This window comes from Lagenorhynchus albirostris, chromosome 13 (assembly GCF_949774975.1).
Source record: "Lagenorhynchus albirostris chromosome 13, mLagAlb1.1, whole genome shotgun sequence".
NCBI lineage: Eukaryota > Metazoa > Chordata > Mammalia > Artiodactyla > Delphinidae > Lagenorhynchus > Lagenorhynchus albirostris.
In genome coordinates this window covers 24,141,296-24,285,474 of record NC_083107.1, presented here as the reverse complement: position 1 = coordinate 24,285,474, position 144,179 = coordinate 24,141,296, and positions in this window count along the sequence as shown.

Sequence of the window (144,179 nt, the reverse complement as noted above, 5' to 3'; positions counted from 1 at the left end):
AGAGGGAAGAAAAAGTCTCTTCGCTCTTTGGCAGGTCCAGACTTTTCCCGGACTCTCTCCCGGCTAGCCATGGTGCACTAACCCCTTCAGGCTGTGTTCACACCGCCAGTCCTCTCCCTGTGCTCCAACCAAAGTCCGAGCCTCAGCTCCCAGCCTCGCCCACCCCGGTTGGTGAGCAGACAAATCTCTAAGGCTGGTGAGTGCTGGTCGGCACTGATCCTCTGTGTGGAAATCTCTCCGCTTTGCCCTTTGCCCCCCTGTTGCTGCTCTCTCCTCTGCGACCCCAAAGCTCCCCGCCTCCACCACCGGTGGTCTCCACCCACGAAGGTGTTTCCTAGTGTGTGTAAACCTTTCCTCCTTCACAGCTCCCTCCCACTGGTGCAGGTCCCGTCCCCGTCCCTATTCTTTTGTCTCTGTTTATTCTTTTCTCTTTTGCCGTACCCAGGTACTTGGGGAGTTTTTTGCCTTTTGGGAGGTCTGAGGTCTTTTGCCAGCGCTCAGTAGGTGTTCTCTAGGGGTTGTTCCACGTGTAGATGTATTTCTGATATATCTGGTAATTCTTTAGAATTGTGGATCTAAATTCTTCTGAACTGTGGATCTGTTGATGGTGTCTTTTGGTTTCTGGCACTCAGATTAGCAAAGGTGAAAAGCTTCTTTTTTTTTTTCTTGACGAATCTTGCTAATGTTTCATCAATTTTCTTAATGTCAAAGAACCAGCTTTTAGTTTTGATCTTTGCTTTTGTTTTCTTCATTTCCATTTCATTTATTTCTGCTCTAGTTTGTATGATTTCTTTCATTTGACTAAATTTGGGTTCTGTTTGTTTCCTTTCTCTAGTTGCTTTAGGTGTAAGGTTAGTTTATTTGAGATTTTTCTTGTTTCTTGAATTACGATTGCATTGCTATAAACTTCCTTCTTAGAACTGCTTTTGCTGTGTCCCATAGGTATGCATCCTTGTGTTTTCATTGTCACTTGTCTCGATGTAGTTTTTTTAATTTCCTCTTTGATTTCTTCAGTGATTGATTGGTTTTTTAGTAATATATTGTTTAGTCTCCATGTGTTTGTGTTTTTTTCTTGTAATTGATTTCTAATCTTATAGTGTTATGGTTGGAAAAGATGCTTGATATGATTTCCAATTTCTGGAATTTACCAAGGCTTGATTTGTGACCCAAGGTGTGATCTATCCTGGAGAATGTTCCGTATGAACTTGAGAAGAAAATGTATTCTACTGCTTTTTGATGGAATGTGCTATAGATATTAATTAGGTATACCTGGTCTAATGTGTCATTTAAGGCTTGTGTTTCCTTATTAATTTTCTGTCTGGATGATCTATCCATTGGTGTAAGTGGAGTGCTGAAGTCCCCCAGTATTACTGTTTTACTGTCGATTTCCCCCTTTATGGCTGTTAACATTTACCTTATGTATTGAGGTGCTCCTATGTTGGGTGCATAAATATTTACAATTGTTATATATTCTTTTTGGATTGATCCCTTGATCATTATGTAGTGTCCTTCTTTGTCTCTTGTAATAGTCTTTGTTTTAAAATCTATTTTGTCTGGTATGAGAATTGCTGCTCCAGCTTTCTTTTGATTTCCATTTGCATGGAATATCTTTTTCCATCCCCTCACTTTCAGTCTGTATGTTTCCCTAGGTCTAAAGTTGATCTCTTGTAGACAACATAAATATGGGTTGTGTTTTGTATCCATTCATCCATTTGCATTTAAATTAATTATCAATATGTATGTTCCTATTGCCATTTTCTTAATGTTTTTGGTTTATTTTTTAGGTGTTTTTTCTTCTCTTACTTTTATTTCTCTACTTTTGTGTTTCCTGCCTAGAGAAGTTCCTTTAGTATTGGCTGTAAAGCTTGTTTGGTGGTGCTGAATTCTCTTAACCTTTACATGTCTGTAAATCTTTTGATTTCTCCATTGAATCTGAGTGAGAGCCTTGCTGCGTTACAGTATTCTTGGTTGTAGGTTTTTCCCTTTCATCACTTAAATATATCTTACCACTCCCTTCTGGACTGCAAAGTTTATGCTGAAAAATCAGCTGTTAATCTTATTAGGTTTCCCTTGTATGTTATTTGTTGCTTTTCCCTTGTTGCTTTTAATATTTTCTCTTTGTATTTAATTTTTGTTGGTTTGATTAATATGTGTCTCGGTGTATTCCTCCTTTGCTTTATCCTGTATGAGACTCTCTGCACTTCCTGGACTTGGGTCCTATTTCCTTTTCCATGTTAGGAGAGTCTTTGACTATAATCTTTCCAGAATTTTTCTCAGGCCGTTTCTCTTTTTCTTCTTCTTCTGGGACTCCTACAATTCAAATGTTGGGGCAATTAGTGTTGTCCCAGAGCTCTCTGAGACTGTCCTCATTTCCTTAATTCTTTCTTCCTTATTCTGTTCCATGGGAGATTTTTCCACCATTATGTCTTTCAGGTCACTCATCCATTCTTCTGCCACAGTTATTCTGCAAATGATTCCTTCTAGTGCATTTTTCATTTTTGTTACTGTGTTTCTCATTTCTGCTTGTTTGTTCACTAGTTCTTCTAGGCTTTTGTTAAACATTTCTTGTGCCTTCTTTTATTTTTTTTTCTGGTATGTGGGCCTCTCACTGTTGTGGCCTCTCCTGTTGCAGAGCACAGGCTCCAGATGCGCAGGCTCAGTGGCCATGTCTCACAGGCCTAGCCACTCTGCAGCATGTGGGATCTTCCTGGACTAGGGCATGAACCCATGCCCCTTGCATCGGCAGGCAGACTCTCAACCACTTTGCCATCAGGGAAGCCCCTTGTGTCTTCTTGATCTCTGCCCCCATGTTTTTTTTTTTTTTTGAGATCTTGGATCATCCTTACTATCATTTCTCTGAATTATTTTTCAGGTAGATTGCCTATCTTCTCTTCATTTCGTTGTTCTTTTTGGTTTTTATTTTACTCCTTTGTCTGCAACATAATTTTTGTTGTCTCATTTTGTCTACCTTACTGTATTTGTGGTCTCCTTTCTACAGGCTGAGGCATGTATTTACTCCTGCTTCTGGTGCCTTCCCCCTGGTGGGTAAGTTTGGTACAGAAACTTGTTTCATTATCCCCTGGATAGGGGCTTTCTTTATAAACATCTTTATGGGAGTGTAATTTCTTTACAATGGTGTGTTAGTTTCTGCTTTATAACAGTGAATCAGCTATACATATACATATATCCCCATATTACCTCCCTCTTGTGTCTCCCTCCCACCCTCCCTATCCCACCCCTCTAGGGGGTCACAAAGCACCAAGCTGATCTCCCTGTGCTATGTGACTGCTTCCCAGTAGCTATCACTTTTACATTTGGTACTGTATATATGCCCATGTCAATCTCTCACTTTGTCCCAGTTTACACTTCACCCTCCCCGTGTCCTCAAGTACATTCTCTAGGTCTACATCTTTATTCCTGTCCTGTTCCTAGGTTTTTCATAACCAATTTTTTTGATTCCATATATAAGTGTTAACATACGGTATTTGTTTTTCTCTTTCTGACTTACTTCACTCTGTATGACAGACTCTAGGTACATCCACCTCACTACAAATAACTCAATTTTGTTTCCTTCTATGGCTGAGTAATATTCCATTGTATGTATGTGCCAATCTTCTTTATCCATTTTTCTGTCAGTGGACACTTAGGTTGCTACCATGTCCTAGCTATTGTAAATAGAGCTGCAATGAATATTCTGGTACATGACTCTTTTTGAATTATGGTTTTCTCAGGGTATATGTCCAGTACTGGGATTGCTGGGTCGTTTGGTAGTTCTATTTTGACTTTTTTAAGGAACCTCCATACTGTTCTCCATAGTGGCTGTATCAATTTACATTACCACCAACAGTACAAGAGGGTTCCCTTTTCTCCACACCCTCTCCAGCATTTATGTTTGTAGATTTTTGATGATGGCCATTGTGAATGGTATGAGATGATACCACATTGTACTTTTGATTTGTATTTTTCTACTGATTAGTGATGTTGAGCATTCTTCCATATGTGTGTGTCAATGTTCATATATTCTGTGGAGAAATGTCCGTTTAGGTCTTCTGCCCATTTCTGGATTTTGTTTGTTTTTTTGAATTTGAGTTGCATGTGTTTCTTGTAAATTTTGGAGATTAATCCTTTCTCAGTTGCTTCATTTGCAAATATTTTCTCCCATTCTGAGGGCTGTCTTTCCTTCTTGTTTATGGTTTCCTCTTCTGTGCAAAAGCTTTTAAGTTTAATTAGGTCCCATTTGTTTATTTTTGTTTTTGTTTCCATTTCTCTAGGCAGTGGGTCAAAAAGGATCTTGCTGTGATTTATATCATAGAGTCTTCTGCCTACGTTTTCCTCTAAGTGTTATAGTGTTTGACCTTACATTTAGGTCTTGGATCCATTTTGAGTTTATTTTTGTGTATGGTGTTAGGAAGTGTTCTAATTTCATTCTTTTCCATGTAGCTGTCCAGTTTTGCCAGCACCACTTATAAAAGAACTGTCTTTTCTCCATTGCATATTCTTGCCTCCTTTATCAAAGATAAGTGCATGGGTTTATCTCTGGGATTTCTATCCTATTCCATTGATCTATATTTCTGTTTTTGTGCCAGTACCATACTGTCTTGATTAAAGTAACTTTGTAGTATAATCTGAAATCAAGGAGACTGATTTCCTCCAGCTCTGTTTTCCTTTCTGAAGATTGCTTTGGCTATTCTGGGTCTTTTGTGTTTCCATACAAATAGTGAAATTTTTTGTTCTAGTTCTGTGAAAAATGTCATTGGTAGTTTGTCAGGGATTTCTCTGAATATATAGATTGCTTTGGCTACATTTTCACAATGTTGATTCTTCCAATCCAAGAACATGGTATATCTCTCCATCTGTTTGTATTGTCTTTAATTTTTTCATCAGTGTCTTATAGTTTTCTCCATTCAAGTCTTTTGTCTCCTTAGGTAGGTTTATTCCTAGATATTTTATTCTTTTTGTTGCAATGGTACAAGGGAGTGTTTCCTTAATTTCTCTTTCACATTTTTCATCCTTAGTGTTTAGGAATGCAAGAGATTTCTGTGCACTAATTTTGTATCCTGCTACTTTACCAAATTCATTGATTAGCTCTAGTAGTTTTCTGGTAGCATCTTTAGGATTCTCTGTGTATAGTATCATGTCATCTGCAAATAGTGAAAACTTTACTTCTTCTTTTCTGATTTGGATTCCTTTTATTTCTTTTTGTTCTGTGATTGCTGTGGCTAAAACTTCCAAATTATGTTGAATAATAGTGGTGAGAGTGGGCAAACTTGTCTTGTTCCTGATCTTAGTGGAAATGGTTTCAGTTTTTCACCATTGAGGATGATGTTGGCTGTGGGTTTGTCATATATTGCCTTTATTACTTTGAGGTTAGTTTTCTCTATGCCTACTTTCTGGAGAGTTTTTATCATAAATTGCTGTTTAATTTTGTTGAAAGTTTTTCCAGCATCTATTGAGATGATCATATGGTTTTTATCTTTCAATTTGTTAATATGGCATATCACATTGATTGAGTTGCGTATATTGAAGAATCCTTGCATTTCTGGGATCATCCCCACTTGGTCATGGTGTATGATCCTTTTAATGTGCTGTTGGATTCTGTTTGCTAATATTTTGTTGTGGATATTTGCATTTATGTTCATCAAGGATATTGGACTGTAGTTTTCCTTCTTTGCGACATCTTTGTCTGGTTTTGGTATCAGGGTAATGGTGGCTTCAAAGAATAAGTTTGGGAATTTCCTCCCTCTGCTATATTTTTGTAGAGTTTGAGTAGGGTAGGTGTTAGCTCTTCTCTAAATGTTTGATAGAATTCACCTGTGAAGCCATGTGGCCCTGAGCTTTTGTTTGTTGGTAGATTTTTAATGACAGTCTCAATTTCAGTGCTTGTGATTGGTCTGTTTATATTTTCTCTTTCTTCCTTGGTCACTCTCAGGAGGTTGAGATTTTCCAGGATTTTGTCCATTTCTTCCAGGTTTTCCATTTTTTGGCATATAATTGCTTTTAGTAATCTATCAGGATCCTTTGACTTTCTGCAGTGTCAGTTGTTACTTCTTTTCTTTCATTTCTAATTCTATTGATTTGAGTCTTCTCCCTTTTTTTAATGATGAATCTGGCTAATGGTTTATCAATTTTGTTTATCTTCTCAAAACCCGTCTTTTACTTTTATTGATCTTTGTTATTGTTTTCTTCATTTCTTTTTCATTGTTTTCTGAACTGATTTTTATGATTTCTTTCCTTTTGCTCACTTTTTTTTTGTTGTTGCTCTTTCTATAATTGCTTTAGGTGAAAGGTTATGTTGTTTATTTGATATATTTTTTGTTACTTTAGGTAGGATTGTATTGCTATAAACTTCTGTAGTTGAACTGCTTTTGCTGCATCCCATAGATTTTGGGTTGTCGTGTTTTCATTGTCATTTGTTGCTAAGTTTTTTTGATTTCTTCTTTCATTTCTTCAGTGATCTCTTGGTTATTTAGTAGTGCATTGTTTAACCTCCATGTGTTTTTATTTTTTACAGAATTTTTCCTGTAATTGTTATCTAGTCTCATAGTGTTGTGGTCAGAAAAGATACTTGATACAATTTGAATTTTCTTCAATTTACCAAGGCTTGATTTGTGACCCAATATATCTATCCTGGAGAATATTCCATGAGCCCTTGAGAAGAACGTTTAATCTGCTGTTTTTCGAATGAATGTCCTATAAATAACAATTAAGTCCATCGTGTTTAATGTATTATTTGAAGCTTGTGTTTCCTTATTTATTTTCATTTTGGATGATCTGTCCATTGGTGAAAATGGGGTGTTAAAGTCCCCTACTATATTTGTGTTACTGTTGATTTCTCCTTTTATGGCCATTAGTATTTGCCTTATGTATTGAGGTGCTCCTATTTTGGGTGCATAAATATTTATAATTGTTATATCTTCCCCTTGAATTGATCCCTTGATCATTACATAGTGTCCTTTTTTGTCTCTTCTAATAGTCTTTATTTTAAAGTGTATTTTGTGCGATATGAGAATTAGTACTGCGGCTATTTTTGATTTCCATTTGTATGGAATATCTTTTTCCATCCCCTCCCTTTCAATCTGTATGTGTCCCTAGGTCTGAAGTGGGTCTCTTGTACACAGCATATATTTGGGTTTTACTTTGTATCCATTCAGTCAGTCTATGTCTTTTGGTTGTAGCATTTAATCCATTTACATTTAAGGTAATTATCAATATGTATGTTCCTATTACCATTTTCTTAATTGTTTTAGGTTTGTTATTGTAGGTCTTTTCCTTCTCTTGTGTTTCCTGCCTAGAAAAGTTCCTTTAGCATTTTTTGTAAAGCTGGTTTGGTGGTGCTGAATTCTCTTAGCTTTTGCTTTTCTGTAAATGTTTTAATTTCTCTGTCAAATCTGAATGAGATCACTCCTGGGTAGAGTAATCTTTGTTGTAGGTTTTTTCCTTTCATCACCTTAAATATGTCCTGTCACTCCCTTCTGGCCTGCAGAGTTTCAGCTGAAAGATCAGCTGTTAACCTTATGGGGATTCCCTTCCATGTTATTTGTTGCTTTTCCCTTCCTGCTTTTAATGTTTTTTCTTTGTATTTAATTTTTGATAGTTTGATTAGTATGTGTCTTGGTGTGTTTCTCCTTGGATTTATCCTGTATGGGACTCCGTGAGCTTCCTGGACTTGATTGACTATTTCCTTTCCCATATTAGGGAAGTTTTCAACTATAATCTCTTCAAATATTTTCTCAGTCTGTTTCTTTTTCTCTTCTTCTTCTGGGACCCCTATAATTAGAATGTTGACATGTTTAATTTTGTGCCATAGGTTGCTAAGACTGTCATTAATTCTTTCATTCCTTTTTCTGCTCCACAGTAGTTATTTCCACTCTTTAATCTTCCAGGTCACTTATCCATTCTTCTGACTCTGTTATCTGCTATTGATTCCTTCTAGAGAATTTTTAATTTCATTTACTGTGTTGTTCATCATTGTTTGTTTGCTCTTTAGTTCTTCTGGTCCTTGTTAGAGGTTTTTTTGTATATTCTCCATTCTATTTGCACGATTTTGGATCATCTTTACTATCATTACTCTGAATTCTATTTCAGGTAGACTGCCTATTTCCTCTTCACTTTTTTTGGGTCTGGTGGGTTTTTACCTTGCTCCTTCATCTTCTGTGTGTTTCTCTGTCTTCTCCTTTTGCATAACTTACTGTGTTTGGGGTCTCTTTTTCACAGACTGCAGGTTTGTAATTCCCGTTCTTTTTGGTGTCTGCCCCCAGTAGCTAGATTTTGTTCAGTGGATTAGGTAGGCTTCCTGGTGGAGTGGACTAGTGTCTGTGTTCTGATGGATAAGGCTGGATCTTATCTTTCTGATGGGTGGGACCACATACGGTGATTTGTTTTCAGGTGTCTGTGACCTTATTATGATTTTAGGCCGCCTCTGTTCTAATAGGTGGTGTTGTGTTCCTGTCTTTCTAGTTGTTTGGCATTGGGTGTCCAGCACTGTAGCATGCTGGTCATTGAGTGGAGCTGGGTCTTAGCATCGAGATGGAGATCTTTGGGAGAGTTTTCACTGATTAATATTATGTGGAGCTTGCAGTTTTCTGGTAGACTAATATACTGAACTCGGCTCTCTCACCTCAGCAGCACAGGCCTGACACCCAGCTGGAGCACCAAGACTCTGTCAGCCACACGGCTCAGAAGAAAAGGGAGGAAAAAAAATAAAGAAATATAAAATAAAGTTATTAATCTAAAAATAAAGATGATTATGAAAAATAAGAAAATTAAAAAGTAAGAAAAAAAGAAAAAAAAAGGAAGAAAGAAAGAAGAGAGCAACCAAACCAAAAAACAAATCCACCAATGATAACAAGTGGTAAAATCTATGCTAAAAAACAAGCACAAAAATGGACAGAGAGAACCCTAGAACAATTGGTAAAAGCAAAGCTATACAGACATAATAACACAAAGATGCATACACAAATACACTCGCAAAAAAGAGAAAAATGAAGAAAATACATATATCGTTCCTCCCAAAGTCCACCATCTCAAATTCTGCAAGATTCGTTGTCTATTCAGGTATTCCACAGATGCAGGGTACATCAGGTTGATTGTGGAGATTTAATCCACTGCTCCTGAGGCTGCTGGGAGAGATTTCCCTTTCTCTTCTTTGTTCACACAGCTCCTGGAGTTCAGTTCTGGATTTAGTCCCACCTGTGTATGTAGGTCACCTGAGGGCATCTGTTCTTTGCTCAGACAGCAGGGGGTTAAAGGAGCAGCTGATTAAGAACTCTGGCTCACTCAGGCTGGGGGAAGGAGGGGTACATAATGCAGTGGGAGCCTGGGGTGGCACTAGCCGTTGTGTCATTGCAACGGTCTGAGGCTCGCCTTGTGTTCTCCTGGAGAATCTGTCCCTGGATCTTGGGACCCTGGCAGTGGCAGGCTGCACAGTCTCCCAGGAGAGGAGGTGTGGATAGTGACCTGTGCTTGTACATAGGCTTCTTGGTGGCTGCAGCAGCAGCCTTAGCATTTCATGCCCATCTCTGGTGTCTGCGCTGTTAGCCCCAGCTCGTGCCTGTCTCTGTATCTTGTTTAGGCAGTGCTCTGAATCCCCTCTCCTCACGCACCCCAAAATAATTGCCTCTTGCCTCTTAGGCAGGTCCAGATATTTCCCCCAACTCCCTCCTGGCTAGCTGTGGCACACTAGCCCCCTCCAGGCTGTTTTCATGCAGCCAACCCCAGTCCTCTCCCTGGGATCTCACCTCCAAAGCCTGAGCCTCAGCTCCCAGCCCCAAACCGTCCCAGCTGACAAGTGAGCAGAGAAGCCTCTCAGGCTGGTGAGTGCTGGTCGATACTGATCCTCTAAGCAGGAATCTTTCTGCTTAGCCCTCTGCACCCTTGTTACTGCACTCTCCTCCACGGCTCTGAAGATTCCCCCCTGCCACCCCCCATCTCTGCCAGTGAAAGGGCTTCCTAATGTGTGGAAACTTTTTGTCCTTCACAGCTCCCTCCCAGTGGTGCAGGTCTCGTACCTATTCTTTTGTCTCTGTTTTTTTCTTTTTTCTTTTGTCCTACCCAGGTATGTGTGGAGTTTCTTGCCTTTTGGGAAGTGTGGTTCTTCTACCTACGTTCAGTATGTGTTCTGTAGGAGTTGTTTCACATATAGATGTATTTCTGTTGTATATGTGGGGAGGAAGGTGATCTCCACGTCTTACTCTTCTGCCACCTTGAAGGTCTCTCTCTTGAATATTCTTAAAGCCACTGAATTATGTACTAGTATTATAAAAGCGTTCTTGACTTGGCGGCAGAAAGACGGCATCAAATCTGGTTTGTCCACTTCTGACCTGGGTGTCATTGGTCAAATTACTTGAACTTTGGGAGCTTCACTTCCTTCACCTTACTGGTGGTTTTGTAGAACAGGAAGAAAGAGTACTCGATCTTCTAGCTCTAAGAGCCCTTATTTTAATCACCTTTGCAGAGCTTTTTGAGTCAGGCCCCAACAAGGGTCCTCCTGCCTTGTTCATTGGAGCCAACAGAATGAGAAGGTGTTTGGTTCAGGAGCAAAGGAAAGTTTTATTCTTTGATTAAAGAAGGGATAGGAGCGAGCTCCCACTCTAGAGCACATACTATCCCCAATAGGGGGCTTGATTGGTGTTGTGGTGACAAGATCCTGCCTTAGCTATTGAGCAGGGATTCCCCTTTGCTCTGTGGCTGTAACTGCCCTGTTAGGGACAGGGCATACACTTGAGTTGTTGCAGTAGAGGCTCTGAGATCTGTTTCTTAGTGGTGCAAGGTCGGCAGGATAGGAGCACTCCTACTGGGAGAGAAGCCACTGAGTAGTCCTCCTCAGGATATGTGCACCTGTGAATGTGCTCTGTTGTGTCCCCTTTTGCCCATTGTGCGGGCACGCAAAGTTCACTGTTGGCAATGCTCTCATTCCCACCTTAACTGTGGGTATGCAGGCAATTGGCCCTGGTGACTCTCAGGCATTGGCCCACCAGGCCCTTTGTGCAGATTCACTGAGGTCAGGTCCCAGGACTGCAGTAGTTGTGCACTTGAACCCACTATGGGAGCTATGGAGGCAGCTCATACTCTGGCCTGGCCCAATCCCAGGGTGTACATGCCCACAAACCCCACAGCTGCTAAAGCCAGACCCATCTCAATTGCAAAAGCACTTGTTGTCCTTTCATATGTTGCTGAATTTAAAAAGTTGTCAATGGAGGTGTAACTCCCCAATTTGCACAGCTGTGAGGAGAGGTTTCAGCTCTTTTTCCTTAGTCACAGGGCCCCTGAGGCTCAGCTGTGGTTTCAGTCCCACCTCTGCCTGTTCCTCTCACCTGAGTCTGTTCCAGAGGTTGCCAGAACATACAAGCCCATCAGGCAGGAAGGAGCCGCGGTGGTGATCAGGGCAATTGCGCCACCCAGGTGGGAGGGTGCTGGGGTAGCAATTGGAATTTGAGAGCCCATCAGGTAGTGCTTGGGGTAAGCGGATCACCCGGGTCGGGGGGGGGGGCGCGGTTAGAGTCGGCAATGGCAGGGGCACTCGAGTCGGCTCCAGTGGTAGCCCTCCCAAATGCCAGTGGAAGCAGGGACCAGTGCTTGAGGAGAGAGGCTTCAATGACAGCTCTGCTTTTTGTGTATCACTCAACAATGATGCTTCACTTCTGTGGCAATCCAGGCTTCCTCCACAAGCTCTCCTGGTTGTGGAGCTCCTCACTCCCGTCCCCTCAGGCTGTCTCCTCACAGTCAACTACAGTCCCCTCCTCAGGTCTGCTCTCCAAACCCCATGTTCCAGCACTCAGACCCCATGTGCACTGGTGTACACCTGTCTCAGGCTGGGGCACACAGATCTGTGGCATAGACTATCTGTGTAGGTCACATTCTGTCCCACCTGCCACAGAATGGGCTGTTACCTCTTGTGATTATGAGTGGTATTCTTATGTGGGAACATCCTTATGCAATTTTCTTGTGCCCAGTGTCTTTAGTGGGAGACCTGGGCTTGATGTGGGTGCCAGTCATCTCTTTATTTAGAGTGTGCTGGCTGTATCACCTTGGTAATTGATGAGGCTGTTGATGGAGAAGTTAGAGCCTCTGCAGGGAGTGAGGTGGGACTTCCTCTATGTTCAGTTTCCATCACTGCTCTGTCAGGGTAAGAGTTTGCTCCTACATTGCTGGAGTGGAAACCCTGAGGGTCAGGCATGAGCTGGTTCTGTTCTCTCCAAATGTGTTTTTCCTTCTGTCCCTTCTGGGATATTTTCCCCAAAGGTGGGGCATGCTGACGGAAGTGGGGCTCATGTGCTTACAGAGGTTTGATGCTATGTCTGTGCAGGCATCTGCTGCTCCTCTCAGAGGCAACCCACAGTTGTGTCTTTTCCCTGGTTGCGACTGTCTCAGATCTAACACTATGTTGTGGTGTGAAGTGAACGGATCTGGACAGTTTTTGGCTTAGGGTTGGAGTGCAGTGAGGCAGTTGTGAGAATTCTGGCAGTGTGGTCTGGAGTTCTTCTTGAGTAAGCACTACCACCCAGTTGACTTGGTTGGTTCTGCATCTCAAGGTCAAGTCTTTTGACTGGTCCTGGCCACCCTAGATCCAGTGTCAAGCTGTGGCATGGAGTGAGCAGGGCTGGGATATTTGCTTGGTTGGCCTGGGAAGTGCCGTGAGGTGCAACCACTAAGGCAAACCTCTCTCTGCCCTGCCTGGGGGCAAGCCAGCACCCATACACTCCTCATTATGGGAATCTAAGATTCTCCAGCCTTTCTATCTCTCCCACCAGTTCTTCAAGCAGCCAAGGGGGCTTGTCTCCTACTTGTAGGACCCCAGGACTGGTACACCAAGTCTGTGGTTCAACCCACTTATTCCCCAGGGTATATGTCCACCTGTGTAATCTTCCTTGTCCTCTTAGTTTCCTCCCAGGGGTACAGATCCCAGCCCAATCGCTTTGCTTCTCTTCTTTCCTGATTATGTGTGTATTTTTCTTTCAGCCTTGGTTGTGCAAGTATCCTGCTAGTTTTCAGTTAATTGTCCATGGGAATTTTTCCACACGTGGATGTATTTTTGATATGGTCATGAGGGGAAGGTGAGTTCCATTTTCTCTTACTCCACCACCTTGATCTTCCTGTTCTGCATGAATCTTTTAAAGTGTCCATTTCATAAGGGTCAATTTGGATAGATAATATGATTTTTAAATCTAGTTAATTAGTCACATATAAAATGTACCATGTCATCCTGGGTTGGATGTGAAAAAGTGAGGAAGGATGCTGGATTGTGGAAGAAGATTCCATACGTGGAATCTTTTTCCTTAAGATACCTTATCCACATTCCATAAATGTGACCATCTAATACATGGACAAGCAGGGGGTATCCTGGTCAACCCATGAATTAAATGATTGTAAAGTGTAATTTTTCATTTGTTTGGAGGGAAAAGATAAGTAGAAATTGAACTGTCAGTATTTTATTCCATATTCCAAGGTATCACCTCTTCAACCTCTATATTAAATTTGACTGACCTCCTGTCAAGAGAAAGTGTCAGTAGCCTTTTTCTTTGAAGGGCCAGATAGTAAATCTTTTCATTTTGAGCCATACATTTTTTTATTGCAACTACTCAACTCTGCCATTGTAGTGTAAAAGCAGTCACAGATAATATATAACAATTGGTATGGCTGTGTTCCAGTAAAACTTTATTTACCAAAAAAAAAATGGTATTTGGTCAGATATGGAAGGAAACCATAGTTTGCCAACCCACACTCTAGAGAACTGTAAACATGGCCAACACTAATAAAACAATGAATCCCATGTTTACAAAGAAATCACTGGGGGAATAAAGTTTCTCTTTAAAATGAATGACTTAATTTAACTTCAAAACACCATTACAAATCCCACTGGACTGGTAAACATTTATGCTGGTAATTGATGAGGTGATGTAATTTCACTGTCCCTGATTTGTTCTCTTTCTCAATCATACACATACTTACACAAATACACCCTATACCACTCCTTCCACACACAGTAGTGAGGTAGCTGCAATGTTTTTAAATTAATGAGAAGATATAAAGGGAGTTTAAGTTGTGCTCTTATTGGTGCAGTTGTAACTTTGAGGCATGAGGAATAAAATAACTTTCCCAAATTGGTAGAACATCTTTTATCTTTTAGCATCTATCAAAAGCTTAAACACACCCTGAGAGGTTCTAAGAAATATGAATAGATTTGAATGAGGACAAATAAATACCTGAAGTGACAAGTTGCAATTAAAGGGAATTAACAAAATGGATCTTTGACATACTGATGTAGGAGGAGTTTTGTCCAATAAATTCCCCAACATTCTGTTGATGTTTTCCACACTTTCACCTCTCCTCCATTTACATCTTCTTTCGTTATTTGGGTGGCTTTCTTCCTCAGTTGCGTAGAATCTTCAAGGCATCCAGAGCTCCCTACAATGGGATCCAGCCTTGGACATTTTCACCTCCAAATTGCCACTTCTCCTCACTCTTCTCTTCCCATAATACAATTGTAAATATAGATGATAGCAACCATTTCCATTAGTGAGCCTCCTCACTTATAGCATGATAGATGCAAGACTTAGCTAACAAAAATATAAAGAGAAACCGTAGGTACAGTGATTTTTGATATATAAGGCCAAAGTTATTGCTTGTGCAGTCTTTCACATGCAGTCAACTTTCCAATAGGTTTAGGCAAGCAGGATAAAATGGACCAAATCACCTCATCACCTTGGACTTTGGGCTTAATAGGCAGTTTTATATAAATATTTCTATTAACACCAAGAGTACCTTGCTCATGTGGCATTATAGTAAAATAAGTTGCTACTAGGGATGAACTTCCCAGATAACTAAAATTGATTCTTTTAAGGAAAATGAGGAAAAAACACATTATTTTGTATTGCTTGCCAGGCATCATGTCAGATGTGTAATAACCTTGATTTATTTAGTTCTTCAATAATTATAAGAACTAAGTATTAATATGAAAAGTAAAAATTTTACAGAGAAGAAAATGCAGCTCTGAAAGATTAAGTAACTTATCTAAGACCACAGAGGAAGAAGGGGCTGAATCTTAATTAAACCTGGATAAATGAGCTTCAGAAAATTGAAACTTTATCACTTTTATCTTAGGTATATTTTAGAAAAAAATCATAACCTAATTTTTCCCTAATATTTTCTTTTATTCCAGTTTGCTAAACTTGCTTTTCTTCCTACTTCTTTTGTCCGTCTATTCCATGTAATACTAAGAATTGAAGAAATGACATTCCTCAGTCTCTGAAATACAGAAAAGTACAACATATGTTGAACAGAATGTTGACTGTGAGGCAGATAAGAGTTCTAGCTTTGGGTGGAATTTGGCCTTGGTTTATTTGCTGCTGTTTATGTCAGAGTAGAATGTGTGACCTAATACTCCTTCAGAGACTAGAGTTACAGGGATGCTAATTCCTACCTCATAGAGTTGTTGTGACAATTAAGTAAAATTACTTGATAAAGTAGCTAGATATTGTAAGACTTTATCAAATGTTGCTTAATAGTATTGAATTTTGTTCAGAAAAATATTATAAACTTGACTTGAAATTAGCATCAGTTTCAGTAGAACTAAAGGAAGTCCTAGAACTTTTGCCAACTATGCTGAGTTAAGCATGTATAGCAGTCACTGGTAGTTACCTACCCAATATCCGTTTCCTTTTACTTACTTGACAGGCTATCCCTAATATTGTTTAAGGCAAAAATGTGTCTCATTAAACTTTCACCTTCCCTGCCCTTGTACTAAGAGTCCATGTGAACCAGTTCTTACCAATGAGACTAAGTAGATGGCTTAGTCTGAGTGTTCCTGGTAAGCTTTTGTCTTCAGAGAGTCTGAACACTCTGCTGAGCGTTCCTGGGTAAGTTTTTGCCTTCCTTACTCTTATGGGATCGATGTTTGTATCCTCTCCAAACTCATCTGTTGAAGCCCTAACTTCCAGTGTGATGGTGTTTGGAGGTGAGGTCTTTGGGAGATAATTAGGCTTAGATTAGGTCATTAGGGTGGGGCCTTCATGGTAGGATTAGTGCCATTATAAGAAGAGGAAGAGACAGACAACTCTCTTTTTTTCCCAAGGAAAGACCATATGAACACAGCGAGAAAGTGATTGTCTATAAGCCAGTGTTGGGAAACTTAATAGTCTTGTTCAGGCTTCAGCGACAACAATAAGCCTTTGACAAAGACCCTGAAAGAAGCTACATACCAAACTTCTGGACTATGTGCAGATCAGCAGAAACAGTGAAAGTAGGTCTTGAGAACCAACAGATAAAGAAGGGAGTAAGCCATGAAGTTTCCTGGACCTTGGGAATCTGGCCAGCTCCCAGAGATCAACAAACATTCTGAAACTCATGACTAAAGTATCAAAGCATTTATGATGATAGCCAGAGCTGCATATTTGCACATAAGCTGATGGTTATCAGCTTGCTGCTTGATGTTAAAAGAAGGACTCCTTTGGACTGCACACTGAAGTGCACCTGTGGAGTGGATGCACTGCCCAGGACCTTCCCAATTGGGACTCCAGATTGCTGTTCCAGGGACTTCCCAGCATTGCTTGGGTCTGGATGTAGGTGTTTCCCCAATTGGTGATGTATATGCTTTTATTTCTATCTATATATATATTGCTTGTTCTCCCAAATTGGTGATGTATGTACATTTACCTCTGTCTCTGTCTCTGTCTCTCTCTCTATATTGCTTGTCCTTATATTGTAACTTACTACTAATATAATAAATTTCCTTATTTCTTGCTTATTAAATTGTGGAGTGGTTATTTTGCTGATGAATCCTCTGAACCTGAAGCTGAAGGTAAGTCCTTCAGCAAACAGCCAGGAAGAGACTTTTCACCAGACACCAAATTCCCTGGCCCCTTGATCTTGAACTTCCCTGCCTCCAGAACTGTGAGAATATAACTGTTGTTTAGGCCACCTACTATATTTTATTTTGCTATTGCAACCTAAATAGTCTAGGACCCTAACAACAGAGGATAGATGAAGCTGTTGCTACCCAATCCCCACTTCTTTCTGCTTTAACTGCAAATGTGATCTCCAAAGCTAAAGCAGAAATCTTATAATCAGAGAGTAACATGTGTAAAAGCCAACATACTAAGGATGAAATATCAGAAAGACAGAAAGAACTTGGGTCCTTGGTGGTATTTTTGAGCAGCTAACATGTAATCATCTACTTTCAAACTCCTTCTTACCTGAGAAAATGAAATTCTTATTTATTTAAACTACTGCGAGTTGGGTTTCCTGCTAGTTGCAGCTTAAAGCATTCATAAAAGTGAGAAATGGCTATGGCTCATTATTACTCAACTTTATCCACACCAATAATTCAATTATTCTTTCTTAGCAATTTCAAAAGCAGCTGGATATAACAAATCTTCATTAAGTCAATCTTCTCAACAAATACATTTTTAAGGGTGTAAGTAACAAGGTAGAATCTCTCTTAAAAATAAATTGTTTAACCCTCAACTATTCTTTAATAATTTTTTTAAGGAACCCCTATTATTTAGAGAAATCACCAAATTTAATAATAACCTCTTCAGAAGCATTTCTTTAGGCTTTTTGTTTCTTTGGATACTACTTTGCAGATGATACTAGTATGAAAGATATATTTTTATCAGCACCTGGGAGACTGTATTTTCAGTCAGTCTTCAGTCACAAAAAAGAAAAAGTTCTTTTCTCTGTAAAGAACTGATAGAATTGGGTGGATTTTGTTAGTTGCTTTAAAGGATCCAATATTGGGGTATCTGAAAATACAATTCAAACACCTGCATTTATTTATAAATTATTTGTAGCAGTCATTGGAGACCTGCATTTCACCAATGTTTTACCTATACCTTTGCCTGTCTATGCATTCCAATAAATGACATTTGCATGAAATAACAAATTATGTTCATTGGGTCTTTAATTTTCATAACCTGGAATTCTCTTGATATGTGTTGTTCATTTTAAATACTATTACAGTGTTCCCCTGGTTTAGTTCTAATTACTTCACATTTCCCAAATCACCATCTAGTCTTGGATACACCAGGCACATGGACTTGGGGCTAAAGAACACCTGTGCTCTTTGAGAATTTAGCTTTCTTCTCTTTTTAGATCACACTGGAGATAATTTTTTTTTTAAGTTGTAACTACTCAAATTCTTGAGCTTTTGGATCAGGCACTCCAAATACTTAGTATAGAGATCTGGAGCATAGAGAACCAACCAGCAAACACTAACCAACTGACCGAACAAAACTCTTTGGCTTACACAGAAAATCAGCCAAAGTCAAAACTATGAAATAGGACATATTTCTTCTCAATGTCCTTCCCATTAACTTATTCTGTTTCTCGCTTTCTTTTTGTGAAACTGAAGAGCCCAGTTGTTCAGGTTCTTCCTGTTGTCTGGAGCCTTATATTTAAATTTTTTCTATACATTATGTTCCTACACACAGAAACCTGCCTATGTTCTATTCCTTCAGTATTCCTCTCTTGACTAAGTGTCATATTGAAAGGGAACTTGACATGCTATTTAAAATAAGGCCTTAATATATTTATTTTCCAAAATTAGTTGAATTATAGAAGAGTGTGATTCCTTATTCAAAATAATTAAAAACTTTTGGGGTTCTAGTGTAAGGTATTAAGAGACACTTACAACTAGTGGAATTATTTGGGGAATGAGGTACATTCTTGTTTTCTCACAAATGTTCTTTAGATGGATTGTTTTCTAAATCACCTTAAAAATGGTCAAATTTACCTTAATGATTTCAGGTCCTGACCAATGGGAGAAATAAAATTATAAAAACTATTTTTAAGATTATATATCAAGCCATAGAGAGATTTAGCTACTCTCCTAATTTTTTTCAAATGTCACACAATGACTTGTCAGTATGGATAAAACTGAATTTTCTCCAATTTTAATTTAGGATGTTCTCAGTAAATTACTATACACTTATGATTCTGTTGTCTTGCCATGGCCAATATTTATTGTGATACAGTCAAGGTCAGATTTTCAATTCTATAAGTGAGCAATTGCATGGAAACCAACAGTATTGATTAAGAGGTGAGCAATCAGAGTCAGTCCCAAACACCTAGATTGACCATGCAGTTATTTCCTCTTAAGATGTGATCATCCTAACTCTTGATAAATATAAATCAGTGTTATTTAAATAGCATCTTGAAAGAACACTGTACCACCTTCTAAAAGCATTTGCCTTCAGCGGAATTGATAACTAAATGTCCATATACTCTGAATAATAAGACCATTGGAAGATCTGCTATAGATTTTGATGTGCAAAGAGTAATCATTTGAATTTACATAACATATACACTTAAAAAAAACCCTTTTAACTGAAATCCAGTTAAAAAGAAAATAATTCTACGTTATAGTCTCAGGAGAGCAGTGGCTGAGTGGGTGCATGGAGTAGGAGGGCCTTAGAAACTTCAGTAGGTGTCCTGATGTTAATGCTCTGATACAGATGTTTCCACTTCTGTGGCTAGAAAAAAGAAAACCAAATGTGACCATTTGTCAACACCTGGAGAAAACTTTAAAGAGATGATTGTGCATAAAAAATATTTTCTAAACAGCAGTCTGTCAGAGAAAAATATTACTCAATTAAAAAAAGGGAAACATTAAATGGAGATACAAAATTATTTTGAGGGTTGAAAAATCCAGTCAGTTAAAGTTTTGCAATATAAAAAACGTTGTAATTCCTCTTTTCAAATGTTTTTTCTTTTTTAGGAAAATCCATAGGCTATCGATGCTATTGTCAGCAATGGTAAAAAATCTTAGAATGGTTGAATGATTCTTCTAGATTCTATGATATTTTTCTGAACCTGGGATTCAAAGATCTGAGCAGCTCTATACTCCCTATGATTGAAAATATGGTGAAAACATGTGTCTAAACTAGTGACGTACTGATCTTTGCTGTTCTCTGTAGAGGATCCTGTAGCGGATCCATTTTTCACACTTTGTTGCTTTCAAACTTCAGAAATAAGGAGCAAATGGTCTTTATTTTCTCCTCTTATTGCTGTAAAAAGTGGAAGGTACTTCAAAGAGCATTTTATCTAAGCAGAATTTTTCTGTATTCTGTTGGTCTTACACAATAGGGTTTGAGTATATGTTTCCTGATTAGTATGTCTCATTAGGACATAGATAATAATCTGAAGAACTGTTGCTGGATATTTTTGGACTTCACATAAATATACATGAATGTGGATGGCAGAAAAACAGTAAATAACAATGCAACACTGAGTGATTAGAGTCTAATATGCTATGTTGTCAAGGGAGAAATGTGGGCTCAATTTCCTGTTGTAGCCTCTTATAACTCATTCAGATCTTAATGCCAAAGGGATTGAGAATTAGCCTCTGTAAATATGTTTGGTATTTTGCTTCCAAACCAGAGAAAGAGTCAGATTTCTAATTCCAGAATTATCCTTCCTCCTTATTTATGTTTTATGTTCACTTATGTTTTAAGGTATGTGATCAATTACACTGATACATTTCTGTGCAGTTGGAAGTTTTTAAAGGTCTTTCTAAAAAAAAGAGAAGGAAGATAGAAAAATGATACACAAATAAAAATACATTGTGTTCATCACACACAATCATTAATCATTTCTAACTTGGAAAATGAGCAAACATTTAAAAAATTTCTCTTCTTTTGCAATCCATCTTTATGCCATGTGGCAAACAACCTCCTGTGCACTCTTGATTTTTGTCTCTTATTCAGCATGCTATTGTTGCCTTTGCTGGCCTAAGTGTATATGTTAATTCATAGACTACCCACTCCTTTCTTTGTCCACAGCTGTTTCCCTGAACAAGGTATTATGGGCTGGATTGTGCTGTTTATTTTATAGGCAGTGAAGCTGAGATGCAGAGATGGAGACATTGGCCTTGAGTCATGGCCTGACTCAATGCCAAAGACAAGAACTAATGGCTTTCTAGTTCCTAGTCTTATGAAATACCAGCATTATTTTTCCTCATCTCAGCTTCATAGTCTTTTCTCTAAATCAGGCCTAACGGCTTTACCACAACACTGAGTACCAAACACCTGCACTTAACATCCTGTAGATGGGCTGTCAGGACTAGCAGGACAAGAATCTAAAATAAATGGTCAGGGAGAAAATCAAGATAGTGGAGTAGGAGGATACTGAGCTCACCTCCCTTACAACCACATCAAAAATACATCTACGTGTGGAGTAATTCTCACTGAAAGCTAACTGGAAACTGGCAGAAAGACTCTTCTACAAACAAGGCTGTAAAGAGAGATCCCCATGGAGTCAGGTATGAAGGAGAAAGAAACAATCAGGTTGGGACCTGAGCCCCTAAGAGAGGACACAGAAGGGGAGAGGATATCAGAGGCTCAGAGACTCTCCCTGGGTAGTGAACAGTGAGCAGTTTGAACCACATATTGGGTGTTCCAGTACTGGGGTCTGATGTTGGGGAGATGAATCCCCTTAGCTGGTTTGAAAATCAGTGGGACTTACAGGACAGCTGTAAGAAACTTAGGCTCTGCTCTTGAAGAGTAGGCATGTGCTTGCTTACTCCTGGGAAAAAGGCAGAGGAAGCAGATTGAAACTGCACAGGGTTCTGGCTGGTTTCCAGCTACTGCCACAGTTCATGACCTGGCCTGTGCCGAGTGCCCACTCCAGCCCCTCTAGCTGCAGTTCATCTCCCTACTAGGGTGAAGGAAGCTATTGTCTAGAAGAGTGTGTACTTGAGGAGATGGATCTGCATCTGAATCCAGCACTGCATCTGCAGATCCAGCACTGCATCTGAATAGGGGGAGGACAGCCATTTCTGGCATTCATGGAGGTGGCAGATTGGGAGCTGTCTCAAGCTCTAGCTGGCATGCTGAGACCATTCCAGTGTGTGTGCTGGTCTGTGTCAAGCACCCGATCCAGCATCTCTAACTCTGGTGCACTTTGCCACTAGGACAAAGGCTGCCATTGTCAAGGAGAGTGCACAGTTGCTGGGGATGAAACTGGCTCAGACCCAGCACATCTGAATAGGGCAAGGGTGGCCACTGCTGGTCTCATAGAAGTGTCAGATTGGGAGCTATCTCAAGCTTTGACTGGTGTGTTGGGACCATCCCGGTGTCCACCGTGGACTTGCACCAGGTGCCCACTCTGGCCCTCTTCCTCCAGCACTGCTCCCCATTACAGCAAACATGATCATGTCAGATCCAGCTTCCCCACCAAAGCCACTGGGAACACAGAGTGCATAGGAATGCTCCCACACAAGGATACCCATTCAAGACTGGGATAGGTAATGTTTCATGTAATTTCATAGAGGCAGAGAAAGTTAAACAAAATGAGAAGACAGAGAAATTTGTTTCAAATGAAAGAACAAGAAAAAAACCCTGAAAACAAAACTTATGAGAGATAAATAAATTACAAAATAAAGAATTCAGAGCATTAGCATTACAAGAATGCTAGCTGAACTTGGGTAAAGAATAGATGAAAACAATGAGAATTTAAACAAGGAAAGAGAAAATATAAAAAAGAAACACTCAGAGGTGAATAATACAATAAATGAAATTAAAAACTCACTAGAAGGAATTAACAGCAAACTAGGTGGTACAGAAGAATGCATAAATGATCTGGAAGGTAGAATAATGGAAAACAAAGAGAAGAAGAGCAAATCAGAAGAGCAAAAAGAAAAACAAATTTAAAAAATAAGAATAGTTTAAGGGACTTCTGAGACATCAAGCAAACTAACATTCACAATATAGGGGTCCCAGAAGGAGAAAAAAGAAAAAGAAAATTGTTGAAAATGTATTTGATAAAATTATGGTTGAAAACTTCCTGAACCTGAAGAAGAAAACAGAGATCCAGGTACAGGAATCACAGAGAGTCCCAAACAAGATGAACCCTAAGAAACCCACACCAAGACTATCATAATTAAACTGGCACAAGTTAAAGATGAAGAGAAAATCCTAAAGGCAGCAAGAGAAAAATAAGGAGTCACATAGAAGATAACCCCCATGAACCTATCAGATGATTTTTCTGCAGGAAATTTTTAGACAAGAAGAAAGTGATTTGATATATTTAAAGTGATAAAAGGGAAAAATCTATAACCTAGGATACTCTAACCACCAAGATTATTATTCAGAATTGAAGGAAAGATAAAGAAATTCTCAGATAAGCAAAAACTAAAAAGAGTCCATCAATACTGAACTGACCCCCCAAAAAGTGTTAAAGGGTCTTCTCTAAGTGAAATAGAAAAAACTAAAACAAAAAGCAAGAATTTCAAAAGGTAAAATCCCATTAGTAAAGGCAAATATATAGTTAAGGTTATGGATCAACCACTTAAATAAGTTACTATAAAGATTAAAAAGACAAAATTGTAAAATCAACTATAACTACAATAAACAGTTAAGGGATAAACATGGAGATGTAAAATATGACATCAAAAACAAAAAGTGGGGGAGGGGAGTAAAAAAAGTCAATTTTTTAGAATGTGTATAAACTTAAAGACTGTGAGTTTAAAACAAGCAGGTATAGTTATAGGTCAACATATATAATTCCCATGGTAATGACAAATCACAACCCTATAATAGATACACAAAAATTATACAGAAAAAAATACAAGCATATCACTAAAGAAAATCATCAAACCACAAGGGAAGAAACCAAAAGAAGAAGAACAGAGAAAAGCTACAAAAACCATGAGAAAACAAGCAACAAAATGGCAATAAGTACATTCCAATCAATAATCACTTTAAATGTCAATGGATTAAATGCTCCAATCAAAAGACATAGAATGGATGATTGAATAAAAAAGATAAGACTCACCTATATGCTGCCTACAAGAGACACACTTCAGAGCCAAAGACACACACAGACTGAAAGTGAGGAAATGGAAAAATATATTTCATGTAAATGGAAATGAAAAGATAGCTGGAGCAGTAATACTCATGTCAGACAAAGTAGACTTTAAAACAAGGTCTACAGCAAGAGTCAAAGAAGGGCATTATATAATGATAAAGGGATCAATACAATAAGAGGACATTACACTCATTAACGGATAAGCACCTAATACAGGGTCACCTAAATATACAAAGCAAACATTAACATACATAAAGAAAGAAGTTGACAATAATACAATAGTAGTAGGTGATATTAAAACCCCACTTACATCAATGAACAGATTGTCCAGACAGAAAATCAATAAGGAAACAGTGGTATTAAATGATACATTAGACCAGTTAGATGTTAATAGATATCTACAGGACATTCCATCCAAAAGGAGAATAATATACATTTTTCTTAAGTGCATATGGAATGTTCTCTAGGATAGATCACATGTTAGCCACAAAACAAGACTTAGCAAATTTAAAAGAACAGAAATTATATCAAACATTTTTTCCAACCACAATAGTATGACACTAGAAATCAATTACAGGAGAAAACTGGGAAAAACACAAATTAACGGGCCTAAACAGCATGCTACCAGTAAACCAATGAGTCAATGAAAAAAATCAAAGAGGAAATTAGAAAATACTTGAGTCAAATGAAAATAAAAACACAACTTTCCAAAATCTATGGGACACAAATGTAACAGTTCTAAGAGGGAATAACAATACAGGCCTACCTCAAGAAACAAGAAAAATCTCAAATAAACAATGTAACCTATCATATAAAGGAATTAGAAAAAAGAAAAAACAAAAAAAAACCCTAACTTAGCAGAAGCAAGGAGATAAGTTCAGAGAGGATATATATATATATATATATATATATATATATATATATATATATATATATATATATCCTGGAAATATATATTTATATTTCCTGGAAATATCTCTATATTATATATATAGAGAGAGACCAAAATATATATTTTGGTCTCTCTATATATATAATATACAGACCAAAAAAAAAAAAGCAATCAAAAATCAATAAAACTAAGAGCTGGTGTTTTAAAAAGATAAACAAAATTGATAAGCCTCTAGTCAAGCTCACTAAGAAGAAAAGACAGAGAGCTCAAATAGAGAAAATAAGAAATAAAAGAGGAGAAATTACAACTGATATCACAGAGATACAACAAATCATAAGAGAATTCTACAAACAGTTATATGCCAACAAATTGGAAAACTTAGAAGAAATGAGTAGATTTGTAGGAACATATGTCTTCCAAGACTGAGTCAAGAAGAAATAGACAATCTGAACAGATCAACCACTAGTAGTGAAATTGAATTAGTAATTTTAAAACTCCCACCAAACAAAAGTCTGTGACTGGACAGCTTCACAGTGGAATTCTACCAAACATATAAAGAAGAATTAATGCCTACCCTTCTCAAATTATTCCAAAAGTTGAAGAGAAGGGAACAATTCCAAATTAATTTCTTGAGGCTATTATTACTTTGATACAAAACCCAGAAAAAAACACTTTAAAAAATGAAAATTACAGCCCAATATCCCTGAAGAACATAGATGCAAAAACCTCAACAAAATATTAGCAGTCTGAATTCAAAAAAATATAAATTTTTATGATCCTTTGATCATTCACCATGAGCAAGTGGGATTTATCTTGGAGATGTAAGGATGGTTCAATATTTGCAAATCAATCAATGTGTTACACCATAGTAACAAAAGGAAGGATAAAAATTACATAATCATCTCAGTAGATTCAGAAAAAGCATTTGACAAAATTCAACATCCATTCATGATAAAAACTCTCATTAAAGTGGGTATAGAGGAAACGTATCTCAGCATAATAAGGGCCATTCAAGACAAACCCACAGCTAACATCATACTTAATGGTGAAAAACTGAAAGCTTTTCCTCTAAAATCAGGAACAAGACAAGGATGCCCACTCTTGCCACTTCTATTTAACATTGTATTGCAAGCCTTAGCCACAGCAATCAGACAAGAATAGATAAAAGGAATCCAAATTGGAAAAGAAGTAAACCTATCACTATTTGTAGATGACATGACACTATATATAGAAAACCGTAAAGAGATCCCCCCAAAACAATTCAAACTAATCAATTAATTAAATACAGCTGTAAGATACAAGACTAATATACAGAAATCTGTTGCTTTTTATATACTAATAATGAACCATCAGAAAGAGAAAGCAAGAAAACATCCAATTTACCATCACATCAAAATAATACTTTGATATATATTTAGCCGATGATGTGAAAGATCTATACTCTGAAAACTATAAGAGATTGATGAAAAAAATTGAAGACTATACTAATATATGGAAAAATATCTCATGCTCATGGATTGGAAAATTAATATTGTTGAAATATCTATACTACTCAAAATAAAATACAAATTTAATGTAATCTGTGTCAAAATGCCCATACATTTTCTCAGAACTAGAACAAAAAAATCTTAAAATTTATGTTAAACAACAGAAGACCACAAATAACCAGAGTAATCCTGAGAAAAAAGAACACAGCTGGCAATATCATTATTCAAGGCAATGAGGTACTGGCACACACACACAAAAACATGTAGATCAAAGGAACAGAACAGAGCTTAGAAATAAACCCATGCACTTAGGTCAATAAGTGGTGCTGGGAAAACTGGGCAGTTACATGTAAAAGAATGACTTTAGAACATTTGCTCACACCATATACAAAAATAAACTCAAAATGAAATAAAGACCTAAATGTAAGACTGGAAACCATAAAACTCCTAGAATAAAACATAAGTAGAACACTCTTTGACAAAAACCATAGCAATATTTTTTGGCTATGTCTACTTAGGCAAAGGAAATAAAAGCAAAAATAAAGAAATGGGACCTAATTAAATTTAAAAGCTTTTGGACAGCAAAGCAAACCACTGACGTAACAAAAACACAACCTATTAAATGGAGAAAATATTTACAAATGATATGACCAATAAGGGATTAACATCTAAGATATATAAACAGCTCATATAACTCAATATCAAAAAACAAACAACCCAATTTAAAAAATGGGCAGAAATCCTGAATAGACATTTTTCCAAAGAAGACATAGACATGGCCAACAGACACTTGAAAAGATGCTGAATATCACTAATCATCAGAGAAATGCAAATTAAAACCACACCTGTCAGAATGGCTATCATCAAAAAGTCCACAAATAATGAATAATGTTGGTGAGGATGTGGAGTAAAGGGAAACCTCATACTCTCTTGGTGAGAATGAATTTGGTGCAGCCAACAGTACGGAGTTTCCTCAAAAAACTAAAAATAGAACTACCATATAATCCAGCAATTACACTCCTAGGTATATATCCAAAGAAAATGAAAACATTAATTCTAACACATACATGCACCCTGATGTTCATAGTAGCATTATTTAAAATAGCCAAGTAACATAGGTGTCCATAAATAGATAAATGGATATAGAAGTTGTGGTATGTGTGTGTATATATATACATCCATGCAACAACATGGATGGGCCTGAGAATTTTATGCTTAGTAAAGTAAGTCAGAGAAAGACAAATAATGCATGTTGTCACTTATATGTATAATCTAAAAAATAAAATGAATGAATATAACAAAACAGAAACAGACTCACAGATACAGAGAACAAATTAGTGATTATCAGGAAAAGGAAGGGCAAGATGGGGTAGGGGATTTATACTATGTATAAAATAAATAAGTTACAAAGATATATTGTACAGCACAGGGGATATATACAATATTTTATAGTAACTTTAAATGAAATATATTCTATAAAAATATTGAATCATTATGTTGTACACCTGAAACTAATACACTATTTTAAATCAACCATATTTCAATTAAAAAGAAAAATGGAAAAATATAAAAGTAAAATAAAACAGTAGAATAAAATAAATGGTCTGAAGCCTGCTTCAAGAAGACAAACTGGCCTTATGATTTTAATTCCTGTTTTTTTCCCAAATTCCACTGACATGGACAAAGGAATATAAACATGGAAAAATCTGTATGAATTGCAAAACAAGGAAGAGTGCCCTCCTCATGCCAGAGGAATTTCAGTAATATACGTTCAAGTTACTCCAAGTTCCAGAATGGGCTTTCACCAAACTGTGAATCACTGTGTAAGAGCTAGCAGGAGCAAACCCTTGAGAAGTTAGGGTGGAGAGCAAATCTTAGTTCTTCCACAAACTGTGAGGATGAGTTGTGTCACGAAATAGTGGTAGTCATCTGCATGCATTCTCAGCTAACATTTAATACAGAAGACATGAGCTTTAGGGAGCTGCCATCATTGGGAATGTTTCTCTCTCAGGGCTAGACTTATATGTAATACTTTTATCATATTGAGAGTAGAATGTCAGGGTTTCAAAATCAGAACCTGTATAACGGTTTTCACATACACTGTATCTCTTACTAAATGCAATGCCTACACAATATTATACCCTTTCCTCTCCTTTTAGTCCTCAGCTTAAAGGTGGGAGTCTTTACTTGGCTGAAGTTTCTTTGCTTCAGAGCCGAATGTTCCCATAGTGCTAGAAGGGCGATGAGAGTGTCTAGGCCTTATGGCTGAATCTCAGTGGGCTTGACTGGGCTTCTCTTCCAGCAAGTTGGAAGCATTGCTCTGAACGTAAACTCTTTTGCTTGGGCTCAGAGGGCAGAGATTTTGCTGATATTGAAATATATTTATAGCCTTTCAGTGCTTAATACCAAAAGACCTCTTTTCAAATAAAGATCTAATAAACCTGCCTAGATGGATCTCATTTGATTTCAACAAACTAGCTTCCCTCTTGATCCATAAGGAAGTCATCAACATCTGTATGTTGCCTAATGAAAGACACAGCATACATGAGATTTGCATATGTGCTTTAGTCTTTCTCAGTACATCCATGCAGTTGTCTTGCAAGAACTTTATCATAGCTGGTCTAGGAACGATGGTTTTTACACAAAACATAAAAATATTTTACATAAAATAATTTTAAAATACTTTTCCAAAAAGTGGAAAAATCATTCCATGGTGGTGCCAAGGGGAAAATTTGGCACCTTTTGGTGTTTTCCTGATGGTCCCCAATAAGAACAGCTAAGTATAGCAGGTGGTCCTGCCCATGTCTTGCTTCTAATAAATCATGTCCATTAGAAAAGGGAAGACAATACTCTTGTTCATTTTGAGACTTAAGGGCACACTGAAAAGAAACCCTTTACCACAGCTATAGAGTTCCTGACCTGAGGCAACTTCTGCCCATCCCCAGCTTCTGTCTCCTAACAAACAATCCAACTCTAATCTATTGAAATAGACACAGGAAATCTGAAACCTGCCTTATTTCCCTTATATGGGCCACAAAGAGTTTACAAAGAACAATCTTTTTAGAAAGTCTCCTGTCCTAATTCTGGACAATAGTTCTTTCCTCCCATCTAACCACCCACACTTTAAGGATGGAAAAAGTAGAGAAATATCAACAGACATACAAAAAAGTCTCATCCCTTCATCAGAAAGGAATTTAAAGAATCAGAGTAAAAATCTGCCTATGAAGCAAGCTTACTACATGGTACTAGAGATAACTGCAGAAACTTTATTCTGTGTTTTTGAAAAGGCTTAAAAGGGCATTGCATCTATGAAAAGGGAACACTTTAAGTTAACAAATGATAAAAAAACGCATCCTCTTGCTTTATAATATAAAAATACTTTATAATATAAAAATGGATCTTTTCTATGCTTTTGAATTTTATCAGTATTGAACAGATACAGCAATTGTATGCTATAGAAGAAAGGTAAATGTGAACACCAGGACACAGAGGAAGTTCACAATGATATAGGATGTTTACCATGAATTAAGAAAGAGTCATGATGAACTTATTCAGGAGGTCAAATATAATGGGACTTCCAGAGGGAGAAATAGAGCTGGTACTGAAGAAACAGTAATCAAAGAAAAGATTACAAAATTTCCCAAGGCTCAAGAGAGACTTGAATCTTCACATCAGTTATGTAATTGGGAAAAAATAATTAAAATTATCCTTGTTTAGAAAATCTTCCTGGAATTTCTGTATTCAGGCAAAAATTTCTGGCAGCCACCAATCAAACTTTTGTTTGAAAATATTCACTTCCAGAAGACAATGACACAGCACTGCCAGAGTTTTGCAGCAAAAATCACAGTGACACAAGTATTATACACCCATCCAAAGATTACTTATGTACAAGAACAATAGAGAAACATTCTGAGATATGGGAAGAAATCAGAAAGTGAATTACCAATGTGCAACTCTTGGAAATATAAATCAATAAAATATTTGCAACTAACTGAGAAATGCATTGAAATGAAGAAATTAATGAGAAAGATTGGGGGAAAAAAATAGCAGTGAGAAACAAAGCCTGTAAAACACAGAGGTAAAGCTAAGTAGTTATTGCTATTATTATTTTAGGATTATTGAAAAAATAGAAATACAATGGAAGAAATAGTAAACAACAACTTTAAACTATCCCTGATTATTCCTACAAAAGCTAGGAGGTGGGGTAGTATGGTGAGGATTGTTCATTGTTCACAAAAATCAATTCAGCCCTCCTGCCACAGAAATGCAGGCTGGGCCTATGGTGGACTACATTGTTTGTTAGACTCTACTTAACTCTTCTGGATATATGTGTTTGTATGACTATCATTTTGTAAAAGAATGAGAGCAGAAGAGACAGATTCCACTTCCAGGTCTGAAACTTAAAACACCAGGCATGCCGTTTCGAACATGGAAGTGATCCAGCTTTAACCATGAAGGTGGCAACAATGTCAAAACTTATGAGGGACAATGCCTTGAAAGGAACTTGGGTTCCTCATTAGATGAGGAGTAAGGCTGTTTTTATCTGGACCATTCACATTTGGTCTGTTCTGTGTGTGAGAAATAAACTTCTTTCTTAAGCCGTTTGCTATGGGGTCTTTTTGTTATAATAGATAGGTTTTATTAGTTTTATGGCTTATGTAGGTCATGTGAGAGAAAAAAAAGTGTACATAAAGCAATGCACAAAGCTATTCATGTGGATATAAGGTACAATCTAAACATATAATTTTAAAATAATAATTGGATCATCTTACACATATTTTTATGCAAATTGATTTTTTCCCAATAAACAATATTTTTTTGGCCATCTTCCATGCCAATATATAAAGAGTTATACATTATTTGTAACTTTCAAATAATGCTCTGTATCATGGTGGTTCCATGATGTATTTGATTCTATTTTCCTCTATTTGTGCATTGTATTTTCCCCTAATATTTTGCTATTGCAAATTATTCTACAGTGAAATGCTTTACACACATACATAAGAATTGCTGTAGAATAGGTAGTCTAGTAGTGGAATTTCTGGTTTAAGGGTATGCACAAAAGGGGCTGCAAAACTGAATTTTGGAGACTGGCAGAGTCAGAGGTGGGTGTTCTAAGCAGTTCTCACAGTTGCTTGTTCTGCTGATATTTAAGCCTGGCTAGAGTCTACAGCTATAGTGTAACTCAAGATTTTTCTCTCTTGGCTTGGTTGGGGCCCCATGAAGTCCCTGACTAATTCAGCCCTACTTCAGATTCCATTTGCTGCAGGCCCCTGAGTGAATGCTGCACCCTCCATCAGTCTACTGAGTGGATTTCACACCAGCTTCTGTGGCAGAGCTACTTCATCTTGCTATAGTTGTAGGATTGGCCTCCATGGCAAGCCTGGTAATTATTAGTGTCCATACCAGCTGGGACTTGGGAGTGGATTGAGATGGCTAAGCCTCCTGCTGGATAATACTGCACCACTACAGTTTCTAAACTGGTGTGGGGCAATAACTCCCCTTTAGACTTTATTTAATAATAAGTTACAGAATATACCTACCCCTCTCTGAGTTAAAGTCCAGAAATGGCAAAGCAGGCCACTCATCTGACCATTTTAACCCTTGACATACCCTAATCCCCATCTCTCAAAACAACTCCTCCCTGGAAAGGGCATGTTTCTTTCATTTTCCCTGTGTAATCGCTTCCCTCTTCCTGACTCCTCCTAAGCCTATCAGAGTACAGGTAGATTCCCTCTAGATTAGAAAAGAAATTTATGAATTAAGTTCTAGAATCTTGATTGTTATTATACTAAAGAGGGAGATGAAGGAATTTGGATATTTTCTCCCTTTCATGAGAAGGGATACACAATATTTTATATATTTCATTTCCAGCTCTGTCTTCAGGGCTGAGTAAGCTTCCAGTAAAATTTTTGGAATAAATGAAAAAAATTAATATGTATATATTGACATTTTCATTGGTTTTTCATTATGCATACAGGGTTTTCATATAGAAATATTTTAGTTTTTATGTAGCCAAACCTATCAATTTTTTCTTTTATGGTGTTTGAGTTTCAAGCCTTCCTTAGAGAAGTTTTTCTGAAGTCATAAGATTTGTCATCATATGAAAAAAGAAAAGGCAACAGACTCACAGACATAGAGAACAGACTTGCAGTTGCCAGGGGGTAGGGGGAGGGGGAAGGGGTGGATGGGGAGTTTAGGATTAGCACATGCAAACTATTATATATAGAATGGATAAGCAACAAGGTCCTACTATATAGCACAGGGAACTATATTCAATATTCTGTGATAAAGCATAATGGAAAAGAATGTGAAAAAATTTACATATGTATAACTGAATCACTTTGCTGTATAGCAGAAATTAACACAACATTGTAAATCAACTATACTTCAATAAAATAAATTTTAAAACAAGGCAATAGTTGGAAAACTGGTAAAAACTGAATGAAGTCTGGTAATTAGTTAATAGTAATAAACCAATGTTTTGATCATCAGTTTTGACAAATGTACCATGGTAACATAAGAGGTTAACAATAGGGGAAATTCGTGAGAGGTTTACAGTTTACAGTTTATGGGATTCTTCTGTATTATGTTTTTAACTTTTTTGTAGATTTAAAATTATTCTAAAGTAAAGGTTTATACAAAAGTTTATATTTTCTCTGATCATGTTTATAGTTTTGATTTTTGTTTTAGGTTTTAAGACCACATTGAAATGACTTTGCTGTTGTTATTATTGTATTGTGTGAAGTAGAACACCTTTTTCTTTTTCCCTTATGGACAGTCAGTTGTTCTGGTTTGAAATGCTGCTTTATAATATATATTCTATAAGGGAAGTGCACTCTTTTTTCAAAAATGTTTTAACTCTTCTCATATATTTCTTCTTCCAAATTGATTTTAAAATCAGCTCATCAAGTTCCATGGAAATCCGCATTGTTATTTTTACAGAGATTATACATGTAAATATAGATTTATAAAATTTTACTGCATTGAATTAATATATATAACATTCCTCATATAATCAAAGCTATTATAATCAATAATAAAAAATAAAATATTCAAAGTACATGAACAGGCAAGTTAGCTGATGAGAAATCAGAAGACCAATGGCATACAAAACCTATATAAGAAATGTAAAGCTAAAGAATAATTAATAAAATACAAATTAAAGTAAAAAGAGTTAGCTGTGTTCTTTTTTCATGTGGAAAGATTAAAATGAGCAATAATGCCTGTCTCTAGCAAGAATGAAGTGAAATAATGTCTCAAATATTGTTGGCAGAAAAGTAAATTTGGTAGAATCTTTCTGGAAAACAAATTGGTAATTTCTTTTGAATTCTCAACATTTTAAATATTCATTTATTAAGTATATATACTTCTAAAGATTCCTCAAAGGAAATAATCATGGAAAATATAAATTGTAAAAATATATCCTACAATATTCTTTATAATTGTGAAAGTAACCTAATTTTACATTATACATGGTTGAATAAAATTTGTTATATATGTACAGTGGAATATATATATATATACATATATATATATATACATATATCCACACCATGATAATCTGAACATAGTATACTTAGTCAGAGTGCCATGAGGTTTACTCATATGTGAGTGAGAAACAAGATATATAGATTTTTCATGGACTAAAATAGGAAAGATTTAAAAAAGTAAATTTGCCTATATCTCTGGAACAGAATCTTTTTCTCCCCTTGGGTAAGCTGAAAGACTGAAAGCCATCAAAGAGGGATGTTTGTCCTTCAGCAAAGGGAAAGAGTTATCAGGAAAGGCAATTTCAATTATTTTTGACTTTTCTAAGAAACCCTATGATTCATATATGGGGCATAAATGATGTATTTTTATCTGTTGGCTGCAGGTATCCGTCCATTGATACTAACACCTTATTTAGTTCAGCCAGGTCTATACCACTCCTAGTGTTATGATTTCTCAGTCTCCCCTTTTAGTAAATCTCTGCTCCCAGGGATACTGAGTTGACTGTGAGAACTTCAGTCTTTTTTAATGCACCATTATCAGGGGGATGTTGTGTTGGGATAACACTACTTACTAATGCTTTAGTACCAAGGTATCAGGAAGTAGGGAAGCAGGAAGTATAGGGAAAACAACAATAAAAATGTTGGAACCCACTTCATATCCAGTGTTTTAATTGGGCTAAGCCTAACAAAAGATCAGTTTCTATGGGTTAGTTTGACCAATCTTGGAAAACTAGGTGGCACTTTCTTTTAGTTTGAATTTCTTTCCTTTAAGTGTTCACATGGGCAAAATAACATATATTATTAATTTTGAAGACTTGGCATTGACTGGCCAATAAACAGTCAAGTACAAATCTATTATATAGGTTTTCTTTTATCAGAGTTTATGCTTGTCTGGATTTCAAAGTTTGAGCCATTTCATTTGTTATCTAGGTGGTAATTAGGGAAACACTTCAGCACATGCATTTTTGTACACAAGTTTGTATCCATAATATAAATTCTTTTATTATCTGGGGAAATTCAAAGTCTCAGATCTCACCTATTGAATTCATATATTGGGCTCTTAGAGAAATATGAGTAACAGGGGTAGGTGGTGGGTGAGTGCTAATGGTAATTCAATTGTGTATGCTAAGCATGAGAGGGTCATCTAATTACAAAAAGAATATTCCTGGTGGTACACATTAAAGGAACATAAATATATTGTTTATGATAATAGGTCAGTGCCTATTGCTCTCTGGATTTAATTAGGCTCATTGTGGAAGACAAACACCTTAGATGAAACTAAATATATCATGTACTGATTTCTAAATAGCTTCTTGATAAAATAACTGGACTATAATCATTCTTAATCCTGATGTTTCTTGAGTTTCTTTATAGGCTCTGGAAAATATGAGTATCAGCAGTTAATTTAGAGGACTAAGGTCCAATTAAGATGTGTCAGGGCTAATAGTATTCCTGTACTGAATATATAAGGGAAAGTGATGATTCACCCTTTAGTTCTTGAGTGAAATGTAGTGTTATTTGGACTTTGGGGTATGGCTATAAAATCCTTACTAGAAAGATCTGAGGTGGGGTGACAAATCCAGCAGCTGGAAAAGTTGGCAGTCACTCTGAATGGGAAAGGTGAATTAGGGAGTTCAGAGTCTTTATTGGAATAAAGACAACCAAGAAAAAAGTAGAAAAAACTGGGGAAGGGGAATCATAACACTGATTCAACATAAGGGTAAGTGGCAGGCAGTGAGAAAAGACAAATTAAATGTAAGTCCTTTGTCCTAAGCATGCATTTTGATGTAAAAGTCACTGGGTTAAACTGTCTACAATTCACTCTTGTGGCAGCTATTTTTTCTTCTTTTAGTGAGCCTTAGAGTTTGACCTCCAGAGGGAATAGACATGCAGATTGTAGATCCTGAGCAGTGTTTACATCTGAAACAAGAATCCATGGTTTTATCATCTGTATTTTAAGAGCAGGATTTGTGATTAGAAACACCCAAAATGGTCCCTTTAAGGCAGACTTTTATTTCATTTTCAATTTATCCTCCCTCCTTGTTTGGTATCACGCAGGTGTATGTCTGGGTATACATGTAAGTGCAGTTTACACTTCTTGGAATCATGTCTTTGATATTAATTTTGTTAGAACCTTGAAAAGTCAGAATTGAGTAAGGCAGAATCTGTCAGATTGAGTGAGTTTGTATCTCATATTTTTTTTCTCTGTAATAATTTCATATGGTAAGAGTTTAGGGAATTTTGTCAAGTAAATCATAGTTTCTTTAGGGTAGAGTTAGAATTTTAGGCCAAGATAGATTAATTTCTTTTGAAAATTTTGAAAGTCTTATTTTATTTTAAAAATTACCATCCAGTAAAATTGCATAATTCAGTGCATTGCAACATATATATAAATTCATGTAACCACTACCACAATCAGGATGCAGAACAGTTCCACCACTCCCAAAATTTTTCTCATGGTGTCTATTTATGGTCATCCCACCCAACCCCTGAAAACCACTATAGTTATGTCTTTTGAGAATGTCATATAAACAGAAACAAACAATATAAAACCCTTTAAATTGCCTTGTCTAACTCAGCATAATACCTTTGAGATCCATTGAAGTTGTGTGTCAATTGTCCATTCCTTTTTATTGCTGAGTAGCATTCCATGGTATGGATGTTTGTTTATCCATTCATCTGTTGAAGAACATTTGGATTTTGTCCAGTTGAGATAATTATGAATAGATTTGCTATAAGCATTTATGTACAGGTGTTTCTGTTTTCAGAAACTGGAGGAAAGGCTATCTCTGTTATAAAGTGGCAAAGAACTTGGTTGAATTGTGTTCTTGTGTTTTGCGGAAAGTAGAACTTGTAAATCATGAACTTAGATATTTAGTTGAAGAGATTTCTAAGCAAAGTGTTGAAGGTATGCTCTGGTTTCTTCTTGCTGCTTATAGTAAAATATAAGAGAAGAGAGATAAATTAAAGAAGATATTGTTAAGTAAAAAGGAACCAGAACTTGAAGATTTTGAAAATTCTTAGCCTATCTATATTGTAAAATATAAGAAAGCATGTTCTAGGGAGAACATCAAGAGTGTGATAGCAACTCTTAAAGAGATTGCAGGCGTGACTCATGTATCCAATCAATCATCCTAGCAGAAGCAAGGAGTAGAGATGTGGTTATCCAGGAAAGATCTGTAGAGGACCTTCTTTTCTGATGGCTTGGATTCCTGTAACTTGAATTAGAGACCAACAAGGATTTCGAGAATTTTATACCAGCAGAAATGCTGCCAGTTTAGGCTGAAGAGGATGGGAAAGAATGAAATAAAGGAAGTATGCTGGATTTCTGGGTTTCTACAGGATAGACCAATAGAGCTATTTGGGTATGAACATATGTTATTACCAAGAAAAGGGAAAAATGACCTTGAAGGTGGTTTAGAGGTCAGCAGGGTATTCACTGCCACCATGGGCACATAGAGCACAGGTCAGGTGGTGAGGTTTCTCCTCAGCTTCTGAGGGCAGGACTGCCTCCTAGGTTTCAGAAGGTGGGGTTATCTCCCCAGTGTCATCAGACTAGGTTACTTCTACCTAGGGATGAGGGAGCAAGGCTGCCACTCTTGTGCTGCCGAAAGTCAGGGCCACATCAGTTGGATTGAAGGACAGAGCATTGGGCCAAAAGAATTATTATCAAGCCTTAAGATCTAATAGGATTTACCCTGCTAGGTTTAAGACTTGTTTGAGACCTATGCTCCCTTTTCTTTTAAGATTTCTCCTTTTTGGAATGGGAATGTCTATGCTATGCTTGTCTTGTCACTGTATGTTAAAAGCAGATAATTTGTTGTCTGGATTCACAGGTTTAAAGCTGGGAAGGAATTTTGCCTCAGGATGAATTATATCTCAAAGTCTCACTCACAATTGATTTAAATGACTTTTTTGACTTAAGATTGAGGCTGGAATGGGTTGTCTTTTGTGGCTATAGGGATGAGGTGAATGCATTTTGCATGTGAAAAGAACATGAGTTATGGGGGGAGAGAAAATGAAGTGTTATGGGCTGAATTATGTTCCCTCCAAATTCATATGCTGAAGTCCTAACTCCCAGGACCTCCGAATATGACTGTATTTGGAGATAGGGTCTTTAAAGAGTTAAAATGAGATCATTAGGTTGGGTCCTAACCCAATATGGCTGGTGTCCTTTTAAGAGACAATTTGGACACAAAGTATAAAGAGAAAACCATGTGAAGACCCAGGGAGAAGATGGCCACCTATAAGCCAAGGAGAGAGGCTTCAGAAGAAACCAACCCTACCAACACCTGATCTCAGACTTCTAGCCACCGGAATTGCAAGAAAATAAATTTCTGTTGTTAAAGCCATCCAGTATGTTGTATTTTGTCATGTCAGTCCTAGGAAGCTAATGTAGTTAATTTCCATTACTCTAGGGTAAATACCCAAGAGTGAGATTGGTGGGTCATAATGTTAAGAGTATGCTTTACTGGGGCTTCCCTGGTGGCACAGTGGTTGAGAGTCCGTCTGCCAATGCAGGGGACACGGGTTCATGCCCCGGTCTAGGAAGATCCCACATGCTGCAGAGTGGCTGGGCCCGTGAGCCATGGATGCTGAGCCTGCACGTCCGGAGCCTGTGCTCCACAACGGGAGAGACCACAACAGTGAGAGGCCCGCATACCGCAAAAAAAAAAAAAAAAGAAAAAGAAAGAGTATGCTTTACTTTGTAAGAAACTGACAAGCTATTTTCTAGAGTGGTTGTACAATAACATTTTCCTTTCCCACCAGCATTGTATGAGAGCTCCAGTTGCTCTGTTTTCTTGCTAGCACTTGGTGTTGTCAATATTTCTTTTTTAATTTAACCATTCTAGTAGATATGTTATGGTATCTCATCATGGTTTCAATTTGCATGGCTAATGAAGTTGAATATCCTTTAATGTGTTTGTCCTTATATCTTCCTTGGTAAAGTGTCTGTTCAGGGTTTTTTGCCAATTTTTGAATTAAGTTATTTTTGTATTTTTGGGTATTGTATTATTTTTATTTATATATTATAGATACACGTTTTTTGTCAGATATATGATTTGTAAATATTTTATTCCAGTCTGTAGCTTATTTTCACCCTCATAATAGGGTCTTTTGAAGCACAAAACTTTTACATTTTGATGGAGTCCAATTTATCAATTTTGTGTTGTATGGATTTTTGTTTGTTTTTTTAGTGTCATGGAAAACAGTTTCCTTAAATCTATGCCACAAAAGTTTTCTCCTATGTATTCTTCTAAAAGTTTTACAGCTTTCCATTTCACTTTTAGATCTATGATCCACTTACATTTTTTTGATTGAGGCATAGTTGACTTACAATGTTGTATTAATTACTGCTGTAAAGCAAAGTGATTCAGTTATGCATATATATACATTTTTAATATATTCTTTTCCATTATGGTTTATCAGAGGATATTGAATATAGTGCTCTGTGCTACACAGTAGGACCTTGTGATTTATCCATCCTATATATAAAAGCTTACATCTGCTAACCCCAACCTCCCACTCCATACTTCCCCTAGCCCCCTCCCCCTTGGCAACCAACAGTCTAGTCTCTATGTAAGACCCATTTTGAGTCAATTTTGTATAAAGTGTGAGCATATGCAGACCTTTTCCTAGTTATTCAATCAAAGACTAATCTAGGTGCGGCTGTGAAAGGATTTTGCAGATATAAATTTCATAATCAGTTAATTTTGAATTAATCAAAAGGGAGAATATCTTGGGTGGACTTGACATAATGAACTGAAATCCTTTTAAAGAGGGACTAAAGCCCTTCACAGGAGATTAAGGGACTCCATAATACAGAGGGGAAAGAAAACTGTAGAATTTTTCTGCATTCTGGTACCCCCATAATCACTTTGTGTTACTAATCTCACGACTTACCTTGTTGGTATGAAACAGCAGCTGAGGCTGCAATTGTTCTCCCTTCCTCCTGACCCTTTCTTAAATTTTTCTGACTCCTGGGCCAGGTGTGTGTGCTCAGATTCATGATGAGAGAGCTCTGGTTTTTGCAGGATACTCTCATCATCAAGGTCAAAAGCAACAGGAATGGATGCTGGCTTCAATCCAACCTTGTAGGGTTCCCATTAATGATAATGGCATTCTAAACATCATGTGATCTTTTCATCCTGTGTGGCTATGGACTTCAGGATTGCTCATGCAGCCCCAACAATTGCATAAGAAAATTCTTGTAATAAAGCTCTACATAGACAAATGATAGATAGATAGATGGATGGATGGATAGATACATAGTTACATAGATCTCCTACTGGTTCTGCTTCTCTGGACAAACATTGAATAATATAGCTATCCATTAAATTTCTTTTTCACTTATCAAAAATTAGAATCACAGATGGCCTATGGGACAAAGCCTTACCCTCTTGAGTAAAATGAGTAGCTGAAAGCCATCAAGGAGGGCAATTTGCCCTTGACCAGATTTACAAAGTTATCAGGAAAGGCAGTTTCAATTATCCATGTGTTTTCTAACAAACCTCAAAATTTCATCCTGGAGTGTTCATGACGTGTTCAAATCTGTATAATGGCTACTGGTTTCAGTCTACTGGCCTCCTGACATTAGGCCATTTCTCTACTATTTCCCTTGTTAGAATTTATTAATGTTGTTAGATGAAGGAAGCATTTAGAAAACATTACCTTTAATATCATACTATAAAAATATTTTTTATGTGTATAGGTTAAAAAGAAACCCAAAAGTAAATATACTGTTGATAGTGGACGTAACTGGGGCTGGGATTATAGGTAAAATTTTTGTCTCTTTGCTTATTGTTACTTTGTAAATTTTCTTTAAGAAACATTGTGTTATGAACTAAATATTTGTGTCATCCTCAAATTCCTATGTTATAGCCCTAAACTCCAATGTTACCATATTTGAAGATGGGGTCTTGAAGGAACTAGTTAAGGTTAAATGAGGGTCATAAGATGGGGACCCTGACCTGATAGGATTAGTGTCCCGATGAAAAGAGACACCAGGGAGCTTTCTTTCTTTCTTTCTGCCATGTGAAGTCATAATGAGAAGGTGGCTTTCTGCAAACCAGGAAAAGAGCTCTCACAAGAAACTGAACACTGCAGGAAACTTGATCGTGGACTTTCCAACCAGAACTGTGAGAAAGTAAATTTCTGCTGTTTAAGCCATCCAGTATATAATTTTTTTATGATAGCCCCAGTAGATAAGGACATGTGGATTATTTTTGTGACAAGTACATAAAAAGATAGTATTTTAACAGAAAAAAAAAGAGCCTGGCTCTGAACAGCACTGAAAAAAAAAAGTCAGATCTTGTGAGAATTATGTAAGTTTCCAGGCATTGCTAATTATATATTGAATTCCTCAAAAAAATATAAGATAAATGCTAAGTAGAGATGCTGAGAAATATTTTATTTGGAGAGAGCTTGTGGTTTTTGGAGAGAGCTGTTACTATTTATTTTTGTAGGAATTAGCCACTAGTAAAACTTAGGGCAACTAATTTTACCTTTGGTTAGAGTTCAGCTACAAGAGCTTTGCTTTCCCACACCATCTATGCCTTCTCCCCATCTCTCTCTTTCCCCACCCCCCCACACTAAATTGTTTTACTCCTCCATACTAGCTTGATGCTACAACATAACACATTTTAAAACTGAAACCCTATCTCCTTGATACTGTACATTAAATTGAAATCAAATTTAATCAATAATATCACAGCTTTTTCATCCATTTGGCTTCTCATATAATTACTTTTCAAATGACTTCTTTAATAACAAATGACTGGGTGCACTCTCTCCTCAGACACCATTATCTTTTCTATTTTCCAGTGCTGGTACTCTTTCATTTTGAGAGAGAAAAGGGCTAAAGAGATGTTGACATACTCTAAAGAAAAGCAGATGGTTAGTGGCATGCTTGTGGAAGGTGTGCATTCTCATTTCATCTTCCCTGTAGACTTTTTTCCTTTTTTCCTCTGCATTTCCATGTAATATGTGTCTGTGGATTTCCATTCCAATATGTCCCATGTGTGTCAAAGACTCCTTCTAGAATGAGTTCATATTCTTATTCTCTCTCCCTCTCTCTTTCTCTCCTCTTTCTCTCAGGCTCTCTTTCTGTCTTGCCATTCTTGCTTCTTCCTTTTTAAACTTGTTTACATATTATGGTGGGCAATAACAAATATTTTCATTATTAAGAGGAAGTTTTTTCATTAACATGAGATAAAATCACATTTTTGACCCCAAATGCTGTTCATTATATCTTCCTAGAAAATATATTAAAATAATTCACTTATGTCACTTGTGTAGCATAAGAAAATAACCATATAATTTAAACAGAATTCCATGTTGTTTGACCCAGAACACATTCTAGGATATATTTCCCATAGTGTTGGACTAGAGGTTATTATTAAGATCAAATGCTGCTGAATTTTTTTAATGGATGGAGGATGGTAAATAAACTTCTTAAGTTAGGTAACCATACATTTAGATTCATTAGGTAGCATACTAATATAGTTGAGATCTGAGTTTTAACATATTTGTGAATCACAAAGAGTATCATTCTGCCATACAAACAAGCAACCACCTCTCTTACAAATGGTCTTCATGAACACTCATTAACTTGAGTGTTCACATGAATCTTAAGGTGTTAGAACTGGTTTGTTTCTTACAGATTCCCTTATCCTTCCTACTCATTATTGCTCATTTTATTGATAACAAAGAGAAATTTAATACCTGGAGGTACTAAATAATCCCTTGACCATGGTTACACAGCTTATTCTTCTTGATTTGGGAATAAAACTCAGAGGCCTTCCTTTCTGGTTCCTTTTTTCATAAGGTAGGTTGCACACTGCTGCCCCCTTGATTTTTAAAAATGTTTTATATGTAATAGTTGAATGAATTCTACTCTAAAAGGCTTGACTCTGTTGGATTAAGAAGGAAAACTTAAATTTGCCAAGTGATTGAAATAAGTCCCTCTTATGATTTAGTCTTTTAAAGTAACTCCAATATCTTTCAGGTAAATGTTCAACCTTCCAGATTTCTGTTCCCTCTCCTGTTTCTTACCAGTAAAGCATCTGCATTTTAGTGTGGCTGGAAGAGAGACTTACATGAACTTAGGTGGCTGGGACAGGGAGCCTTGGAGTTGTGTGCAGGAGCCCTTATGCATCTACCTTTATAGCAGAGGCAGGTCTGTTCTTGTTCCTCTTTTCAAGTCTGCCTGGATTCCACTGTTACCCTCTGGACTTTGCAGGTATTACTTGTATACCAGCTACTGAAGCTCATGGTTCTCAGTCATTTGCCTCTTGTCACAGTAGTGCTTTGGCCTAACTCCCACTGCCTTCTCATCACCTTTGTGTCTCTGCACTGGAACACATGGATCCATTGCTGGCCACTCAAAAACCGTGGGGGACCAGAGCATGATCTCAGGTGATCTATGTAGGCCCCTTCCCTCCAGATGTGCCATGCGATGAGGCAACAAACTGCATATAGCACTTCATCTGGAGTCTTGAAGTTACTCCAAGCTACACCCAGAGAAGTGGGATTCTGTACCTGATTTTCCCACACTTATTTAAGTGCTCTTAGGATAAACCCCATGAGGGTTTGTAATTTATCACAATTCTTTGCTGTTTCTTTTTCTCCTTTCTATGTCTCCTGGTCTGGGAGTCTAATCTAGCTCCCTTTCATTATAGCAACTGCTTTCTATTACAGCATATCCTATGTATAAAACTAATCCTATTCTATACATCAAAAATTGAAACCTACTTTTTTTCTCCCTTCAGATTCCTGCTGTGATAATCCTCATTTTTCTTGGGTTTCTGGCATAACAATGGAGATGGTACAAACAGAAAAAGTCAAACAAAAGCAACTTAATATACTTATAAAAATATTATTCCTACTTCAGTAATTTAGTCAATTATTCCATTAATATTAATTGATTTCTTGCCATATGTTCAATATTAGGAATGCAGAAAAAAGACCAAATATGTGGCAAAAAAGGAAAAAAAAGCAACATATGACAATCCTATGCACTTAGTGCCAAAATGGAATCATATAAAAAGGACACTGAAGATAAAAAAATCTATGTCTACCTACTTAAAGGGAATCAGAGGAGGCTTCTGGGAGGAGATGACACTATTAATATGCTGTCTCTGAAGTTTACCATTAGTAGAAAGAGGATGAGAGAGTGTTGTAGATACATTCAAACATTCTTTAACAATAATAGTAATGATTAAACAGTAGACAACAATAATTTACATTATAAAACACTCTACCAGCAACAAAGTGATACAAAAAGTGTCTACACAACATAAAGATCAGATCATACTGATCTGTAGGTCTGTACATATTCCTTAGGTCAGTGTCACTCTAAAAATAAAAGACAAAAAGACATTCATTTAGTCCATAATCATTTAGCTGACTATGTGCTAGGTACAGCAGATACAAGATGAGGAAGAAAAACAAGTTCCCATCTCAGTAACAAGTAGTCTATAGAGGGGAGATGGTAAACAAATCAATGGCAAAGATAGATCCAGACATTGAAAAGTGCCATAAAGAAACTGAAACAGGATGGTGTGCTACATTGTGATGGGGGTAGGGAGAGATCAATATAAGTTAAATTTGATTTCAATAATAACAAAATGGGAGAGTGGTCAAGATGGTGGAGTAGGAAGACCCTGAGCTCACCTCATCCCACAGGCACACCAAAATTGCAACTATTTACAGAGCAACTATCAGTGAGATCAACCTGAAGACTAGCAGAAAATATCTGTACAACTAAAGATATAAGGAAGGAACCAGAATGAGACAGGTAGGAGGGGCAGAGACACAGTATAGTCAAGACCCATGCCCACTGGTAGGCAACGCCAAAGTGAGAGGATAATCACAATTGCAGAGGTTCTCCCCAAGGAGCAAGAGGTCCAAGTCTTACATTGGGCTCCCCAGCCTGGGGATCATGCACTGGGAAGAAGTGTTACCAGAATGTTTGGCTTTGAAGGCACAGGGGCTTACCTTCAGGAAAGCCAGAGGGTTGTAGGAAACAGAGATTCCATTTCTTAAAGGGCACACACATGCTCCAAGACCCAGGGCAGAAGCAATAATTTGAAAGAAGCCTACATCAGACCCACTTGGTGATCTTAAATAGCCTCTTGGAGAGGCAAGAGGCAACTGGGACTCACCCTGGGGACATAGATAATGGCAACAGACATTTTGGCGAGCTCCTTGTATAATGAGGACACTGATGCTGACAAATTCCATTTTGGAATTCTCTCTCTAGTTTATTAAAGTTGGACCTAGCTTATTATTAGGCCTGGACAGCCCAGACCAAGCATCCAGCCAGGTGGGGATACAATTCCACCCAATAACAAGCTGGTTACCATTAGCCACCTTGAACTCCCAGCTGCCCAGGGACCTGGTCCCACACACCAGAGGCCCCTGGACTTGTCTCCAAGCACAAATGGGCTGTCACTAGCCCTGGGACCCCTGGGGCCCTGCAGTCAGTGTCAGCACCTGTTCACACTCACCAGCAGTCTGACCTAACTCCAAGACCCTGGGTTCACAGCAAAAGACCCCAGAACCCAGCCTCACCAACCAGTGTGAAGGCACCAGCATCAGGACCCTCTGGGTCTCAGCTCCTCTCACCAATGGCTGATGCCAACATTAGGACCCATAGGGCCCTGCAGTCAGAGATACCAGGACCCAGCTCCTCCCACTAGTGGGCTGGCACTAGCCCTGGTATTCCATGAATCCTGGTTCTGTCCACCAACAGGCCAACACCAGTTCTTGGACACCAAGGTCACCATAGTAAGAGGACCTGGTTCTGCCCACCAATAGGATGGCACTAACCACAAGATCTGACCTCATCCGTCATTGGGTGAGCACCCAACATAGGACACACTGGGCCCTGGCCCAGCCCACTAATAGGTCATTATCAGCTTAGAAAACACTGGATCCTGATGCCAGCAATGTCAGGAATTTCCACCCCCTACCAGGGGGAGAACACTAGCCCTAGAGCCCCCTGGGGCCATGACCAAACTGCCATCAGGCTGACACTAGTTCTGGGACTCCCAGCTCCACTGACAACTACCCTAGGACCTGGCTCCACCCAACTGTGGGCTGGTATTAGTCCAGGAATCCCCATCCTCTCTGAGTTCTGTAGCCAGAACTGCTACCTGACTCCTGACCTGGTCCCACCCACCAGCAGCCAGTAGCCTTCATACTAGGCAGGGCCTTGTAACCAACCAGGCTGAGGGCCATCCATGTCTACCAGTGTGCCCACAGTAGTCAGCCTGCCACAACAAAAGGGCATGTGCAGCCAACATAGAGGGCACCCTTAGAGCATATAACTCTGTTGATCAGAAGAGAGTATGCAGCTGGGCACCACAGGACATTTCTTATATATAGTCACTTCTCCAATATCAGAAAACATAACCAACCAATCAAATATTTAGAAGTAAAACCAGAAAATTATGCAAAATGAGGTGACATAGAAATGTGTCCAAAATCCAGGAACAAGATAAAGCCCAAGAACAGAAATGAAGTGAAGTGGAGTTAAGTGAACTACCTGATAAAGAGTTCAAGATAATGTTCATAAAGATACTCAAAGAACTCAGGAGAAGAATGAATGAAGACAGAAGTTTCTAACAAAGAGTTAGAAATACAAAGAAGAACAAAACAGAGATGAAAAATATAATAACTGAAATTAAAAAAATACAACAGTAGATTAGATTACAAAAAGCAATAGATCAGTGAACTGGAAGACACAGTAGTGGAAATCACTGAAGCTGAACAAAAGAAAGAAACAAAAATTTAAAAAGTGAGGACAGAGCCCAAGTTGGCAGGATAGAAGGACGTGTGCTCACCCCTTCTTACAAGAACACCAGAATCACAACTAGTTACTGAACAACCATCAACAAAAAAAAAGTGGAACCTACCAAAATGATACCCTACATCCAAAGACAAAGAAGAAGCCACAGTGAGATAAGAGGAGTGCAATTGTGATAAAATTAAATCCCATACCTGCCAGGTGGGCGACCCACTAACTGGAAAACAATTATACCACAGACATTCTCCCACTGGAGTGAAAGTTTTGAGCCCCATGTCAGGCTTCCCAGACTGGGGGTCTGGCAATGGGAGGAGGAAGCCCCAGAGAATCTGGCTTTGAAGGGAAGCAGGGTCTGATCACAGGAATTACACAGGACTGGAGGAAACAGAGACTCCACTCTTGGAGGGCATGCACAAGGACCCATGAGCACCAGAACTCAGAGGACAAAACAGTGACCTCATAAGAGACTGGGTCAGAGCTACTGGCTGACATTGAAGGGTCTCCTGTGGAAGCAGGAGGCATCTGGGTGTCACCACAGGGACAAAGACACTCACAGCAGCAATTCTGGGGAGTACTTATTGGTATGAGCCCTCCTGGAGGCTACTATTAGTCCTACCCAACAGTCTGTAGGCTCCAGTGCTGTGAAGCCTCAGGCCAAGAAACCAACAGGGCAGGAACACAGCCCCACTCATCAGCAGACAAGAGGCTTAAAGTTTTACTGAGCACACCCTGCCCACTAGAGAGACAAGAACCAGATCTACCCACTACCGGTCCCTCTAATCAGGAAGCCTGCGCAAGCCTATTACATAGCCTCATCCACCAGAGGGAAAAGAGCAGAAGCAAGAAGAACTAACTACAAGGCTTCAGCCTGTGGCATGGAAACCACAATCACAGAAAGTTAGACAAAATGAAACAGCAGAGAAATATATCTCAGATGAAGGAGGAAGATAAAAGCCTAGAAGAACAACTAAGTGAAGTTGAGATAAGCAAACTTCTGGATAAAGAATTCAGAATAATGATACTGAAGATGATCCTGGATCTTGGAAAAATAATGGAGGTAAGGATTGAGAAGATGCAAGAAATGTTTAACAAAGACCAGAAGAATTAAAGAAGAAACAGAGATGAATAATATAATAACTGAAATGAAAAAAAATACACTAGAAGGAATCAATAGCAGAATGACTGAAGCAGAAGAATGGATAAGTGACCTGGAAGACAGAATGGTGGAAATCACTGCCACAGAAAAGAATAAAGACAAAAGAATGGAAAGAAATGAAGACAGTCTAAGAGGTCATTGGGACAACATTAAATGCACCAATATTTGCATTATAGGGGTCCAGGAAGGAGAAGAGAGAGAGAGAAAGGATCTGAGAAAATATTTGAAGAGATAAAGCTGAAAACTTCCCTAGCATGGGAAAGGAAACAGTCACCCAATTCCAGGAAGTGCAGAGAGTCCCAGGCAGGATAAAGCCAAGGAGGAACATGTCAAGACAAATAGTAATCAAATTGACAAAAATTAAAGACAAAGAAAAAATATTAAAAGCACCAAGGGAAAATAGACAAATAACATACAAGGGAACTCCCATAAGGTTATCAGCTGATTTTTCAACAGAAATTCTGCAGGCCAGAAGGGAGTGGCATGGTATATTTAAAGTGATGAAAGGGAAGAACCTACAACCAAGAATACACCCAGCAAGGCTCTCATTCAGATTCAACAGATAAATCAAAAGCTTTAAAGACAAGCAAAAGCTAAGAGAATTCAACACCACAAGACCAGCTTTGCAACAAATGCTAAAGGAACTTCTCTAAGAGGAAAGGAAAAGGTCACAAGGATCAACTCAAAGAGGACCATACTAAGATACATTGTAATTAAAATGGCAAAAATTAAAGATGAAGAGAGAATATTAAAGGCAACAGGCAACAGCAGAAAGCAGCTAGCTGCACACAAGGGAACTACTCTAATCCTATTAGATGACTTTTTAGCAGAAATGTTGCAGCCCAGAAAGGAGTGGCATAATATAAAGTGATGAAAGGAAAATATCCGTAATCAAGAATACTCTACCCAGCAAGGTTATCTTCAGATTTGAAGGCAAGATCAAGAGTTTTACAGACAAGCAAAAGCTAAAAGTGTTCAGCACCATGAAACCAGCTTTACAAAATGTTAAAGAGACTTCTATAAGAGGCAAAAAATGGCCACAACTATAAATATGAAAATTAGGAAAAATCTCATTGGTAGTGGCAGATCTACAGTAAAGGTAGTAAATCAACCACTTATAAAGCTAGTAGGAAGGTTATAAGACAAAAGTAGTAAAATTATTTATATCCACAATAAGTAGTTAAGGGATACACAAAGCAAAAAATATGTAAAGTATGTTGTCAAAAACATTAAATATGGAGGGGAGTAAAAATGCAGGGTTGTTAAAATGAGTTTGAATTTAAGGGATCAGCAATAAAAATAATCATGTATATATATTGATTGTGATATATAATCTTCATGGTAACCACAAACAAAATAATCTATAGTAGAGACACACAAAAGAGAAAGGAACCCAAACATAGGCTAAAGATAGTCATCAAATCACAAAGGAAGAGAGCAAAAGAAGAAATTAACAAAAGGAATTACAAAAACAACTCCAAAGCAATTAACCAATTGGCAATAAGTACATACCTATCAACAACTATTTTAAATGCAAATAGGCTAAATGCTCTAATCAAAAGACATAAAATAACAGAATGTATACAAAAAGCAAGATCAATCTATGTACTGCATACAAGAGACTAACTTCAGATCTAAAGACACACATAGACTTAAAGTGAGGGGATGAAAATTAATATTTATTTAATGCAAAAGAAAATGTGGAAAAGCAGGGGTAGCCATACTTATATAAGACAAAATAGACTTTAGAACAAAAACTATAAAAAGAGACAAAGAAAGACATTATGTAATAAGGAAGAGATCAATCCAAGAAGAAGATATAAACATTGTAAATATGTATGTTCCCAAAACAGGAGAACCAAAATATATGAAACAAATATTCACAGACCTAAAGGGAGAAATTGACAGTAACACAATATTAGTAGGGGACATTAACACTCCATTTACATAAGTGGACAGATCATTCAGACAGAAAATCAATAAGGAAACAGTAAACATTGGTCTTAAACAACACTTTAAACCCGATGGACATTTATGTATATGTGTATGTATGTATGTGTGTGTGTATATATATATAAAACATTCCTTCCAAAATCATCAGATGACCCATATATTTTCAAATGTACATGGAATATTCTCCAGGATAGATCACCTGCTAGGCCACAAAACAATTCTCAATAAATTAAAGAAGATTGAAATCATATCAAGCATCTTTTATGACCACAACAGTATGACCAAAAAAAAAAAAAAAGAAAGAAAAGGAATGCAAATTGCAAAGGAAGAAGTAAAACTGTCACTTTCTGCAGATGACATGATATTATATATAGCAAATCCTAAAGACACCACCAAAAAACTATTAGAACTAATAAATGATTTCAGTAAATTTGCAGGATACAAAATCAATACACTTAAGTCTGTTGCATTTCTATACACTAGCAACAAACTACTATCAGTAAAAGAAATTTTAAAAGTCTAATTTACAATTGCATCAAAAGAATAAAATACCTAAGAATAAACATAACTAAAGAGGTAAAAGGCCTATATTTGGAAGACTATAAGACACTGATGAAATAATTTAAAAGATGACAAGAATGGAAAGATATACCATGTTAAGGGATTGGAAGAATTCATATTGCTAAAATGACCACACTACTCAAAAAAATCTACAGATTCAATGCAATTACTATAAAAATAACCATGGTATTTTTCACAAACAAAAACAAAAGATTCTAAAAGTTTTATGGAAATTCCAACCCCTGAATAGCCAAAACAATATTGAGAAAGTCTAATAAGCTAGAGGTGTTATGCTCTCTGATTTCAAAGTATATCACTGAAAAATGAACCCACACACATATGGTCAATTAATCTACAACAAGGAAGCAAGAACATACAGTGGGGAAAAGATAGCCTCTTCAATAGTTGATGTTGGGAAAATCAAACAGTCACATATAATAGAATCATACTGGATTACTTTCTCAAACCATGTAAAAAAAAAATCTCAAAATGGATTAAAGACTTAAATGTAAGACCTGAAGTTAACTCTCAGAAGATGTGAACAAAGAATGCCACCTGCCAAATCAGTAAGCAAAGAATATTTCAGTCAATAAGCCATTAGTCTCTGTAACCAGCACCAATTGTACACCTTGAGCAGATTCAGGATGGAGAAAAATGGGATACTGGCCATAAATAGTTAAGGTGCATATCAAAGGAACGATTTCATTAAGCTCAGACTCTTCCATCTTTTCATACACAGAAAAGCACTAAATTCATTAAATTTGGATGTCTGTTTTTTCTTTAATTAGCAGTAACCTTTTGAGGTCTGACAACACTTTTTTTCTGCAAAAAACTTCTATATATCCTGGTTCTTCCCTTACACCTTGGGAATGGTCCCTCAGCGCTATCTGACAGCCTGTCTCCTGGGCTTAAGTCCTCAGCATGTCCACCAAATGAAACATAACTCTCAAGTTTTAGGTTGTGCATTTTGTTTTTGGTTGACAAAGATTACTTAAGCAGCATTGTCTTTGACATTGCTCTTAGCAATATTTTTTAAATATGTCTCCTCAGGCAAGGAAAATGAAAGGAAAAATAAACAAATAGGACTACACTAAACAAAAAGCTTTTTGACATGGAAGAAAACTGTCAACACAATGAAGAGAGAGCCTCCTGAATGGAATTAGATATCTGCAAATAATATATCCAATAAGAGGTTATTATCCAAAATATACAAACAGCACATACAATGCAATATAAAAAAAACAATCAAAAATGGGAAGAAGACCTAAATAGATATTTCTGCACAGAAGACATACAGATGACCAACAGGCACAAGAAAGGATGCTCGATATAACTAATCAGGGAAATATAAATCAAAACGATGAGATATCTGACACCTGTCACCTGTCACAATGGCTACTATCAACAAGATAACAAATAACAATTTTTGGTGAGGATTTGGGGAAAAGGAACTACAGTGCACTGTTGGTGGCAATGTGAATTTGTGCAGCCACTATGGAAAACAGTATGAAGGTTCATCAAAAATTAAAAAATAGAACTATGGTACAATCAAGCAATTCAACTCCTGGGTATTTATCCAGAGAAGAAAACATTAGCTCAAAAAGATATATGCACCCCAATGTTCAGTGAAGCATCATTTACAATAGCCAAGATATGGAAGCAAACTAGGTGCCATCAATAGATGAATGGATAAAGAAGTGATACACACACACACACACACACACACACACACACACACTGTCATATTACTCAGCCATAAAGAAGATGGAAATCTTGCCATTTGCAAGAACATCTATGGACCTAGAGGGTGTTACACTAAGTGAAATAAGTCAGACAGAAAAAGACAAATGGTATGATTTCACATATTTGTGGAAACTAAAAAAAAAAAAATGAAAAATCAAAGCAGATAGATACAGAGAACTAAAAAGTGGTTGCCAGAGAGTAGGAGGGTGGGAAGATGAGAGAAATAGGTGATTGACACTAAATTCCATTCATGGAGAAATTGCAGTGTGGGGATGCTCTAGACCAAGGACTGCCCCCCGTGTCTTTACACTTCCTCCTCCTCCTGAAGCAGCAGTAGCAGCGCTTGGCAGCAGCAACGTGACACTGTGCCCTGGGCAAACCCCCACAGGGTGGTGCTCAACTGAGAGGGGAGTTCAGTGCCCGAAGGGGTGTGTGTAGGGTGGGGACAGCCAGCTGGTGGCCCTGGAAAACCTCCCACACACCCAAATTCACACACCCATTTTATGTTGCAGGCTTCCACTCCAAGAGCAGAGGCAGTGAAAGGACTTGTGTGCACCTGTCCACATGGGGAAGAAGTAGGGACAGAGCCCGGCCCCACCTCCTGGTTCTCCCTCCAGACCTTCAAGATGACAGAAGAGTAAGACGTGGAGATCACCTTCCTCCCAACAAATACATCAGAAATACATCTACATGTGGAACAACTCCTACAGAACACCTACTGAATTCTGGCAGAAGAACTCAGACCTCCTAAAAGGCAAGAAACTCCCCTTACACATGGTTAGGGAAAAAGAAAAAAGAGAAAACAGAGACAAAAGATTAGGGATGGGACCTGCACCTCGGGGAGGGCACTGTGAAGGAGGAAGTCTCCACACACTAGGAAGCCCCTTCACTGGTGGAGATGACGGGTGGCCAGGGGGATGATTTGGAACCACAGAGGACAGCACAGCAACAATGGTGCAGAGGGCAAAGCAGAGAGACACCTGCACAAGAATCAGTGCTGGCCAGCACTCACCAGCCCAAGAGGCTTGTCTGCTCACCTGCTGTGGTGGGTGGGGGCTGAGAGCTAAGGCTCCAGCTTCGGAAGTCAGATCCCAGGGAGAGGACTGGGATTGGCTGCATGAACACAGCCTGATGGGGGCTAGTGCACCACAGCTAGCCGGGAGTGTGTCCTCTGGGGAAAGGTCTGGAACTGCTGAAGAGGCAAGAGACTTTCTCTTTCCTCTTTGTTTCATAGTGCGTGAGGAGAGGGGGTTAAGAGTGTCTCCTAAATGAACTCCAGAGAAAGATGGAAGCCTCCGCTATCAGCATAGACACCAGAGACAAGCATGAGATGCTAAGGCTGCTACTGCAGCCAACAAGAAGCCAGTGTGCAAGCAAATGTCACTATCAACACCTCCCCTCCTAGGAGCCTGTGTAGCATGCCACTGCCAGGGTCCTGTGATCCAGGGACAAAACACAGTACACCTCAGGCTGTTACAACATCATGCTGGCCTCAGCTGCCACAGGGTCACCCCACATTCTGTACCCCTCCCTCCCCAGGCCTGGGTGAGCCAGAGCCCCCTAATCAGCTGCTATTTTAACACCATCCTCTTAGTGGGGAACAGATGCCCTCAGGTGACCAACATGCAAAGGCGGGGCCAAATCCAAAACTGAACCCCAGGAACTGTGCAAACACAGAAGAGAAAGGGAACTTTCTCCCAGCAGCCTCAGGAGTAGTGGATTAAGTCTCCACAATCAACTTGATGTATCATGCGTCTGTGGAATACCTGAAGAGACAACAAATCATCCCAAATTGAGGTGGTGGACTTTGGGAGCAATGATATATATATGTATTTCCTTTTTATCTTTTTGTGAGTTTGTATGTGTATGCATCTGTGTGTGATTTGTCAGTATAGCTTTGCTTTTACCATTTGTCTTAGGGTTCTCTGTGTCCTTTTTTTTTCTTTTAGTATTGCTTTTAATGCTTGTTATCATTGGTGGATTTGTCTCTTTCTCTCATTCTCTTTCTCTCTTTCCTTCCTTCCTTCCTTCTTTCTTTCTTTCTTTCTTTCTTTCTTTCTTTCTTTCTTTCTTTCTTTCTTTCTTTCTTTCTTTCTTTCTTTCTTTCTTTCTTTCTTTCTTTCTTCTTTTCTCCCTTTAACTCTGAGTTATGTGAATGACAGGGTCTTTGTGCTCAGGCTGGGCATCAGGCCTGTGCCTCTGAGGTGGGATAGCCAAGTTCAGGACATTGGTCCACAAGAGACCACCCAGCTCCACATAATATCAAATGGTGAAAATCTCCCAGAGAACTCCATCTCAATGCCAACACCCAGCTCCAACTCAATGACCAGCAGGCTACAGTGCTGGACACCCTATGTCAAACAACTAGTAAGACAGGAACACAACACCACCCAATAGCAGAAAGCTTACCTAAAATAATAATAAGGTAACAGACACCCAAAAACACACAACTGGAGGCTGACCTACCCACAAGAAAGACAAGATCAAGCCTCATCCACCAGAACACAGGCACTAGTCCCCTCCACCAGGAAGACTACACAGCACAGTGAAAAAAACTTAGCAGTGGGGGCAGACACCAAAAACAATTGGAACTACAAACCTGCAGCCTGTGAAAGGAGACCATAAACACAGTAAGTTAAGCAAAATGAGAAGACAGAGAAACACACAGCAGATGAAGGAGCAAGGGAAAAACCCTCCAGACCAAACAAATGAAGAAGAAATAGGCAGTTTAACCTGAAAAAAAAATCAGATAATTATAGTAAAGATGATCCAAAATCTTGGAAATAGAATAGAGAAAATACAAGAAATGTTTAACAAGAACATAGAAGAACTAAAGAGCAAACAAACAATGGTGAACAACACAGTAAATGAAATTTCAAATTCTCTAGAAGGAATAAATAACAGAATAAATGAGGCAGAAGAACAGATAAGTGACATGGAAGATAAAATAGTGGAAATAACTACTGCAGAGCAGAATAAAGAAAAAAGAATGAAGAATTAATGACAGTCTTAGCAACCTCTGGGACAATATTAAAAACACCAGCATTAGAATTATAAGGGTTGCAGAAGAAGAAGAGAAAAAGAAAGGGACTGAGAAAATATTTGGAGAGATTACAGTTGAAAGCTTCCATAATACAGGAAAGGAAACAGTTAATCAAGACCAGAAAGCTCAGCGAGTGCCATACAGGATAACCCAGGAGAAACATGGCAATACACATATTAATCAAACTATCAAAAATTAAATACAAAGAAAAAATATTAAAAGCAGCAAGGGAAAAACAACAAATAACACACAAGGGAATCCCCATAAGGTTAACAGATGATCTTTCAACAGAAACACTGCAAACCAGAAGGGAGTGGCAAGACATATTTAAAATGATGAAAGAATAAAACCTACAACCAAGATTACTCTACCCAGCAAGGATCTCATTCAATTCGACAGAGAAATTAAAACCTTTACAGACAAGCAAAAGCTAAGAGAATTCAGCAACACCAAACCCACATTCCAACAAATGCTAAAGGAACTTCTCTAGACAGGAAACACAAGAGAAGGAAAAGACCTACAATAACAAACCCAAAACGATTAAGAAAATGGTAATAAGAATATACATATCGATAATTACCTCAAATGAAAATGGATTAAATGCTGAAACCAAAAGATATAGACTGGCTGAATGGATACAAAAACAGGACCCATATATATGCTGTCTACAACAGACTCACTTCAGACCTCCGGACACATACAGGTTGACAGTGAGGAGATGGAAAAAGATATTCCATGTGAATGGAAATCAAAGGAAAGCTGGAGTACCAATTCTCATATCAGAAAAAATAGACTTTAAAATAAAGACTATTACAAGAGACAAAGAAGGACACTACATGATGATCAAGGGATCAATCCAAGAAGAAGATATAACAATTGTAAATATTTCTACACCCAACATAGGAACAATTCAATACATAAGGCAAATGCTAAGAGCTGTAAAAGTGGAAATCGACAGTAACACAATCATAGTAGGGAATATTAACACCCTACTTTCACCAATGAACAGATCATCCAGAATGAAAAGAAATAAGGAAACACAAGCTTTAAATGATACATTAAACAAGAGGGTCTTAATTGATATTTAAAGGACATTCCATCTAAAACAGCAGAATACACTTTCTTCTCAAGTGCTCATGGAATATTCTCCAGGATAGATCATATCTTGGGTTACAAATCAAGCCTTGGTAAATTTAAGAAAACTGAAAATGTATCAAGTATCTTTTCTGACCACATCACTATGAGACTAGATATCAAATACAGGGAAAAAATCTATAAAAATACAAACACATACAGTCTACACATACACTAATAAATAACCAAGAGATCACTGAGCAAATCAAGGAGGAAATAAAAAGAATACCTAGAAACAAATGACCATGAAAACACAACAACCCAAATCATATGGGATGCAGCAAAAGCAGTTCTAAGAGGGAAGTTTATAGCAATAAAATCCTACCTCAAGAAAGAAGAGAAATCTCAAATAAAGAACCTAACCTTACACATAAAACAATCACACAGAGAAGAACAAAAAACGCTGAAGTTAGAAGAATGAAAAAAATCATAAAGATCAGATCAGAAAATAAATGAAATAAAAACTAAAATGCAATAGCAAAAATCAATAAAACTAAAATCTGCATCTTTGAGAAAAGAAACAAAATTGATAAATCATTAGCCAGACTCATCAAGAAAAAAAGGGAAAAGACTCAAATCAGTAAAATTAGAAATGAAAAAGTAGAAGTAACAATTGACTCTGCAGAAATACAAAGGATCATGAGAGATTACTACAAGCAACTATATCCAATAAATGGACAACCTGGAAGAAATGGACAAATTCTTAGAAAAGCACAACATCTTGAGACTGAACCAGGAAGAAATCGAAAATATAAACAGATGATCACAAGCACTGAAGTTCAAACTGTGATTAAAAATATTCCAACAAATGATAGCTCAGGGCCAGAAGACTTCACAGGCAAATTCTATCAAATATTTAGAGAAGAGATGACACCTATCCTTCTCAAACACTTCCAAAATATAGCAGAAGGAGGAACACTCCCAAACTCATTCTACGATGTCACCATCACCCTGATACCAACACCAGACAAAGATTCCACAAAGAAAGAAAACTACAGGCCAATATCACTGATGAAAATAAATGCAAAAATCCTCAACAAAATGCTAGCAAACAGAATCCAACAGCACATTAAAAGGATCATACACCATGATCAAGTGGGGTTTATCTGAGGAATGCAAGGATTATTTAATATATGCAAATCAATCAATGGGATACATCATATTAACAAATTGAAGAATAAAAACCATATGATCATCTCAATAGATGCAGAAAAAGTTTTTGACAAAATTCAACACCCATTTATGGTAAAAACCCTCCAGAAGGTAGACATAGAGGGAACTTACGTCAACATAATAAAGGCCATATATGAGAAACCCACAGCCAACACCATCCTCAATGGTGAAAAACTGAAATTATTTCCACTAAGGTCAGGAACAAGACAAAGCTGCCAACTCTCACCACTATTATTCAACATTGTTTTGGAACATTAAGCCACAGCAATCAGAGAAGAAAAAGAACTAAAACAAATCCAAATCGGAAAAGAAGAAGTAACACTGTCACTGCACATCACCTGATACTACACATAGAGAATCCTAAAGATGCTACCAGAAAACTACTAGAGCTAATCAATAAATTTGGTAAAGCTTCTGTTTACAAAATGAATGCACAGAAATCTCTTGCATTCCTGTACAATAATGATGAAATATCTTAAAGAGAAGTTAAGAAAATACTCCAATTTACCATTGCAACAGAAAGAATAAAATACCTAGGAACAAACCTACCTAGGGAGACAGAAAATTATAAGTCACTGATATTGATATTGAGCTGCATGAGCTGCTTGTAAATTTTGGAGATTAATCTTTTGTCAGTGGCTTCATTTGCAAATATTTTCTCCGATTCTGTGGGCTGTCTTTTCATCTTGCTTATGGTTTCCTTTGCTGTGCAAAAGCTTTTAAGTTTCATTAGAAAATTACACAGAAAACTATGCAGAAAATTATGTCACTGATGAAAGAAATTAAAGATGATACAAACAGATAGAGAGATATACCATATTCTTAGATTGGAAGAATCAACATTGTGAAAATGACTATAGTACCCAAAGTAATCTACATATTCAATGAAATCTCTGTCAAACTACCATTGGCATTTTTTACAGAACTAGAACAAAAATTTCACAATTTGTATGGAAACACAAAGACCCCAAATAGCCAAACCAAACTTGGGAGAGAAAAATGGAGCTGGAGGAATCAGGCTTCTGGACTTCAGACTATAGTACAAAGGTATAGTAATCAAGACAGTATGGCACTGACACAAAAACAGAAATACGCATCAGTGGAATAGGATAAAAAGCCCAGAGATAAACCCAAGCACATATGGTCACCTTATTTTTGATAAAAGTGGCAAGAATATACAATTGAGAAAAGACAACCTCTTCAATAAGTGGTGCTGGGAAAACTGGACAGCTGCATTTAAAAGAATGAAATCAGAACACTCCCTAACACCATACACAAAAATAAACTCAAAATGATTTAAAGACCTAAATGTAAGACCAGACACTATAAAATTCTTACAGGAAAACATAGGCAGAACACTCTGACATAAATCACAGCAAAATCCTTTTTGATCCACCTACTAGAGTAATGGAAATAAAAACAAAATTAAACGAATGGGACCTAATGACACTTAAAAGCTTTTGTACAGCAAAGGAAACCGACTAAAAGACAACTTTCAGAATGGGAGAAAACACTTGCAAATGAAGCAACTGACAAAGGATTATTCTCCATAATTTACAAGCAGCTCATGCAGCTCAATATCAAAAAACAAAACAACCCAATCCCAAAATGGGCAGAATACCTAAATAGCCATTTCTCCAAAGAACATGTACAAATTCCCAAGAAGAACATGAAAGGATGATCAACATCACTAAACATTAGAGAATTGCAAATCAAAACTCCAATAAGGAATCACCTCACACCGGGCACAATGGCCTTCATCAAAAAATCTACAAACAATAAATGTTGGAGAGGGTGTGGAGAAAAGGGAACCCTCTTGCACTGTTGGTGATCAAGCCACTATGGAGGACAGTATGGAGGCTCCAGAAAAATCTAAAAATAGAACTACCATATGACCCAGCAATCCCACTACTGGGCATATACCCTGAGAAAACCATAATTCAAAAAGAATTATGTACCACAATATTCATTGATGCTCTATTTACAATAGCCAGGACATAGAAGCAACCTACGTGTCCATCATCAGATGAATGGATCAAGAAGATGTGGCACATATATACAATGGAATATTACTCAGCCATAAAAAGAAACAAAACTGATTCATTTGTAGTGAGGTGGATGGACCTAGAATCTGTGGTACAGAGTGAAGTAAGTCAGAAAGAGAAAACTAAATACCATATGCTAACACATATATATGGAATCTAAAAAAAAGAAAAAAAAAAAAAAGAAAGGTTCTTATGAACCAGTGACAGGACAGGTATAAAGACACTGAGGTAGAGAATTACTTGAGGACAAAGGGAGGGTTGGGGAAATGTAAGGTGGGCTGAAGTGAGAGAGTGGCATGGACTCATATATTCTACTAAATGTAAATAGATAGCTAGTGCGAAGCAGCCGCATTGCACAGGGAGATCAGCTTGGTGCTTTGTGACCACCTAGAGGGGTGGGATAGGGAGAGTTGGAGGGAGACGCAAGAGGGAGGAGATATGGGGTTATATGTATATGTATAGCTGATTCCCATTGTTATAAAGCAGAAACTAACACACACTTTTAAAGCAATTATGCTTCAATAAAGATGTTTTTAAAAATCTACTAATATTGTGTTCCCATCAGTTTCTCCTTTTGTATCTGTATATGTTTTATTTATTTAGGTGCAGCTATATTGGGTGCATAAATGTTAATGAGAGTAATATCCTTTTCTTGTATTGATCCTTTTCTTAATTATATGGTGTTCTTCTTTGTCTTTCTTTATCACCTTTGTTTTAATGTCTGTTTTGTCTGATATGAGTATTGCTACCCCCACTTTACTGTAGTTTCCATTTTCATGAAATATCTTTTCCATCCCCACTATTTCAATCTGTTTATGTCCTTCACCTTAAAGTGGGTCTCTTGTAGGCAGTATACTGTATGTTCTTGTTTTATTATCCAGTCTGGCACTCAAAGTTTTTTGATTGGAGAGTTTATTTCATTGACTTTTAAAATAATTATTGACATGAATGTATTTATTGCCATTTTAAACCTTGTTTTCCAGTTGATTTTGTATTTTTTCTGCATTTCTTTCTTCTTTTTTGTTTTTCCTTTTGTGGTTGATGGTTTTCTTTTGTATTATGCTTGAGTTTTTTTCATTGTTTTTTGTGAGTCTATTGTATGTTTCTACATTTATGTTTTGATTTGTGTTCACCCTAGTTTTGAACTATGTTAACCCATGAAATTATTTACTCACTTTAGATTGATAGCCATGTAAGCTCAAACATATTCTCAAAGATGTATATTTTCTTACTGCCCCCACATTTCCTGATTTTGATATTCTATTTTACATCTTCATGTTTATCCTTTTGCTGCTCATTTTGGTTATCATCACTTTCAAAAATATTTTTTTGATTTTTTAAAATCTGTATGCTGCCTTATTTATGTGATCTTCAATCCGTTCACGTATTTGCCTTTCCTATTGTGACATTCCCTTTCCTAGAGATTCTTAACTCTTTTCTATTTAGAGAAGACTTTTCAATATTTCTTTGGGATAAGTTTATTACTGCTGTATTCTTTTAATTTTTCTTGTCTTTGAAATTCTTTATCTATTCTTCTATTCTAAATGATAATCTTGTTGTGTGAAATATCCTCGGTTGGAGACTTTTCCCTTTTGTGACTTGACTATATATTGCCACTCCTTTCTGGCCTGCAAAGTTTCTCTAGGGAAATCAGCTGATAGCCTTATGAGGGTTCTCTTTTAACTGACTCTCTGTTTTTCTCTTGCTGCCTTTAGAATTTTCTCTTTAACATTTGCCATTTTAATTATGATATGTCTTGTGTGGGTCTGTTTTGGTTCATCTTGTTTGGGACCATCTGTGTTTCCTGTACCTGAATACCTGTTTCCTTCTTTAGGTTTGGGACGTCTTCCTCAGTGTGTGCTGGCCATTTTCCCCTTGATAGGGAGTGTGTTTGACATTGCAGTGACCAGAGCCTGTACTGGATGTTGGGTGGAGCCTCCTGTTTGCTCTGTGGTTGTCACAACCCTGTCAGGGGCAGGGTCTGCTCCCAAGTTGTTGGAGTAGAAACCACCAGATCCAGTTCTAAGCTGCCCTGTGTGGTAAGTGGTACTGGGGCACTTCCTCTGGGAAAGGACCCACTGCATATTCCTCTCCAGGAGCTCTCCACGGGAATGTGTGACTCTGTGACACTGCCTGCCACCTGGTGTGTGTGCCCAGAAAATCAGACGTGTCTCCACTGCAAGAACATTGATAATCATCTTATGCATTCATCCCTGCCTGCCTTCAGAGTGTGCACACTCACAAACACAAGCCCCCCAAATCCATGGAAGCTATGCCCTGTGATGAGCACACTGGCAATGAGGTTTCTATGGTGGGCCCAATCATACCCTACCCCTTGATAATGGGGTGTATGTACCCATGCTCTTTCCAACACACAACCCCAATTTTGGCCTGGATCACACTCCAGGCCTTTCATCCTGTCTCTGCACAGCCAAACCAAGTACTCTCCCTAAGTTTGTCTGTTGAAGCCCAAGTTTCAGCACCCAGCCACTGCACATACAAGTAGGTGGGTGTACATCTCAGGCTGGGAAGTGCAGCAATGTGGCAGCTATCAGCACCAATTCTTCTCTAGCTTGCTTGGTAGAAAGCCAGCCCATGCACACTGCTCTCAGGCAAATTCCACACCTCTGCAGCTCACTATTTGTCCTGGTGGACGTTCCAACTATTGAAGCAGGTTCCCAGGGTGAGGGAATCTTTCCTCTTTCATGGCTCCCTCCCAAGGGAGCAGGTCCTATCTCGAGTCCCTTTTATTATTTAGTCCTGCCCAGTTATGTGGGGCTCTTTCTTGTAGATTTAGTTACATGAGATATTCTGCTTGCTTTCAGTTGGTATTCTGTGAGAATTGTTCCAGATACAGATGTGTTTTTGATATATTTGTAAGGAAAGGTGAGCTCCATGTGCTCCTACTCCACCATCTTGATCTTCCCTCCTATGGTCTTCACTTAATATCAGGGAAAGATGAAACAAGAGATTCAACATAGAAAGTAACATACAATAAAAAATTTTTGTCAGTCTGATGCACCTGGATCGTGACTCATTCTCACCATATCCCTGAGAGGGCTGCTTTCCTGCCTAACTGCAAGATACCAATCCACCTGGCTCCCAGAACTCCTCAGTGAGTTAGCAGTAGCTCTCTCTTCCATGTCTTCTGGGCATGCCTTCAAACTTGAAGTACCAGTTCAAGACAGTAGCAATAAGACACTTGGAGAAATAGATGTCCCATCTTCTTTCATCCCAAGTATGCTTTACAGATTTTTTTTTGTCCCAGGCTTTGTCTCTTCCTAAAGTAATTGACACTTCCTGCAGGAAAATTCCATCATCTCACCAACTACCTGTAAAAGTGGTGCCTTATATGGTTTCAAAGAAAAATCATATAAGAATTACCACAATTAAACATTTTCACAGGGTACATAAAGTGCAGTAAAGTGTATTAAAGAATTTACCTGTAACCATGACTGGAAAATATTGTGGACACCCAGTTAATTTTTATTTTATTTTTGAACTAAGATATAATTACTATGCCATAAAATCCACTCTTGTCAAGTGTATAATTCAATTATTTGTTATTATATTCAAATTATTGCTTATCACTGCTATATAATTCCAGAGCATTTTCTTTATCCCCAACAGAAACTCCATCACGTTAACAGTCACTCTCTATTCCCCTCTCTCTGCAAACCCTGGCAACCCTCAGTCTACTTTCTGTCTCCATAGATTTATGTTATTATCCTGCACATTTTGTGAAAATGGATGTTAGAGAAGTTTGTCAAGAGATGTGACTACTGGGCTTCCCTGGTGGCACAGTGGTTGAGAGTCCACCTGCCGATGCAGAGGACAAGGGTTCATGCCCCGGTCCAGGAATATCCCACATGCCACAGAGCGGCTGGGCCCGTGAGCCATGGCCGCTGAACCTGTGCGTCCGGAGCCTGTGCTCTGCAACGGGAGAGTCCACAACAGTGAGAGGCCCGCGTACCGCAAAAAAAAAAAAGAAAAAAAAAGAGATGTGATGACTGACTGAACATTGAGATGTATCTGGGCATCAGGGATCCACCCTCCTCTGTCCTTAGAATATGTGTTCTTCTTGCCTTCCTCATGCTAGAAGGTAGCTCAAGAACACAGCCTTGAGATACTAATGTGTTGTTGAGACCATCTGGACAGTATACATGACTGAGTCCAGTTGAGGATGGTATTGTGTAAACTTTAAAAAAAATTGAAGTATAGTTGACTTACAATATTTATAATATTATATTTGTTTTGGGTGTACAACATAGTATTTTGATATTTTTATAAAATTATACTCTGTAAAGAGTTATTATAAAATATTGACTATATGCTTTGTACTGTACCTTAAAATCTTGTAACTTATTTATTTTATACCTAGCAGTGTGTATCTCTTAATCATCTTTACCTATTTTGCTCCTCCCCTAACTCTCTCCCCTCGGATACCTACTAGTTTGTTCTCTAATCTGTGAGTCTGGTTCTGTTTTGTTATATTGTTTCATTTTTCAATTTCCATATATAAGTGAAAACAACAGTACTTGTCTTTCTATGTCTGACTTATTTCTCTAAGCTTACTACCCTCCAATTATATCCATGTTGTTGCAAATTGAAAAATTTATTCTTTTTTTAAGTCTGAATAATATTGCATTGAATAGTGGTATATATATATTCTTTATACATTCATCTGTTAATGGACACTTAGGTTGCTTCCATATATTGGCTATTGTAAACAGTGCTGCTATGAACATTGGGCTGAATAAATATTTTTAAACTACTGTCTTTTATCTTTTTGTATAAATACCTAGTAGTGGAATTGCTGGATCATAGTTTTAGCTTTTTGAGGAAACTCCATGCTGTTTTCTATAGTGACTGCACCAATATACACTTCCACCAACAGTGTACAAGGGTTCCCTTTTCCCCACATCCTTGCTAACATTTGTTATTTGTAGATTTTTTTATGATATCCATTCTCACAGGTATGAGGTGATACCACTCATTGTGGCTTTGATTTGCATTTCTCTGATATTCAGCTTCTTATGTCCTGTTAAGCCATCCATATATTTTTTTTGAAAAAATGTCTGTTCAGATCTTCTGCCCATTTTTAAAAAATGAGTATTTTGTGTTTTTGATATTGAGTTTTATGAACTATTTACATATTTTGTATATTAACCCCTTGTCAGTCATATCATTTGGAAATATTTTATTCCATTCAGTAGGTTGTTTTTTTCATTTTGTCGAGATTTCTTTTGCTGTGCAAAAGCTTTTAAGTTTAATTAGGTCCCCCCCTTTTTCTTTGGCTTTTTTTCCTTAAGAGACAATCCAAAACATTATTGCTACGATGTATGTCAAAAAGTGTCCTCTTCTAGGAGTTTTATGATACCAGGTATTACATTTAGATCTTTAATCCATTTTGAGTTAATTTTTGTATACAGTGTGAGGAAATGTTCTAATCGCATTCTTTTACACATAGGTTCCCAGTTTTTTCAGTACCAATTGTTGAAGAGACTGTCTTTTCTCCATTGTGTATTCTTACCTCTGTCACAGATTAATTGACTCTCTATTCTGTTCCATTTATTTATGTGTCTGTTTCTTGCCAGTACCATGCTGTTTCTATTACTCAAGCTTTGTACTGTATTCTGAAGCCAGGGAGCATCATACGTCCAGCTTTGTTTTTTTTCCTCAAGATTGGTTTGGCAATTCAGTCTTTTGTGGTTCCATATGAGTTTTGGGATTATTTGCTCCAGTTGTGTGAAAAATGTCATGGGTACTTTGATAGAGATTGCATTAAATAGGTAGATTGCTTTGGCTAGTGTGGCCATTTTAACAATATTAATTCTTCCAATGCAATAATGCAGGGTATATTTTTATTTCTTTGAATTATCTTCAATTTCCTTCATCAATATTTTATAGTTTTTCAGAGGATAGGTCTTTCATCTTCTTCGTTAAGTTTATTCCTAGGTATTTCATTCTTTTACATGTGATTTTGAATGTTTTGCTTTCTCTTTCGATTTCATTATTAGTGTATAGAAAAACAACAAATTTCTCTATATTAATCTTGTGCCCACAACTTTACCAAATTCATTTATTAGTTCTAATCAGGGTTTTTTGTAGATTTTAGGGTTTTCTATATATAGTATCATGAAATTGTGACAGTTTTACTTCTTCCATTTCAGTTTGGATGCCTTTTATGTCTTTTCTTGTCTTAATACTCAGTCTAGGACTTTCAATACTTAGAGAAAAGGTCTTCAACTTTTCACCATTTTTTATGATGGTATCTGTCTGTTTGTCATAAATGCCCTTTATTATGTTGAGGTATGTTCCCGCTATCAGAATTTCAATAGGAATTTTTATCATGAATGGAATTTGAATTTTGTCAAATGGTTTTTCAGTGTCTATTGAGATAATTTCAATCTTTTAAAATTTATTTAGACTTGTTTTCTGGGCTAGCTTGTGTTCTATCTTGGAGAAATTTTCATGTGCAGTTAAAAAGAATGTGTATTGTGCTGTTTTTGAATGACTTGTCCTATACATATCTATTAAACCCATCTGGAGTAATGTGCAATGTAAGGCCACTGATTCTTATTTTTTTCCCTGTCTGGATCATATATCCATTGATGTAACTAGTAGATTAAAATTCCTATTATTATTGTCTTACTGTCAATTTCTTTCTTTATGCTTATTAATTTTTAAAATTTATTTAGGTGTTCCTATATTAGGCCACATATATTTAAGAATGTTATAATACCATTCTTTGTATTTTGTTATAGATTTTTTAAAAATTCCCTTTTCTATGATATGAGTTTTGTTACCCAAGCTTCTTTTTATTTCCATTTGTATGAAATATAAACACACACACAAATATAAATATATACATTCAAAAATATTAAAACTCTATATCTTTTATACTCCCCAACTTTTTTCATTTTGGCATCATATTTTACAAATTGACATTTATCCCTTAACTGTTTATTATAGGTATAGTTATTTTAACAATTTTTGTTTTTTAACCTTTGTACTAGATTACTTAACTGGTTGATGTAGTGACTTTACTATATGTTTACCTTTTCCAGTGAGATATTTTTCCTTTGAATATTTTCTTATATCTTTTTATAGCCTTTTCTTTTTCACTTAAAGAAGACCTTTTAACGTTTCTTGTAAGGCTGGATTAGTGGTGATTCACTCTTTTAATTTTTGCTTCTTGGTAAACTCTTTATCCCTCCATCAATTCTGAATGATTAACTTGATGTGTGGAATATCCTTGGTTATAGGATTTTCATTTCAGCACTTTAAAATATATCATGATTCTCCCTTGGGCCAACCATGTTTCTGCTAAAAAATCAGCTGATAGCCTTATAGAGATTCCCTTTTATATAATCCTTTTCTTTTCTTTTTGTCTCTTGCTGCCTTTAAAATGATCTCTTTAACCATTTACTCTTTAACTTTTGCCATTTAAATAGTATGTGTTGCTGTGGATCTCTTTGATTTCATCTTGATTTGGACTCTGTGATTCCTGGACCTGGATATCTGTTTTCTTCTTCAGTTTAGTGAAGTTTTCAGCTACAATTTTATTAAACATGTTTTCTGCTCCCTTATCTCTCTTCTTGATGGGAACCCTATAATACAAATGTTAGTATGCTAGATTTTGTTTTAGAGGCATCTTAAATTATCCTCATTAAAAACATTTTTTTCCTTCTGTTTGGATTGATTTCCACTATTCTGTCTTCCACATAGCATATACTTTCTTCTATATCACCTAATGTTCTGTTAATCTTTAGCAGTGTATTTTTTATTTCATTATTTTATTCTTCAATTCTACTTCTAGGACAAAAGGTCCTAATTTTTTGTTTTATGGTGGAGGAACCATGCCACATGGCTTGTGGAATTTTAGTTCCCCAACCAGGGATTGAACTGGGTCCTCAGCAGTGAGAACACAGAGTCCTAATCACTGGATGACCAGGGAATTCCCTATTCTTCAGTTCTGATTTGTTCTTTTTTATATTTTTGAGTTCTTTATTGAAATTTTCACTGTGTTCCTCTATTATTTTCATGTGTTTAGTGAGCATTTTTATAACTATTGCTTTGAATTCTTCATCAGGTAAATTATTTATCTCCATTTAATTAGGGTTTTTTTTCCTGGGGTTTTATCTTATTTTTTCATTTGGAACAGATTCCTCTTTCTTCGTTTTTTATGGTTTTCCAGTCTTCATTATTTATTTTTCCCACGTTTGATCATAACTGGTTATCCAAGAGCTAAGGAATGATTCTTAACTCTCTGGGAAAGAATTATTTTCAGGGCAAGATTACAACTTTCTTCTCTTCTCCTAAGAAGTATGTTCTTCCTTCAGTAGGTAATTCTACATGACTTCTGATCAGAGAAGAAATTATAGATGAAAATGTTTACTGAAGGTCAGATTTTCATGTGGTGAAAACCTATCCCCAGTAGAGCCTTAAAAGTATCTTCCATTCTTGATGGTAGTTGGATTCTGATATTTTATTAGCATTTGGCAAAGATAGATGCTGGCAAAATGTTGTTTAAAAGTCTGGCTTAATTTGGAGGATCCTTATCATAAGTCCAGGAGTAATTCATTCTATGATCTGGGAGAAGTCCAGTGTGTCTTGATTTCTCTAGTATAATTAGATATTGAAATTTCAATCCTTCATGGAGAAACTGGACACTGTTTGTTAAATTATCTATTATTGTAGTTTTATCAATAAATACTTTTTATAGCTGTAAGTTTGTCACTATTTTCTTTTTTAATTTTTATTTTATATTGGAATATAGTTGATTAAAAATGTTGGTTAGTTTCAGGTATACAGCAATGTGAGTCAGTTATACATATACATGTTTCTATTCTTTTTCAAATTATTTTCCCATTTAGGTTATTACAGTGTATTGAGCAGTGTCTGTGCTGTACAGTAGGTCCTTGCTGCTTATTTATTTTAAATATAGCAGTGTGTACATGCCAATCCCAGACTCCCAGTCAATCCCTCCTCACCACCCTTCACCCCTGGTAACCATAAGTTCATTCTCTAAGTCTGTGGGTCTATTTCTGTTTTATAAATAAGTTCATTTGTATAATTTTTTTCGATTCTTCACATAAGCAATATCCTATGATATTTGTCTTTCTCTGTCTGACTTACTTCACTTAGAATGAAAATCTCCAGGTCCATTGATGTTGCTGCAAATGGCATTATTTCATTCTTTTTAATGGCTGAGTAGTATTCCAGTGTGTATATATATATATATATATATATATATATATATATATATATATATATATGTATCACATATTCTTTATCCATTCCTCTGTCAATGGACATTTAAGTTGCTTCCATTTCTTGGCTATTGTAAACAGCACTGCATTGAACATTGATGTGCATGTATTCTCCAGATATATACCCAGGAATTGGATTGCTGGATCATATGGTAGCTCTATTTTTAGTTTCTTAAGGAACCTCCATACTGTTCTCCATAGTGGTTGTACCAATTTACATTCCCATCAACAGTGTAGGAATGTTCACTTCTCTCCACACCTTCTCCAGCATTTATTGTTTGTAGACTTTTTGATTATGGCCATTCTCTTTGTAGTTCTGATTTACATCTCTAGTAATTAGCAGTGTTGAGCATCTTTTCATGTGCTTCTTGGCCATCTGCATGTATTCTTTGGAGAAATGTCTATTTAGGTCTTCTGCCCATTTTTGGATTGGCTTCTTTGTTCTTTTTTGATACTGAGCTTCATGAGTTGTTTGTAAATATTGGAGATTAGTCCCTTGTCAGTCACATTGATTGCAAATATTTTCTCTCATTCTGTGGGCTGTCTTTTCATTTTGTTTATGGTTTACTCTGCCATGCAGAAGTTTTTGAGTTTAATTTGGTCCCATTTTTAAATTTTCATTTCCATTGCTCTAGATGGATTGAAAAAGATATTGCTGTGATTTATGTCAGTGTTCCTCCTATGTTTCCTCTAAGGGTTTTACAGTATCTGATCTTACATTTCTGCTTTAATTTCTCTTTTTGATCTTTCATTGTTACTGTATAGAAATGCCACAGATTTCTGTGTATTTATTTTATATCTTGCAAATTTACCAGTTCATGAGATTTAGTAGTTTTCTGATCTTACATTTAGGTCTTTAATCCATTTTGCATTTATTTTTGTTTACGGTGTTAAAGCATGTTCTAATTTCATTTTTTTTTAACATGTAGCTGTCCAGTTTTCCCAGCACCACTTTTGAAAAGACTGTCTTTTCTCCTTTGTGTATTGTTGCCTCCTTTGTTGTAGATTAATTAACCATAAGTGCGAAGGTTTATTTCTGAGCTTTCTATGCTGTTCCATTGATCTATATGTCTGTTTTTATGTCAGCACCATACTATTTGATGACTGTAACTTTGTAGTATAGTCTGAGATCAGGGGGCCTGATTCCTCCAGCTCCATTTTTCTTTCTCAAGATTGCTTTGGCTATTTGTGGTCTTTTGTGTCTCCATACAAATTTTAAGATTTTTTTGTTCTAATTCTGTGAAAAATGCCATTGGTAATTTGATAGGGATTGCATTTAATCTGTAGTTTAACTTTGGTAGTGTATACATTTTGATAATATTGATCCTTCCAATCCAAGAACATGGTATATTTTTCCATCTGTTTGTGTCATCTTTAATTTTTATCATCAGTGTCTTATAGTTTTTGGAGTACAGTTCTTTTGCATCCTTAGGTTGGTTTATTTCTAAGCATTTTATATATATTTTTTCAAATCAAACAAATAGAATGGGATACCTGTTTTATAAGACATTTTAATTAATTAACTAGGTTGCGCTGGGCCTTAGTTGTGGCTTGAAGCCTCCTTAGTTGTGGTACATGAACTCTTAGTTATGTGGGATCTAGTTCCCTGACCAGCAATCGAATCCAGTCCCCTGCATTGGGAGCTTGGAGTCTTAACAACAGCACTACCAGGGAAGTCACACTAAGTATTTTATTCTTTTTGATGCAATGGTAAATGGGATTTCTGCCTTAATTTCTCTTTCTGATCTTTCATTGTTACTGTATAGAAATGACACAGATTTCTGTGTATTTACTGTATATCTTGTAAATTTACCAATTGATGAGATTTAGTAGTTTTCTGGTAGCTTCTTTAGGATTTTCTGTATAGTATCATGTCATCTGCAAACAGTGACAGTTTTAGTTCTTTTCCAATTTTGATTCACTTTAACACATTTTCTTCTCTGATTTCTGTGTCTAGGACTTCCAAAACCATGCTGAATAAAACTGGAGAGAGTAGGCATACTTGTCTTGTTCCTGATCTTATAGGAAATATTTAAAGCTTTTAACCTTTGAGTATGATGTTAACTGTAGGTTTGTCATTTACAGCCTTTATTATGTGGAGGTATGTTCCCAATAGGCCCACTTTCTGGAGAGTTTTCATCATAAATTTGTGTTGAATTTTGTCAAAAGCTTTCTCTGCATCTATTGACATGTTCATATGGTTTTTATTCTTCAATATGTTGATGTGGTGTATCACACTGATTGATTTGTTGATATTGAAAAATCCTTGCATCCCTTGGGTAAATCTCACTTGATCATAGTGTATGATCCTTTTAATGTATTGTTGGATTCAGTTTCCTAGTATTTTCTTAAGCAGTTTTTGTGTCAATATTCATCAGTGATATTGGCCTGTAATTTCCTTTTTTGTGATATCTTTGGTTTTGGTATCAGGGTGATGGTGGCTTCATAGAATGAGATTAGGAGTTTTCTTTCCTCCAAAGTTTTTTGGAAAAGTTTCAGGATAGCTTATCTCTTCCCTCAGTGTTTGATAGAATTTTTCTGTGAAGCCGTCTGGTCCTGGACTTTTATTTGTTGGGAGTCTTGTTAATCACAGTTTCAATTTCATTTCTTGGGAGATTGTACCTTTCTAAGAACTTGTCCATTTCTTCCAGGTTGTCCATTTTATTGGCATATAGTTGCTTGTAGTAGTGTCTTATGATTTTTTGTATTTCTGTGGCGTCCATTGTAACTTCTCCTTTTTCATTTCTAATTTTACTGATTTGAGGCCTCTCCCTCTTTTTCTTCGAGTCTAGCTATTGTTTTATCACTTTTGTTCATCTTCTCAAAGAACCAGCTTTTCGTTTCATTGATTTTTTTCTATTTTTTCTTCATCTCTGTTTCATTTATTTCTGCTCTGATCTTTATTATTACTTTCCTTCTACTCTCTTTGGGTTTTGTTTGTTCTTCTTTCTCTATTGCTTGGGGTGTAAGGTTAGGTATTTATGTGAGATTTTTCTTGTTTCCTGAGATAAGACTGTATTGCTATAAACTTCCCTCTTAGAACTCCTATTTCTGCATCCCATAGGTATTGCATCATAGTGCTTTTATTTTCATTTGTCTCTAGGTATGTTTTGATTACTTCTTTGGTTTCTTCAGTGGCCCATTTGTTGTTTAGTAACTTATTGTTTTGCTTCCACGTGTTTGCATTTTTTACTTTTTTCCCCCTGTGGTTTATTTCTAATCTCATAGCATTGTGGTTGGAAAAGAGGTTTGATATGATATCAGTTTTCTTAAACTAGTCCAGCCTTGATTTCTGATACAAGATGTTTTCTATCCTGGAGAATGTTTCATGTGCACTTGAGAAGAATGTGTATTCTGCTGCTTTTGGATGGAAGGCTCTATAAATATTATGTCTATTTGTTTTAATGTCATTTAAAGCATATGTTTTCTTATTGATTTTCTGTCTGGATGATCTGTCCATTGTTGAAAGTGGGGTGTTAAAGTCACCTCCTATTATGTGTTACTGTTGATTTCTCCTTTTATGTTTCTTGGTATTTGCCTTATTTATTGATGTGATCCTATGTTGGGTGTATATATTTTTACAATCGTTATACCTTCTTCTTGGATTGATCCCTTGATCATTATTCAGTTTCCTTCTTTGTCCCTTTAACATTCTTTATTTTAAAGTTTATTTTGTCTGATATGATTATTGTTAATCCAGCTTTCTTTTTACTTCCATTTGCATGGAGTATCTTTTCCCATCCCCTCACTTTCAGTCTGTATGTGTCCCTAGATCTGAAGTGAGTCTCTTGTAGAGAGCATATATATGGGTCTTGTTTTTGTATCAATTCTGCCAGTCTATGCCTTTGATTGGAGCATTTACATTTAAGGTAATTATCGATATGTGTTTTTTTAAAAATATCTTTATTGGAGTATAATTGCTTTACAATGGTGTGTTAGGTTCTGCTTTATAACAAAGTGAATTAGCTATACATATATTCCCATATCTCCTCCCTATTGCATCTCCCTCCCACCCTCCTTATCCCACCCCTCTAGGTGGTCACGAAGCACTGAGTTGATCTCCCTGTGCTATGCAGCTGCTTCCCACTAACTATATATTTTACATTTGTTGGTATATATAAGTCCATGCCACTCTCTCACTTCATCCTAGCTTACACTTCCCCCTCCCTGTGTCCTCAAGTCCATTCTCTATGTCTGCATCTTTATTCCTGTCCTGCCCCTAGCTTCTTCAGAACCTTTTTGTTTTGGATTCCATATATATGTGTTAGCATACAGTATTTATTTTTCTCTTTCTGACTTACTTCACTCTGTATGACAAACTCTAGGTCCATCCACCTCACTACAAATAACTCAGTTTCATTTCTTTTTATGGCTGAGTAATATTCCATTTTATATATGTGCCACATCTTTATCCATTCATCTGTGGATGGACACTTAGTTTGCTTCCATGTCCTGGCTATTGTAAATAGAGCTGCAATGAACATTGTGGTACATGACTCTTTTTGAATTATGGTTTTCTCAGGGTATATGCCCAGTAGTGGGATGGCTGGTTCATATGATAGTACTATTTTTAGTTTTTTTTAAGGAACCTCCATACTGTTCTCCATAATGGCTGTATCAGTACATTCCCACCAACAGTGCAAGAGTGTTCCATTTTCTCCACACCCTCTCCAGCATTTATTGTTTATAGATTTTTTGATGGTGTCCATTCTGACTGGTGTGAGTTGATACTTCATTGTAGTTTAGATTTGCATTTCTCTAATGATTAGTGATGTTGAGCATTCTTTCATGTGTTTGTTGGCAATCTGTATATCTTCTTTGGAGAAATGTCTATTTAGGTCTTCTGCCCATTTTTGGATTGGGTTGTTTGTTTTTCTGATATTGAGCCTCATGAGCTGCTTGTAAATTTTGGAGATTAATCCTTTGTCAGTTACTTCATTTGCAGATATTTTCTCCCATTCTGAGGGGATATGTGTGTTCTTATTGCCATTTGTTTAATTATTTCTGATTTGTTTTTGTAGGTGTTTTTTCTTCCCTTCCCCTTTTTTATCTCTTCTTTTGTGATTTGTGACTTAGTGTTGTGTTTAGATTCCTTTTTCTTTTCGTGTGTTTATGTATTGCATATTTTTGTTTTTTGATTACTGAGAGTTTTTGATATAGCAGTCTATATATAAACAAGATTGTTTTAAGTTTCTTGTTTTTTAATTACCAATACATTTCCAATAACCTACATTTCTGCTCTCCTCTTCTCATAGTTGCTGGTTTTGGTATCATATTTTTGTGCAAATGATTTCTTACCTTTACTGTATGTTTGCCCTTATTGGTGAGCTTTCCCATTTGTAATTTTCTTATTTTAGTTTTGGCCTTTCTTTCTTGCATAGAGAAATTCCTTTAGGATTTGTTGCAAAACTGCTCTGGTTGTGCTGAATTCTTTTAGCTTTTGCTTGTCTGCAAAGTTTTTGATTTCTCTGTTGAATACGAATGATAGCCTTGCTGGTTAGAGTATTCTTGTTTGTGGCTTCTTCCATTTCATAACTAAATATATCATGCCACTCCCTTCTAGTCTATAGAGTTTCTCCTGAGAAATCAGCTGATCACCTTATGGGAGTACTATTGTATGTTATTTGTTGCTTTTCCCTTGTTGCTTCTAATATTTTTTCTTTGTCTTTAATTTTTGTCATTTTGATTACTATGTGTCTTGGTATGTTCCTTCCTGGGTTATCTTGCCTGGGACTCTCTGTGTTTCTTTGACTTGAGTGACTGTTTCCTATCTCATGTTAGGGAAGTTTTCAGCTATTATCTCTTCAAATACTTTCTCAGGTCCTTTCTCTCTCTCTTCTTTTTCTGAGACCCTTATATTCAGAATGTTGGTGCATTTAATGTTGTCCCAGATGTCTCTGAGACTGTCCTCATTTCTTTTTATTCTTTTTTCTTTATTCTGTTCTGCAGCAGTGATTTCCACCATCCTGTCCTTCTGGTCACTTATCTGTTCTTCTGCCTCAGTTATTCTGCTAATGATTTTTTCTAGTGTACTTTTCATTTCAGTCATTTTATTGTTCTTTAGTTCTTCTAGATCTTTGTTAAACATTTCTTGTATCTTCTTGATCTGTTCCTCCATTCTTTTTCCAAAACCTTGAATCATCTTTACTATCATTACTATCAATCTTTTACTGGTAGATTGCCTGTCTTCACTTCACTTTTTTGTTCTTGGCTTTTATTTTGTTCCATCTTCTGGGACATATTCCTCTGCCATCTCATTTTGTCTAAGTTTCTGTGATTGCAATTTCCATTTCTCAGACTGCAGGGTTATAGTACTTCTTGCTTCTGCTGTCTGCCACCTGGTGGATGAGGCTGTCTAAGAGGTCTGTGCAGGCTTCCTGGCAACAGGGAGTGGTTCTTGTCCACTAGTGGATGGAGTTGTGTCTTGTCCATCTGGTGCACAGGGCTGTGTCAGTGGGTGTGGTTTATTGGGCAACTGTGTATTCAGAAAGACTTTAAGCAGCCTATCTGCTGATGGGTGTGGCTGTGTACTTGACCTGCTTGTTCTTTGGCCTGAGGCATCCCAGAACTGGAGCTTACAGGCTATTTGGTGGGGTCAGGTCTTGGTGAGAAAATGGCAGACTCCAACAGGTCTCACACCAATAAGTAGTCCCCAGAACTGCCACCACCAGTGTCCTTGTCCCTCAGTTAGCCACAGCCACCACCACCCCTGCCTTCACTGGAGACCCTCCAATACTAGCAGGTGAATCTGGTCCTGTCTTTTATGAGTTCACCACTTTTTTCCCCCTGAGTCCTTGTGTGCACGAGAAACTGTGTCCACCCTCCAAGAGTGGAGTTTCTGTTTCCCCTAGTCCTGTAGAATTCCTGTGATCAAACCTCACTGGTCTTCAAAGCCAGATCTTCTGGAGGCTCCTCCTCCTGTTGCCAAACCCCCAGGCTGGGAAGCCTGACATGGGGCTCAGAACTTTCACTCTTGTGAGAAATCTTCTGTAGTATAATTATTTTCCAGTTTGTGGGTGACCCACCTGGTGTGTATGGGATTTGATTTTATTGCAGTTGTGCCACTCTTACTATCTCATTGTGGCTTCTTCTTTGCTTTTGGATATAAGGTATCTTTTTGGTAGGTTCCAGGGTTTTTATGATCGATGGTTGTTTAGCAGTTAGTTGTGATTTAGTGTTTCCATAAGAAGAGGTGAGCTCAAGTCCTACTCTGCCATCTTGTCTCCTCCCTATATGTTTTTATTTTATCCTCTTTCTTCTTTTTTCTTTTAACTTTCTCTGTTTGTCTTTATGAAATTAGGTGAAAAAGTTACCTATCCTGGTCTTGAAATTATGTCCTTGAATGGGAACATCTCTATGTAGTCTGTGTGTGCTCAGTGATTTTGGTGGGGAAGCTGGATCCGAAATGAGCATGGACCTTATCTTTTCCTTGGGAAAAATGGCAGTCACCACCTTGGTTTTGTATAGGGATACAGCTGCTAGGGCTAGAGCCAGAACTAGTTGCAACCTGGATTTCTCCCAGACTCAATGGCTACTGCCACCTGTTGAGTTGCAGGTCATGGGGCCCTGGTGTTGGAGCCACAGTCTGGAGTAACCTCATCTTTTCCATGGTGTAATGGCAGTTACTACATTTGTTGGGGGTGTGGCTGGGGTCCAAGAAGCTGACCTATGATCTCTGGGATGTTCAGTTTTTCTCTGGAGTGATGGTGGTTTTCCTCTTGACCTGGCACAGAATTAGGACCCTTGGGTCTGGAGGCGCAGTTCTGAATGAGCTCTGATTCTCCCTGGATGAATGGTGGTTGCTGTCTTGGCCAAAGGTGAGGGTGGGGGCTGGGGGATGGAGTGAAGCCCAATAAAAGCCCAAGGTGCAATGTTGTTAATGTCATTTGGGGGAGTAGGAGGGTTGGAGCTGGATTCTGGTGTGGGCTGGGGAGAGGGTGTGAGCTGAGGTGGTCCTGGCATGTCAGCAAGAGCACCAGGAAGTTTTCAGTTTGCTGTCTCTGCACTGGAACTTGAGGCAAGCAAGTCTTTGTGTGTTCTCCTCAAGAGTGGAGTTCTGGTTTTCTACAGCCCTCCAGTAAGTCTCACTGGTTTTCAAACCAGTCAACAGGGCTTGTCTTCCCAGTACCAGATCCCATGACTGGAGTGCTCAGTGTGGGGCTAGAAGCCCTTGTTCCTTAGGGAGGATCCTGAAGCTTGAGCTTGTAATATCCCCCTCTTCTTCTGGTTCTCCAAGTTGGGTGTGTGTCCTGATAAGTTTGCTTCTCATTCCCTCCTACCAGACTCTGTATGGTTCTTTCTTTATAACCTTTGTTTTAGAGAAGCCATTCTGCTAGTATTCAGGTTGGTCTCAGAGAGAGTTGTTCTATATGTAATTGTAGTTTTGATGTATTTGTGGTGGGAGGTGAGCTCAGGGTTTTTCTACTTCACCATCTTAATCCTGCTCCTCTCTGTAGTTTAAACTTTTTAAGTGTCTGGAGGATGCATACAGAGATCCACTTGTCTTGAGACTGCGCATGACAAGCTCTTATTAAACCTACCACCTGCCAAACTGGAGTGGCCTGCTTTTATCTTTGGTCTCTCCTTTTCCTCTGTGTATGGAGGCCAGTTTCAGATTTCACCTAAGAAGTTCCTGAGGTTGCAAACCAACAGTGGAATCACATAATATGTGTCCTTTTGATTCTGGCTTCTTTCACTTAGCATAATATTGTAAATTTTTATCCATGGTGTAGCTTGTTTCAGTGGCTTTTAATGGCTGAACAACAGTCCATTGTATGGAGCTACATTTGTTTATCTATTTTCTAAAATCCATTCAACTGATGGACATTTCAGTTGTTTATACTTGTTTGCTATTATGAATAATGTTATGAAAATTCATACCCATTTTTGTGTGTATATTTTTAAAATTCTCATAGATATATATCTATACTTATTAGTAAAATTTCTGCATCACATGCTAACTTTATGTTTAACTTTTTGAAGAAATACCAAACTGTTTCCCAACAGTTTGGCTGTACCATTTTACATTACTACCAGCAGTGTATGGGGGTTCCAATTTATCCACATTCTTTCCATCACATGTTATTGTTCCTCTTTTTCTGATTACAGGCATCCTACTCTGTGTAAGGGGTATCTCATTGTGGTTTTGACTTACATTTCCCGTTGGGAATGGGATGTTGAACTTGTTTTTATGTGCTTATTGGCCACTTTTATATCTTCTTTGGAGAAATGTCTATTCAGATCATTTGCCAATTTTTTAATTGGGTTATTTTTCTTTAAATTGTTGAGTTGTAATAATTTTTTATATATTATGATTACTAGACCCTTATGAGATATATGATTTGCAAATGTTTTTCTCATTCTATGGATTGTCTTTTCATTTCCATTTTTTTTTTCTGAGAGAGTCCTTTGAAGAAGAGAAGGTCTTGATTTGGGTAAAGTTCCTTTTCTCTATTTTTTCCCCAGTTGCTTGTGCTTTAGGTGTCATATCTAAACATAACAAAACAAAATTGCCTAATCCTGGGTCATAAAGATTTACATTTGTGTTTTCTTCATAAGTTTTTAATGGAGAAGGAGTGGTTTCTTGGACAAGGAAAATGCAGAGGAAATTTCCAAACAGGAGGAACTGCAGGTGAAAAGTCATAGAGTTGTGAGAGGTTTTAGTGATTTTCATAAGACAGAGGTAACTGAGGTGTAGCATACAATTTTCTGATGTAGTGTTTAATTTTTTTATAAATTTGCATTTTTACTTTCTACCAGGACACTGTGTATGTTTTATTTTATAATGTGCCTTCAGATGTCTAGATGGAATGCTTTTTCTGAACAGAAATTGTTACTACACATTAGCTTAATGTTGCCTGCATACTGGTTAGTTCTACAACATATGTTTCCAATAATAATGAAGAAGAAAAAAAACCTAGTGGGAGAGTTTATTTTTATCTTATATCAAGAATTTCATCGGGAAAGATAACAACATACATAGAATCTGTGCTGAAAGTCTTAGCTGAGTGAACAACAGTGAAAAGAAACATTGTTTTTCTTTTTTTGGCCTGCTCCCTCAAATTCACTGTTAAAAAAACAGGAGTACTCTAGAGTAGTGGTCATTAAACCTGGCTGCACAATAGAAACTCCTGGAGACATTTTCAAAAATACAGATCCTTAGGCCCCATTCCAGACCTAGTGAGTCAGAATGTCATTTAAAAAAAAAACATATCCAGTGATTCTCAAACTCAGCCAGCTTTGGAGACCAGTGTTCTAGTGGGATTTGCCTTATCTGCAGTGGTCCAACTGTGTTGATTGCTTCAAGCCAAATTGGTTAATACAAATAAGAATTAATATTATTTTCTAGAAAAATACTATACCGTATCAGAAATATTTCCTTCATCAATTAACAAATGTACAGGAAAAGGGAATTTGGAGAGTTAATGAAGCAGATGTATTTCATTTAATTTATTGGAAAGAGGAAAAGCCATGATCACAATATTGTCTACAGAAATCAGCCTAAGAGGAGCAGAATATATCACCTCAAAATATGCCACTTTGGAATATTGATTATTTTCAATTAAAATTTAAGAAACAGCAGGTACAAAGATACTCTGATCTTCCTTTGTCTCCTTGAAAGTAGGAAATAAATCTTCCATGTGAAACTACCCTTCCTGTATCAGGAGGATAAAAGGTATCCTTATCACCATATCTAGAGAATTCAGGGCCAAGAAGGCTATATAAGCAAATATTGTTACTTTTCAATAATTTGCTACCCCAAGCCCAAATCCCTTTGTTTTGCCAATTCTTCACAAATTTGCTAAAAGGTGTAAAACTACCTGCTTTTGTCAATTATTGGAGTCATATTTCTATGGGATCATGTATATATAAAATTAAATTTGTTTTTCTACTATTAATGTCTTATGTCAGTTTAATTAATAGACCAGCCAAAGAAACTAGACAGGTAGAAAGGTTTCTTTTTCCCCTACAATTGTGGTTACATTTAATGATGACAACTCAATAATAAAATCAGCCATAACACTGAGACTTTCTATAAAATTACCAAAACATACATTTGTTTTGACTATAAGAATATTGCCATTTTATTGAATAGGCTGAAATCAGTGGAAGAATAATCAGGAATCAATTTTATTTTTCTCTCATCACTGCTTTGAGGCAGTCTCTGATAAATTTCCCTTCTCTGCCATTGAACAAAAACCCTGGCAAAAGTCTTAGTTTTTCAGTCACTCTTATGAACATGAAAAAGTCCAGTTCTCATTCATTTCAAAGCTTCTCTTTTCCCAGCTTGGCCTAACTTCTGACCTGGGGTATTGGGTTGGTAGTAGGGAAATAAGGAGGAAAGTTTGTTTAGTTTTACCCTTAACTACTAAGTTGCTCCTAGCTTCTCCAAGTTGATCTTAAGTGTGGGGTTCAGGAAATTTTAAATAAATTAGTATATATTTTGGATTTTTCAGCCATTTATTATGATATTCTAAAAAAAAAACTATAAAGAAAATTCAAACACCTATGTATCAACTACCCAGTTTAAGAAATATAACATTACCAATATAGATTCATAAGCCTTTATTTGAAACTCTTGGGGTAAGATGTTTTTTTAAAATTTAGACTATTTCAAAATTTGAGAAAGCTAATACTTTGTGCCATATATTATATAACACTGTCAGTGAGGTCTGTGGCCATATCCCTAGTTGAATACAGTAGTATTTTTACACCTTAATGTACAGTTATTTAGCCTAAATAAGATAACTTTAGATTATAAATTCTCATGTCAGATCAGGTTTTTATTTTATTTTTTCTCCAAATTGTTTTAGGATATTTTTCACAAGACAAATGTTATTGGAATCTGGAAATTGCTTTCTCTTATCATGTCCAGTGTCCGAATGCAGCCTCTTTAGTTTTTGTTTATTTTGTTTTTCTCCCCCCAGTTTTATTGAAGTATAATTGCTGCATAACACTGTATTCATTTCAGGTGTACAATGTAATGATTTGATATATGAATATATTGTGAAATGATCACCACACTAAGTTTAGCTAATATCCATCAACTCACATAGTTACCATTTTTTCCATGAGATAAGAAGGTTTAAAAACTACTCTCTTAGCAACTTTCAAATATAAAATACAGCACCATTAGCTATAGGCACCATGCTGTATATTACATTCTTAGAACTTATTTATCTTATAACTGGAAATTTGAATCTTTTGCCACATTCACCCATTTCCCTCACCCCTACCTCCTGCCTCTGGTAATTAAAAATCTACTCTATTTATACAAGTTCTGTATTTTTTTAGATTCCACATATGACACCATACAGTATTTGTTTTTCTCTGTATGACATATTTCACTTTGCATAATGCCATCATGTCTCTTTAATGGGACATATTTGTGGGGAGTTCTTTGGATAACCTCCACAAGGAACTTCTAAATGCATTCTTCTATTTCAGGGAAAATGGATCATTTGTCCTCATGCACCTACACCTCTTTACTCCTGGTCAGATTCATTCTAGATACATAATGTGGTTTTATTATTTCTAAAGATTTCCAGTGGTTAAAATGTCAGTGTTATTCTTCAGCTAATATAGGTAGTGGCTTATTTACTCACTGACATTAATTGAATCTGACAAGTCAGGTGTTTCTTGTTTGGATGACCATCTAAATTTAAAATTATCCACATAACAGTTAAAATATTAATTTTTCTCATATAATTTTTATATCAGATTTATTAAAGTATAGTTCATATGCAGTAAAATTTATCCTTTAAAAATGTATAGGTCTATGATAAAAACTCTTCAGAAGTTGGACATAGAGGGAACATATCACAACATAATACAGGCCATATATGACAAAAACACAGCTAACATAATACTCAATGGTGAAAAGCTGAAAGCATTTCCTCTAAGATCAGGAACAAGACAAGTATGCCCACTCTTGCCACTTTTATCCAATATAGTTTTAGAATTTCTAGCCATGGCAATCAGAGAAGAAAAAGAAATAAAAGGAATCCAAATTGGAAAAGAAGTAAAGCTGTCCCTGTTTGCAGATTACCTGATGCAAAATCCTAAATATGCTACCAGAAAACTACTCGAGCTCATCAATGAATTTGGTAAAGTTGCTGGATGCAAAATTAATATAGTGCATTTCTACATATTAACAATGAACAATCAGAAAGAGAAATTAAAGAAACAATCTCATTTACCACCTCATCAAAAAGGATAAAATATCTAGAAATAAACCTACCTAAGGAAGCAAAAGACCTGTACTCTGAAAACTATGACACTGAAGGAAGAAATTGAAGACAACACAAACAGATGGAAAGATATACCATGTTCTTGGATTGGAAGAATCAATATTGTTAAAATGACCATACTACACAAGGCAATCTACAGATTCAATGCAATCCCTATCAAATTACCAATGACATTTTTCACAGAACTAGAGCAAAAAATCTTAAAATTTGTATGGAGACACAAAAGACCCCAAATAGCCAAAACAATCTTGAGAAAGAATGGAACTGGAAGAAAAAGGTTCCCTGACTTCAGACTATACTACAAAGTTACAGTCATCAAAATAGTATGGTACTGGCACAAAAACGGACATATAGATCAATGGAAAAGGAAAAAAGAAGCCAGAAATAAGCCCACACATTTATGGTCAATTAATCTACAAAGAAAGAGGTAAAAATATACAATGGAAAAAAGAGTCTTTTCAATAAGTGATGTTGGGAAAACTGGACAGCTACATGTAAAAGAATGAAATTAGAACATTCTCTAACACCATATACACAAATAAACTCAAAATGGATCAAAGACCTAAATGTAAAACTGGGTACTATGTTTCCTCCTAGAGGAACTGTTTCCTCCTAGAGGAAAATATAGGCAGAACACTCTTTGACAAAAATTGCAGTAATATTTTTTTGGGATCCATCTCCTAGAGTGATGGAAATAAAAACAAAAATAAACTAACTAGACTTAATTAAACTTAAAAACTTTTGCAGTACAAAATAAATTATAAACAAAATAAAAAGACAACATAACGACTGGGATAAAATATTTGTAAATGATATTACAAACAAGGGATTAATTTCTAAAATATACAAACAGCTCACACAGCTTACTATAAAACAAACAAACAAACAAAACAAATAAAAAAAATAGCCAGAAGACTTAAATAGACATTTCCCCAAAGAAGACATACAGATGGACAACATGCACATGAAAGGGTGCTCAATATCACTATTAGAGAAATGTGAATCAAAACTAGAATGAGCTATCACCTCACACCAGTCAGAATGGCCATGATTAAAAAGTCTACAAACAATAAATTCTGGAGAGGGTGTGTAGAAAAGGGAACCTTCCTACACTGTTGGTGGGAATGTAAATTTGTGCTGCCATTATGTAGAACATTATGTAGGTTCCTTAAAATACAAAAAATATAGTTACCATATGATCCTGCAATCCCACGCTTTTTCCAGAGAAAACCATAATTTGAAAATTTACATACACCCCAGTGACTTTCCTGGTGGTGCAGTGGTTAAGAATCTGCTGGCTAATGCAGGGGACAGGGGTTCAGGCCTTGGTATGATAAGATCCCACATGTCACAGAACAACTAAGCCTGTGAGCCACAACTACTGAGCCTGCATGCCACAACTACTGAAGCCTGCATGCCTAGATCCCATGCTCCACAACAAGAGAAGCCACTGCAATGAGAAGTCCACACACCACAACGAAGAGTAGCCCCCGCTCACTGCAACTAGAGAAAGCCTGCTCCCAACAATGAAAACCCAATGCAGCCAAAATAAATAAATAAATAAATAAATAAATAAATAAATAAATAAATAAATAAATAAATAAATAAATAAAAAGAAAAGATACATGTGCTCCAATGCTGATAGCAGCACAATTTACAATAGCCAAGACATGGAAGCAACCTAAGTATTCTTTGACAGATGAATGGATAAATAAGTGGTATATATATATATATATATATATATATATATATATATATATATATAATGAAATACTACTCAGCTGTATAAAAGAATGAAATAATGCCATTTGCAGCAACATTGATGGACCTAGAGATTATTATATTAAGTGAAGTAAGCCAGACAAAGACAAATATCATTTCACTTACATGGGAATCTCAAAAAAAATATATGAATGAACTTATTTACAAAACAAATAGATTCACAGGTATAGAAAACAAACTTACAGTTACTAAAGGGGATAGCAAGGAGTTTGGGATTAGCTTATACACACTACTGTATATAAAATATGTAAACAACAAGGACCTACTGTATAGCACAGGGAATTATACTTAATATCTAAATAACCTATAAAGGAAAAGAATTTGAAAAAGTGTACATATATATATATGAAACTGAATCACTTTGCTGCACACTTGAAACTAACACAACATTGTAAATTAACTATACTTCAATAAAAAATGAGAAAAAAATATATAATTCTTGGCAAATGAATATTCTGTAACCACCACCACAATCAAGAAATATAAATGTCCATTACCTTAAAAAGTTTCTTCATATCCATGAAGAGTCAATCCCACACGTTTAGGCTTTGTCAAACACTGATTTTATTTCTGTTCCTACAGTTTTGTCTTTTTTATAATGTTATACACTAGATTTCTTTCTTGTTATGTTTTGGAAAACTACATTAGCACAAAACTACATTAATCCCTAGTTCTATTCTATTCTACTCTATTCTATTCTATTCTATTCTATTCTATTCTATTCTATTCTATTCTATTCTATTCTAGTTTGGCCAAGGATCAATGACGTGGCTCTGGAAATAGGCATACAGCTTCAATAGACCGGTTGAGAATAAGAATGGAATTATATACAGCAGATTATTGTTTTTCATCAGGTTTGGAAAATTCTAAATCATTCTCATTTCACATATTGCTTCTTGCCCATTTTCTCTCTTTTCCTTTCTTAGACTCCAATTCTACACATTAGACCTTTTCAACATGTTCCATATATTATGATTTTTTTTCTGTATTTTTCTCTCTGTACTTTAGCTTGGTGATTATGTACATATTATATACATAATTGAGAAAATAGCTATATATAAATTGCTTTTTCTCATTTATGTATCCTTTCATCTTGTCCTCTGGCAGTTCTTATCTGCTGTCATACCCATCTATTAAGTAATCAATTTCATTTTCTACTTTAGAAGTTTAATTTTCAATTTAAATTCTTGATATTGTCACTTTTCTCCATTATTGAACATATTAATCACAGTTACTTTTAAATCCTTGGCTTTTATGCCAAAAATTCTCATTCATTAATCTGTTTCTATTATATGTTTCTTTCTTTCTGTCCTTGTAATTTTTGGATGATTGTCAAACACTGTATATGAAAAATAGTGGAGGCTCCAAATGATATCTTTCTCCAGAGAAGTTCACCTTTTCTGCTCATAGGCAGATAGAGAGGGGATGTTGTATGCCTCCTCTTTGTTAGGTTCTGACCTTTGATTTTTATCCCCTCAGATTAGTGAAGTGACTTCTAAAAAATTTGTCTGCTGTTTAACAACTTTTTTTTTAGTCTTTTTCCCTGTTCATTTTAAGAATTCTGCTAATTTTGGAAGAGAAAACCAAGTGTCAGTTTGGCTGCTCAGAGATTACTTTTTCATCAAGATCTTGGTCTGTGAAGTCTTAACTGACTTGTCATCTATGACTCTAAATTGTTCTTCAGTTCTGTGGAATTGACAAAAGTTCTGAAAGATTCTGTGCCTTGTAGCCACAGCTCTATTTTTAAATTCTCCTCTTTTTTCTTTTTTTTTCTACCAGGAATCTGCAAAAATCTAAAATAACGTGAAAGTGTGGGAAGTCACTTACAATGTATGTCCCCACACTGTATGGTACCACTTTCTTTGTAATTTTGGCTTTTTATGGTCTGATTGTCTCAACAATTCTCTGATAGCTTCAAAAAATTTATTTCTTATTTTTAAACAATTTAGAATTTTATCTGGTTTTTCTCAACAGGAACATAGTTTTCCTCAAGGAATTCCATCTCAGCCAGAAGCAGAAATCAATACAATGATTTCTTTAAAATTTTTCTATTTACCAGCAAGAGTTTGGAATTTGGGTGAAAGTAACAGGGAAATTGTTAGGTTGAGTTTAGACTATATAAAGAAATTCAAGGGGAACTTTCAAGATGGCAGAGGAGTAAGTTGCAAAACTACAACGATCAAAAGACTATGGTACTGGACGAGGGGAAGATGGCGGAAGAGTAAGACGTGGAGATCACCTTCCTCCCCACAAATACATCAAAAAATACATCTACATGTTGAAAAACTCCTACAGAACACCTACTGGACACTGGCAGAAGGTCTCAGACTTCCCAAAAGGAAATAAAATCCCCACATACCTGGGTAGGGCAAAAGAAAAAAGAAATAAACAGAGACAAAAGAATAAGGATGGGACCTGCACCTCTTGGAGGGAGCTGTGAAGGAGGAAATGTTTCCACACACTATGAAGCCACTACACTGGTGGAGTCGGGGGGTGGGTGAGGGGGAAAGTTTCACAGCCATGGAGGAGAGAGCAGCAATAGGGAGACAGAGGGCAAAGTGGAGAGATTCCCACACAGAAGTTTGTTGCCAACCAGAACTCGCCAACCTGAGAGGCTTGTATGCTCATCCACTGGGGAGAGTGGGGACTGGGAACTGAGGCTTGGGCTTCAGAGATCAGATCCCAGGGACAGAACTGGGGTTAGCTGTGTGAACACAGCCTGAAGGGGGCTAGTGAACCACAGCTAACTGGAAGGGAGTCTGGGAAAAAATCAGGACCTGCCTAAGAGGCAAGAGACCATTGTTTTGGGGCACATGAGAAGAGGAGATTCCTTCCCTGTCTGCCCACAGAAGGCAGAGCACCACCTAAATGAGCTCCAGAGATGGGCTTGAGCCACAGCTATCAGCTCAGACACCAGAGGCTGATATGAAATGCTACATACAGGCATGAAACGCTAACACTGTTGCTGCAGGAACCAAGAATCCTATGTGCAAGTACGGGTCACTATCCACACACCACCCACCCCCTCCAGGAGCCTGTGAAGCCTGCTAATGCCAGGGTCCCATGATCCAGGGACGATTTCCCCAGGAGAACACACAGTGCAGCTCAGTCTGTTGCAAAGTCACACCAACCTCTCTGCCACGGCTGGCTTACCCCGTATTCCAGTTATAACTACCATAGCCCTCCCTCCCCATGGCATGAGTGAGCAAGGACTCCCTAATAAGCCGCTGCTTTAACCCCCTCCTCTCTGGGAGTGGAAAAGATGCCTGAGGGTGACCTAAAAGCAGAGGTGGGGCAAAAACCAAAGCTGAATCAGAAGATGTGTGAATAAAAAAGAGAAAGGGAAATTTCTCTGTGCAGCCACAGGAGCAGTGGATTAAATCCCCACAATCAATTTGATGTACCTGCATCTGTGGAATATCAGAATAGAAAATGAATCATCCCCAAAATAAGGCAGTGGACTTTGGGAGTAACTGTAGACTGGGGGGTTTGCTGTCTGTGACTGACTTGTTTCTGATTTTTATGTTTATCTTACTATAGATTTTAGTGCTTGTTATCATTGGTGGATTTGTTTGTTGGTTTGGTTGCTCTCTTTATTATTATTACTTTTTATTTTAATAAATTATTTTTTATTTCAATAACTTAATTAAAAATTTTTAAATTATTATTTTTAACTTTTCCTCCTTTTCTTTCTGAGCTGTGCGGCTGACAGGGTCTTGGTGCTTCACCCTGGTGTCAGGCCTGACCCTCTGAGGTGGGAGAGCTGAGTTTAGGACACTGGACCACCAGAGACTTCCTGGCCCAATGTAAAATTAATCAGCAAGAGCTCTCCCAGAGATCTCCATCTCAGTGCTAAGACCCAGCTCCACCCAACAGCCAGCAAGCTCCAGTGCTGGATGCCAATGCCAAACAACTGGCAAGAGAGGAACACAACCTCACTCATTAGCAGAGAGACTGCCTAAAATCATACTAATTTCACAGACACCCCAAAACACACCAGTGGATGTGGCCCTGCCCAGCAGAAAGACAAGATCTAGCCCCATAAAGGAGAACATAGGCACTAGTCCCCTCCCACAGGAGGCAACACAAGCCACTGAACCAACCTTATACACTGGGAGTAGACCCCAAAAACAATGGGAACTATGAACCTGCAGCCTGCAAAAGGAGACCCCAAACACAGTAAGTTAAGTAAAATGAGAAGACAGAGGAATATGCAGCAAATGAAGTACAATGGTAAAAACCCACCACGCCAAACAAATGAAGAGGAAATAGGCAGTCTACTTGAAAAAGAATTCAGGGTAATGATAGTAAAGATGATCCAAAATCTTGGAAATAGAATAGAGAAAATAGAGGAAATATTTAACAAGGACCTACAAGAGCTAACCAGCATACAAACACTGATGAACAACACAATAAATGAAATTTAAAATTCTTTAGAATGAATCAATAGCAGAATAACTGAGGGAGAATAATGGATAAGTGACCTGGAACTTAAAATAGTGGAAATAACTACTGAAGAGCAGAATAAAGAAAAAAAAAATGAAAATATTCAGAGGTCTCAGAAACCTCTGGGACAACATTAAATACACCAACATTGGAATTATAGGGTTACCAGAAGAAGAAGAGAAAAAGAAAGGGTCTAAGAAAGTTGAAAAGTTGAAAACTTCACTAACATGGGAAAAGAAAGAGTCAATAAAGTCCAGGAAGCACAGAGAGTCCCATACAGGATAAATCCAAGGAGAAACACACCAAGACACATATTAAACTACCAGAAATTAAACACAAGGAAAAAATATTAAAAGCAGGAAGGGAAAAACAATAAAAAACCTACAAGGGAATCCCCATATGGTTAACAGCTGATCTTTTAGCAGAAACTCTGCAAGCCAGAAGGGAGTGGCAGGACATATTTAAAGTGATGAAAAGGAAAACCCTACAACCAAGATTACTCTACCCATCAAGGATCTCATTCAGATTTGAAGGAGAAATTAAAACCTTTACAGACAAGTGAAAGTTAAGAGAATTCAGCACCACAAAACCAGCATTATAACAAATGCTAAAGGAACATCTCTAGGCAGGAAACACAAGAAAAGGAAATGACATACAAAAACAAAAACATAACAATTAAGAAAATAGTAATAAGAACATACATATAGATAATTACCTTAAAGGTAAATGGATTAAATGCTCCAACCAAAAGACACTGACTGGCTGAATAGATACAAAAACAAGACCGGTATATACACTGTCTACAAGAGAAGCACTTCAGACCTAGGGACACATACAGACTGAAAGTGAAGGGATGGAAAAGATATTCCATGTGAATGAAAATCAAAAGAAAGATAGCATAGCAATTCTTATTTCAGAAAAAATAGATTTTAAAATAAAGACTGTCACAAGAGACAAAGAAGGACACTACATAATGATCAAGGGAGCAACCCAAGAATAACATATAACAATTGTAAATACTTATGCACCCAACATAGGAGCAATTCAATACATAAGGCAAATGCTAAGAGATATAATAGGGGAAATCAACAGTAACACAATCATAGTAGGGGATATTAACACCCTACTTTCACCAATGGACAGATCATCCAAAATGAAAATAAATAAGGAAACACAAGCTTTAAATGATACATTAAACATGAGGGACTTAATTGATATTTAAAGGATATTCCATCCAAAACAACAGAATACACTTTCTTCTCAAGTGCCCATGGAACATTCTCCAGGATAGATCATATCTTGTGTTACGAATCAAGCCTTGGTAAATTTAAGAAAATTGAAAAGGTATCAAGTTTCTTTTCCGACCACATCGCTATGAGACAAGATATCAATAACAGGAAAAAAAAAACTGTAAAAAATACAAACACATGAAGGATACACAATACGCTAATAAATAGCCAAGAGATCATTAAAGAAATCAAGGAGGAAATAAAAAAACATAACTAGAAACAAATGACCATGAAAACAGGACGACCCAAATCCTATGGGATGCAGAAAAAGAAGTTCTAAGAGGGAAGTTTATAGCAATAAAATCCTACCTCAAGAAAGAAGAAAAATCTCAAATAAAGAACCTAACCTTATACCTAAAACAATTAGAGAGAGAAGAAGAAAAAAACCCAAAGTTAGAAGAATGAAAGAAATCATAAAGATCAGATCAGAAAATAAATGGAATAAAAACTAAAACACAACAGCAAAAATCAATAAAGCTAAAATCTGCTTCTTTGAGAAAAGAAACAAAATTGATAAACCATTAGCCAGACTCATGAAGAAAAAAAAGGGAAAAGACTCAAATCAATAAAATTAGAAATGAAAATGTAGAAGTAACAATGGACACTGCAGAAATACAAAAGATCATGAGAGATTACTACAAGCAAATATATGCCAATAACATGGACAACCTGGAAAAAATGCACAAATTATTAGAAAAACACAATGTCCTGAGACTGAACCAGGAACAAATAGAAAACATAAACAGACCAATCAGAAGCACTGAAATTGAAACACTGAGAAAAATCTTCCAGCAAACAAAAGCCCAGGACCAGATGGCTTCACAGGTGAATTCTATCAAACATTTAGAGAAGAGCTAACACCTGTCCTTCTCAAACTCTTCCATAATATAGCAGAGGGAGGAACATTCACAAACTCATTCTACGAGGCCACAATCACCCTGATACCAAAACCAGGCAAAGATGTCACGAAGAAAGAAAACTATAGACCAATATCACTGATGAACGTAGATGCAAAAATCCTCAAGAAAATACCAGCAAACAGAATCCAACAGCACATTAAAAGGATCATACACCATGATCAAGTGGGGTTTATCCAAGAAATGCAAGGATTCTTCAATATACACAAGTCAATTAATGTGATAAACTATATTAATAAATTGAAGGAGAAAAACCATATGATCATTGCAATAGATGCAGACAAAGCTTTTGAAAAAATTCAACACACATTTATGATAAAATAAACTCCAGAAAGTAGGCATAGAGGGAACTTACTTCAACATAATAAAGGCCATATCTGACAAATGCACAGTTAGCATCATTCTTGATGGTGAAACCTGAAAGCATTTCCTCTAAGATCCAAAACAAGACAAAGTTGTCCACTCTCACCACTATTGTTCTACATAGTTTTGGAAGTTTTAGCCACAACAATCAGAGAATAAAAAGAAATAAATGGATTCCAAATCAGAAAAGAAGAATTAAAACTGTCACTGTTTTCATATGACATGATACTACATATAGAGAATCCTAAAGATGCTAACAGAAAGCTACTAGAGCTAATCAATGAATTTGGTAAAGTAGCAGGATACAAAATTAATGCACAGAAATCTCTTGCCTTCCTATACATTCCTTAATTTCTCTTTCACAGAAATTAAGGAAACACTCCCATTTACCATTGCAACAAATGAATAAAATACCTAGGAATAAGCCTACCTAAGGAGACAAAAGAACTGTATGCAGAAAACTATAAGACACTGATGAAAGAAATTAAAGGTCATACAAACAGATGGAGAGATATACCATGTTCTTGGATTGGAAGAATCAACATTGTGAAAACGCTTATACTACCCAAAGCAATCTGCAGATTCAATGCAATCCCTATCAAACTACCAATGGCATCTTTCACAGAACTAGAACAAAATATTTCACAATTTGTATGGAAACACAAAAGACCTCGAATAGCTAAAGCAATCTTGATAAAGAAAAATGGAGCTGGAGGAATCATGCTCCCAGATATCAGAGTATACTACAAAGTTACAGTAATCAAGACAGTATGGTACTGGCACAAGAACAGAATTATAGATCAATGGAACAGGATAGAAATCCCAGAGATAAATCCATGCACATATGGTCACCTTATCTTTGAGAATGTAGGCAGGAATATACAACGGATAAAATACAGCCTCTTCAATAAGTGGTTCTAGGAAAACTGGACAGCTACATGTAAAAGAATGAAATTAGAACACTTCCTAACATCACACACAAAAATAAAGTCAAAATCTATTAAAAACCTACCTGTAAGGCCAAATGCTATAGAACTCCTAGAGGAAAACTTATGAAGAGCACTCTTTGACATAAATCACAGCAAGATTCTTTTTGACCCACCTCCTAGAATGGAAATAAAATAAAAACTAAACAAATGGAACCTATTGAAGCTTAAAAACATTTGCACAGCAAATGATAGCATAAACAAGATGAAAAGACAACACACAGAATGGGAGAAATGTTTGCAAATGAAGCAACTGACAAAGGATTAATCTCCAAAATGTACAAGCAGCTTATGCTGTTCAATATCAAAAAAACAAACGACCTAATCCAAAAATGGGCAGAAGACCTAAATAGACATTTCTGCAAAGAAGATATACTGATTGCCAACAAGAACATGAAAGGATGATCAACATCACTAATCACTAGAGAAATGCAAATCAAAACTACAATGAGGTATCACCTCACATCGGTCAGAATGACCATCATCAAAAAATCTACAAACAGTAAATACTGGAGTGGGTGTGGTGAAAAGGGAACCCTCTTGCACTGTTTGTGGGAATATAAATGGATACAGCCATTATAGAGAACAGTATGGAGGTTCATTAAAAAATTAAAAGTATAATTGCTATATGACCCAGCATTCCCACTACTGGGCATACACCCTGAGAAAACCATAATTCAAAAAGAGCCATGCACCCCAATGTTCATTGCAGGACTATTTACAATAGCCAGGACATGGAAGTGTCCATCGACAGATGAATGGATAAAGATGTAGTACATATATACAATGGAATATTAGTCATAAAAAAGAATGAAATAATGCCATTTGCAGCAACATGGATAAACCTAGAGATTGTCATACTGAGTGAAGTAAGTCAGACAAAGACAAATATGATATGATATCGCTTAAGAGGGAACAGACTTGGCAGAAGATGAAAACTGAAGAGATGCTCAGTGATTTGCCCAGCAGAACTCAAGAAGACCTTGCATCCTGTAGAAAGTTTAGAGCTGAATACCTGCTGATTGACCATACTGTGATTATAGTGGTTTCATACCCACATAACAGCAAGTAGCTACTCATCACTTCCTGATTACTGCCTCAAGAGACACTACGGACTCAAGAACAGTGGTAATGGTGAAGAAAGGGAGATAGGGGTTAGACTAAAATCAGAACAGATGTGCATTGGTGAGTTCTCCCGCCTTCCTCTACTCATCTCTTCTCCTGCCCTTCCCTGAGTCTAGTCTCCAGAATGTACATAATCAGAGAAAAAACTGCTTTACTCCTTATACAGGAGAGTGGAAGATTATCCTTTGGAGAAACTAAATAGTCCCCGAGAAAGTGTCTGAGACTTCCTCAGTGAAAAATATGGAATGTTGCCTCATTGCATTATACTGACCCACCACTCAATTAGCATGCTCTTACCACAGAGCTCCCAATCAAGTTTTTATTGACTCAATTATGGATGAAGAGACAACTAAAGAATACCAGATGGTTGAGGAGTTCTTTTAACATTAAAGACAGAGAAAAAAACAGAAAAGCAAATAAATGGTAAAATGACCTTGGAGAAAATAAAAAGCAAATCAGAGAGTAGAAAAAAGATATGCTGCCCTCTCAAAATATAAAAGAGTCATTAATATGCTCAGGTAGATAGCAAAAAATATTATGTGATAAAACATTGCATTCATGAGCAAATGGAAGATGTTATATGAAAGGGACTTTTAGAACATAGCAGCTCTTAGAAATGTCAAATAGAGCAACCCCAACAATTTAATTGAACAGTTGAAAGATAAACCCTAGGGACTCTTTTAGAAATTAGAACACAATACAAAGGTGGAAAAGATAAAATTTGTGAATCAATGTATAAAGTCCAATATCAAAATAACAGTTTAAGAAGAGACAACTGAGAAAACAGAGAAATGGAAAACATCAAAGAAATAATATGGGTAAAATTCCCAGAGGTGAAGGATGTAAGTCTTTAGATAGTAAGGATCCATGTGTCCAGTGTAATGAATAAAAAAACTCACCATGCCATATCATCATGACATTTTAGAAGATCAGTGGTAAAGAGCAAAATCTTAGGCTTATTCTGAAAAGAAAAAAAGAATAACATATAAATAAGTGGTAATCAGATGACACAGGAATTTTAAAAATATAACTGGATACTAGAAGTCTGTCGAATAAAGCCTTCATCTTTGAGTGAAAATTACTTTTAGTGCATGATTGTATACTCAGGCAACCTATCAATCCAGTCATAAAATATGAGAGTACTAAAAATTTTATTTCTCATGTACTCATTTTCAGAAGCTATTTAATTGTTCTTCAATAAAGTGATGTGGATAAACAAGGCAGAGGAAGAGAGAAGATAAGAAATAGGGCATTAATCAAGAGGAGTAATGAAGGAAGTTCCCAGATGACAGCTGTGCATCAGACCTACAAAGAAATGTCATGGGTCTGTATTTAAGCATTTGGGAAAATAATTGACAGATCATTGGGTATATTTTTTTAAATGTGAAAAACCCAGAAAAAGCAATACGAAAACAATTATTGATACCAACAAAAATTGTATTAGAAAATATGCATAATCATAGACCATTCTGTCTCAACTATAAATAATATACAACCATGAACTATTTATTTAAAAACTAATTTTTCCATAATTATGTTGGGAGTTTAGGAGAAGGGAAAGGTGAAGGGTTGTGTAAAGCATAATTCCCATAACTAGAAGTTTATAAATAATGTGTACATTTTATAAATCAAGAAACAATCGTATAAACAATTATATGGAAATGTGGAGATAAATAGCTCCCCCCAAAATTCTAAGAAAGTTGAAAGTAAGAAAAAGGACTGCTTTATTACATTAGAAGCATTTCAATAATTTTTTCCTAAATTTTAAATACATAATGCTTTATATGATAAAGATAAAACACTTAAAGAGGGAAATGAATAAAAAATGTTTTAGAGCATTGAAGAAGGTGAAAAACTTTCTAAATCATTTAACTAAGGAAACCTCTTACTTAAAAACTTAAGATGATTATACAAAACAGAAAAACTACACATCTCAGCTATAGATATAAAAGTCCTAAATAAAATATTAACAAATAAAATTTATAAAATGATAATAAACTGACAAGCTGAGTTTAGTCCAGGAAGCAAGGAAGGAATATGAAAAAGAAAGAAGTACACAGGCTCTTCTTAATAGACACTGGATAAATTTAAACACTATTGTTGATTAAATGGAAAATCTTGGTAATATCAGGAAAAGAATATTTCATTGACATGACAAGAATATCTGAAATAATCACTCAACATCATCCTCAACAATGATATGCTCAAAGAAGTACCTAAAATTAGACAAAGATAACTATAATAATCTCTATTGTTCTGGAAATTTTGAGCAAAACAATAAGGTACAGAAAGACCTAAATATTGGGAAGATAGTGAATTATTTTATCTGCAAGTGATATGTTTGTCTACCCAGAAAACACATGAATATAATTTGAAAAGCTATTAAAATTTCTAAGAGAGTTTATTAAGATGGTATGTTTTAAAATATACAAAAGTTAATCACTTTTTATACAGCAATAGCTAGTTAGGAAGTATAATGAATTTAAAATATCTTAATTACAGTAATAAATTTAAAATTTCTTAAGAATAAACTTAAAATAAGCACTTCCCTGGAGGTCCGGTGGTTAAGACTCTGCACCTCTACTGCAGGGGGCATGGGTTCAATCCCTGGTTGGGGAACTAAGATCCCGCAAAAAAATTTAAAAAAAAGTCTTTAATAAAAAGAATAAACTTGAAATAAATATGGAGGAATTATTTAAAGGGATCTATCAAAATTTTCTAGAGAGTTGAGTCTGGTTGTATATGAAAGCAAAACCAAAATAAAATAACAGTACTTAAAACAACAGTTCTTAAAGGTTTTGACTTCAGTACCCTTTTGACAGATGTCATACAAGGATTCTGGAATAGATGAAGGTTTAGCATACTGTCTTACATTTCTAGGACTAGTGTAATAAATTACCACAAACTAGGTAGTTTAAAGCATCAGAAATTTATTCTCTCACAGTTCTGGAGGTCTGAAAACAGAAATCCAGGTGTCTGTAGGGCTGCATTCCCTCTGAAGTCTATAGGGGAGATTTCCTTATTTGCATCTCTGGCTTCTGGTAGCTCCAGATATTCTTTGACTTGTGGCCTCATCATTCCAATTTCTGCCTTCGTGGTCACATTTCCTTCTCATCCTTTGTCCTATGGATTTTCGACCCTCTTTTTTAGCTCCCATTATCAAATCAGCCAATTCCTTGAAATAAATCTTTAATATATATATATCAACATTACCTCTATTCTTTGGCTGAGCCCTGACTAATACATGCTTAATTCAAGATAATCTCCCCATTTCAAGATCCTATAAACCAGGAAGCAGGCCCTCACTGGACATCAGATCTTCCAGCACCTTATCTTGGACTTCCCAGCCTCCAGAACTGTGAGAAATAAAATGTTTGTTGTTTAAGCCACCCAGTTTATGATGTATTTGTAATAGCAGCCCAAACTGACTTATACAGACATCTGATAGGTATCTCATACTTACATGTCCAAACTGTACTTCTAACATCTCAACCCCTAAACTTGGTCTACTTGCAACTTTCTCCAGTTCAGTACATGGCAACTTCAGTTTTCACTGGGGTAAGGCCATTGTGACTAGATTCTGGTCAATGCATTGTAGGGTGAGGTGCATGGATACTACTCCCAGACCTGGCCCATAATAGACACCTTTCACTCTGCAACCCTCCACATTGTCTTCACTCATCTGTTGGCCAGATTGATGCCCAGGGTGCCTTTAGGAACAATGCATTGAGAACAGCAGATTTCAGTCTGGGACTCTGAATGCAACATGGGGCACCCCTAAGTACTGCTCTTTGGCCTTATGACTTTCACTGTGAGATTTTGGGATTTATCAGTGAAACTTTGCTTAACACTCTTTAGCATGGCACATTTCTATATTTTTTCACATGTAATATTAGAATTTAAGCAAAAAATATATTTATACTGCTCAGGTGTACCTTTCCTTATGGGGTATAATTCACAAATTAAAATTAAAAGAAAGTTAATAATTCATATCCTGGACATTATTCAAAATATTCATCTATCCTACGCTCACGTGTTTTTATAGCACCACCTTGATATTTTTCTTTGAATGGACATCTCAATGCAAGTTTGAAATTGCCGGAGTTCAATATTTTGTTACTAATATTTAGTTACCAACCAAGTTGCATTACTATTCTCCTAAGAAGAAGGCTGCCCATCTGTTGGTCAAGTCCAGGGAAAGTATGGAGTCCAAGATCTTCCCTGAAGGGAGCATGGGATGAGGGTAAATTAGACTTTGTGCCTGTCCTTTCACTTTTTTAAACCCAAACACTTTGAAAGTGTCCCCCTTTGACCATTTATCCTCCTCAAATTTCTGTTTGTTTTCACCTACACATAAACATATAGGGTGTAGGAGGAAGGTAGGGGAGATGAGGGGGAAGGAAAGAGAGAACCACAATTTCTCAGGAAGGCCCTATCTTAACTCTTTGGTGCTTGTTCTGCTCTAAAGTACAATCCTTCAAGGCAGAGTGTATATGTAAAGGACAATTCTGCTTGATATTCCTAGGTAGCAAAGATTACTGGGACTTCTGGACTAGTTATAGGATATGTGTATAAAATTCATATTATCTCCTGTATCAGGTCTCTCTGCCAAACTTCTTTCAATTTTCACCTCCCTGGGTGACGGTCCAGCTGCCTGATTCTTAAAGCCACTTGATTTTGGCAGGAGTGAGTGACTCCTTCCCAACCCACTCCCCTTCCAAGAAATAAAAATAACACCACAACGTTTGGGCTGTCACCAGTTCACCATACCCCAGGGAAGCTCCTGTCTGTGATGTTGTATTCATTTCGGAACAATGCATTGTACTTTGAATTTCCAAACAAAATGCACAGAGAAACACTTGATGAATAATAATGAAACCAGCATCATTAATTTTTGTATGTGGCAGTCTCAGTTACATTTTTTCTAAAGACTTCTTTGCTAATATTGGTTTAGGTTTCAAGACACGTTTCACCTCTAGTGAAATATAAAGGTCACTCAATGAACAAAAGGGAGATTGTGTGTTCTTGGTGATCACAGGTGAAGCTCGAAAGGCAAACTCTTTCAAAGAAAATGAAGTAGCAAGTGGAAAATGAAGGTGGTAGAATTTATCTATAGAGCAGCGCTCAGCATCAAGGGATGCTGGCCTTTTCTTCTAGATATAAACACAATAACACATAGAGAAAAGCCTATCAGATGAGAGTGACCCAGGTGCTATATAAACAGATTTTCCGACAGGCAGTTGGAGCCCCTTGGTAGTTTTAGTTTTTCCCACTCCCTGCTACTTTATCCTTTGTCAGATTCAATACAGCCTTCAAGGACACTGGAGGAGGACAAAAGCAAAATGTTGGGGGAAGGGAAAAGAGGAGAAGGAGAAAACAATTTCCTTTTCATAGCCTTTGTTACAGAATAAAAGCACACAATGTCTAAAAATCATTCACTCTCCATCAAACAGCGGCAACATGCTTGACACTGCTTTGCTGAGAGCTTATAGAGAAACCACGTTGATATTTTATTCACATAAGGGTTTTGAATTATATAAGACTTCTTTGAGATATGATCTAAATAGTCCAGCTTGGAGAAAAAAAAACAAAAAACACCCAGTAACTCTTAAGTGTTCATATGAATCCCAAAGTGGAAAGAAAAGATGAAATGGTAAGCAGAAAAATATTTGCTTACTGTTAGCAGCATAACACACCTATGTCAAAAAGAAAATTAAAAATTTGCACTGTGAAAAGGACACAAAAATGTCCAAATTTCTCCCTTACTTTTAGGCTAAGGGAAGAAGGATCTAACTATAATAACCAAACAGAGCAGAATTCTAGAGATTCTGTTCTTCTGTAGAGGATATATTTTGAAATATTATTTTCTCATGGAAAATACACATATATGTTTTTAATTGAAAAATGCATATATTTATCACAGTAAAATTAGAAAATACAGATGAAAGAAAAAGAAATGCAGACACATATAGCTGTACTTCTCAGAGATAAGTATGGTTAAAATGTTCTATATTTTAAATATTTTATTCTATGTATATATATATATATATATATATATAAATACATATGCACAGATACCATAAAGTAAAAAGAATCATTCTATTTATGTTGATTTGCAATCTGTTTATAAAATATATTCTAAACTCTTTTTTATGTAGTGTCTACTATATCAGTTTTAATGGTTGCATAATATTCTATCAAATGAATGGCCCGTAGTATATAAGAAATATTCTATTTTTGGATGTTTAGTTTGTTTCTAATTTTTTGTCACTTTTAATAATGTTGCAACAAATACTCTTATTTTTTTATGATAAATTTCTAGAATTGAATTACCTGGTGAAAAATCACATCTAATTGCTATTTACCTATGTATTCATAAGATTTTAAAATTTATCTTTGATACTTATTTTACAAAGTATATCTTTGTTATTTATATTATTCTTTTTTGAGAAATCCTAATGTATACACATATATACATGCATACATATGTTAATGTATGTGAAATCAGTAGAAGAAAAGTGATAAATACATAACAATATATTCATACTTATATACACACATGCACACTGGATAGTTATATATCCAGTGTCTATATCTCTGTCTCTATTTCTAACTCTATTTTTAATAGAGTAAAAACAATAAGAAAGACATATTGTGATAAAAATTGCATTTCAAGGATATATTGAAAAATCTTATGTATGTGTAAGCAAAAGAAAACAGGTCACCAGCAGTCAGATACCATTTTATTTACCCATAAAATTAACAAAAAATACTATCATTGAGGAGGTAGAGAAACAAGAATATGTGTGTGTATACACACACACACGTGACTATGTAGACACATATGTGTGTATATGTATAGTTATATATCTATAACTCTATTCTTTTCTGAATATTTTATAATTTCTCCCATTGTTTTCATTATCTAAAATATCAAAATAGCACTTTTCTTCCAAATTCTCAGAGAATATTTTACACTTCTAATTTGTTAAGTAAATTCCCATAATATTTAATATTCTATTCACTAATGGAAATATTAAATTCTACATTTATGTTATTCATTTCCAAACAATCTTAATCAATACCCGACTTTCCTGACTCCATGACTGCTTGTTCTTGTTCCATAGATATAAAGTTCCTTAGAATGTGTATGAAAATATTAATTAAAAATTTTCCAAAATTTTCTCCTGTTTCTTGTAGCAGCTCTGGTTATAAGGAAACTATTCTAGTTCATAAAATTGATCTGGGCTTCCCTGGTGGCGCAGTGGTTGAGAATCCGCCTGCCGATGCAGGGGACACGGGTTCGTGCCCTGGTCCGGGAGGATCCCTCATGCCGCGGAGCGGCTGGGCCTGTGAGCCATGGCCGCTGAGCCTGCGCGTCCAGAGCCTGTGCTCCCCAACGGGAGAGACAACAACAGTGAGAGACCCGCGTACCAGAAAAAAATAAAAATTTGATCCTTTTGGTGTTGAATCTCATCATATATCCAGTAATTTTGTTTTCATTTTTGGCTTTTAGTTCACTTTTATCAACAATTGTTTGGGTTGTACTTTGAGTATTGCAGGTACAGATGAAAGGAGATGGGTAATTGCTTAGATGTAGCTCACTGATCCTTAGATCAGATGATCTGATTTGGAAGAGAAGAGAGGGTGACTGAACTGCAGATGGTAGTTGTGGTGACAGAGTGCATCACTTCTGTGTTAAATGATTACATTTTGGTGATTGTATGGCTGCCTGAAGTAAGTTAGCTGATGCAGGGCTCACAATTCTCTCATTGGAATGGCAGTCAGTGCTTTTTAGGAGTGAGTACCAGTGGTGCTTCTCTGTTACCTACCTCTGCTTTCTGGGTAAGTTGCAAACAGGAATAGGTATTAAGAATGGATCCTGACCTTATGCTGTTTTTAGTACCTATAACTAACTTATTTGTGCTCATATGACTTAGGTTTCTAAAAAAAAAAATACTTCTAATTTTGGAATATCTTTAAATTTACAAAAGTTGTAAAAATAGTAGTGAGTTCCTGTGTACTCTTCACTTAGCTTCCCTTAACGTTAACATTTTATATAATCAAGGTACATTTGTCACAGCCAAGAAATTGACACTGGTGTAATACTATTAACTAAACTACAGATTTTATTTGGATTTCATCGATTTTCTCACTTATGTCATTTTTCTGTTCCAGAATCCAATCTAGCATCTAATTAGATTCTGTTCCAGAACTAATCCTGCATTTAGATGTAATTGAGTTTGACCGTCTAGCAAAGGCGTCCAAATATTTTCTCCCTTTCAATCCCTTTTAGGAAGTCACTTGAGCTTGATTTCCAAGCAGATGTCTTCTCCTGAAGTGAATTGTTGTTTGAATATACCTTTCATCACTTTAGTCCCTGTTTATTTTTATAGACATTTTAAAGGTTTTTTGAGAATGTATAGGCCTTTCTTTAGTTTCCAAGGATAATACAGATTATTTGCCATTTTTCTCTGCTTCGATTTTTGGGAACAGTAAACTCAGGGGTCTACATCATCATCTTAAGCCAGAGGCATCAAATATGTCTCTCAAATACATTTTCATTTGTGAGCACAGAATTAGCAATTTTGTAATATACAGAATACATCATGTGTGCTCAAATTTGGAATGGAATCGCTAGGTAATTTATTTCTTTTCATATCTAAATGCACTGAGCTCAAATGAAAAATTATTCTAACAGAGACCCTACATAGCTGAAAAGTTCATTTTGAAAGAAGAACTCTGAGGATTCAAATTAAAGTCCACTTCCGTTTGTTCGAATCTTCCGAGGCTCTGTATTCAAAGGCATATGTAGAATTTCTAATATTTGATCGCAATATTTTCATTTGTTATGTTGTTATGTTCATGAATCCTTCAACTATGATACCAAAAGCCGTTCTCCAACATTCACATGGCCAAGTCATCATAGTAAATCCCTCGTGGTTGCTGTGATTCAGAGTTGGAGCAGATACATGCTCCACCAAATGTTGTTATTTATTATGCGTTTAGATGAGTACCTGGTGTGGTCATTAATTTTCTCATATACTCTCTGTGGATGGAATATCCATATGTAAATTTGATATGCATATTCTATCACATATATCCGAACAGAAGCTTAGCAGAAATACGTAACAGGCACAGAATATTTTTTTTTATTTTGTGGAGGGGTGCTGGGGAGTGAGACTTTGTTCCACTGTAGGTGAGTATACTACCTATCACCTTTCTACTATTCCGTGGTTTGGGGGATAGATTTAGAGTCAACATTATCTTAACTTCCTATTATTTCTTCCTCCTCTCTTGGAATGTGTGCTCTGAGTTGCTATAACCCTTTAGAAAATTTCTCTTTGTATTAAAGTCCATTAAATTATAAAGTTATATTCTTCAGTCTATTCTTGCTTGCAGGAAAGACTAATGTGGTTTACAAATGAGAATTAATGTGCAAATGAATCCCAGGGTATATCCTGAACAGGGGGACTGTCGGGTGATTATGAATTAATTTTTAATAAACCTTACAAAGTGTTTTGGTATTGATTCAATGGTGCAAATGTTCATGCAGCATCCAGAAAATATAATACCACAAAATAGCAGTCTCCCCAGATAAGAGAAATCTCAGCTTTTTTCCCAGAGAAGACGATAGAATTTCCAAGGACACAAGAACCCCCATAATAGCCTGGAGGAAAATATTATCTTTGGTTAATTGCTAAAATCCTTCTCTCATTCTTCTTTCAGATGGGCTGAGTGTTGTACAAACAAAGCCCTTCCTGTTAGAAACTTGCATTTGCATTTTACATTTCATTTTCTTCACTGGTGACATTTTTCCCTTCTCTGCCATAGGATGTTCTGTTACTGACCCTACTTCTTCTTTGGATATCTTAGAAAATCTTTCAACATTTCTCATTTAATTCTTTTTTTAAACAAACTACATTTAATGGAGCTAGCCTATTCCTTCACATAATATTCCACCCCACCCCGTGTATTGGGTTTTTTTTTTTTTCATGGATATCTGGTCCTTTGCAGAAAGGAATTTTCTAAAAGTTAAAATCCATATCTCAGAAACATATAGATCAGTTTCTTCTGTAGAGGTTTTCAGGAAACAGAATGAGCTGGAAAGGAAAATAGCTAGAGACCACTCTGAGGTTTCCATAAAATGGCTCCTCTTTGGAATTAACCAACAGTATAAGTCAGATGAATAACAGAGGAACTCCTTGTGGATATTAAGTGTGTATAGATATATTTCTAAAATGACTCCAGTTTCTTAGAGGGCTTTAGGAAAAATACTTTTATCTCAGTTTAGCACTCTGTAAATACTTTGAAAGATAAAATGGTAGATATTATAAAATGTAATTTTGGTAAATTAAAGGTGGCTGCAAATTCTTTAATATCGCTCTACTTTAGGAGTAGGGTAAAATTCCCTTCCCCTTGTTTGGCCAATAGAATATGTCAGAAATGCTACTCTGACATTTCTGAGGCTCGGTCTTAAGAATTTTTGCAGTTCTGTCCAGGAATCCTGGAAGCCAGATGTCTTGTAGGAAAAGTCACTATCCTGAGTCCACCAGGCTGCCAGCAGCCAGACCCAAATGAAGAGTCCCTAGAAGGATGAGACACCATATGGAGACAGAGTGACGAAGCAGGTTCAGAGCCCTAGTGAGTGAAAAAGCCAGATTAGAAGTAGGTCCCTCAGCCCCAGTCACCCAATTAATGCCACATAGATCAGAAATGAACTGCCCAGCTGAGTCATTCCTGAATTCCTGAAGTACAGAATTGTAACCAAAATGAAATGGTTGCTTTAAACAACTACAAGTTTTGTGATAGTTACCTGTAGACCATAAACTGTAATTGTTACCAAATAAAGGATTAACAAAACAAAACCAAGAGTAGATATTTAATGCACTGTACCAAGCAGAATAAATTGGACAATTTGTATAAACCTATGCATTTTAATGCATCTGCTATCACCCAGATTATTAAGGATCAAAGTAGAAAATTTAGTTAAAAACTAGCGTGGAAATTCTTGTCTTTCTGAGATCTCAGGTGCAGCTGAAATTCAGATCTGAGGCAGTGTGCTGAGCCAGCATATCTCCACTCCAGGCCCAAACTCACATTACATTTAGATATCACCCAAGACTGCAGTGAATAATTCCTAGACAAGCTTGGAATAATCCCAGAAACACTGGCCAAAGAAAAATGAAACGCCAAAATTACAGCCCACCCATTATTTAGCATTTCTTAAGTTCATGTAGTTTATGTGCATGTTGTCATATCATTAGCACTCTATGCTGACATCTCAAGTTTTAGATTCTAAGGTAGCTGCAAGCTGTCCTCTGAGAACATATATTTATTAATAAAAAGTTCTCTACCTAATGAACACCAACAAAGAAATCCCTTAAAAGGACAGAAAGGAATTATTTTAATTATTAAATGTCACACAATTTAAAAGTCCCAATTTAATTGCCCTATTCCTTTTTTTTTGTTTCATATGTTTTTTTTACAACATACAGCAGTGCCAATTTTAAACCATCACTCAGAAAGTATGCAGTAATTAGCCTTCAATTTCCAATATGCAATTTCAGCTTTTACTATGCTTTAAAGGAGCATCTTCCTCCTTGTGACTTTTTGATATTTAGCTACAGCCTTGATTGGCTAGAGAGAAATTCCCACTTACTGGGAAAACAGGTCAAAGAAAATGGATGGCTAGTTTTTGTTCTATGCTAAGCACAGAGAAAATTCCAGAAAATAGCTAGGTCTCAAACCACTTATTATGCTCTGACAATTTAGTTTAGTTATGGCTTTGGGAAATTTGGATTACTTTTTCACCCCAATTGAGATCTCTGCTAGTAGAGGTTTCAAACATGCTGCTGCCACCATTTCAACAATCACACTGTTACAGTTGAAGGATTTTTCAGTTAGGGATTCATTGTAATCCTCTTTTGACATTTGTAGGAGAGCTTTTTCTGTCATTTTGTGTAGGTGAGGGAAAGATCACTTATACAAAAAGATGATTATGGATTAAATCATAGACATTTGAAAGTCTGCTGATGCCATACTATTGGTGGGGGAGAGGTGAGTGTTGGGAGAAATAGAAGAACAAGTGATATTCTGAATGCTAATCATGGACAAGCCTTGGGAAATCATTCTGTGTGTGTGTGTGTGTGTGTGTGTGTGTGTGTGTGTGTGTTTATTTCATTTATCTAATGCTGCAAAATAAACCATTTACAAAACTTAGTGAAGTAAAACAAGAGCTATTTTACTATTTGTCAGCAATTTGGGCAGTTCATAAGGGAGATGTCCCTGAAGGACCAAGATGGCAGAGGAGTAGGAGGACATGGAGTTCATCTCTCTTCACAACTGCATCAAGAATACATCTACAGATGGAACAATTCTCACAGAACACTACAAAAGACCTTGGACACCAGAAAGGACTAGAAAGATACCCACATAACAGAGTAGGACTAAAGAAAGAAGGGAAAAAGAAAAGGAGAGGAAATAAGATGGGCTCTTCTCCCATGAGAGGGAGCTGAAGCAGAGGAGAGGTTCCCACATGTGGGAAAGGCCCCTCACTGATGGGGAAATCAGTTGGGACAGAAGGGGAACATCTGAGGCTATTGGAGGAAGGTGAAATGGCTGGTCTGTGGCAGACAGGACAGAGTGAGACCTACACAGATGGTCGGTGCCACAGCCCTGCATGCCCCAGACTGGGAAGTGTGTCCACCAGTGCACACGGGAGCTGAGAGCTGGAATGTGCAGATTGGAGAGCAAATCTGGGGAAAGGACTGCTGTTGGCTGCAAGGAGACAGCCTGAGGAGATGGGAGGAAGGAAATCCGTAAACGGGAATGCTTGTGGAGGAAACTTGGACTGCCATAGAACCAAGGTGACATTGTTGAGTGATGTGCAGGGGGTGGAGATGTCATTGCAGCCTCTCTATCCACGCACCAACCCCTGTCCTGCCAGGCACTAAGAAAAGCCCTCACCAGGGCTAATCTTCTTGTGCCTGCTTCCAGGTGCTAAGAAAAGCCCCCTCCAGGGCTGACCATCTCAAACCAGCTGCCAGGAGCTAGGACAAGATCTCTCATTCCTGTGGCCACTGGCTTTCCCCATGCAACTGTCACTGCCAGGGCCCCCGAGACCCAAGAAGTTGTGCCATCTCTGCGACCTGTCCTCACTGGGGCAGACCTGAGTACTCCAGGGTATCCTTGGGAGCAGACTCCTGTGGGTGACCCACATGCATAGGTGGGGCTAAAACCACAGCTGAGCCGCAGGGATGGGGCAACTAAGAAAGATAAACAAAAATCTTTCCATGCAACTGCACAAGCTGCAGATTAAATCCCCACAACCAGCTTGGTAAACCCTGCATCTATGGAATATTTGAATGGACAATGAGTGTTCCCACAAATGAAACTGGTCTAGCTCTAGCAGCTGTGGACTTAGAGGACTAGTACACACGGGAGTTGGGCCAAGGCAGAGTCTGAGCTGCCCCCACAGTGCCCTGAGCGGGACCAGAGACCTACCTAGAGGTTTTGGAGGGCCTCATGGGCAGGCAGAGGTTGGCTGTGATTCACAATGGGGGCAAGGACACTGACAGCTGAGACCCCAGGAAAATATAATTATTACTTTATTTTTTATATTTTTTTGGTTCTGTTGTTTTTATTATTTGTTTTTCAAAAATTTAATATATTCATAATTTTAAAATTTCTATCTCTACATTACGTTTTTGTTGTTCTGTGCTTTTCCTTGTTTTTTTTTCATTCCTTTTTTTAATAATATTTTCTCCTTTGTTCCATTTGCTCTTATCTTTTTAAAATAATTTTTGTGTGTTAGTTTTGTTTGCTTTGATTTTTCCTTTAACTTTCAGTCTTCTTTTGTTTTGTTTTTCATTATTTTGGGTGTTAATTTTGTATTTAATTCTTTGATTTAATTTAGCAGTTCTTTTGTTTGGTTGTTGGCTTCTTTTCTGTACTCTCTGTTTTTCTTTTTTTTTTTTTGTATGTGTGACATTTTTTGGTTTGCTTTTGTTTTTTCTTTTTTTTTAAACATCTTTATTGGAGTATAATTGCTCTAAAATCCTGTGTTAGTTTCTGCTTTATAACAAAGTGAATCAGTTATAAATATACATATGTTCCTATATCTCTTCCCTCTTGTGTCTCCCTCCCTCCCACGCTCCCTATCCCAACCATCTAGGTGGTCACAAACCACCGAGCTGATCTCTCTGTGCTATGTGGCTGCTTCCCACTAGCTATCTATTTTAAGTTTGGTAGTGTATATATGTCCATGCCACTCTCTCACTTTGTCACAGCTTACCCTTCCCCTCCCCATATCATCAAGTCTATGCTCTCGTAGGTCTGTGTCTTTATTCCAGTCTTAGCTCTAGTTTCTTCATGACTTTTTCTTTTTTCTTAGATTCCATATATATGTGTTAGCTTACAGTATTTGTTTTTCTCTTTCTGACTTACTTCATTCTGTATGACAGATTCTAGGTCAATCCACCTCACTACAAATATCTCAATTTCATTTCATTATATGGCTGAGTAATATTCCATTGTATATATGTGCCACATCTTCTTTATCCATTCATCCGATGATGGACACTTAGGTTGTTTCAATCTCTGGGCTATTGTAAATAGAGCTGCAATGAACATTTTGGTACATGACTCTTTTTGAATTATGGTTTCCTCAGGGTATATGCCCAGTAGTGGGATTGCTGGGTTGTATAGTAGTTCTCTTTGTAATATTAAGGGAACATCAATACTGTTCTCCCCAGTGGCTGTATCAATTTATATTCCCACCAGCAGTGCAAGAGTGTTCCCTTTTCTCCACACCCTCTCCAGCATTTATTGTTTCTAGATTTTTTGATGATGGCCATTCTGACTGGTGTGAGATGATATCTCATTGTACTTTTGATTTGCATTTCTCTAATGATTAATGATGTTGAGCATTCTTTCATGTGTTTGTTGCCAATACGTATATATTCTTCAGAGAAATGTCTATTTAGGTCTTCTGCCCATTTTTAGATGGGGTTGTTTCTTTTTTTGATATTGAGCAGCATGAGCTGCTTGTAAATATTGGAGATTAATCCTTTCTGAGTTGCTTCATTTTCAAATATTTTCGCCATTCTGAGGGTTGTCTTTTGGTCTTGTTTATGGTCTCCTTTGCTGTGCAAAACCTTTGAAGTATCATTAGGCCCCATTTGTTTATTTTTCTTTTTATTTCCATTTCTCTAGGAGATGGGTCAAAAAGGATCTTGCTGTGACTTACGTCACAGAGTGTTCTCCCTATGTTTTCCTCTAAGATTTTGATAGGGTCTGGCCTTACATTTAGCTCTTTAACCCATTTTGAGTTTATTTTTGTGTATGGTGTTAGGGAGTGCTCTAATTTCATACTTTTACATGTTCCTGTCCAGTTATACCAGCACCACTTATTGAAGAGGCTGTCTTTTCCCCACTGTATATTCTTACCTCCTTTATCAATAATAAGGTGACCATATGTGCGTGGGTTTATCTCTGGGCTTTCTATCCTGTTACATTGATCTATATTTGTTTTTTTGTGCCAGTAGTATACTGTCTTGATTATTTTAGCTTTGTAGTATAGTCTGACGTCAGGGAGCCTGATTCCTCCAGCTCCATTTTTCATTCTCAAGATTGCTTTGGCTATTCAGGGTCTTTTCTGTTTCCATACAAATTGTGAAAGTTTTTGTTCTAGTTCTGTAAAAAATGCCAGTGGTAGTGTGATAGGGATTGCATTGAATCTGTAGATTGCTTTGGGTAGTAGAGTCATTTTCACAAAGTTCATTCTTCCAATCCAAGAACATGGTATATCTCTCCAACTTTTTGTATCATCTTTAATTTCTTTCATCAGTGTCTTATAATTTTCTGCATAGAGGTCTTTTGTCTGCTTAGGTAGGTTTATTCCTAGATATTTTATTCTTTGTGTTGCAATGGTAAATGGGAGTATTTTCTTGATTTCACTTTCAGATTTTTCATCATTAGTGTATAGGAATGCCAGAGATTTCTGTGCATTAATTTTGTATCCTGCCACTTTACCAAATTCATTGATTAGCTTTAGTAGTTTTCTGGTAGCATCTTTAGGATTCTCTATGTAGAGTATCATGTCATCTGCAAACAGTGACAGCTTTACCTCTTCTTTTCTGATTTGGATTCCTTTTATTTCCATTTCTTCTCTTATTGCTGTGGCTAAAATTTAGCAAACTATGTTGAATAAGAGTTGTGATAGTGGGCAACCTTGTCTTGTTCCTGATCTTAGTGGAAATGCTTTCAGTTTTTCTCCATTGAGGACGATGTTGGCTGTGGGTTTGTCATATATGGCCTTTATTATGTTGAGGAAAGTTCCCTCTATGCCTATTTTCTGGAGGGTTTTTATAATAAACCGGTGTTGACTTTTGTCAAAAGCTTTCTCTGCATCTATTGAGATGATCATATGGTTTTTCTCCTTCAATTTGTTAATATTGTGTATCACATTGATTGATTTGTGTATACTGAAGAATCCTTGCATTCCTGGAATAAACCACAGTTGATCATGGTGTATGATCCTTTTAATGTGCTGTTGGATTCTGTTTGCTAGTATTTTGTTGAGGATTTTTGCATCTATGTTCATCAGTGATATTGGCCTGTAGTTTCCTTTCTTTGTGACATCTTTGTCTGGTTTTGGTATCAGGGTGATTGTGGCCTCGTAGAATGAGTTTGGGATTGTTCCTCCCTCTGCTATATTTTGGGAGAGTTTGAGAAGAATAGGTGTTAGCTCTTCTCTAAATGTTTGATAGAATTCGCTTGTGAAGCTATCTGGTCCTGGGCTTTTGTTTATGGAAGATTTTAAATCACAGTTTCAATTTCAGTGCTTGTGATTGTTCTGTTCATATTTTCTATTTCTTCCTGCTTCAGTCTTGGCAGGTTGTGCATTTTTAAGAATTTGTCCATTTCTTCCAGGTTGTCCATTTTATTGGCATAGAGTTTTTTGTAGTAATCTCTCATGAGCCTTTGTATTTCTGCAGTGTCACTTGTTACTTCTCCTTTTTCATCTCTAATTCTATTGATTTGAGTCTTCTCCCTTTTTTTCCTGGTGAATCTGGCTAATGGTTTATCAATTTTGTTTATCTTCTCAAAGAACCAGCTTTTAGTTTTATTGGTCTTTGCTATCATTTTGTTCATTTCTTTTTCATTTATTTCTGATCTGATCTTTGTGGTTTCTATCCTTCTGCTAACTTTGGGTTTTTTGTTCTTCTGTCTCTAACTGCTTTAAGTGTAAGTTTAGTTTGTTTATATGAGATGTTTCCTTTTCCTTAAGGTAGCATTTTATTGTTACAAACATCCCTCTTGGAACTGCTTTTGCTGCATCCCATAGGTTTTGGGTCGTCGTGTCTCCATTGTCATTTATTTCTAGGCATTTTGTGATTTTCTCTTTGACTTCTTCAGTGATCACTTGGTTATTAAGTAGTGTTTTGTTTAGCCTCCATGTGTTTGTATTTTTTACAGATCTTTTCCTGTAATTGATATCTAGTGTCATAGCATTGTGGTCAGAAAAGATACTTGATATGATTTCAATTTTCTTAAGTTTACCAAGTCTTGATTTGTGACCCAAGATATGATCTATCCTGGAGACTCTTCCATGAGCACTTCTGAAAACTGTGTATTCTGTTGTTTTTGGATTGAATGTCCTATAAAAATCAATTAAGTGCATCTTGTTTAAAGTATCACTTAAAGCTGTGTTTCCTTTATTATTTTCACTTTGGATGATCTGTCCATTGGTGAAAGTGGGATGTTAAAATCCCCTATTATTATTGTGTTACTGTCGATTTCCCCTTTTATGGCTGTTAGTATTTGCCTTATGTATTGATGTGCTCCTATGTTGGGTGCATAAATATTTACAATTGTTGTATCTTCTTCTTTGATTGATCCCTTGATCATTATGTAGTGTACTACTGTGTCCCTTGTAATAGTCTTTATTTTAAAGTCTATTTTGTCTGATATGGGAATTGTTACTCCAACTTTCTTTTGATTTCCATTCTCATGGAATACCTTTTTCCATCCCCTCACTTTCAGTCTCTATGTGTCCTTAGGTCTGAAGTGGGTCTCTTGTAGACAGCATATATATGGGTCTTGTTTAAATAATCATTCAGCCAGTCTGTGTCTTTTGGTGGGAGCATTTAATCCATTTACATTATAGGTAATTATCGATATATATATTCCTATTCCCATTTTCTTAATTGTTTTGGGTTTGTTATTGTACGTCTTTTTCTTCTCTTGTGTTTCTTGCCTAGAGTAGTTCCTTTAGCATTTGTTGTAAAGCTTGTTTGATGGTGCTGAACTCTCTCAGCTTTTGCTTGTCTGTAAAGGTTTTAATTTCTCCATCAAATCTGAATGAGATTCTTTCTGGGTACAGTAATCTTGGTTGTAAGTTTTTCTCCTTCATCACTTTAAATATGTCTGGCCACTCCCTTCTGGCTTGCAGAGTTTCTGCTGAAAGATCAGCTGTTAACCTTATGGGGATTCCCTTGTGTGTTATTTGTTGTTTTTCCCTTCCTGCTTTTAATATGTTTTCTTTGTATTTAATTTTTTATAGTTTGATCAATATGTGTCTTGGTGTGTTTCTCCTAGGATTTATCCTCTATAGGACTCTCTGTGCTTCCTGGACTTGATTAACTACTTCCTTTCCCATATTAGGGAAGTTTTCAACTATAAACTCTTCAAATATTTTCTCAGTCCCTTTCTTTTTCTCTTCTTCTTCTGGAACCCCTGTAATTCGAATGATGGTGCATTTAATGTTGTCCCAGAAGTCTCTGAGACTCTCCTCAGTTCTTTTTCTTTATTCTGCTCTGCAGTAGTTATTTCCAATATTTTATCTTCCAGGTCACTTATCCATTCTTCTATCTCAGTTATTCTGCTATTGATCCCTTCTAGAGTATTTTTAATTTCATTTATTGTGTTGTTCATCTTTGCTTGTTTCCTCTTTAGTTCTTCTAGGTCCTTGTTAAGTGTTTCTTGCATTTTCTCTATTCTGTTTCCAAGATTTTGGATCATCTTTACTCTCATTATTCTGAGTTCTTTTTCAGGTAAACAGCCTATTTCCTCTTCATTTGTTAGGTCTGGTGGGTTTTTATCTTTCTCCTTCATCTGCTGTGTGATTTTCTGTCTTCTCATTTTGTTTATCTTACTGTGTTTGGGGTCTCCTTTTTGCAGGCTGCAGGTTCATAGTTCCCGTTGTTTTTGGTGTATGTCCCCAGTGGCTAAGATTGGTTCAGTGTGTTGTGTGGGCTTCTTGGTGGAGGGGAGTAGTGCCTGTGTTCTGGTGGATGAGGCTGGATCTTGTTTTTCTGGTGGTCTTGTCCCCGTCTGGTGGTGTGTTTGGGGGTGTCTGTGGCCTTATTATGATTTAAGGCAGTCTCTCTGCTAATGGGTGGTGTTTTGTTCCTGTCTTGCTAGTTGCTTGTCATGGGGTGTTCAGCACTGTAGCTTGCTGGTCGTTGAGTCAAGCTGTGTTTTGGTTTTGAGGTGGAGATCTCTGAGAGATTTTTGGTGTTTGATATTACGTGAAGCTGGGAGGTCTCTTGTGGACAAGTGTCCTGAAGTTGGCTCTCTCATCTCAGAGGCACAGCACTGACTCCTGGCTGGAGCACCAAGAGCCTTTTATCCACGTGGCTCAGAATAAAAGGGAGAAAAAATAGAAAGAAAGAAAGAAGGAGGAAAAAATAAAATAAAGTAAGATAAAGAAAGTTATTAAAATAAATAATTATGAAGAAAAAAAATTTTTTAAACTAAAAACAAAACAAAAAACAATTGATGGACAGAACACTAGGACAAATGGTGAAAGCAAAACTATACAGACAAAATCTTACAGAAAGCATACCCACTCAGAAAAAGAGAAAAAGGGGAAAAAATAATATATCTTGTTCCCAAAGTCCACCTCCTCAATTTGGGAAGATTCATTGTCTATTCAGGTATTCCACAGATGCAGGGTGCATCAAGTTGATTGTTCAGATTTAATCCTCTGCTCCTCAGGCTGCTGGGGGGCATTTCCCTTCCTCTTCTTTGTTCATACATCTCCCGGTGTTCAGCTATGGATATGGCCCCACTTCTGCATGTAGGTTGCCTGAGGACATTTGTTCTTCGCTCAGACAGGACGGGGTTAAAGGAGCAGCTCATTCGGGGGCTCTGGCTCACTCAGGATGGGGGTGGGAGGGGTACAGATGCAGGGCAAGCCTGTGGCGGCAGAGGCCAGCATGACGTTGCAGTAGCCTGAGGCACACTGTGTGTTCTCCTGGGGAAGTTTTCCCTGGATTATGGGACTCTGGCAGTGGCAGGCTGCACAGGTTCCTGGGAGGGGAGGTGTGGAGAGTGACCTGGGCTTGCACACAGGATTCTTGATGGCGGCAGTCGCAGCCTTAGCGTCTCATACCCGTATCTGTGGTCCATGCTGATAGCCGCGGCTCACGCCCTTCTCTGGAGCTCCTTTAATCAGTGCTCCTAATCCCCTCTTCTTGGGCACCAGGAAACAAAGAGGGAAGAAAAAGTGTCTTGCCTCTTCAGCAGGTCCAGACTTTTTCCTGGACTCCCTCCTGGCTAGCCGTGGTGCACTAACCCCATCAGGCTGTGTTCATGCAGCCAACCCCAGTCCTCTCACTGGGATCCAACCAAAGCCCGAGCCTCAGCTCCCAGCCCCCACCTGCCCCAGCAGGTGAGCAGACAAGCCTTTCATGTTGGGGAGTGCTGGTCGGCACCGATCCTCCATGCGGGAATCTCTCCACTTTTCCCCCTGCACCCCTGTTGCTGCAATCTCCTCCCTGGCTCTGAAGCTTCCCCCCTCCACCACCTGCAGTCTCCACCCGTGAAGAGGCTTCCTGGTGTGTGGAAACCTTTCCTCCTTCACAGCTCCCTCCCACTGGTGCTTGTCCTGTCCCTATTCTTTTGTCTCTCTTTTTTCTTTTACCCTATCCAGGTACCTGGGGAGTTTCTTACGTCTTGGGACATCTGAGGTCTTCTGCCAACATTCAGTGGGTGTTCTATAGGAGCAGTTTCACGTGTAGATGTATTTCTGGTGTATCTGTGAGGAGGAAAGTGGTCTCCACAACTTACTTTTCTGCCATCTTCCTCAACTCCTGTTTTTTCTGTTAAAATTTGTTTGGGGTATTGTCTGTTTTGTTGTTGTTCCTGTTTGCTTATTTTTATCTTTGCTATTTGTCTTGGGTTTTTTGTCTGTTCTTATTTGTTTACTTTCTGCCCTTTTTCCCCGATTTTTCTGGGCCGTGTGGCTTTCAGGGTCTTTGTTCCCAGGCCAAGGATCAGGCCTGAGACTCTGGTGTGGGAGCACTGAGTCAAGGATGCTGGCATGCCAGAGAATTCCCAGCAGCAGGGAATATTATATGAGGAGAACTGGTCAGAGGTCTCCATCTCATCTCTAAGAGCCAGATACACTCAACTGTCTGCAGGGTCAAGTGCTGAACATCCCATTCCAAACAACAAGTAAGACAGGAACACAAACCCATCCATCAGCAGATAGGCTGCCTGAAGTCATACTAAGCCCACAGACACCTAAAAACATAACACTTGACCTAGCTTTGTCCATCAGAGGGATAAGATCCACCTCCACCAATCAGGACACAGGCACCGGTCCCTCACACCAGAAAGCCCACACAAGGCACTGGACCATCCTCATCCACCAGGGACAGACACAAGAAGCCAAAGGAAATACAACCCTTCAGCCTGAGGAAAGGGAACTTCAAACACAGTAAGTTAGACAAAATGAGAAGATAGAGAAATACATTGAAGACAAAGAAGCAAGATACAAATGCACAAGACTGAATAAATTAAGAGCATGTAGGCCACCTACCTGAACAAGAATTAAGAGCAATGATAGTAAAGATGTTCCCAAATCTCGGAAATAGAATGGAGAAAATACAAGAAACTTTTAACAAGGACCTAGAAAAACTAAAGGACAAATAAACAGTGATTAACAACATCATAACTGAAATTAAAAATACACTAGAAGGAGTCAATAGCAAAATAACTGAGGTAGAAGAACAGGCAAGTGAGATGGAAGACAGAATGCTGGAAATAACTGCTGTAGAGCAAAATAATGAAAAAAGAATAAAAAGGATTGAGGACAGTCTCAGAGACCTCTGGGACAAAATTATATGCAACAAATTCGAATTATAAGGGTCCCAGAAGAGGAAGAAGAGAAAGGGTGTGTGAAAATATTTGAAGTGATTATAGTCAAACTTTCCCTAACATCAGAAAGGAAATATTCAATCAAGCCCAGGAAGTATAAAGAGCCCCATGCGTGATAAACAAAAGGAGAAACATGTCAAGACACATATTAATCAAAATAACAAAAATTAAATACAAAGAAAATTATTAAAATCAGAAAGGGAAAAGCAACAAATACAAGGAAATCTCCATAAGGCTATCAGCTGATCTTTCAGCAGAAACTCTGCAGGCCAGAAGGGAGTGGCAGTATATATTTAAAGTGAGGAAAGGGAAAAACCTACAACCAATATTACTCTAACCACCAAGGTTCTCATTCAGATTTGACAGAGGAATAAAAACTTTACAGACAAGCAAAACTAAGAGAATTCAGCACCATCAGACCAGCTTTGCAACAAATGCTAAAAGAACTTCTCTAGGCAGGAAACATGAGAGAAGAAAAAGACCTAGAAAAACAAACCCAAAACAATTAAGAAAAAGGTAATAGGAACATATATATCAATAATTACCTTAAATGTAAATGGAATAAATGCTCCAACAAAAAGACAGACTGGATGAATGGAAGATCCGCATATATGCTTTCTAAAAGAGACCCACTTCAGACCTAGGAAAGCATACAGAATGAAAGTGAGGGAATGGAAAAAGATTTTGCATGTAAATGGATATCAAAAGAAAGCTACAGTAGCAATACACATACAAGACAAAATAGACTTTAAAATACAGACTATCACAAGAGACAAGGATGGGCACTACATAATGATCAAGGGATCAATTCAAGTAGAACATATAACAATTGTAAATATTTACGCACCCAACATAGGAGCACATGAATACGTAAGGCAAATGCTAACAGCCATAAAAGGGAAAATCAACAGCATCACAATAATACTGGGGGATTTTAACACTCCACTTACACCAATGGATAGATCATCCTGATAGAAAATTAATAAGGAAACACGAGCCTTAAATGACACATTAGGCCAGGTAGACTTAATGGATATATATAGGACACTCCATCCAAAAGCAGTAGAATACACTTTCTTCTCAAATGCACATGGAACAGTCTCTAGGATAGATCACATCTTGGGTCACAAATCAAGCCTTGGTAAATTTAAGAAAATTTAAATCATATCAAGCATCTTTTCTGACCACAACACTATGAGATTAGAAATCAGTTACAGGGAAGAAAACCTAAAAAGACACAAACACGTGGAGGCCAAACAATATGCTACTAAATAACCAAGAGATCACTGAAGAAATCAAAGTGGAAATTTAAAAAAAATACCTACAAAGAAATGACAATGAAAACATGATGACCCCAAACCTATGGGATGCAGCAAAAGCAGTTCTAAGATGGATATATAGCAATAGAATCCCACCCCAAGAAACAAGAAAAATCTCAACTAAACAAGCTAACCTTACACCTAAAGCAACAAGAGAAAGGAGAACAAACAAAACCCAAATTTAGTAGAAGGAAAGAAATCATAAATATCAGAGTGGAAATAAATGAAATAGAAACTGAAAAACAATAGCAAAGTTCAGTGGAACTAAAAGCTGGTTCTTTGAGAAGATAAACAAAATTGATAAACCTTTAGCCAGATTCATCAAGGAAAAGAGGGAGAGGACTCAAATCCATAAAATTAGAAATGAAAAGGGAGAAGTTACAATGGACACCACAGAAATACAAAGAGACTACTAGAAGAAACTATATGCCAATGAAACGGACCACTTGGAAGAAATGGACAAATTCTTAGAAAAGTACAACCTTCCAAGACTGAACCAGGAAGAGATAGAGATAGACCAAACACAAGTAATGAAATTGAAACTGATTAAAAATCTTCTAACAAAAATCCACGACCAGATGCTTCACAGGCAAATTCTATCAAACTTTTAGAGAAGAGCTAGCACCCATCCTTCTCAAACTCTTCCAAAAATTTGCAGAGGGAGGAACACTCCCAAACTCATTCTACAAGGCCACCATCACATTGATACCAAAAGCAGACAAAGGTATCACAGAAAAAGAAAATTACAGGCCAATAACACTGATGAACATAGATGCAAAAATCCTCAACAAAATACTAGCCAATCAAATCCAACAACACATTAAAAGATCATACACCGTGATCAAGAGGTATTATCCCAAGAATGCAAGGATTCTTCAATATATGCAAATCAATCAATGTAATATGCCATATTAACAAATTGAAGAATAAAGACCATATAATCATCTAAATGATGCAGAAAAAGCTTTTGACAAAATTCAACAGATAAAACTCTCCAAAAATTGAGCATAGATGGAACATACCTGAGCATAATAAAGGCCATATATTACAAACCCACAGCAAATATTATTCTCAAAGGTGAAAAACTGAAAGCATTTCCTTTAAAATCAGGATTAAGACAAGGGTGCCCACTCTCACCACTATTATTCAACACAGTATTGGAAGTCCTAACTGATCAGAGTCCCAACAGCAATCACAGAAGAAAAAGAAATAAAAGGAATCCAAACTGATGAAGAAGTAAAGCCATCTCTGTTTGCAGATGACATGTTAGTATACATAGAAAATCTTAAAGATTCCACTAGAAAGCTATTAGAATTAATCAATGAATTTAGTAAAGTTGTAGGATACAAAATTAATACACAGAAATCTCTTGCATTCCTATGCACTAACAACAAAAGAGAAATTAAGGATACAATCCCACTTAGCATTGCACCAAAAAGAAGGAAATATCTAGGAATAAATACACCTAAGGAGACAAAAACCTGTATGCAGAAAACTATAAGATACTGATGAAAGAAATAAAAAAAAATAAAAACAGATAGACAGATATACCATGTTCCTGGATTGGAAGAATCAATGTTGTGAAAATGACTATACTACCCAAAACAATATACAGATCCAATGCAATCCCTATCAAATAACCAATGGCATTTTCCACAGAACTAGAACAAAAAAATTGACAATTTTTATGGAAACACAAAAGACCTCACATAGCAAAAGCAATATTGAGTAAAAAAACGGAGGTGGATGAATCAGACTCCCTGATAATATTGTATATTAATGCATATATGTGGAATCTGAAAAAATTGATATAGACAAACTTATTTACAAAGCAGAAATAGAGACACAGACATAGAGAACAAACGTCTGGACCCCAAGAGGGAAAGAAGGGTGGGATGAATTGGGAGACTGGGACTGACATATATACACTATTGATACTATGTATAAAATAGGTAGCTAATGAGAACCAACTGGATAGCTCAGGGAACTCTACTCAATGCTGTCTGATGACCTAAATGGGAAGTAAATCCAAAAAAGAAGGCATACACGTATACGTGTAGCTGGTTCACTTTGTTGTACAGCAGAAAATAACACAATATTGTAAAGCCACTATACTCAAATAATTTTTTTAACGAAAGGAGAAGTCCCATTTTTGCTCCATGATGAGCTGAGGAGATTCCAGCAGCTGGTGGTGGCTAAGACAGCTCAATGGGGGCCATAAGACTGGACCTCAGTTCTTCTGTACTTCCTATCTGCTGAGACTGGAATGACCAATATGGTGTTTCACTCAAATATCTGCTACTTGTACTAAGATAGTTGGGGGATATACTGACATTTTATAAAGATAGTGTTGCTATATAAACATTGGGGTGCATGTATCTTTTCAAATTAGAGTTTTCATCTTTTTCCAGATACATGCCCAGGAGTGGAATTGCTGGATCTTATGGCAACTTTATTTTTAGTTTTTTAAGGAACCTCCAAACAGTTCTCCATAGTGGCTGTACCAATTTACATTCTCATCAACAGTGTAGGATGGTTCCCTTTTCTCCACATCTTCTTCAGCATTTATTATTTGTAGACTTTTTTTTTAACATCTTTATTGGGGTATAATTGCTTTACAATGGTGTGTTAGTTTCTGCTTTATAACAAAGTGAATCAGTCATACATAAACATATGTTCCCATATGTCTTCCCTGTTGCGTCTCCCTCCCTCCCACCCTCCCCATCCCACCCCTCCAGGCTGTCACAAAGCACCGAGCCAATATCCCTGTGCCATGAGGCTGCTTCCCACTAGCTATCTACCTTACTGCGTTTGTTAGTGTGTATATGCCCATGACTCTCTCTCGCCCTGTCACAGCTCACCCTTCCCCCTCCCAATAACCTCAAGTCTGTTCTCTAAGAGGTCTGCGTCTTTATTCCTGCTTTACCCCTAGGTTCTTCATGACATTTTTTTCTTAAATTCCATATATATTTGTTAGCATACGGTATTTGTCTTTTTCTTTCTGACTTAATTCACTCTGTATGACAGACTCTAGGTCTATCCACCTCATTACAAATAGCTCAATTTCGTTTCTTTTTATGGCTGAGTAATATTCCATTGTATATATGTGCCACATCTTCTTTATCTATTCATCCGATGATGGGCACTTAGGGTGTTTCCATCTCCGGGCTATTGTAAATAGAGCTGCAATGAACATTTTGGTACATGACTCTATTTGAATTTTGGTTTTCTCAGGGTATATGCCCAGTACTGGGATTGCTGGGTCATATGGTAGTTCTATTTGTAGTTTTTTAAGGAACCTCCATACTGTTCTCCATAGTGGCTGAACCAATTCACATTCCCACCAGCAGTGCAAGAGTGTTCCCTTTTCTCCACACCCTCTCCAGCATTTATTGTTTCTAGATTTTTTGATGATGGCCATTCTGACTGGTGTGAGATGATATCTCATTGTAGTTTTGATTTGCATTTCTCTAATGATTAATGATGTTGAGCATTCTTTCATGTGTTTGTTGGCAGTCTGTATATCTTCTTTGGAGAAATGTCTATTTAGGTCTTCTGCCCATTTTTGGATTGGGTTGTTTGTTTTCTTGTTATTGAGCTGCATGAGCTGCTTGTAAATTTTGGAGATTAATCCTTTGTCGGTTGCTTCATTTGCAAATATTTTCTCCCATTCTGAAGGTTGTCTTTTGGTCTTGTTTATGGTCTCCTTTGCTCTGCAAAAGCTTTGAAGTTTCAAGGTCCCATTTGTTTATTTTTGTTTTTATTTCCATTACTCTAGGAGGTGGGTCAGAAAGGATCTTGCTTTGATTTATGTCATAGAGTGTTCTGCCTATGTTTTCCTCTAAGAGTTTGATAGTTTCTGGCCTTACATTTAGGTCTTTAATCCATTTTGAGCTTATTTTTGTGTATGGTGTTAGGGAGTGATCTAATTTCATACTTTTACATGTACCTGTCCAGTTTCCCAGCACCACTTATTGAAGAGGCTGTCCTTTCTCCATTGTACATTACTGCCACCTTTATCAAAGATAAGGTGTCCATATGTGCATGGGTTTATCTCTGGGCTTTCTATCCTGTTCCATTGATCTATCTTTCTGTTTTTGTGCCAGTACCATACTGTCTTGATTACACTAGCTTTGTAGTATAGTCTGAAGTCAGGGAGCCTGATTCCTCCAGTTCCTTCTTTCGTTCTCAAGATTGCTTTGGCTATTTGGGGTATTTTGTGTTTCCATACAAATTGTGAAATTTTTTGTTCTAGTTCTGTGAAAAATGCCAGTGGTAGTTTGATAGGGATTGCATTGAATCTATAGATTGCTTTGGGTAGTAGAGTCATTTTCACAATGTTGATTCTTCCAATCCAAGAACATGGCATATCTCTCCATCTATTTATATCATCTTTAATTTCTTTCATCAGTGTCTTATAATTTTCTGCATACAGGTCTTTTGTCTCCTTAGGTAGGTTTATTCCTAGATATTTTATTCTTTTTGTTGCAATGGTAAATGGGAGTGTTTTCTTGATTTCACTTTCAGATTTTTCATCATTAGTATATAGGAATGCCAGAGATTTCTGTGCATTAATTTTGTATCCTGCCACTTTACCAAATTCATTGATTAGCTCTAGTAGTTTTCTGGTAGCATCTTTAGGGTTCTCTATGTATAGGATCATGTCATCTGCAAACAGTGACAGCTTTACTTCTTCTTTTCCAATTTGGATTCCTTTTATTTCCTTTTCTTCTCTGATTGCTGTGGCTAAAACTTCCAAAACAATGTTGAATAATAGTGGTGAGAGTGGGCAACCTTGTCTTGTTCCTGATCTTAGTGGAAATGCTTTCAGTTTTTCACCATTGAGGATGATGTTTGCTGTGGGCTTGTCATATATGGCCTTTATTATGTTGAGGAAAGTTCCCTCTATGCCTACTTTCTGCAGGGTTTTTATCATAAATGGGTGTTGACTTTTGTCAAAAGCTTTCTCTGCATCTATTGAGATGATCATATGGTTTTTCTCCTTCAATTTGTTAATATGGTTGATCACATTGATAGATTTGCGTATATTGAAGAATCCTTGCATTCCTGGAATAAACCCCACTTGATCATGGTGTATGATCCTTTTAATGTGCTGTTGGATTCTGTTTGCTAGTATTTTGTTGAGGATTTTTGCATCTATGTTCATCAGTGATATTGGCCTGTAGTTTTCTTTCTTTGTGACATCCTTGTCTGGTTTTGGTATCAAGGTGATGGTGGCCTCGTAGAAGGAGTTAGGGAGTGTTCCTCCCTCTGCTATATTTTGGAAGAGTTTGAGAAGGATAGGTGTTAGCTCTTCTCTAAATGTTTGATAGAATTCGCCTGTGAAGCCATCTGATCCTGGGCTTTTCTTTGTTGGAAGATTTTTAATCACAGTTTCAATTTCAGTGCTTGTGATTGGTCTGTTCATATTTTCTATTTCTTCCTGATTCAGTCTTGGCAGGTTGTGCATTTCTAAGAATTTGTCCATTTCTTCCAGATTGTCCATTTTATTGGCATAGAGTTGCTTGTAGTAATCTCTCATGATCTCTTTTATCTCTGCAGTGTCAGTTGTTACCTCTCCTTTTTCATTTCTAATTCTATTGATTTGAGTCTTCTCCCTTTTTTTCTTGATGAGTCTGGTTAGTGGTTTATCTATTTTGTTTATCTTCTCAAAGAACCAGCTTTTAGTTTTATTGATCTTTGCTATTGTTTCCTTCATTTCTTTTTCATTTATTTCTGATCTGATTTTTATGATTTCTTTCCTTCTGCTAGCTTTGGGGTTTTTTTGTTCTTCTTTCTCTAATTGCTTGAGGTGCAAGGTTAGGTTGTTTATTCGAGATGTTTCCTGCTTCTTAAGGTGGGCTTGTATTGCTATAAACTTCCCCCTTAGAACTGCTTTTGCTGCATCCCACAGGTTTTGGGTCGTTGTGTCTCCATTGTCATTTGTTTCTAGGTATTTTTTGATTTCCTCTTTGATTTCTTCAGTGATCACTTCATTATTAAGTAGTGTATTGTTTAGCCTCCATGTGTTTGTATTTTTTACAGATCTTTTCCTGTAATTGATATCTAGTCTCATGGCGTTGTGGTCAGAAAAGATACTTGATACAATTTCAATTTTCTTAAATTTACCAAGGCTTGATTTGTGACCCAAGATATGATCTATCCTGGAGAATGTTCCATGAGCACTTGAGAAAAATGTGTATTCTGTTGTTTTTGGATGGAGTGTCCTATAAATATCAATTAAATCCATCTTGTTTAATGTATCATTTAAAGCTTGTGTTTCCTTATTTATTTTCATTTTGGATGATCTGTCCATGGGTGAAAGTGGGGTGTTTAAGTCCCCTACTATGAATGTGTTACTGTCGATTTCCCCTTTTATGGCTGTTAGTATTTGCCTTATGTATTGAGGTGCTCCTATGTTGGGTGCATAAATATTTACAATTGTTATATCTTCTTCTTGGATCGATCCCTTGATCATTATGTAGTGTCCTTCTTTGTCTCTTTTAATAGTCTTTATTTTAAAGTCTATTTTGTCTGATGTGAGAATTGCTACTCCAGCTTTCTTTTGGTTTCCATTTGCATGGAATATCTTTTTCCATCTCCTTACTTTCAGTCTGTATGTGTCTCTAGGTCTGAAGTGGGTCTCTTGTAGACAGCATATATATGGGTCTTGTTTTTGTATCCATTCAGCTAATCTGTGTCTTTTGGTGGGAGCATTTAGTCCATTTACATTTAAGGTAATTATCGATATGTATGTTCCTATTCCCATTTTCTAAATTGTTTTGGGTTCGTTATTATAGGTCTTTTCCTTCTCTTGTGTCTTGCCTAGAGAAGATCCTTTAGCATTTGTTGTAAAGCTTGTTTGATGGTGCTGAACTCTCTCCGCTTTTGCTTGTCTGTAAAGGTTTTAATTTCTCCATCAAATCTGAATGAGATCCTTGCTGGGTAGAGTAGTCTTGGCTGCAGGTTTTTCTCCTTCATCACTTTCAGTATGTCCTGCCACTCCCTTCTGGCTTGTAGGGTTTCTGCTGAGAGATCAGCTGTTAACCTTATGGGGATTCCCTTATGTGTTATTTGTTGTTTTTCCCTTGCTGCTTTTAATATGCTTTCTTTGTATTTAATTTTTGACAGTTTGATTAATATGTGTCTTGGCATATTTCTCCTTGTATTTATCCTGTATGGGACTCTGTGCTTCCTGGACTTGATTAACTATTTCCTTTCCCATATTAGGGAAGTTTTCAACTATAATCTCTTCAAATATTTTCTCAGTCCCTTTCTTTTTCTCTTCTTCTTCTGGAACCCCTATAATTCGAATGTTGGTGCGTTTAATGTTGTCCCAGAGGTCTCTGAGACTGTCCTCAGTTCTTTTCATTCTTTTTTCTTTATTCTGCTCTGCAGTAGTTATTTCCACTATTTTATCTTCCAGGTCACTTATCCGTTCTTCTGCCTCAGTTATTCTGCTATTGATCCCATCTAGAGTACTTTTAATTGCATTTAGTGTGTTGTTCATCGTTGCTTGTTTCATCTTTAGTTCTTCTAGGTCCTTGTTAACTGATTCTTGCATTTGTCCATTCTATTGTCCATTCTATCTCCAAGATTTCGGATCAACCTTACTATCATTATTCTGAATTCTTTTTCAGGTAGACTGCCTATTTCCTCTTCATTTGTTAGGTCTGGTGCATTTTTATCTTGCTCCTTTATCTGCTGTGTGTTTTTCTGTCTTCTTATTTTGCTTATCTTACTGTGTTTGGGGTCTCCTTTTTGCAGGCTGCAGGTTCGTAGTTCCTCCTGTTTTTGATGTCTGTCTCCAGTGGCCAAGGTTGGTTCAGTGGGTTGTGTAGGCTTCCTGGTGGAGGGGACTAGTGCCTGTGTTGTGGTGGATGAGGCTTGATCTTGTCTCTCTAGTGGGCAGGTTCACATCTGGTGGTGTGTTTTGGGGTGTCTGTGGCCTTATTATGATTTTAGGCAGCCTCTCTGCTAATGGGTGGGGTTGTGTTCCTGTTTTGCTAGTTGTTTGGCATAGGTTTTCCAGCACTGTAGCTTTCTGGTCGTTGAGTGAAGCTGGGTGCTGGTGTTAAGATGGAGGTCTCTGGGAGATTTTCGCCATTTGATATTATGTGGAGCTGGGAGGTCTCTTGTTGATCAGTGTCCTGAAGTTGGCTCTCCTACCTCAGAGGCAGAGCCCTGACTCCTGGTTGGAGCACCAAAAGCTTTTCATCCACAGGCTCAGGATAAAAGGGAGAAAAAGTAGAGGGAATTAGTAGAAGTATGAGGAAAGAAAGAAGGAAAGGAGGGTAGGAAGGAAGGAAGAAAGAAAGAAAGAAGCAAAGAAGGAAAGAAGGCAAGAAGGAAAGAAAGGAGGGAGGGAGGGAGGGAGGAAGGAAGGAAGGAGGGAAAGAAGGAGAAAAGACAGAAAGAAAGAAGATACAGTAAAAATAAAATAAAGTATAATAAAGTTATTGAATTAAAAACTTCTTATTTAGAAAAAAAAAAGGGACGGAAAGAACCTTAGGACAAATGTTGGAAGCAAAGCTATACAGACAAAATCTTACACAGAAGCATACACATACACCCTCACTAAAAGAGGTAAATGGGGAAAAATCCTAAATCTTGCTGTCAGAGACCACCTCCTCAATTTGGGATGATTCGTTGTCTAAAGGAGGGAAGGAAGGACAGAAAGAAAGAAAGAAAGAACGAAGGTAAATTATAATAAGGTTATTAAAATTAATTATTAAGAAAAAAAATTTAAAAAAAAACATGGACGGATAGAACCCTAGGACAAATGGTGGAAGCAAGACTATACAGACAAGATCTCACACAGAAGCATACACATATACATTCACAAAAAGAGGAAAAGGGAAAAAAATCATAGATCTTACTCCTAAAGTCCACTTCCTTAATTTGGGATGATTGGTTGTCTATTCAGGTATTCCACAGATGCAGGGTACATCAAGTTGATTGTGGAGCTTTAATCCGCTGCTTCTGAGGCTGCTGGGAGAGATTTCCCTTTCTCTTCTTTGTTCTCACAGCTCCCAGGGCTAAGCTTTGGATTTGGCCCTGCCACTGCGTGTAGATCGCTGGAGGGCGTCTGTTTTTTGCTCAGACAGGATGGGGTTAAAAGAGCCGCTGATTGGGGGCTCTGGCGCACTCAGGCCGGCGGGGAGGGAGGGGCACGGAGTGCGGGGCGGGCCTGCGGTGGCAAAGGCCGGCGTGACTTTGCACCAGCCTGAGGCGCGCTGTGCGCTCTCCCGGGGAAGTTGTCCCTGGATCCCGGGAACCTGGCAGTGGCGGGCTGCACAGGCTCCGCGGAAGAGGGGTGTGGAGAGTGACCTGTGCTCGCACACAGGCCCCTCGGTGGCGGCAGCAGCAGCCTTAACGTCTCCCGCCCGCCTCTGGGGTCCGCGCTTTTAGCCGCGGCTCGCGCCCGTCTCTGGATTCCGCGCTTTCAGCCGCGGCTCGCGCCCGTCTCTGGATTCCGCGCTTTCAGCCGCGGCTCGCGCCCGTCTCTGGATTCCGCGCTTTCAGCCGCGGCTCGCGCCCGTCTCTGGGGTTCGCGCTTTTAGCCGCGGCTCGCGCCCGTCTCTGGAGTTCCTTTAAGCAGCGTTCTTAAACCCCTCTCCTCACGCCCCAGGAAACAAAGAGGGAAGGAAAAGTCTCCTGCCTCTTCTGCAGGTGCAGGCTTTTCCCAGGACTCCCTCCCGGCTAGCTGTGGTGCACTAACCCCTTCAGGCTATGTTCAAGCCGCCAACCGCAGTCCTCTCCCTGTGCCCCGGCCTCAGCTCGCAGCCCCGCCCGCCCCGGCGGGTGAGCAGACAAGCCTCTCGGGCTGGTGAGTGCCGGTCGGCACCGATCCTCTGTGCGGGAATATCCCCGCTTTGCCCTCCGCACCCGTTGCTGTGCACTCCTCCGCAGCTTCGAAGCTCCCCCCTCCGCCTCCCGCAGTCTCCGCCCGCGAAGGGGCTTCCTAGAGTGTGGAAACTTTTCCTCCTTCACAGCTCCCTTCCACTGGTGCAGGTGCCGTCCCTATTCTTTTGTCTCTGTTTTTTCTTTTGCCCTACCCAGGTATGTGGGGAGTTTCTTGCCTTTTGGGAGGTCTGAGGTCTTCTGCCAGCCTTCAGTAGGTGTTCTGTAGGAGTTGTTCCACGCGTAGATGTATTTCTGGTGTATCTGTGGGGAGGAAGGTGATCTCCGCGTCTTACTCTTCCGCCATCTTCCGCCTTCTCTATTTGTAGACTTTTTGATGATAACCATTCTGACTGGTATGAGGTGATATCTCATTGTAGTTTTGATGTGCATTTCTCTAATAATTAGCAGTGTTGAACATCTTTTCATGTGTCTGTTGGCCGCCTGTATGTCTTCTTAAATGGCAAATATGGGGGCTTTTTTGATATTTCAAAATTGTTTTTCGTATATGTAGTTAGAGAAAGCCAGCTTGATAAAAATCATTTCAAAATTCTGACCCTGAGAGAACAAAAAAGTATTCTTAGGAGAAAGCTTGAAGTTATAACTCTTATCATGTGCTTGAAATGTAAACACAGTCCACACTGCCTGAGGTTACAGCTTTGTTTCAGTTAGTAAAACCTAAAACTGAGAAAAAAAAATTGTAAAAATAGTCATTTTTATCTTCAAGCAGGAAAACTATTCAATCTCTGTCTGTGTCTACCTGAATGTATGTATGTCTGTGTGTATATATAAATATGTTTCTACATCTCGATGGTGTTATCAAAATTAATTTGTACAGGAGATCTATTTAACTGACTTAAAAGTAAAGTATTAAAAATAAAATATTTCTAGAAGTAACTTAAACTATTCCCAATTTTTAAAGGATCACATGTTCTAGGATTAATCTTTAATGAATGAAAACAAGTTTAATTTGATTAACATAGACATGTCTTTAGAGTCATCAACATGAAGTATAATGCTTTTATGTTACCTAGGTTTACTAAAAGTCTATAAGCTCATGTGTTCTCTGTTACAAAATTTGTCAGCAGGAAAATTAAATTGGTATGACAATATTTCATAAGCAATGAAGTAGAGATAAATGGATAAAAATTTTGGGGTGAACTCTTTATGAATAATTATGTTTTATGGTCTTTCTATCTAAAAATAGTTTCTCTAGATTTTTGGTAACTTGAAATTTTAGAGTTCTGCTAAATTAATTTAAATGATGGAAATTCATTAAATGTCTAGATCATTTTTAATAAGATAAAATTCTGGAACTTTAATTGCTAAAGAAGTCTATATTTACCTATTTTTATCATATTTGACTGTATTTAGAGAGACTGAATATGTTTGACACTATTAATAAATATATTTTGTGCTTCATTGAAAGATGTACTATGACATGAAACATATTTCAAGAAAAAAAAAAGAGGGAACCCAGAGAAAAGAGTTTTATGCATGGTCAAGACTGAATAAAAATAGATAGAATGTCATTAAATGAATGAATTTTAATATTAAAGGTAAAATGGTGCAAAACTAGAATTTATTTTTTTCTTTGTTAAGAGGACAAAGTTTTCTTGAAATATTGATCTCCTTTTGATGACAGATTGCAAAGTTTGTTTTTTTAGTAATTTGTTAAAACTTTCTGTATTCGCCTTTGAAATCTTTTATTGTCACTGTGGTTAAATAAGTATTGTTTCACAGTGACCTATGATCCTACTTAACCAAACATTTTAAACCTTTTGATATCTTTGACAAAATTCCTAAAATCAAATTGTGAAGGAATGTCCTTTGACCTCTAGCTAACTGTGGGATGCCTCAGAGAACCCCTAAACATCTCAAAGAGAAATATTAAATTAACTAGGCTCATTTGGTATGTTAAATTACCTGGAGAACATTGTCAAATGAGTAATGATAAATCTCCTCAAGTTACATTGTATGGGTAAATATTAATACACATGTTCTAGAAATTATATGAAGTTCTTAAAATTTAAAATGTCCTGGTATGTTGTCAGTCATAATTCTAGTTATTATCTTAAAATACTGTATGTTACAGAAATTATCAAATTTCCTTGACAATTGCATTGTAATCAGGTATTTCCCTTTAAGTCCTTGGTTATTTATGGAGAGTTATTGTCTTACTCTGATACTTTTACAAAAATGCTGGTAGATGATTTGCTCTTATGCTTCAAAACAAAATTAGACTCAGTAACAAAATGACTTTTACCTTCTATGAGGGCTATTTCAAAACTGGCTCTCTTATGTAAGGTTACTGAAGAAATAGTAATGGTGTCTCCTTTAACTGTTTGTGTCCCAGACTCAGTTGAGTCTCTTTTGACCTCTCACCACATTTAGCACTATTCTGTGAGCTAACTAACTTCTTATGAAGTATTGTTTCTTTCAGCATAAATACTACCATTGTTTGCTGTAATAACCTTAACCCTACAAATTCTTCCTGCATTACAGGAATAAAGAAACCATGATTGAATTTTATTAACAGATGATTTTCTCCCTCCCAAGAATGATTTACAAAAAGCTCCTATTGATAAGGCTGATGTAATTTAGTTTACAGATGGGTCTTACTTAAAAGATGAGCAAGGACATTACTGAGCTGGATATGCAGTAATGCCCACAGTGGACATAACTGAAAGCTTTCATTTACCAGAAACAAAGTCAGGACAAGCCAAATTCATTGCTGTAACCCAAGCTTATCAATTAGAAAATACCAGATAGCAAATATTTATATTAAGAGTCATCATGCCTTTGAAGTGGCACAAGAATTTGGAATGTTATAGAAACAATGAGGTTTTTAACCTCTTTAGCACTATCTATGAAAAACAATGGAAAACAGGTTGCAGAGTGATTAATTGCTACACAACTGCCAAAACAGTTAGCAATTATTTAAACACCAGGGCATTTCAAATCTGACACTATGGAAGCTAAAGGAAATCAGCTTGCTGATGCTGCAGTTGAAACTGCAACTTTACTCATCCTGTCCAACCTTGAGAATGTTCCCTGCTCTCCATCAACCCTGCTAATCCAGTAAAATATTTCCTTCTACAGGCTCAGGAAATTACCACTAAAGAAGACAAACATATATGGCAACAAAAAGGGGGAATTTTGATCCCACAACACAAAATGGTTTGGATCTGATTTTTAAAAATAAAACAAAGTGAAACTACAGTGTCTGTTGTATCACAATTGCTGTTACTCCAGCATGTACATTCTTTAACTGATTGGACACCTGAGAAAATGGTTTTGTTGGGAAAACAATATTTTTGGAAACTTTCATCCACCGTGGTTCAAGGGAAATATATGACATTATTGTCAGGGTCTTATTGAGGCACCTAAAAGAAATAAAACATTGGTAGCTAACTACTTTTACAGAAAGATCCAAGGAGACAAAAATTTCAAAGATCATGGATTACAGCCTAGAGATCCTGTTTATTGAAAATAATATCAAATAAGAGATTATTTTCAGCCACAATGGAAAGGATCTTATTAGGTATTATTACTTAATCCATGTACAGGCAAACTGAAAGACGTAAAGTCATGGATTCACATATCTCATTAGAAAAGGTTCCTGCACCTGAATGGACTTCAACTCCCGTTTCTGACACCCCACTTTGACTTACTAAGACACACATCACCAAGCTAAGAAGAGGAAAACAACATCAGCAGACAGCTAGCCCAAGACTCCAGACCAGGCCTTTAATACCCATCCCACTAGTTCAAACTGTACTATTTTATCAAATGTCTGTACCTCTGTCAAAATTGAAAGTTTTTTTTTTTTTTTTTTTTTTTTTTTTACTTCTAACCATGCTTTTGTCCCAGTGTTTAGGATGAAAAGAAAATTCTTTAGTAAAGTTGTCACAGTGAATAGCCACTCAAGGCAATTTGACAAATTGTTGGATCTCTCATCAAATTCCTCAATCAACACAATATAATACCAGTATAGGCCTCTCATAATTCTTGAAATGTGATCAACCTCCCTCTGGCCTAACCTTTCAGGTTCAAATTTTCCAACATATTAATATGTCCATCCCTTGTCTGACACTATCCTCAGTCCTTGGAGACCAGATACAACTTACCCTAGGACACCCTCACTCTGTCTTTGTCTTGATTAACAGATGTCTTAAAGGGAGAAATAAAAGTCATGTGTGCCAGCAACACCCTCACAATAAATATCATAAAGATAGCTGCAAAAGAAGGGACCTGTGGTTTAATACTCTGTTAACAAAACTTCCAGTTGATGAAGCTATCAATGAGAGCACTCCAGGAGGGATCACTTGCACTCCCCATATTTTGTTTTCATATGTGGTATTGGAATTGACCCACCTACCCAAGATGGGCATATAAATGCCTTAAGAGCTGGCAGATAGAACACTTATACTTATTAGGACATTATGTTACCTCAGTGTCTACACATAAGGAAACAGAAGAACCTTCTTTTCTCTCCATTACAGAGTCATGAGATGCATATTAGCAGGATACTAAGGTAACTGGTAACAAAGTCTTTTGGGAATATTGATTCCTAGTGCAGGAATATATATAAACAGAGATAATGTCAGAAATCTATCAGTCACCATTGGTCAAATAGCTATAAGAGACTGCAATAAGCATTGCAGCATAGGACTTATATCAAGATGGCAGACTAAGAGAATGCAGAACTCACCTTCCCCCATGAACACATCAAAAATACATCTATATTTGGTTCAAGATGGTGGACTAGCGAGAGCACCAGGATCACAAGTAACTGCTGAACAATCATCGACAGGAAGACACTGGTACTTACCAAAAAAGATACCCCACATCCAAAGACAAAGGAAAAAACCACAGTGAGATGGTAGGAGGGGGTGCAATCACAAGAAAATCAAATCCCATAACCACTGTGTGGGTGACTCACAAACTGGAGAACAATTATACCACAGAAGTCCACTGGCTGGAGCGAAGGTACTGAGAATCATGTCAAGCTTCCTGACTGGGGGTCCGGCAATGGGAAGAGGAATTTCCAGAGAATCAGACTTTGAAGGATAGTGAAATTTGACTGCAGGACTTTGACAGGATTGGAGGAAACAGAGATTTCACTCTTGGAGGACACACACAAAGTAGTGTGTGCATCAGGACCCAAGGGTAAGGAGCAGTGACACCATAGGGGATTGATCCAGACCAACCTGCTAGTGTTGGAGGGTCTCCTGCAAAGGCGGGGGCAATCTTTCAGTTCCCAAATATCAGAAAGGAAACAGACACCCAAGTCCAGGAAGCACAGAGAGTCCCAGGCAGGATAAACCCAAGTAAAAACAGGCCGAGACACATAGTAATCATATTGACAAAAATTAAAGATAAGTTATTAAAAGCAAGAAGGGAAAAATGATAAATAATGTACAAGGGAACTCCCATAAGCTTAAGAGGTGATTTCTCAGCAGAAACTCTACAAACCAGAAGGGAGTGGCATGATATACTTAAACAAATGAGAGGGAAGAACCTACAAACAAGATTACTGTTCCCGGCAAGTATCTCATTCAGACTGACAGAGAAATAAAAAGCTTTACAGACAAGCAAAAGCTAAGAGAATTCAGCACCACAAAAGCACCTCCACAACAAATGCTAAAGGAACTTCTCTAAGTGGGAAACACTAGAGAAGAAAAGGACCTACAAAAACAAACCCAAAATAATTAAGAAAATGGTAATAGGAACATACATATATATATATATAGTTAATTACCTCAAACGTGAATGGATTAAATGCTCTTACCAAAAGACACAGGCTCACTGAATGCATACAAAAACAATATATATGCGATCTACAAGAGACACACTTCAGACCTAGGGACACATACAGAATGAAAGTGAGGGGATGGAAAAAGATATACAATGCAAATGGAAATCAAAAGAAAGCTGGAGTAGCAATACTCATATCAGATAAAATAGACTAAAATAAATAATGTTACAAGAGAAAGGAAGGACACTACATAATGATCAAGGGATCAATCCAAGAAGAAGATATAACAATTATAAATATATATGCACCCAACATAGGAGCACTTCAATACATAAGGCAAATGCTAACAGCTATAAAAGAGGAAATTGACAGTAACACAATAATAGTGGGGAAATTTAACACCTCACTTACACCAATGGACAGATCATCCAGACAGAAAATTAATAAGGAAACACAAGCATTAAATGACACAATAGACCAGACAGATTTAATTGATATTTACAGGACATTCCATCCCAAAATAGCACATTACACTTTCTTCTCAAGTGCACATGGAACATTCTCCAGGATAGATCACATCTTGTGTCACAAATCAAGCCTCAGTAAGTTTAAGAAAATTGAAATCATATCAAGCATCTTCTCTGACCACAACTCTATGAGATTAGAAATAAATTACAAGGGAAAAGAAGTAAAAAAAACACAAACACATGAGGCTAAACAATACGTTACTAAATAACCAAGAGATCACTGAATAAATCGAAAGGGAAACATAAAAATACCTAGAGACAAATGACAATGAAAACACGATGATCCAAAAGCTCTGGGATGCATCAAAAACAGTTCTAAGAGAGAGGTTTATAGCAGTACAATCCTACATCAATTATCTCGAATAAACAATCTAACCTTACACCTAAAGGAACAAGAGAAAGAAGAAAAAACAAAACCCAAAGTTAGCAGAAGGAAAGAAATCATAATGATTAGAGCAGAAATAAATGAAATAGAAACAAACAAAACAAGAGCAACTATCAATGGTTCTTTGAGAAGATAAACAAAATTGATAAATCTTTAGCCAGACTCATCAAGAAAAAGAGGGAGAGGACTGAAATCAATAAAATTAGAAATGAAAAAAGAGAAGTTACAGTGGACACTGCAGAAATACAAAGCATCATAAGAGACTACTACAAGCAAATCTATGCCAAAAAAATGGACAACCTGGAAGTAACAAACAAATTCTTAGAAAGGTGTATCCTTCCAAAACTGAACCAGGAAGAAATAGAAAATATGAACAGACCAATCACAAGTAATGAAATTGAAACTGTGATTAAACATCTTCCAACAAGCAAAAGTCCAGGACCAGAGGGCCTCACAGGTGAATTCTATCAAATATTTAGAGAGGATCTAACACCCATACTTCTCAAAACCTTCCAAAAAATTGCAGAGGAAGGAACACTCCCAAAGTCATTCTATGAGGCCACTATCCCCCTGATACCAAAACCAGACAAAGATACTACAAAAAAAAAAATGAAAATTACAGACCAATATCACTGATGAATATAGACGAAAAACTCCTTAGCAAAATACTAGCAACAGAATCAAACAACACATTAAAAAGATCGTACATGATGATCAAATGGGTTTTAACCCAGGGATGCAAGGATTCTTCAACATACACAAATCAATTAATGTGATACACCATATTAACAAATTGAAGAATAAAAAACATAGGATCATCTGAATAGATGCAGAAAAACTTTTGACAAAATTCTATACCCATATAAAACAAAAAACTCTCCAGAAAGTGGGCATAGAGGGAACCCATCTCAACATAATAAAGGCCATATATTGCAAACCCAAGGCAAACATCATTCTCAATGGTGAAAAACTGAAAGAATTTCTGCTAAGATCAGGAACAAGACAAGGATGTCCACTCTTGCATTATTATTCAACATAATTTTGGAAGTCCTAGCCACAGCAATCAGAGAAAAAAAAGAAATAAAAGGAATACAAATTAGAAAAGAATAAGTAAAGCTGTCTGTTTTCAGATGACCTTATACTATACATAGATAATCCTAAAGATGCCACCAGAAAACTACTAGAGCTCATCAATTAATCAGTAAAGTTGAAGCATACAAAATTAATGTACAGAAATCTCCTGCATTCCTATACATTAACAAAGAAAGATCAGAAGGAGAAATTAAGGGAACAATCCCATTCACCACTGTAACAAGAAGAATAAAAAACCTAGAAATAAACTTACCCAAGGAGGTAAGAGACCTGTACTTGGAAAGCTATAAGACACTGATGAAAGAAATCAAAAACACTGTAAACAGATGGAAAGATAAACCATGTTCTTAGATTGAAAGAATCAGCATTATGAAAATGACTATACTACACAAAGCAACCTGCAGATTCAATGCATTCACTATAAAGTTACCAATGTTGTTTTTTTGTTTTTGTTTTTACAGAACTAGAACAAAAAATCTTAAAATTTATATGGTAACACAAAGACCCAAAAAAGCTAAAGCAATCTTGAGGAAAAAAAAACAGAGCTGGAGGAATCAGACTCCCTGATTTCAGACTATACCGCAAAGCTACTGTAATCAAGACATCATGGTACTGACACAAAAACAGAAATATAAATCAATGGAACAGGATAGAAAGCCCAGAGATAAACCCACATTTATGGATTTAGACCCAAGTGTAAGACCAGATACTATAAAGCTCTTTGAGGAAAACATAAGAAGAACACTCTTACATAAATCACAGCAAGATCTTTTTTGAAACACTTCCTAGAATAATGGAAATAAAAATAAACAAATGGAACCTAATGAAACTTAAAAGCTTTTGCACAGCAAAGGAAACTATAAACAAGATGAAAAGACAACCCGAGAAAATATTTGCAAATGAATTGACAGACAAAGGATTAATCTCCAAAATATATAAACAGCTCAATATTAAACAAACAAACAATCAAACAACCCAATCCAAAAATGGGCAGAAGACATAAATAGACATTTGTCCAAAGAAGACATACAGATGGCGTAGAGACACATGAAATCTGCTCAACATCACTAATTACTAGAGAAATACAAATCAATACTATAATGAGGTATGACCTCACACTAGTTAGAATGGGTATCATCAGAAAATCTACAAACAACAAATGCTGAAGAGTGTGTGGAGCAAAGGGAATCCTCTTGCACTGTTGGTGGGAATGTAAATTGATACAGGCACTATGGAGAACAGTATGGAGGTTCCTTCAAAAATTAAAAATAGAATTACCAGATGACCCACCAATGCCACTACTGGGCATATACCCAGAGAAAACCATAATTCAAAAAGACACATGCACTCCAATGTTCATTGCAGCACTATTTACAGTAGGCAGGTCATGGAAACAACCTAAATGCCCATCCACAGATGAATGGATAAAGAAGATGTGGTACATATATATAATGAAATATTACTCAACCATAAAAAGGAATGAAATTGCATCATTTGTAGAGACATGAATGGACCTAGAGACTGTCATACAGTGTGTCGTAGTCAGAAAGAAAAAAAAACAAATATGCTGTATTAATGCATATATGTAGAATCTAGAAAAAAATGGTATAGACGAACAGGTTTACAAGGCAGAAATAAAGACACAGATGTAGAGAGCAAACATATGGACACCAAGGGGGAAGTGGTGGTAGGGGTGGTGTTGGGATGAATTGGGAGATTAGGATTGACATATATACACTAATATGTATAAAATTATACCTAAAAAGAACTTGCTGTATAAAAAATTAATCAATAAAATTCAAAAAAATAAGAAAATGTTGCAGAAAAGGAAGAAGAAATGAAAAAAAATTATCTATAGCTGAACAATTTTCACTGAAAACTAAGTGGAGAATATCAGAAAGACTCCTGTACAACCAAGGCTGTAAGCAAAATACACACAGAATCACATAGGAAGAGAAGAGAAACAATCAGGATGAGAACCTGTGCCCCTGGGAGGGGAATCGGAGAGAAAGGGTGTATACATAAGCAGAGACTCACCTTGGAGTGTGAGAAGTTCAAGCCACATATTGGACACTGCCCTGGGATTCAAAAAAGGAAACATGAGCCCTTTTGCCTGGTTGGAGGGCCAGTACAACTAACAAAAGTGTTGTGCAAAGCCTTGACTCTACCCATGAAGAGTGCATGAACACTCACATGTTCCTGAAGCAGGGTGGAGAGAGTGGAAAAGCCTGATTGAAATTGTGCAGCCATATGACTGGTCTCCCATGAAATCCCTGGCATGTACTCCAACTTGAGATCAGTTAATACTCCAGCACCATTTACCTCATGAGAACTGACATGGCAGAAGATAAAGCTTGGTCATGTGATGCTGTGGTGGCTTAAAACCTAAGTGGTGTGTGAGCAGGGAGAGAGCATCCATTACTTGTGAATGCACAGATGGTGCATCAGAGGCAGATCAGGTATTGAATGGTGTCCAGATAGCCACACCCAGTGCCCCAACCCTCACTGATTATCCACATCAGTATCTCTTGCTCCAGCACTGCTTCCCTTCAGGGTTGTATGTGCTTGTGATGGGAAGGGGAGGAACACACACTTAAAGGGAACTCAGCCAGCTAAGACCCAAATCTCAGCATTTCTACTTCAGCAACTTGGGACCTAATCATGCTCCTGATAGAGTGGTGACAGCCACTGAGCAGAAGGAAAGACCCACCTCACACCTGGCTCCAGTCCTGGCCCCTCCAACTCAAGCCCATCTCCTACCAAGTTAAGAGCTTCCAAAATACCCTGAGGAAACCATGATTTGTGTTCACATCAGATCTAGCTCTCCCACAAAACCACTGGGAACACACAGTCTGTATAGTGATTCTCCCACATATGAACACTACTTCAATGCTGCAGTAGGTAACTGTTTCACATAAAATCGTAGAGGCTGAGAAAATTAAGCAAAATGAAAAGTCAAAGAAACTACTCTCAATGGAAAGAGTAAGAGAAACCCCTGAAAAAGTAAATAATGAAACAGAAATAAACAATTCACTGAAGAATTCAAAGCATTGGTAATAAAACTGCTAACTGAATTATGAAAAAGAGTTGATCTACACAGAGAACACTTTAATGAGGAACTAGAAAATGTAAAAAGCACCCAAACAGAGATGGAGAATTCAATAATTGAAATATAAAACACACTAGAAAGGAGGAATAGCAGACTAAGTGATAAAGAAGAAGGCATAAGTGACCTGGAAGAGAGAAGAATAGAAATCAACCAATCACAACAACAAAAAGAAAAACAAATTTTAAAAAATAGAAGCAATTTAAGAGATTTCTAGGATAACATTAAGTATACCAACATTCGCATTATATGGGTCCCAGAAGAAGAAGAAAAATAGAAAAAGGTCAAAAATGTGTTTGATAAAATTATGTCTGAAAACTTCCCAAAGCTGAAGTATGAAACAGATATCCAGGTAAAGGAATGGGAAAGAATCACAGACAAGGTAAACAAAAACAGATCCACTCCAAGATATATCATAATTAAAATGGAAAAATTTAAAGATAAAATTCTAAGGCAGCATGAGAAAAACAAAGAGTCATATACAAGGGAATCACCATATGGTTATAAGCTGACTGCTTTGCAGAAACTTTGCAGGCTAGGAGGGAGTAGCATAATATATTCAAAGTGTTGGAAAACGCTGCAACCTAGGATACTCTATCCAGCAAGATTACCATTTTGAATAGGAGGAGAGATAAAGAACTTCTCAGATAAGTAAAAACTAAAAGATTTCAGCAATACTAAATAGACCCTAAAAATATGTTAAAGGGTCTTCTCTTAGTGGAAAAGAAAAGGCTATAATAAGAAGTAAGTATCCACTTGAAAGGAAAAATCACACTAGGAAAGGCAAATATATAGTAAAGGCTAAGGATCAAATACTTAAATTAGTTAGTATGAAGATTAAAAGACAAAAAATGTAAAATTATCTATGACTACAATAATTAGTAAAGTGATAAGCAAGAAGATGTAAAATATTACATCAGAAACACAAAATGTGGGGAAAGGAAGTAAACAATGTAGATCTTTTAGGATGTGTTTGATCTTAAAGGACTACCTGTTTAAAACAAATAGATATTGTTTATTTGTATTTCATGGTAACCACAAATCAAAGTCAACAATAAATACACAAAAAACAAGAGAGAAATGTAGACAAGCATACCACTAAAGAAAATCATCAGACTACAGGGAGTAAACTAAAACAATAAGAAAAGGATAAGGAAGAACTATAAAAACAACAGGAAAACATAAAATAAATGGAAATAAGTAGATTCATATACATAATTGCTTTAAATGTCAATGGAGTAAATGTTCAAATCAAAAGGCATGAGGTGGCTGATTGGATTAAAATACACCACCAGTCTAAATGCTGCTTGCAGACACTCAGAGCTAAAGACACACAAAGACTGAAAGTGAAGGGATGGAAAAAGATATTTCATGCAAATGGAAAAGTAAGGAAAGTTGGTGTAGCAATACTAATATGAGACAAAATAGACTTTAAAACAAAGTCTATAACAAAAGACAAAGAAAGGCATTATATAATTATAAAAGAATCAATACAAGGAGAGGATATTACACTCATTAATATACACACACCTAATATAGGAGCACCCATATATAAAGCAAAAAATAGCAGACATAAAGGGAGAAACTGGTAATAATACAATAATAGAGACTTCAGTACTCCACTGATATAGATGGACAGATTATCCAGACAGAAAATCAATAAGGCAACAGAGGTTTTAAATGACACCATAGATCATTTGGACTTGATTGATATCTACAGGACATTAAATCCAAAAAAGGCAGAATACACATTCTTTTCAAGTGCACATGGAACAGTCTCCAGGATAGATCACATAATAGGTCATAAAATAAAACCTTAACAAATTTAATAAGATAGAAATTATATCTTGCTTTTTTTTCTGACCACAATCATATGAAGCTAGAAATCAATTGCAGGAAGAAAAATGGGGGGAAAATGTAAAGACTAAACAACATGCTGCTAAAATACTGTTGGTCAATGAAGAAATCAAAGAGGAAATCAGAAAATACCTTGAGACAAATGCAAAGAAAAACACAACTTACCAAAATCTATTGGATGCAGCAAAAGCAGTTCTACAAGGACAGTTTATAGTGATATGGGCTTATCTGAAGACACAAGAAAAACTCAAATAAATAACATAGCCTCCCACTTAAAGAAATAAGAAAAATAAACAACACCAAAAATCAGTAGAATGAAGAAAATGATGAAGATCAGAGAGGAAATAAATAATATAGGGACCAAAACAAAGAATAGAAAAGTTCAATAAATTCAAAAGCTGGTTCTTTGCATACATAAAATAATTGATAAACTTTTAACCAGGCAAGTCAAAAAAAAACGAGAAACAATCCAAATAAACAAAATAAGAAATAATAGAAGGAATAACAACCAATACCATAAAGATACAAATAGTCATAAGAGAATACTATACACAATCATAAGCTAACAAATTGTACAACCTAAAAGAAATGGATAAATTTCTAGAAACATACAACATTCCAAGACTGAATCAGGAAGAAACTGATAATCTGAAAAGACTGATCACTAGTAGTGAAATTGAATTTGTAATAATAATAAAAACCCAGCATACAAAAGTTCAGGACCAGGCAGTTTCACAGTAGAATTCTACTAAACACATAAAGAAGAGCTAATATCTACACTTCTCAAACTATTCTGAAAAAAATGAAAAGGAGGGAACACTCAAATTTATTCTACAAGACCACCATTAGCCTGATACCAAAACCAGACAAAGACACTGCCAAAAAAGAAAATTACAGGCCAATATATTTGATGAATATAAGTGCAAAATTCTCAATAAAAATTTAGCAAATTGTATTCAACAATATATAAAAAGGCTCATACACCATGATCAGGTGGTATTTATTCCTGAGATGCAGGAATGGATTAAAATTCACAAATTAATCACACTAACAAAAGGAACGATAAAAATCCCATGATAATCTCAATAACACAGAAAATCATTTTGACAAAATTAAACATCTATTCATGATAAATACCCTCATCAAAGTTGGTATGGAGGAAACATATCTTAACATAATAAAGGCCATTGTGACACACCTACAGTAACATTATACTCAAAAGCTGATAGATTTTCCTGTAAAATCAGAAAAAGTCAAGGATGCCCACTCTCATCACTTCTATTTAACATAGTGTTGGAAGTCCTAACTAGAGCAACCAGACAAGAAAGAGAAAGAAAAGGCAAACAAACTGGAAGGGAAGAGGTAAAACTGCTACTATATTCTGATGAAATGATGTTATATCTAGAAATCCCTAAAGTCTCCACCCCAAAATGGCTAGAACTAATAAATGAATTCATTAAAGTTTCAAGATATAAGATTAATAAACAGAAATTTGTTGATTTTCTATGCATTAATACTGAACAACAGAAAGAGAAATTAAGGAAATGATCACATTTACAATCACATCCAAAAGAATAAAATACCTAGGGATAAACTTAACCAAGAAGATGAGAAACCTATACTCTAAAAGCTAAAAAACATTGATTAAAGAAATAAAAGATGGTACAAAGAAATGGAAATATATCCCATACTCTTGTGATTGGAAGATTTGATATGGCTAAAATGGCCAAAACACCCAAAGAAAGTTACAGACTTAATGCAATCCCTGTCAAAATACTCATGACTTTTATCACAGAAGTACAACAAAAAATCCTAAAATTTATATGGAAACAAAAAAGACTGCAAATTGCCAAAGCAATCATGAGGATAAAGAACAAAGTTGGAGGTATCATGCTCCCAGACTTCAGATTATACTACATATCTACCTAACTCAAGCAGCATGGTACTGGCACTAAAAGAGACACATAGATCAATGGAAAATAATAGAGAACCCAGAAATAAACCCACACACTTGTGGTCAGTTAATCTATGGCAAAGGAGAGAAATATATACAAGGGAGAAAAGACAGTCTCTTCAATAAGTGATGCTAGGAAAACTAGATAGCTCCATGTAAAATAATGAGATTAGAACATTTCCTCACACCATATACAAAAATAAAATGGATTAAATATAGACCTAGAAGAGAACACAGGTGAAACACTTTTTAACCTAAATTGTAGCAGTATTTTGCCTCCTAAGTTTTTTTAAAAAGCAAAATAAACATGAGACCTAATTAAACCTAAAAGCTTTTGACAGTGAAGGAAACTATTGACAAAATCAAAAGAGAAATTACTGAATTGGAGAAAATATTTGCAAATGATGTGATCACTAAAGGGTCAATATCCAAAATTTATGAAGACTTCATACAACTCGATATCCCAAAAACAAACAACCAATTTATAAATGGGCAGAAAATGAGTAGGCATTTTTCCAGCTAAGATATACAGATGGCCAACAGCCATATGTAAAAATGATCAACATTGCTAATCATCAAAGAATTGCAAATCAAAACTACAGTATCTTACCTCACACCTGTGAGAAAGGTTATTTTAAGAAGTCTACAAACAACAAGTGTTAGAAAGGATGTGGAGAAAAGGGAAGCTTAGTATACTGTTGGTGGAGTTGTAAATTGATCCAGTTACTATGGAAAATACTATGGAGGTTCCTCAAAAAATTAAGAACAGAATTACCATATTATCCAGCAGTTCCACACTTGGACATATATCCTGAGAAAGTGAAAATGCTCATTCAAAAAGATACATGTAACACTATAGCAGCATTATTCTTTTTTTTTTTTTTTTGGTGGTACATGGGCCTCTCATTGTTGTGGCCTCTCCAGTTGTGGAGCACAGGCTTCAGACGTGCAGGCTCAGTGGCCATGGCTCATGGGCCTAGCTGCTCCGTGGCATGTGGGATCTTCCTGGACCAGGGCATGAACCCATGTCCCCTGTAACGGCAGGCGGACTCTCAACCACTGCACCACCAGGGAAGCCCAGCAGCATTATTCTTAATAGCCAAGATATGGAATCAACCTAAGTGCTCATCAACAGATGAATGGATAAATATTTGGTATCTATGTAACATGGAGTATTACCAAGCCATAAAGACTAAGTTTCTGCCATTCCCAACAACATGAATAGACGTAGAAAGTATTAAGCTTAGTGAAGTAAGTCAGACAGAGAAAGACAAATACTGTATAATACCACTTATATGTGGAATCTCAAAATTAAAACAAATGAATGTATATAGCAAAACAGAAACAAACTCACAGATATAGAAAACAATGTAGTGGTTACCCGTGGGGAGAGGGAAGGCAAGTGGGGTGAGATAGGGATATTGGATTAAGAGAAGTGAGATAAGGGTATATGATTAAGAGACTCAACCTACTAGGTTTAAAATAAATAAGCAACAAGGATATATTGTACAGGACAGGGAAATATAACCATTATTTTCAATAACTTTAAATGGAGTATAATCTATATAAATGTTAAATCATTATGTTGAACACCTAGAATATGGTAAAACAACTACATTTCAATAGAAAGAAAAAGAATAAAAAAGATAATTGTAGCACAACAGACATCCCTAAATTCCTTAGGTCATGTAGTATTAAATAATAGAGTTGGCTTAGAAATTTATAATCAATAAAACTTTTCCCCAACATACACCTCTACATTTGTTTATTACATTTGACCAATTCTGAAGATTCTATGATGGGGAAATGATGTTGCAAAACCAAATGGCTTTTGATTTTTAAAATTATTTTACAAGGGGAAACTTGTGCTGTAATCCAGACTGTGTGTTGTGTTTTCTCACAGGATGAATCCTCTATATAATTCATTTAAAGATTCACAGGACAAATCAAATTCCTAGAAAGGATCCTCTTTCTAGTCTAAGTGCAATCTTGGGTAAATAGATGAGCTCTGGGGGTTCATAGTTTAAATCTCTGCTTATGAGTTATTGTTGTTGACTATATTGATTGTGTTCTGTATTGCTTACAGAGTAATAATCTCTTTTGCCTCTTGATGTGTATTTAAAAAACTGACTAAAATAATGATGCTTAAACAACTTGAAACTGTTTGATCATATCTATAGTTCTACATAAGATAATGGGCATGCAAAATGTACATACAGGGTAAAATTGACAGAAGTCCTTTTGGACTGTCTGGAATTGACTGTCAGTCCTTGCAAAGCATGTAACTGGTATAACTGGTGTAAAAAGAAAGAACCATGCTATAAAGACCCATCATCGAGGGACACGATGGATCCAGGGAAGGTAAACAACCACCCTGGCATCAGAGGACCACATATTTGCTCACCTAACGCTTTCTATTGAAAGATTAATAAACAAAAGGTGAAATTGATGAAATAAAATTTATATGTTAAAGCAGAACAAGAAAATTTAAACATGAAATTCTCTTTTTATCTTTTGGGCCTCCTTCCTCCCTCCATAATGTGCAGTGTGCATCTGCATTGCACATTAAACAGATGCTTGCTCAAACGTAAAAATAAAATTTCTCCTTTTTTTCTGGGGCTAGAAAATTAACTTCTGAAAAGATTAGTTTACTTCCAGCTCTCTAGGGAGTCATAGTGACTGGCTTCTCACTTTGTTATGTGCTTATCTGGACTATGAATCTTTGGTAAACTTTATGTAAAATATAAGTATGTCATTTTGATGTACAGTCTGTTGTCTCCAAAATGTATACAAATGTCCCTTTGACTTCTAACAGGTGGAACAATTCTCAGAGCTTCTGAGTGTCTATATCCTGGATTATAATCCTCAATTCAGCTCAAATAAAATTCCCCTTCTTCTTTTTTCTCTCAAATGAAGTATAGTTGATTTATAATATTGTATTAGTTTCAGGGGTAAAGTATTGTGATTCAGTATTTTTGCAGATTATACTTCATTGTAAATTATTACAAGATAATGGCTATAATTCCCTGTGCTATACATTATTTCCCTGTTGGTTATCTATTGTATACATAGTATTTTGTGTGTTTTAATCCCACAACCCTAATTTATCCTTCCCCCTCTTCCCTCTCCCCTTTGGTAATCACAAATATTTTTCTGTATCTGTGAGTCTGTTTCTGTTCACAAATACGTTATTTTTTTTTTTTTTTTTAGATTTCACATGTAAGTGATATCAAGCAGTATTTGTATTTAACTGACTAATTTGACTCAGCCTAATATTCTCTGTGTCCATCCATATTGCTGTAAATAGCAGAATCTCATCCTTTTTATGGCTGAGTAATATTCCACTGTCTATATATATACCAAGTGTCTTAATCCAATCATC